The sequence below is a fragment of the Staurois parvus genome, unplaced genomic scaffold (assembly GCF_062004578.1).
Source record: "Staurois parvus isolate SC_StPar_1 unplaced genomic scaffold, SC_StPar_1.0 ptg000498l, whole genome shotgun sequence".
Classification (NCBI taxonomy): Eukaryota; Metazoa; Chordata; class Amphibia; order Anura; family Ranidae; genus Staurois; species Staurois parvus.
Window position 1 is genome coordinate 1,430,068 of NW_028318294.1, and position 144,179 is coordinate 1,574,246.

General features: G+C 41.6%; 2 protein-coding genes and 1 long non-coding RNA gene across 6 annotated transcripts in view; 1 reads left to right on the top strand and 2 right to left on the bottom strand.

Moving 5' to 3' along the window:
* Positions 1-6,379: 6,379 nt before the first annotated feature.
* On the bottom strand, positions 6,380-78,727 carry SLC12A3 (solute carrier family 12 member 3). Its single transcript, XM_089689774.1, has 26 exons — positions 78,431-78,727; positions 66,375-66,497; positions 63,418-63,493; positions 63,244-63,339; positions 60,220-60,359; positions 60,027-60,137; positions 57,888-57,999; positions 55,449-55,579; positions 51,788-51,872; positions 47,453-47,607; positions 45,078-45,185; positions 39,029-39,152; positions 37,697-37,798; positions 34,502-34,657; positions 32,161-32,260; positions 28,348-28,459; positions 25,987-26,121; positions 22,320-22,426; positions 20,568-20,650; positions 20,357-20,437; positions 17,400-17,501; positions 13,465-13,576; positions 13,242-13,328; positions 11,092-11,227; positions 9,971-10,038; positions 6,380-6,764 (listed from the first exon to the last, which is right to left on the bottom strand). Exons 1-26 carry the CDS (start codon positions 78,725-78,727, stop codon positions 6,623-6,625), a joined length of 3,081 nt encoding a protein of 1,026 aa, XP_089545900.1. The 3' UTR covers positions 6,380-6,622.
* A 15,840-nt stretch (positions 78,728-94,567) lies between these two features.
* On the bottom strand, positions 94,568-138,071 carry NUP93 (nucleoporin 93). Of its 3 annotated transcripts, none has more exons than XM_089689796.1 (22): positions 137,967-138,071; positions 132,840-133,031; positions 132,561-132,678; positions 131,257-131,319; positions 131,015-131,143; positions 130,852-130,926; positions 130,170-130,262; positions 124,577-124,716; positions 121,674-121,806; positions 121,436-121,590; positions 119,572-119,737; positions 116,874-116,967; positions 116,608-116,799; positions 114,283-114,409; positions 112,441-112,513; positions 112,314-112,358; positions 111,903-112,019; positions 109,664-109,782; positions 101,252-101,369; positions 99,978-100,061; positions 94,982-95,110; positions 94,568-94,903 (listed from the first exon to the last, which is right to left on the bottom strand). In XM_089689796.1, exons 1-22 carry the CDS (start codon positions 138,032-138,034, stop codon positions 94,793-94,795), a joined length of 2,541 nt encoding a protein of 846 aa, XP_089545922.1. In that variant the 5' UTR covers positions 138,035-138,071; the 3' UTR covers positions 94,568-94,792. The 3 variants fall into 3 exon arrangements, with proteins under 3 accessions (XP_089545922.1, XP_089545923.1, XP_089545924.1); XM_089689797.1 differs by lacking the exon at positions 137,967-138,071 and adding an exon at positions 137,829-137,950; XM_089689798.1 differs by lacking the exon at positions 137,967-138,071 and adding an exon at positions 137,811-137,832.
* Positions 137,946-144,179, top strand: part of LOC149452075 (uncharacterized) — a 6,831-nt gene continuing 597 nt past the window's right edge. Inside the window, exons 1-2 of one of the 2 annotated variants that reach the window (XR_016314933.1) lie at positions 137,946-138,240; positions 139,500-144,179. The exon at positions 139,500-144,179 is cut by the window's right edge and continues 597 nt beyond it. This is a non-coding gene — a long non-coding RNA (uncharacterized LOC149452075). The remainder of the gene's footprint in view (positions 138,241-139,499) is intronic. The other variant, XR_016314932.1, reaches the window with a different exon arrangement.

Sequence of the window (144,179 nt, forward strand, 5' to 3'; positions counted from 1 at the left end):
TCAGTGGGAATGATTCATTTTAATTTTACAATACAGGAAGTATACATTGGAATAATGAAAATAGAGGTGTGCTGGATACACAATGCCTATATAACACATTTCAGATATCATTTTCTTTCTTTCTCTACTGATTGATTCTGTACAATCAGCCTGTTGGATAAATGGCGCTCCATGCCATCAGCTATAGTTGGCAGCGCTGATCATTGTATCAGGACAATGGGGAAGACTCCCCGCTGTCAGAATACTATAGCTTAGTGGGAGTGATTCCCCAATCCACATCAAATGTGTGGATGGGGGAATCTGTTCAGTTCAACCTGCTCAATGGGAGTGATTCACCAATCCATATCAAATGTGTGGATGGGGGAATCTTTCCAGTTCAGTTCAACCTGTTCAGAGGGAGTAATTCCCCAATCCACATCAAATGTGTGGATGGGGGAATCTGTTCAGGTCAGTTCAACCTGCTCAGTGGGAGTGATTCACCAATCCATATCAAATGTGTGGATGGGGGAATCTGTTCAGTTCAACTTGCTCAGTGGGAGTGATTCCCCAATCCACATCAAATGTGTGGATGGGGGAATCTGTTAAGTTCAGTTCAACCTGTTCAGAGGGAGTAATTCCCCAATCCACATCAAATGTGTGGATGGGGGAATCTGTTCAGTTCAGTTCAACCTGCTCAATGGGAGTGATTCCCCAATCCACATCAAATGTGTGGATGGGGGAATCTGTTCAGTTCAGATCAACCTGCTGGTTGAACGAAAAAAAAACAGAATCATCTATGGGCGACTTTAGTTTAGAAGTTTGTTTTGTAATTTTTTGGAATAAAAGAGCATCCTAAGGATTTATATTAATTTGCAGTATTAATGTATACTTTAGTCTGTGGCACCCTGGGGTGCCTTCCGGGTTCTTCAGAGGCGCCTTGGCAACATTTCAAAAAAATTGCCCCAAATTGGTAAGTCTCACATGTATATTTCTAAGCGATTTGCATGCAGAAATCACACTGACTTCAGTATCTCCGACATAAATATTTTATTCTGATGTTTTTGAGTACTTTTTAGGTTGATCAATTGTACATAATGGTAAAAGTATACAGTAAGGGCATACAACTGACTTCATTGTTTATATACAGTAGATAAAAATCACAGAAACCGCACATTGATTCATTCTAGAGCAGACTATTGAATGTTAAGGAATATCTGTACATAATAATCACTTTGTGGAGAATCAACAAACTATTTATTGGCTAAGAATAAAAAATACCTCTTAAAAAATGTCAGATTAGAACTGTCTGGCCTGTGACACCCTAAAACCTTAATCCCCCTCCCCCTCATGTTACAGTAATTCCATGCCTCCAGCCACACATCTATCAATCAGTGAGGCTGTCCAATGCATTAAAAACAATAGAATCATTTTCAAATTCAGTTTTCACTTATTATTATTATACAGGATTTATATGGCGCCAACAGTTTGCTCAGCGCTTTACAATATAATGGGAGACAATACAGCAACAATACAGTTCAATACAAGAGGAATAGGAGGGCCTGATCCTGGGAGCTTACAATCTAGGACCATAACCTTTGCTCACAATGTAACTACTTATTTCAAAATACTTCATGATAGTCTCTTTTTGCCCCTCAGTTGCAGAGATGTCCCGTTTTTGCATCACCGTGGCATGTGCAGCATTAGGCAGTACTTTTCTATTATTAGTATTTATATTTTGCTTAGAATTGGAGCCACAAGCATGCATCCTTTCCATTCATTTCAGTGGGCGCTATGTGTGATTCTGTTTCTTTTTTTTTTTAGAAAATAAAGTTATACTTGAAGTATTTTTCATCACATTTTATCTCTAATTAAAACCTTATTGTAGCCAAAATATGTTTTAGTCTAGAGAGGGGTGGGAATTTCTAATTTTGTCATGTTTTTATCTCTGTCTGCGACCCCATTGGGGAGACTTTTCTTCATTTCCTGTTCGCAGTGGTGTATTTAGGTTTTGTGCTGCCCTAGGCAACACAAAAGTTGTCTCCCCCCCCCACGAAGAGACCCTGACATGGACCAACACCCCTCCTCCCCCACGGAGAGACCCTGACACCGACCAATGCCCCCCCTTCCCCACGGAGAGACCCTGACTCCACCCAACACCCCCCTTCCCCACGAAGAGACCCTGACACCAACCAACACTCCCCCAAGAAGAGACCCCTACACCGACCAACACCCCCCCTCCCCCACGAAGATACCCTAACACCAACCAATGCCCCCCCAAGAAGAGACCCTGACACCGACCAACACCCCCCTTCCCCACGAAGAGACCCTGACACCAACCAACACTCCCCCAAGAAGAGACCCCGACACCGACCAACACCCCCCCTCCCCCACGAAGAGACCCTGACACCGACCAATGCCCCCCCAAGAAGAGACCCTGAGTCCCGACCAACACTCCACTTGGGGCATTGTTACTCATCCCTGTTAGCTTCCCTCTAATTCTCTATAAATGATCTATAATAGATATAAATTCTCTCTCTCTCATATATATATACTGATAAAAATCTTGAAAAATTTGGGTTTTTAAGTTGCTGATGGGTTGTTAATGGTTTTCTGAAGTGTTAGCCGGCATTGAAGCTGATATATGAGCAGACTGCCCCAGAACTTGGGAGAATAGTTACGGAATTTAAGGAAATTTATTGGAATAGAAATATGTCAGCACATTGTAATTCAACAAGCTTGACAATGTATCCTCTGATATCGATTAAATAAATACAAATCATTTCATTTTTTTAAGGTTGTAGCGAGCTGGAAAATGTTGCTTTTGATGTCTGTTAATACGCCATATATAGTCTAGCTCCATGTCTTCTCGCCTAAAATGGCATTTACTGGAAGACCAATTCACAGTCACTTAAAGGGGAAATATAGACTTTTAAATACCGATTATACACAGATGACAAAAGTCAGCTCAATGAACCTAGTCTTAATCAGTGATCCAGAAACGTTTGCATGCAGGCTGAATTCAGTTCTTTATCTGGCCCTTGTGACACGATTTCTCCCACTGACACCATTCTTTCCACTAACACCAACAATCAGACACTGTTCTTCCTACTGACACTGATTAGATACTATTCCTCCCACTGACACCAATGATGAAGCACTATTCCTGCCACTGACGCTAATGCTGGGACACTATTCCTCCCACTGATACCAATGATGGAGCACTATTCCTGCCACTGACACTTATGCTGGGACACCATTCCTCCCACTGACACCAATGATGAAGCACTATTCCTGCCACTGACACTAATCCTGGAACAATATTCCTCCCACTGACACCATTGATGGAGCACTTTCCCTGCCACTGACACCAACTAGGGAAAAAATTCTTCCGCTGACACCACCAATGGGACAATATTATTCTATCAACACCAATGGGGCACTATTCCTTCCACTGTCACCATTCTTGCCACTGACACCAGTGATCAGACACTGTTCTTTCCACTGACACCAATGAGATACTATTCCTCCCACTCACACCAATGATGAAGCACTATTCCTGCCACTGACACTAATGCTGGGACACTATTCCTCCCACTGATACCAATGATGAAGCACTATTCCTGCCACTAACACTAATGCTGGGACACTATTCCTCCCACTGACACCAATGAGATACTATATCTCCCACTCACACCAATGATGAAGCACTATTCCTGACACTAATGCTGGGACACTATTCCTCCCACTGACACCAATGATGGAGCACTATCCCTGCCACTGACACCAACTAGGAAAAAATTATTCCCAACATAGAGGCACAAATTCTTCCACTGACACCACCAATGAGACAATATTCTTCTATCAACACCAATGGGGCACTATTCCTTCCACTGACACCAGTGATAGGGTTGCAATCCTCCCACGAACACCAATGATAGTGCACTAGTCCTTCTAATGATACCAACAATGGAGTACTACTTCTCCCACTGATATCAACAAGGGGCCCTTTTCCTCCCACTGATGCCAACAATGGGACAATTATACAGTTTGTGGGCACCATTTATTCATTCCTTCTACTGAAACAACAATGAAATACTGTTCCTCCCACTAACACCAACAATGGGGCAATATTCCTCCTATTGATACCTATGATGGGACAGTGTCTCTTCTACTGACACCAATGATGGAGCAATAGTCCTTCCACTGACATTGATGAGGGAGCAACATTCCTTCCACTGACACAACAGTGGAGCATTTTCCTGCTTCCACTGACCACAAACACTGTCATATTTTTTAACTCTTAATGACCTCCAACCCTGGAGCATTTTATATTCTGCAATGCTCTGCTGAGCCAGGGGAATTGTTTGATCTAACTGGTGCTAGGGCATTGTCTACTCCCACTAACCACAGTGTGACCCTGTGAAAGTCTAAAGAGCATTAAACCGGCCTTTTGTTTGGAACATTTGGGGACCCCTGATTTTATGTGCATGGATTGTCATTTAATCTCTTAATGCATGCAGACAAATCTGTTCATTACATATGCAGGCATCACTGGATGCTTAGCAATGCTGCACAATTGTTATGCCTTGGTGATCCTTGTAACTTAATGCAAGTAAACTTGACAGGGTCTGTATAATTATTAATATACAGGATTTATATAGCGCCAACAGTTTGCGCAGTGCTATACAAAATGAAGGTAGACATTACAGGTACAATACAGTTTGGTACAAGAGGAATCAGAGGGCCCTGCTCGTTAGAGCGAAGAACAATAGACTCCCTGCAGTCTCTAATGACACGAAATACCCATAATACTGCATAAGGGATCTCAGTAGCAACAGTTTTTACTTTTGGCAAGGCATGCTTTGTTTGTGATAATAATATTGGTTTAACATTTTGCTTTGAAGTTGGGATTTCAATAGTGAGTCCACTTTAAGTACAAACATGCATTTAAGGTAAATGAAAGACCTTCTCAAACTCTGATTTTTTGGCTCTTTAAAATTGCATGGGATTATGGACAGTTTTTATATTCCTGGGTACAATTGCTGCTGCAATTATTGTGATTATGCCTTTATTGTTTAGCTCCAGCTGACAAAGTTGGTAAGTATAATAAGTGTCTGCTTCTCTCCTGGATATAGTCTGCTCATATGCAAGTATAGAAATGCCAAATCTGTGTACTTTTTTTTTTGTAAAATATGACATAATTTGAGGGCCTAGATAATTTTTCTGCTTCAGCAACAGTACATTTGAAGGGGCATATATATACATATATATCACACACATATATATCACACACATATATATCACACACACACACACACACACACACACACACACACACACACACACACACACACACACACACACACACACACACACACACACACACACACACACACACACACACACACACACACACACACACACACACACACACACACACACACACACACACACACACACACACACACACACACACACACACACACACACACACACCAGTGAGTGTGACTTTCTCCAAACATTCACTGCTGGTGATTCAATTCCTGTCATTTAAAACAGGATGATTCACCTGAAGTGAATATTTGTAAATGTCGGATTCACTGCTTTATAAACATGCTGTACTTTCTTAGGCCTCATGCACACAGGATGTTTTAAAAATGCTCCTCCTCTTTACAGCAGAATTTTGGCAGAAAAAATGCCTGATGCTTGTCAAAATGTCTAATGCTCTTACAAGCATTTAGGCGCATTTACAAGCGTCGAGCATTTGGCAATTAATTCATTTCATTGGCCAGAATAAAAATTTATTGTGGCAACCCAATTTAATTAAATGCGCCTAGCATTGACACACAATTAGGTGCGTTTACACGTGTCAAGCGTTTTTTTTTCTGCCAAAACGCTGCTGCTCCTAGATGCAATGGCCCTGATTTTTTTATCCTGCTGGTAAACGCTAATGCTATTGCAAGTTTTCGAAAGCCTATGTGTGCATGGACACATAGGATAACATGGAGGGACGTTTGGAAGCAGTAAAAAAAAAAAAAAATGCCCGATACTCCTGAAAGTGGCTGTAAAAATGCCCTGTGTGCATGAGGCCTTAGTATACGCTGGACTTAGCATTAAGACAGCTGGCAGTGCGAACAGTGAGAACAGATGGCAGATAGTTTTTAGATGACATTAATTACACTGCATGTACTGTATTTATTCAGACTAGTGCTGGGATCTGTATATTCAAAGGTCCTTCTTTTTTTACATATCTATGACAATCGCTAACAGAAGCTATGGTGACCAAGAGAAAATATTACCCTTACCTGGTATCAGACAGTGCACACTTGTCATAATGAGCCAACCGTTATAAAAACTGGCCAAACTATATTAATAATAAACAAAACAGTACACAAAGCTGTATGCTAAAAAGGGTGCCTAAAGATTTATCCAGTGTTCAGATTTTTAGAATACAATGCACAAATGGGTGTCTCTTTTTTACATAGGCAGTTTGGTCTATTACAATGTCTTTGTATAGGTGTTCATTTTGAAGACAATTACAATTTGAAATGTAGAGGTCTATAAATAGAATGCTCATATTTTTACATCTTTATTCACTTTTACTGGCTCTTCTTAGAATTTAGAGGTGGTATTGGTTCTCTTTTTACTGACAGTACATTGTAAGAACATTCTCCTGGTTTCCTCTGACCAGTAGGACAGGTGGTCTTAGGTCTTGGGACAGTGTTTCCAACCAGGCCATGTGCAGCGAACTGGGACATTTCCCCTTCCTGGCAATGGGCATTGTTCTGAAAAACAAAAATTGTTTGTAAATAATACAGACTAGAAAACTAATGTCACTATCTTCCATGGGCTAAGGAACATCAATGCATGTACATTTACGCACAGATCCAATTACAGCCACCTGTCCAGATGCAAATGCTAATTTTAAAATATATGTGAACCCAGAATCACACTGGACTGTCCCACATGGGAGAAAAATATATTTGAAATATATTTTAAAAATATACTTCCCAAATATATTGCCATACATTTGAAATGCTACAATTTTGGCCATATTCTATATATATACACATATATATATATATACACATATATATATATATATATATATATATATATATACACACATATATATACAAATATATACAAATACACATATATATATACATATACATATATATATACATATACACACACTTTTTTAAATTAATTATTTATTTAAAATACATTTCAGATATACTGTATGTCTTTAAAAATACAAATCTACAATTTTGGAAAGCATTTACAAATATAGGAGAAAATATATGTTAAAATGACTTTTTGATATGTTAAAAAAAATTTGAAGAATATATTTAAAAAATATATATATTTTTTAAATGTATTCTTCAGATTTTTTTTACATATAAAAGTAATTTTAACATATATGTTTACATATATGTAAATGCATTCCAAAAATGTAGATTTGCATTTTTAAAGACATACAGTATATTTGAAATGTATTTTTAAAAATATTTATCATATATTTAGTAATAAAAATGCATTTCAACATGCAGTGTATATATATGTACAGTGTGTGTGTGTGTGTATATATGTATATATATATATATATATATATATATATATATACTCATAGTATGAGTAAGGTCTTCTTTGACTAAAACGCGTTAGTGTTGCTTGCATTCTGGAACTGTTTTTACTCTGCATCTGAATAAAACTTTCTACAATTCATCTTCACCTTGTTGCTGATCCTATATGATTTGATCTATCAAAATCATACCTGCATATAGAAATAAAGAAAGCATCTAATGCACACCATCAACTTTATGTATACAATGAAATCTGTCATAACTTTGCACTACTCACTGATATGTAGTGCATGTCAGCCTTACCAGATCATAATTCTAATGTTATTTTTACAATCTACTAATAGATCATCTTTATCAAAAATCTGTCATGAGGGAAGGTGAAAATCTTGACTGAGCCGCCTCCTGGCCAAATTCCACTTGTACACTGTGCAAACAGTGCAGCGATACAGGTCACATAGGTACTTTCATCTAATCAATCTCTTCATTAAACTTGTCAGCACTGAAGGAAAGGAAAGCATGAGACCTGTTCCCACATAGGTTACTTTAATGTTTGTAGGTGGTCAACAAGAAAGGGGGATGTTTACAATATAGGAAGATACATCATCAGAAGTGCTGTATGAGAAGACTGGCACAGCTAGGGTGCCAGTGCACAATTATTATTATTATTATACAGTGTTTCTATAGCACCAAAATGTTTGCTCAGCGCTGTACATTATAGTGGGGGACAGTACATGAGACAATACAGTAACAATACAATGCAATACACGAGGGGTTCGAGGGCCCTGCTCTTTTGAGCTTACAATCTAGGAGGGAGGGGATAGTGGTACAGGAGGAAGTGGCTGTGGGGGATGGAATGGTAGGAGGAGTGGAGGAGATCGGCTGTTAGGTGAGGGTGGGGTAGGATTCCCTGAAGAGATGGGTTTTCAGGGTAAGCCTAAAAGTGAGGAGGGTAGGTGACAGTCTGATGGATTGGGGTAGTGCGTTCCAGAGGATGGGGGAAGTCCTGGAGAAGTCCTGAAGTTGGGTGTGGGAGGAGGAGACCAGGGAGCTAGAAAATAGAAGGTCTTGTGAGGAGCGAGTACAGGTTGGGTGGTATTTGGGTATCAGGTCGGTGAGGTAGTTTGGGGCAGTGTTATGAATAGCTTTGTACGTCATTGTTAGTAGTTTGAATTTAATGCGTTGGGCAATCGGAAGCCAATGGAGGAATGACAGAGGGGGGTGGCAATGACTGCTGAGTCCTGGCTCTAAGTCATCCCATCACCCTGCCCACCACTCTATTGCTATTGGATGCAATTCTGCTGTCCGCACTTGGCTTGGGGGAGGATATTTGCCTGGGTCCTGCACCACTGCAAAACTCTGCCCACCACATGAAGTGCTGGCTGCGGCTCTCCTCTGAATCCTCTCCAGTCAGTCCAGACTCCAGGTATTTGTTTCCCTCTTGTGTCCTCCTCAGGGCCAGGCTAGCTTACCACTGCTGTGTGCTGCTGCCGCTGGGGAATTTCATTCAGAGTCTAAGAGATTGTGTGGAAAGAAACTGGCAAAGTTGGTGATTGAGGCTGGGCAGCTGGGCTGAGTCTTCCACTGCTATTACATTAGGCCCTGGCCCCTGGGCCTGTTCATATCTAGCAATGCAGTGCAATGCTGGAAAAACGCAGCACACATGACGTGTTTGTGTTCCATTCATTTTTAGTGGCATAAAAATGTGGTGTGGTTTTGTTGAGATTGTTAAGTGAATTATCACACAACAAACACTCCAAAAGCCCACCGCGTTTTGAGATGCCACTAAAATGAACTGAACACAAACATGTCACGTGTGTTACGTTTTGCCAATGCAAGCATTGCAATGTGATTTGGAATCGTGGGCAGAATCACAGAAATTCCACACAGCACACAACCCCAAATTGCGAGTAGTGAACAGGACCTTAATGACAGTGACTGAGGCTGGGCCGAGTCTTCCAGTGCTGATGCGTTAGGTCCTGGGCCAGTTGACGACATCTAGCGATTTGAGATCATGGGTGGAATCGCTGTGATTCTGCCTGTGATTCCAAATCGCACTGCAATGCTGGCAAAACCAAGCACACGACTTGTTTGTTTCATTCATTTTTAGTGGCACCAAAATGTAGTGTGGTTTTGTTGTGATTGTTAAGCGATTTAATCGCAACACTCCAAAACCGTGCCACTAAAAATGAATGGAGCACGTCATGTGTGCGATGTTTTGCCAGCATTGCAGAGCGATTTGGAGTTGTGGGGAGAATCACGGCGATTCCACCCACAATTCTAAATCGCTAGATGTGAACCCCCCCAGAACAAAAAATGATCTACGGCCCTGTCCGGAGTACCTTAAAGATGCACATTGTCCTTCTCAGATACTTGAGTGTCTTATTGTAGAGTTGTTTTATACTCACATGACAATAAGAGCAGCATCTCGAGAATAATCCAACAGCACTTCATTCAGTCTGATCTGTCTCAAAGACTAGAGAGAAAGAAAAAGAGAATGTAACAAATTATCAGGGATTATACTGCACCATATAGGTATGTGTCTGAAAGGCGTATCAGTAAACAATACTTAATAACAGATACATTCTGGAGACATGGTAACAGAGGCGGACTGATCATTTGGAAATTCGGGCACTGCCCGAGGGCCCGGGTCAGTAGGGGGCCCCATGAGATGCCCCTGGTACCTTTTTCATAGGCTTTTTTTAGTTTGGGCAAGGACACAGGGGCCCCGTGATCCCCTATTGCCCGAGGGCCCCATGAGTTGTCAGTCCGCCCCTGCATGGTAATCATTAACATGTTTCTGGCACATCTGAATTTTTCACTCCTCCACCTATTATAAACCAGCTTGGATGTTCTTTTATCTTTACTTTCTCCTAAAGTGCACAGAAACAATTGAGTACTGACGTGATACTTTTTTTATTTGCACTAACATACAATTTTGAGGACAAGCTTTCGGGGTATGTCCCCTTCTTCAAGGTCCAAGCAGTAGTATTATTACAAAGTTTTCCTAAAGTGCACAAAGCATCTTGACATGTGGGTTACCTAAGGGCCAGCTAGGTTTCCCTCTTACTGTGACACATTCAGAAATTGTTGGTGGCATTTTAATATCCTAGTTAGGAGTCATTCTAGCCAATATGAAAAGGTTAAAAAAGTGAACTGTGGAAATGGTGCCCAAAAAGGCAAACAGAGTGCAAAGAACTCATTTGCAGGGCTTTGGTTCCTTGTACTAGAACCTCCAGCAAGGAGAACAGTGAGCAACACACTAGTGCCATCACCAAATCTCCTGAGATTAGCAGTCAGAGGGAACAGTGCCTTAGATCTCACACTGTATATATATATAGCTACAAGATGTTAGGCATTCTCATATCAGGAAGTGCTCTGCTTTTTTTTTATTTAGGAAAAATTCCAAATAAAGGAGTACATTTTTCAGTGTATTGCTCACACACAATTAACAATTTAAAATGTTTATTTTTTTTACTTCAGATCCACTTTATGCCTCATTATACAACTATTTTGCTTTCATTCAGACCTTTGCTCTGTTCTTCTTAATTTCTTCATCTGAGATCTTCCAAGGGCAATCACGCCTCATCTCATTTACTAGAAGTTCTTCTTTAAAGCCATCATTCAGCATGTAAGGAGCAATCAGATCTTCAAAACGCTTCACACTATTAGTAAGAACACAACATTAATGTAAAGTGTAGATATTTCATTCTTCGCCACCATACTCTAAAATACATATAATAACACCAGTCAGCTCTCTGAATTATATATATGCATAGCTTAAGTTGGATGACCGTTCCTTCTCAGAGTCTGCCCCGACTCCTGCCTAATTGACTTGCTAGTAAAGATCACCCAAGTGATGATACGGCTGTAGGTACCAACTCCGTCTTTCTAGCAGTTCTGAAAGTGGGCACTCCTGCTTATAGTCTGAGTTCAGTTCTTTAAATGTATCTGAACCATAGATGTAAAAATCCCTAACATTTCATTTAAGTTGCATTTGTTCCAGTTTATGTATTTGTTTTCATTCTTTCCTTTTATTTTCCTTCTTCCAACCTGTTGATCCTGTTAGTCATAGCTGCTATAGCGACTGCCTGTATATGGGTGACAACCCATATACAGCATTGTACAAGCAGCTTGCTAAATAGGGGCAGTGTTGTCACACTCAGAATGCCACAGTGACACTGTAGTAGCTACGGACGAGACCAGCAGGAAGAAATGCTGCCCACTTCACAGGCACAATTTACATTGGCAGCACAGGAAGCATGGGACATGGTCAGCAGGCATAGCACTATGATTAAAGTGGTTCTAAGGGCTCAAGGTTTTTACCTTCATGCATTCACCCCCCAGCCCCCCTCATACTCACCTAAGCCCCCTCTCAATCCAGCAATGTGCACTGGAGTCTCTGTTATCCCGGGGCTCCCTCTTCTCATTGGCTGAGACAGAAGCGGGAGTCAATGGCTTCCACTGCTGTCAATCACAGACAGTGAACCAATGAGAAGAGAGAGTAGGCGGGGCCGAGCTGAGGCTCCATCTGTGAATGGACACACGGAGCAGCTGGTTCCCCCATAGCAAGCTGCTTGCTGTGGGGGCACCCGACAGGAGGGAGGGGCCAGGAGAGCCTACGGGGGACCTGAGAAGAGGATCTAGGCTGCTCTGTGCAAAACCACTGCACACAGCAGGTAAGTATAGACATAATTGTTATTTCTTCTTTAAAAAAAATAATCCTTTAGAATCACTTTAAAGCGGAGCTCCACCCAAAAGGGGAAGTTCCGCTTTAAGCCTTTGTACCCCGCTCCCCATTTAGGATTGGCACCTTTGGGGAGCAGAGGAGGGGTTCCCCCTCTCCGTAGTCTTCTGGGACACAAGACAGGTCCCAGAAGACTACGGGGCCATTCACAAAGCGCAGCGCTTCTCGTGCATGCGTAGTGGGCACCCGAATGTGAATCTGCAAGCTGTCACAGCCGGGTGCCCACACTGAAGATGCCAGCGCCAGGGAGAAAAGACAGCTGGTGAAACCAGCCATGGTGAGGACACCGCTGGACTGAGGGACAAGTAAGTGACTGTGTTTTAAAAGTCAGCAGCTACAGTTTTTGTAGTTGCTGACTGTGTTTTTTTTTTTCAGCTGGAACTCCTCTTTAAGTTGTCTTTTTAATAGTTATGAAAAAACAGATGCTTATATTGGATTTATGAGCATCCATCTTCTAGCTTTGGTATTGATGTTTCAGATATACTTGAAGTATAAAAAGATTTTATTCAGAAATGTAGTGTTACAGAAGAATGGGAGGGAAAAAACAGACATTCAAATTATAATAATCCAGTTCCTAATAAGTTTTTGCTGCAATTGACCAATTTAAAAGGAAATCTCTTTAAGTGGGAATACTTGGCAAGGATAAATATAACTACAGGTATATTTAAATTGTGTTTCAAGTGACTGTAGATTGTTCTTTTTATAACTTTACTGCTCTGGATGTTTTTAGTGACATACGACCTAAATCCCAAGGGAATATGACTCCTAATTCTGAGTTCATCAGCATTGACCCTGTATTTATTTATTTCAGGTACTTATATAGCGCTGTCAATTTACACAGCGCTTTACATATATATATTGAACATTCACATCAGTCCCTAACCCTCAAGGGGCGTACAGTCTAAGGTACAATATATACAGATTGTTCTTACTGCTCTGGCCGAGGCTTCTGGTTGATATCTGGCAGAACATGCACTTCATGGAATATAATTCTGAATTTACTGAGCAGCGCAATCATCCTGCAATACAAGAGATCATAGGTTAGGACAATATGTATTTTAAAGTTGTAACCTTTATATACATATTCTGTTCACTGTTGTGTATATATTAAATGTGGTATTACCAATAATAATATGGAATACATAAATATCTTACGCTTTGCGCTCTTCATCCAGTCTATTGATCTGTCCTCCTACAAATACTCGGATTTTAACATTTGCCCATCTTTTCTTGCGACTCAGTAGATAGGGGATAAGCAGAGTTAGACCTGACAAATAAATGAAACTGTCATGTGACTTCAGTCATTGCCTTTGATAAATTTTACTGAAAGCTGCAACTGAACATAAGGACTGTAAAGTAATAATATTTCATTTGTTAAATATATTTATATAGAAATATATTTTACTAGTAACCAGGTGCGGACTCACCATTTGGAAACTCGGGCACTGCCCGATGGACCGGGGTCAGTAGGGGACCCCATGAGATGCCCCTGGTACCTATTTCATAGGCTTTTTTGAGTTTGGGTAAGGACACAGGGGCCCCATGATCCCCTATTGCCCGGGGGCCCCATCAGTTGTCAGTCCGCCCCTGCTAGGAACCCCAATGATTAGCAAACAGTACTTTAAAAAATGCTTTCATTTAAGGAAGTCCTGCGTTTCAACAGAGGGTGCCACAAAAGAAAGGTCTGTCAATGTATCATCTACATAAAGCGCCATACAGAGTACTCTGTGTTGTCACTGCAAAGGTCCTGTTTGTCCAGACATATGAATTCCCATGCAAAAACATTGTTATTTTACCGTGTTCATTTTATTACCCTTTATATACAGCATAAGAGAATCGCATTCACCTTGCTGTATGAATAGTTGTATAACTAGTTGCATGAAGATTTGCTATAATTAGCAATTTTTTCATGGGTACCTGCTCATCACCATATGCACACATCCTCTACTTTCTGTTCAAACAAATGTTAAAGTTGAACACCAGATGAACTGCTAAACACACCTGATTTTTCTTAAAAAAATTTTTAAAAGTGTATATAAAGCCCAAATCTTTATTTATTTATTTTGGTTTTAAGAAAAATATGTATGTTGCATCTTCTGTTCTTTCATTATAGGAAATATATAGCGCTCTTTAAAGGATATGTTCAGCTTTTGCAACATGTTACATGTTACACCCATATTCAGGATTTAACATGTAACATGTTATGATCAGACCGGCCCTCGCTCCCCCGCTTTGACAGATAGTGGATTATCTTCTTCTCCCTCGGTAGCTGTCAAATTTTTCAAAAATATGGCCGTGTGGGGCTCTGGTCACCCACCACATCACTCATTCACAGTCCTTTTGTGAATGAATGAACTACAAGTCCCTTGGTGGCTGTCGGCTTGTAGACCTCAATGAACTACCACGGCACTGTAGAGCACCATGGTAGTTCATTCATTCTTCCTGTGAGTATATCTGCTTGCTCATACATACCGTAGGGGCAGGCAGATATACTAACAGATCTGCAGGAGACCTGCATGGCACCAGCAATCTGCTGACTCTGCTGATCACTGGTGCAATGCTTTACAGGCTCCTGCAGACAAAAGTAATAAATGCACATTTTTTTACCTGCAAAAAAATGTGCATTTATTATTTTTTACTGAAAGGTGAACTTATGCTTTAAACTGCTTTTTGCAAATACACCTTCTATACATGTGCTTGATTTTCATTTGGAATTCTTCATCAGTTTAAAGGTTATTGGATGTTAAAAAATGATCTGAATGGACAATGTACTGCATACATGATTTAAATGTACCTTAACTGTCAGGTGTATGTACAGTAAGTAAAGCTGTTATATTTTTAGCAAATCTGCATGATTGTAGCTGTCCTAATAGGTTTAAAAAAAAAAAAAAAACTCAAGTGAAGCTGTCATAAAATGTCAAGCCATCTAAAAGTGATGTTTCAGTTTAAAATGGACCGATTCATTTGCCAGCTTTTATATCTTAATGCACATGTGTCAAACAAAGGCTTGCGGGCCGAATCCTTGCATCTCTCCAGCAGCTGCAGCACCCCCCTCATCTCCGCCCCCACCTTATCTCAGCATTCAGCAGCAGAGAGTAGGACAGAACTCCTCTGCCAGAATCTGTGCTTCTCCATGCAGCCGCAGAGAAGCTTGTCTCTCCCCTCCCCCTGATTCAGAAGTCGCCAGAAGTCTTCCTACATATCCTTTGCCTGTCTGTGAAGCTGCAGCACCCCCACATCTCTCCCTAACCTGGTCTCAGCATTCAGCAGACTCTGGCAGCTGAACCCAGCCCTCCTCTGGTCCTCCTCCAGACCATGCACTTTGTGCTTCCCAGCTCTGCAACCAGCTTCTTCCTGGCAGCAGCACAAAGTAAGGGAGGTGCACTGTGATGTTGTGGAGGGGCTCTTGACTTTGGATGGTTTGGGCTCTTGACATCTCATGCAAGGGGGGTGGAGTGCTCTGCACATCTAGTCTTACAGGTACAACTGGCCCTTTGAGGGCAGCCATAATGTTGATGCAGTCCGCAATGAAATTGAGTTTGACACCCCTGTCAGTGACAAGATCTGAGCTCTTTTTTAGAGTTTCCCTCGTCATTCACTCAACATGGATGTCATTATGAATAAGTGGAGTTATTTTGGCAAAATTTATTTTGCTACAAATTTGCCGAACTTCTTAGGTAAACCTTACTCCCAAAAAAGATTTTTTTTTAACTGTGCATTTAGCTGTTGGGGGGAGGAGGGGGGAGTGTTAAGGGTAATCTTCCAGTGTTCTTTGCATTATCTTTTGTTCTATTTTTATTATTTGAATATTTGTTATCTTTGTACTGTCACTATATACAGTACTCTATTTCTTATTTTTTACTTTTTTTTTCTCAGCCTGTGGAAAACATTGGGCTAATGAGAGGCTAGGATTGTTTGTTAGGAGGAATTTCTATGACCCTCAAGAATCATTTCACCCTAAAAAAAAACACCTAAATCTTAACCTTCCACAATAACTTCAATTCATTTTGTCAACATGGTAAAATGTTTCAGAAATCTCTAGACTTTTTAAGGCAAGTAAAACTCTGAGACCACACTTTACAGAGCTGCCTTGACAAGATGTTAAAGTAATTTAGTTTTTTTTTAGCTGAAGAATTTCCTGGGGAATTTTTGTATTGCTTGGATGTGCAGTCACAATCTAAGGTAGCCCATACATTAGTCTTTTTTTTTTTGTTCAACCAGCGGTTTGAATGAAAAAAATGACCCTATTCCCTCATCCACACACTTGATGTGGATGGAGGAATAACTCCCACTGAGTTATTGCATTCTGACATTGGGTAGACTTCTCCATTGTCAGAATACACTGATCAGCACAGCTGGCTATAGCTGGCAGCAGTGATTGATCAGGAAGAACCCAACAGGGTGGTTATACAGAAGTCGATAAGTAGATCGACAACCATCCTGCCCATACATGGATCACAATTTGACCAGTTCCTGCTGAACTGGCTAAAATTCAATCCAAGTATGGCCAACTTAAAGAATATGTAAACGTAACATTTCATATTCTTGATATGTGCCTGCTGAACCATATAATGTTGTTCCTGCCAGTCCCTCTGCTTTCCTATTAAAAACTGACCACACCAAGCAAGACAGCACAGTGTCTCAGTTTTCTGGCTGTGCTGGGCACTCAGCCTTCTCTCCTCCAATGATCAGATTTGTCCTGACACACCTCAATCTCCACAGCCTTTCAATGGGAAAATTAGTGTGCTGATGTTTCTCCTCTATCAGCTCTTATGCAGCTGAGAACAGAGGGAATGAGATCACTTATACACATGGGACATAAAGGTATTTATACGTTTTTTTGTATATCTATACACAAATGTTTTGCCTTTCATTTCTATTTTAATCTGAATGAGTTGTTTTGCAAGGTGAGGGTTTACAGTCATGTTAACTCTCCTTAAGTTTAAGTGCATGCATAGTTTCATATACTTGTCTCTGCTTAGCATACAAACCTATATAAAAGAAGGCAGGAAGAGGGAAGAAGAAGGAGAAAATGACAGTGTCAATGCTGGAACACGCCAATGCTGGAACATGCTGGAAATGATACTAACCTCCATCATCAAATAACCAATATATATCAATTGTCTTCTTTCCTTGGTTAACTTGGAAGATGGTGCTTGCCTGTTGCTCAGCAGTTACAGCCTCGGGATCCACTGCAAATAAAGAAGAATCATATACATTAGCATTTTAAATTCAGTAACATAGATGCTTACCAGCTTCATATGAGAACATAGTGGACTTCATGTGGCAGATGAACAGTAGAAGAGAATAGCTTTGCTGTCATAAGGGCAGTAAATCTGGGAATGAAGTTGGTAGCCTTGCAAACCATATAATGAAAGAACTGTAGTGTAATAGAAAGCAGGACATGGTTTTAAAAATCATCAAACTCCAAAACAAAAAATTATACTTCATGACAGAATGCAGGAATTGTATTCGTGGACAGGGTTAAATGCAGGACTGGACACCAATCTTTGCTGTGAATGCCCCCAGTACCTCCATCTCCACTCCGCACACTGATCCCAGTGATTGACAGCTTAGGACCAGGGAGTGAAGCTTACATACACATCACTTCCCAGTCTGTGCATAGGACAGAAGTGCAGCAGACAGATGTCTGTTGAGCTCCCGCTGCCCTTCCCAGCAACGCCTGCCATTACTGCACCGGGCCCACAGGTGGGACAGCATGCATCCTCCACAGAAATTAAAAAAAACTGTCAAGCAATACACATCAAACAGAGCATGTGCAGATTTGCCACTGCTGCTTTGTACAGATGGATTGGGGACACTAAAAGAAGGGGAGGATCAGAGAAGACAGCATCAAACAGCCTTTTTACACAATGTGGAGAACTAATGCCTTAGCTTCCACAGTGAGTATAACAAGCATGCTTTACTACATATACAGACTGATTTTACTGTTATGGGTTTAGTAACTCTTTAACATTACAATAACAATTGCAGCTTTCAACATTTTATCCTAGAGTAGGGGACCTTAAAACATAAAAACAAGTATTCAGCTACAAAATTACATAACGTTTAACAAGGTTTTTAGAACAGCTCGGGTCTTGTTAAGTTTAAATATTTAAACCATTAAAGGCTGCAAGAAGCAGGGGAACAAAATGTAGACCACAATCACCAGTATAGGATAGATGAAGTATTTCTAATTTAACACTAACCATAACTAGAACAGGATAATAAATGATGTAGAGTTATGGATGTATCCCACTGAAAACTGGCTTAAAGTGAACCTGTGCCCAGACTATGCACACCAAAATGTTTACACATTTTGAACATATGGGAAAAGAACTTTAAAACAAGCCCACCAACCAGCAGTCCTACAGGCGACCTGTGTAACTTTGGGCCTGACTCCCGCTGTCCCACTCTCAGGGGAGTCCGGAACTTAGCCTCAAGGGAAGCCCTCTCTCCATTGGCCTCCATCACCAGGTACGTGATAACTCCCCAGTCTCTAACAACTCCAATAGCATGTTATGAGTGGACATTTGGTAATGCAGTACTTGCAGCCTCTTGCACCAAGAAGGTTGACCACCACTGTTATGGAGTCTTTGTTATGATCTTTGAGAATGAACTACTTAACAGTAGGAGCAACCAGAGAGGTCAGAGTTTGCTAGTTTTAAAGATCTTTTACCGCTTGTTAAAAATATGCAAAAATTGTTTATTGTCCTTTACAGTAATTCTGTCATGGCATAAATATGGGAACTATCATTGAAGACCTGTATCTGAAAATGCTAGTTGCTTTGCTGTATGTGCTTTCTGTATTTCTAAGTTACTGACCCAGAAGATGGTTGCAGATAAGCCTGAAAAAAGTCAGAAGTCTTTATCTAAACCAGGGTTTCTCAATTAGGGTTCCTCCAGAGGTTACTAGAGGCTTGTTTTGTTTCCAATATTTTTTTTTAAAGTTTTGTTAATGTGAGAAAAGTTCAAAAATACTACAGATCATCAAATGTTCACAATTTTGAACAAGTGCTTCATAACAGAGAGAGATACAGAGCACAAAACAATTCTTGAGTTCCATTTAGGGATCTTAGATTGAAGCTTGTCAAACCATAGGCTAACAAATATGGGGGAGTTTGTGATCTACAATGTTACACCATCTAGTACCAAGTAGGACTCCACAGAGATGTCCAAGCATGGTACAAAACCCCTAAGCAACCATCTGTTGGCCAGTAAGATTCCCCAAAGATTTAGGGAGTCAAAGTAAAATAAGGAAAGAGAGAAGAGAAATGTAGTAATAGGAAGCACAATCACTGATCAGTTAGCAAGTAGCACCCATCAGGTATTTGATCCAAGGGTCCTATGTTTTCTCGAACAAAGGCATCTTATCTTTTATTAGGGCCAAGAGGCGTTCATTGATCATAGTCCAAGACATCTTTGCCTTTAGTAAGTTGAATTGGATCGTAGGGGATTTCCATGATCTAGCTATAGTGATTCTGGCAGCTACAGAGACAAATGCTATCAATCCTCTTGTGGACTTTGGGGCTCCCATCACTTGGCGGCAGTGTAATGCCTGATGAGCAATGAACAATTTCTGCCTCTCAGATAAGTTTCCACTGGCACCAATACTCTTTTTGGCAATCTGTAAGGGGCTAATTCTTCCCAATGACCACAAGTGTAAGGAGCATTCTTCCCGCTGACCACCACACTAATGTATCATGAGCTGTAGCTAAAGTAATTTAGGCAGGTGTTCCCTGAGACCAGAAAGTTATTTCAAGGGTTCCTCTGGGTTGAAAAGGTTGAGAAAGGCTGATCTAAAGGTTTGACCTGAAGCAGGAGGGTCTGCATGACAGGCAGGCAACGTAGAACTTTCAGAAGGAGGGATAACAAATGGAAGTCCCCATATTTCGCTCATTACAAGTTTCCTTTGCAATACAAAGTGGCTCCTCAAATCACCACACTCAAGGAATGAATGACACTGCTTCATTGGAGTTCATAAAGATCATAGAGGGAGTGTCTCCATCTGTGATATTCACCCAAGTTTTACATATCACCAACTCACATGTTCCTTGTGTCATACAGCCAGCTCCGTTCTCCCCTTCTTTCAATTTAGGTTCCTCCATTTGTTGAAACACAGGATTGACTGCAGAGAACAACAACATTTTATGTAGAACGATTTACAAAACACAACACACATCTCACTGTAATATTACAGTAGGGGGTATCCGGAAGTGAGTAACAAAAAGGAAGCAGATATGTCTCTAGGCACTTACTGTGAGCCTGCATGACACGAGACATGTTCAGGCCATCTTTCATTCTCAGCAAACACAACCCATAGTTAAAGTCAAATGCATCACTGCAAGGAGGAGACAGCTGGGTTACTCATATTATATTTCAAACATAATAGTACATAAAAACACCTGCCATGCTCTATGTTTCACAGTCATTCCTGTGCCAATGCAAATGGGTCATTGCCAGGGCACAAACAAAGTACATGGGATCTACAAAGGAGAAATGTAGAGAAATATGGAGAGTTTTTGCTTACTAACTTCTCAGAGCTAAAGTAAAGTGTTTCTAGTTGATTGGAAATATGAGAACCCCCCTTCCCTACGGGAATGGATAAAAAGTATTGGTGACTCCCTGAGGATAGAGATACACATCTATTTACATAGCGGGGGCCTGGACAAATTGGTTGGACTTCCCTGGGATTGAGTCCATGGACCTGACCATGGATAGGCTTCTAAAGGGATTATTGCTGGGTTATGGGTGCTGAACATGGGTTTGATTCCTGTATACTCATTGCTATTGGTTCTGTAATGTTTTCTGTATATATGAGTTGGACATCTAGTTGTGTAATGGCAATGTAATATCCCACTCTTTTACTTGCTTATCTTTGACTATATGTGGATTTGGCAGGCTGTGTATTGTTTTACTTATCAGTAAAGTTCAGCTGTTGGATATATCTCTAGCCAAGATATAAAGCAATCTCTCTGAGCATTTTTCTTTCTTTATATGTCCCATTTGGGATATTTTCCTTCATTTCCTGTCCTGAAAACAAAATAGGGAATGAGAAGAGAGCTCTTCAAATTGAAGTCAAGAACCGGTACCCCCATTGTAAGATTACTCTTCATATCTTATTGAGGTAACAAGGGTCACCAGGGCAAATAGACTGGAATGATCTTCCCAACAGGACAAAGACAACAATAAAAGCCTGAAAAAAGGTTCTAACCCTTCCCCAGTCCACTTAAAAGTTAAAAAAAAGACTAAAAATAAACTTTAATGTTAGAGCCACAGTGTTAGTCACTTTTTATACAGGCTTTGCATTCACTAAGGCTCAGTAATGCATATTTATAATTTACCACTGGTGAAAAATATTAAAATGTCACAATGAACATTTTTTTTTATTGGACAGAGGAGGGAAATTCAAACTCTCACCCAAACCATCCTCTTTGCTAATCCCAGAATCACCTGTTCTAGCTCCCTTGTCACCTCCTATCATGCTTGACCTCTTCAGAGCCACTCCCATCCTCTGGAACTCCCTGTCCCAATCTGTCTGTCTATCTCCTACTCTGTCTGCCTTTAATTTATACTTGAACTTGTTTCTTCAGGGACACCTATCCCACCACAACCCTATAACTGAATTCTTACTTGTTCCATCAACTCATCTCCATACAATTATTACCCTTTTGTATGACTTGCCCCTTCCTTTTATATTTTAATCTCTCACAAGAAGAGCCTTCCTAACCCTCTTCTCTTGATTTGTATTGTGACTTTATGGTCTTCATTTAGATTGTAAATGAAGTGTTGCGCAAACTGTTGGCACTATATAGATCCTGTATAATAATGATACTAACCTCTGCTAGGCTTTTTTTGTTGTTTGTGTAACCACTATGGAGGTTTGCCCTTACTTCCTTTGTGTGAGGGTGCTGTTGGTGATAGACACTCTGTTTTGCACTATATCATGAAATAACTCAATAATGCTCTAAATTAAATCCCAAACATTATAATCATCCAAAGACACATACTGAAGCATTGCCACATAGCTTTCCATGTTCCTTGGGTGAGATGTATGCCAGTTCTTCTTATATCCCAAAAACAAGACATTCGGTTTCATTTGACCTAACCCAGCTGCCTGCATAATAGAAAATAGCACAAACATTTAGATAAAGAAACGTAATTGAATAAATGGGTGTATATGACACTATGCTACTTGTTCAGACAGTGAGGGATATTTATCAACAGTTCCACAGGGGAGGCCAACCTAAAGTAAGCACCATATAATTCTGTACAAAATTTTCATTTATTCCAATAATTACTCTTGTAAATCTATTCCACTTTCTTATGGGTTCAATGCAACAGAAATCTTGAGTCTCACTCTCAAGAATAAAATTTTCAGTTAGTTCACATTACAGAGAATGTACCAGGAATAGTACAAATTCACAGACTGGAAACTAAAGAGATTTTTCTCTCTCTAGACCCCAAGCCACATGAAAAGTCTGTTGGCAGTCCAGCAAATTAAACAGCACTTTTATGTGGAACGATCCTTTAGTAACTGTAGATATATTCAATATTTCACTGGTAAATGTGCCAATGTAAGGTTTTGTAAGTGAAACACTACCATCAGCAATTACAAAAATACCTTACAGGAAAAAAAGTTTAAGTGTGGACTATTGCTTTCTTCAAATCCCCCCCCCCCCCCTCAAAAAAAAAAACACATGATCTGCAAAAGTCAGTGAAAATGTATCTCTTTAGTACAAATGAAAACAATGTTCTCCAGTTGGTGCTATAATTCAAATTAAAAATTACATTTGGTTCTGCAGAATTAAATAGAGAGGATACGTTAGCAGTTTAGAATGTTTGTGTTATGATCAGGGGCGGACTGACCATTTGGAAACTCGGGCACTACCCGAGGGCCTGGGATCAGTAGGGGGCCCCATGAGATGTCCCTGGTACCTTTTTCATAGGCTTTTTTTGAGTTTGGGCAAGGACACAGGGGCCCCATGATCCCCTATTGCCTGGGGGCCCCATGAGTTGTCAGTCCGCCCCTGGTTATGATTGATCACAGATGCATGTGCAATGCATGCACTCTAACTATTGTCAGGTCAGGTGTCATGTAGTTGTGGCTTTTAGAATACACAAGGCTATGTCAGTGTATATTGAACGCAGCAGTGCGGGTGTGAAGGAAAGAGTACCTTGGTGGGGATGCCGTTAAAGTCAACCTATTGCTATTCCCGGAATAGGAAAGCAACCAGCAACTCTATAATGTTTTTCTAAAAGGTCATTATTATAAGCACGTTATTCAATACTTTTTGCTTTTGTATGGAGAAATATAGATTAGTCACTGGAAAGAGCTCTTAGTGAATCAGAGCTTTTACCCTTTGTCTCTCTCTTGACGCTCAACTCCATTTTTTTTTGGGATATATATAGGCCCCCAGGCAGGGTACAGAAAGAGCAACTCAGACTGCAATACTCATTCTGAAACAGTCTTCCCAGTACTTCTCCATTCAACCCGGAAGACTGACAACATACAAAGAATGAGGGGTGTTATGGCCCACCACCTGAGAGGGTATATAGTATATTAGACAGGTCATCAAGTCAGTGCAATTCTCTGCAGAGGACCACCCCTAGACAGAGAAGAGACAAAGTGAAGAAGACCCACCACATAATTTTAACCAGCCTGATGACATTTGAAAAAGGTAAGTATAAAAACAAAAAAAGCAAATCATACATATGTGGAGCCCTCCAGGGGGAAGAGGAGATGACTTTGAGATGGGGGAGTTGAGCCTGGAGCAGAGCTATAACAACCATTAGGATAAAATGTCAGATGTATAACTTGATTGTTTTCAGCAAGTCACCTGACTCATAGATTTATACTATAAGACGTATTTATACTGTATGTATGGCTGCATCAGGTACATTTTATTTACAAGCAATACCTGGGAACATTGAAATCAAGCTGACCGCTTTGACATTGAAAAAAACTTCACATCCCTTTTAAACAGTGGTATGAAGCCTATGAAAGAATCAGAAAATGTTTAACCACTTGCCTACAGGGCACTTATACCCCCTTCCTGCCCAGGCCAATTTCCAGCTTTCAGCGCTGTCACACTTTGAATGACAATTGTGCGGTCATGCAACACTGTACCCATATGAAATTTTTATCATTTTTTTGAGACAGATAGAGCTTTATTTTGGTGGTATTTCATCACCTCTGGGTTTTTTATTTTTTCTTAAACAAACCAAAAACTACTGAAAATTTAGAAAAAAATGTTTTTTCTTAGTTTTTGTTATAACATTTTGTAAATAAGTGATTTTTCTCCTTCACTAATGTGCGCTAATGAGGCTGCAGTGATGGACACTGATAGGCTGCACTGATGGACACTGATAGGTGGCACTGATGGGCACTGATGAGGAGGCACTGGTAGGTGGCACTAATGGGCATTGACAGGCATCACTGATGGGCACTGAAAGGCAGCACTGATACATGGCACTGATAGGCAGCACTGATAGGCGGCACTGACTGGCACTGATAGGCGGCACTGACTGGCACTGTTAGGCGGCACTGACTGGCACTGTTAGGCGGCACTGACTGGCACTGTTAGGTGGCACTGACAGGCACTGATAGGTGGCACTGATTGGCACTGATTGGCATTGATAGGTGGCCTTGACAGGCACTGATGGGTGACACTGAAAGGCAGCTCAGATGGGCACTATGTGGCATTGATGTGCACTGGTAGGCACTGATATGTGGCACTGATATGTGGCACTGATATGTGGCACTGGCACGAGGCACTGATGAGCACTGACATAAGGCACTGATGGACACTGACAGGTGGCACTGCTGAGGCTACACTGATCATCAGGGCACACTGATCATCAGTGCCCTGATGATCTGTGTACATGTCCCCTCGTGGAAAGCCGATTACCGGCTCTCCTCTCGAGCTGTCAGCGTGACAGCTCGAGAGGAGAGAAATGCCGATAACCGGCATTTCCCTGTTTACATGTGATCAGCTGTGATTGGACACAGCTGATCACATGACCGAGCCGACATCTTTGGCTCTTTCCTTGATCGGTGATCCGCTGTGTCCGAGGGACACAGCACATCGCCGATCGCCGCGCGCTCCCTGAGCCGAGCATGCGCAGTGAGACTGGGAGGACATCATATGACCTCCTCCCAGAACGAGAGAACCACCTTGTGCCCATCATATTACTATATGGCGGGTGGGAGGTGGTTAAGGATAAATTTACCTTTGGGAACATGTTACATGTTCCATCCATTTTTAGGGTGGAACCTGTAACATGTTCCCACCGCTGCAACCACTGCCTGTTCCCCCCTCCCTCCCTGTGACAGCAGTATGAGCAGAAGTTTCCCAAACAAACTGTCCCTTTTTGAAAACAGCGTGGTAGTGCGGGACTCCATCCATCCATTGAGTCTTTCTGTCAGATGGGCACACAGATACACTGTGGCTAAAAAAAAAAGTAAATTAACTTTTTTTTACCTGCAAAAAATGGGCATTTATTTATTTCTTTTTAAAGTGAACTTATCCTTTAAGAAGATGACTGTCATGAATGTACTACTGAGCACCAAAACAGGATGAACACCAGAATAGCTGCAACATTAGAGTCACTAGAAAACTATTTCAAATATAATTCTTTAAAGCCTACATAATGACACATAAATGTTGTACATACCTGGATCAGCATTTGAGCTCCACTTCTCAGATCATCAGCAATCAGACCTGTATAGAATGCTCTAATTTTTCTCTTGTTCAACCATTTGATGTGACCTTCTGGATTCAGCTCTTGGAGTTTCTGTTTTCGTGGACCCTTTGCCAAGAACACATAGAGAATATTTTTAATTTTACTTCAGGTTATCAGTGAGATGATCCCAGAATATGTTTAATGAAAAACTAACACGATCATTATTTTTTCATTGTTATTAAAAAGAAAATATTTTGTAGGTTCTACATTCTATGTATAGATCAGTTTTTGTTGCAGAAACAATCATGGTAAGAGTGAAGAGTACAATATAGTGATAGCTAAGGGTCACCCTAAGGATACGTTCACACTAGCCTTGTGTGTAGGCGGCAGAGAGGCGTTTGAGAAGCGTTTTTACCGCTTCCCAAACGCCTCTGCCAATTCTGCACATTACAGCAAATGGTGCTGTTCTAACGGGAGCGTTTGCGTCGTGGCAAAACGGACGCCTCTGGTCGAGTCAGGAGGCTTTGAAGCCTCCTATTCTCGACTATGGTGCCGCTCCGCAAACGCCCGGCCGGCGTTTGTGGTGCGGTTGCGACGCGGTTGCGGGGCGTTTGCGGAGCGGTAACACCACTCAAACTGCATTATAGGCATTTGTGGGGCGTTATTAACGCTCGGCAAATGCCTAGCAACCGCCGCTAAATCGCGCATGCGGCGTTTGCGTAGCATTAAAAACGCTCCGCAAACGCCGGACCAACGCTTGCCAAACGCTATAGGGGCGTTTGGCAAGCGTTGGCAAAACAGCCTAGTGTGAACGAGCCCTAAGTGTTGAAATCTGATCATACAATCTTTGTACAATCAACCTACCTAATCTATCTGATCCAATTTGTATCCAATCAGACAAGCCCTTGTGTTTTTGGTAGATCTAAGCCCTCATGCATACTTGATGTTTTTACAGCGGCTGTTTTTGGCTTTTGACATTTTTTTCTACAGCTAGTAAACCCCCCAGCATGTTCTATGTGTCCATGCACACATAGACTGTAATCAGCGTTTTTTGGCTGGAAAAAATCCCAGGACTAGTGGGTGTCTAGAGGAGGTTTTTAGCTGGAAAAAATGCTCTAAAGCTGAAAAATGCTGCAAAACGGGGTAAACTGCTGCAAATCGGCGTTTTTGGACTTTTTTTGGTTAAAAAAATGCTAAAAAATGAAAACGTGGAAAAACACGGTAAAATGCTGCTAATCGTGGTAAAACACTGCTAAACGCTAATGCAAAAACACTAAAAAAAGCTGAAAAACTCATGTTTTTAACATGACTTTACACAACTAACGTTACCAGCGTTATCAAAACATCCCGTGTGCATGAGGGCTCAAGGATAGTGCACAATGAGATTGTAACGTGTGTGTGGTGAGCTGAAGACTGAGGTAGAGTTTTTGTAGTTTCTATCCAACCACATTCTCTCAGAGCAAATAGGTGATATTACATCTGGAACACTCCCTCTTTATTAAGACAGTAATAATTCAAATATAAGACACAAACTTACAGACTTAATACTAGGAACATATTTACAAAACTGGAGGATTGAGAAAATACCCTTAAGCCTCATTTACATGGGTCGCAGCCCCGCCGCTCTTCTGAAAAGTGATCTATAGTGGATTTCTTTCCAGAGGCAGCTTGCAGGCATGCAGGAGGTGATGCTGCCACCTCCTCAATGCCTGTTTTTTTTCTCAGCATTGAAATACCACGCTGGCAGAATCCCATTGACCTCAGTGGGTGAGTTTGACAGGCAGATGCAGAGTGTCAAACTCAACATACCGAGTTTGCCATTGCTGCAAAGCATCGTGGTCATGGCATGTGTTTAAACCCTGTCATGTTTCGTTTAGGCTGAACTGGGCAAAAAAATGTGGATCAACCACCTACTTACGTTTACCACCCCTTTGCTGCCCATGTGAAAGGGACATTAGCTAGGATCAGGTCTTTTACACACATTTCTTTTGGTGACATTACTATAAAGTGACAAAATGTAATATAATGTAAATAAACATATGAGATAATTGTATTTCTAATGATGGTGGGAAAAATATGTGTCTAACAAGCATACAGGGAAAAGCTTCCTCTTCTCCTCTGCTGCCTACAGACACAAGCCTACTGTACCTCATGGTAAATCCAGTCCTGTACAGGGGGCTTACAAGACTAATAAATATTTTTTTTTATTCAGGGTGAAATACGGTGAATTTAGAAGCTGGCTTGGAGCCACACAGTGTATTGAATTCCCTTGTAACAATCATTTTAGCAGATTAGTAAAGCCCAGAGCTCAGAGTGAGTTCTTCAAACTAAACAAGCCCCAGTGGCACTTACAATAATTATATTTCCGCACATCATTAGGCTTTGTTTTTTTGTAAATGTCCCCACAAAATCCACAAGAGCAGGTCGGAAATTGGGAGGTCCAGTCAGGACTAAACATTGAGGCCTAGACAAACAGATAAAAACAATTAGCAAAGACAAATCTCATACACTGACTTTTAGGGGCAGCCTCACACTTCCCTACCACCGATAGAAGATGCTAGTTTTCTGGCTGTCATTCCGGTGCTTTGAATTCAGAGCTGTCTGAGTTGCACAATGGGGGAATTAGCAATGCACTATATGGGCAGATTTTCCATATAGGGAAGGAAAGCTTCCTTCCCTGCCTCAGCAAAGGGCTCATGTACACTCAGGGGCGGACTGACAACTCATGGGGCCCCTGTGTCCTTGCCCAAACTCAAAAAAAGCCTATGAAAAAGGTACCAGGGGCATCTCATGGGGCCCCCTACTGACCTCGGGCCCTCGGGCAGTGCCCGAGTTTCCAAATGGTCAGTCCGCCCCTGTGTACACTGCAGCTGATAAACATACGTTTAGGAGCTGTTCAGCAGTGTTTTCAGCAGCCCCTGAACTCTCCCTAATGTTTTCCTATGTGTCCATGTACACATCTTCGTTTACAGGCATTTGTTTACAGTTGTCTTTTTGAACGCAGAAAACTTGCATTCAGCAGTCTATTTTATCAGCGTTTCACACGCAAAACACTTGTAAACGCGGCTAAACATGGCAAATCACGTTTACAAGCGTTTGTAAATATTTTTTAACTCCAGTTCCCGATGCTGTCCAGAGCCTTTTTTCATCATGAAAAATGCATGCAAAAGTGTTTTCAAGGTACTAAGATGGACTAAACACTGAACACAGGATGTTTATACCAAGATTGTCACACATTGTAATGAACGCTTCACACCTCAGACCTCTCCCACCCTTGGAAACAAAAGATATGTTAATGCACATTCACACTTCAAATTCCTCATGAAGACCCCCTGCCAGGTGGCCTTAATGACTCCCTCCACCAGACACCTTTCCCACCCTTGGAAACAAAAGAAATGTTAATGAGCAATTCACACCTAAGCTAATGTCAACACATACTGCTGTCTCTGCTTCTACTCTCTGTATTTCTCTGAAACAGTCTGAAATAGCTAATAATTGACCACTTTTCAGAGCATTGTCGGCATTTGGGAGGTTCCCCTGTGCTTATCTTTAAAAAATGCTTCTAAACGCAAACGCACATAAATGCGCATAAACGCATTATGCAAACGGGGCTAAACAGCATTTTTTTAACCTATGTTTTCCAGCAGTCAGTTTCCATCGTTCAGAAGTGTCCCGTGTACATGGGGCCAAAGACAGCAATAAAATCTTACCTCCTCCCTCTTGCTCTCTGCTGAGCAGAGGGATTCAGGGAAAACGGCTCCAGTTGCTCGGCATGCCCTGTCTGAAGGATATTGGAGCAGATCATTTGCAGGTCCTTTGCTCCTTTGTTAAATAAGAGCAGAATCTGCTTTGTTTTCTCAGTTTAGAAGAATGGTGCATGCATAAACCCATGCTTTGTTAATTACCCCAATGTATCTATCAAATAGGGTTTCTGCCGTATTGGGTTTCAGTTAATGTCTCTCAGACCACTTAAGCTTGCCATATACTCTGAACACAGATTTTATGGCATTGAATTCCTAAGTAAATAAATATGAACAAATGATGAAACAAGTGACACTTTGACTCCTAACTAATATGCTATGAATAACTTTGACACTTTCCTTTCAGACATGTAGTATAGATTGCACGGAGTGTATTGTGAACCATAACAATGAACTTCTCTTATTTGGCCCCCCTTTGACCTATTAAAGTTGAACTCCAAGAAAAGTAAAACTGTTCCCTTGTGGGCTATGCTCACACTGCAAGGGCTAAATGCTAGTTTATATCTAAGGGACTAGGTAAAGTCCCATACCTTTGCTTCAGCAAGCTCCTACGTGATGCTAGACAGATGATGTCATCAAGACTGATGCAGGGACTGTAGCCCTGCATTGGATGTGAAGAAACTGAGGAACAGTCCATTGTCTACAGCAGGGGTCTCCAAACTTTTCAAACAAAGGGCCAGTTTACTGTCCTTCAGCCTTTAGAGGGGCCAGATTGTGCCCAGTGGGGGTAGAAAATGTCCCTAGCCTGGCATCAGTGAGAATAAACATAGCCTCAGGGTTGGTGGTTAGTAAGAGGGAGAGTAGCGCCCCATTGTAGGTGTCAGTGGGAGGAATAGTGCCCCATTGTAGGTGTCAGTGGGAGGAATAGTGCCCCACTGTAGGTGCCAGTGGGAGGAATAGTGTCCCACTGTAGGTGCCATTGGGAGGAATAATGCCCCACTGTAGGTGTCAGTGGGAGGAACAGTGCCCCATTGTAGATGTCAGTGGGGAGAATAGTGCCCCATTGTAGATGTCAGTGTGGGGAATAGTGCCCCACTGTAGGTGCCAGTGAGAGGAATAGTGCCCCACTGTAGTTGTCAGTGGGAGGAATAGTGCCCCACTGTAGGTGCCAGTGGGGGGAATAATGCCCCACTGTAGGTGCCATTGGGAGGAATAATGCCCCACTGTAGGTGCCAGTGGGGGTAATAGTGCCCCACTGTAGGTGCCAGTGGGAGGAATAGTGCCCCACTGTAGGTGTCAGTGGGAGGAATAGTGCCCCATTGTAGTTGTCAGTGGGAGGAATAGTGCCCCACTGTAGGTGCCAGTGGGAGGAATAGTGCCCCATTGTAGGTGTCAGTGGGAGGAATAGTGCCCCACTGTAGGTGTTATTGGGAGGAATAGTACCCCATATCATTGTGAGGTATAGTGCTGGATAAAGGCTAGCAAAGGGCCGCATCTGGCCCTTGGGCCGCTGTTTGGAGACCACTGGTCTACAGCATAGGGAAGCACCATCTGCTAGAGGAACAGTTGAGGATGGCTTTGATGTCTCTTCTCCTTTCTCCTCCCTGGGACCACCACCAACCAACATGTGCACTGGAACTCCTCCAACTACCAGGAAGCCATGGGGTTATATAGAGTTGGGGTGCACAATGGAGGGATGAAAGGATTGGGTGACTACATTGAGAGGGTTGAGGTATAGAGTAGGGGGTGCTCAATTGGAGGGGGGTATATGAAGTTGATGAGAAAGCCAGGGACACAGAGGAACTCAGGAAAGGCATTATATTCTGGTGGAAGAGACTCAGGGAGTGCTAAAAGTCCATGGGTTAGGGGGTGGAATACTAGCCTTGCCCCAGGTGCTGTGAACTTACACTGTGTCATTGTGTGAAAGTGGTTTTCCTGTCCCCTAGGCAGAAACAACCCATGGAGCATGAGCGCAGCTCTACTGCAAGAGAGAATTTTTACTTTCCCCCAGAGTTGGGCTTCAATCATACCATTGAAAGTATTTTGGTATATCTGCTTGATAGGTTAACAAAAAAAAATACCCATTGATCACGCTGGAAATTGTGTCCACTAATAACATCCTGTGTTGACTGATTTCAGTGATATTGTTCTAAGCTTTCTCTGAGGATTATAGAACAACACCCCTCTATAGGGAATAGGTGATAGGGGTGAGCTTCTATAGTCCCATCTTGTTTTGCTTGTCCTAATTCAGAAGGTTGAGTGAGCGTATCCCCCAAGGATAGGAAGTGTGTTACTGGAAAACACCAGATGAAAATAATGGGAAAAACAGTGTGAAGGTTATGGTATTACATTTCTGTTTGTAAGCTGAGACACACTTTATATAACAGAGAGGCGAGTTAACAATTTCTGTGCTCTTCCTCATGGAGCGCGGGATGAACAACCAAAAGCCCAGATTTGATGTTACCTGAAATTTTTAATATGTTCTTCTACTTGATTGAGCCCCACACAGTAGGAAAGAGCCATGTTGTAGGATCCAGCTTGCACAGAGGAACCCCAATTTGCATCTAAATGAAGATATGTAGAGTCATTGTCACATCTTGAGATATTACTGTTACATCTATTGTTTTTAAAGTGTGAAATAAAAAGCTTAATATTGAGGTAAGCACTAGAACCACTTGATCATTTTGTTTCTTACATCTTCCAGCATCTAAATAAACAGATGAAATATGTTTGTTGTATAAAGTTTACCTGCCAATGATTTGTATTTTGGTCCATCCAGTTCTGAGATTTACATAGCTCTGTCATATAACACAATCCTATCTGACAAGGCAAGAGACCTGATTTTTCTGTGTAATTTGCAGTTCAATAACACTTACTTGCCTCCTACCCCCCCCCCCCCCCACCGTGATACTGAACAGTGAAAAGTGAAGTAGCAGATGATGAGTTCATCCTCTTTGTACAGCAGCACAACTGACTGACACCTTGTGCTGCTTCTCAGTCTGAGCTTTACTGTACAGGGACTGCAAGAGGCTGATAAGTCAAATTCAGGTATTGGCACTGCTTGCATTTAAAAATACATCTGAGGATCAGGGGCGGACTGACAACTCATGGGGCCCCCGGGCAATAGGGGATCATGGGGCCCCTGTGTCCTTGCCCAATCTCAAAAAAGCCTATGAAAAAGGTACCAGGGGCATCTCATGGGGCCCCCTACTGACCCTGGGCCCTCGGGCAGTGCCCGAGTGCTCGAATGGTCAGTCCGCCCCTGCTGAGGATATAGTGATGAATACAGAGCTTCTTTTATATTAGACTTGAACACTAGTTAAATTTTCCCATGCTGCTCAAAATTTATAAAGACACATACTGGGTTATACTGTAATAGGGACACTTGAATGGTCTTGCAGACTTGTATCCTGTGATAGTGACTTCTCATATCCTCTGACTTTTTCACCTGACAGTGGTGTCCTGAGGATAGCTAAGGTGGTCATTGCTAAACTATAGAGAGTAAGACTGTTATACTCAGGGGTGGACTGACCATTTGGAAACTCGGCACTGCCCGGGGCCCGGGGTCAGTAGGGGGCCCCATGAGATGCCCCTGGTACCTTTTTCATAGGTTTTTTTGAGTTTATGGCAAGGACACATGGGCCCCATGATCCCCTATTGCCCGGGGGCCCCATGAGTTGTCAGTCCGCCCCTTATACTTATCTGTTCTGCCACCTATGCTGTCCACTCTCTTTATAACTTTCAGTGGCAAGAGAATCCTCTTCATCTGAAGCACTTCTGGGAGTGTCAGATTCCAGGTTGCCTGCTAAGCACTGAGGTTCCTCCTGCCTACGTCACAACTGCATCTTGCAGCAGGAGCTAGTGCCCTCAAGAGATCGGCATAAGTGTCATGACAGGCAAGTTTCTCACTTCATTACATGAAAAATGTATTTCTATTTTTTCATTTTGTGAGAGTCAGCAAGCAATATACACTCAACGGCCACTTTATTAGGTACACCTTGCTAGTACCGGGTTGGACCCCCTTTTGCCTTCAGAACTGTCTTAATTCTTCATGGGAGAGATTCAACAAGGTGTTGGAAACATTCCTCAGGGAATTTGGTCTATATTGACATGAGTTACTTTTGCCTTTCTATCATCTCAAACCATTCTGCCCATTCTCCTCTGACATCAACAAGGCATTTTCATCCACACAACTGCCACTCACTGGATATTTTCTCCTTTTCGCACCATTCTCTGTAAACCCTAGAGATGGTTGTGTGTGAAAATCCCAGTAGATCAGCAGTTTTTGAAAATACTCAGACCAGCCTGTCTGACACCATTAACCATTCCATGTTCATTCAAAGTCACTTAAATCCCCTTTCATCCCCATTCTGATGCTTGGCTTGAACTTCAGCAAGTCATCTTCACCACATTTAGATGCCTAAATGCATCTCCTAGATTGTAAGCTCCAAGGAGCAGGGCCCTCCTATCCCTCTTGTATTGAACTGTATTGTCTCCCGTTATGTTGTAAAGCACTGAGCAAACTGTTGGCGCTATATAAATCCTATATAATAATAATAATAATAACTGAGTTGCTATCATGTGAGTAGCTGATTAGCAATTTGTGTTACCAAGCAATTGAATAGGTATACCTAATAGAGTGGCCGGTGAGTGTATGTGTTTAGACTTTTTAACAATGGATCATTTCCTATAAGTACTTCCACTATGAATGATAAATTATCACTGTATAAACATTGTGCCACATTTGAATTCCTCTTTCAGGGGACTTGGAGCTATGCGGGGCAGGCAACCCATTGTGTACATACCAGGCTTCTTGTACAAGACGTAGGCCAGTAGAAATATGACTATACCAATAGCGATCAGAGCAGACTCCCAAGCCAACAGGAACATGATAACCACAGATATTACTGCTCCAAACAGTGATGCCCATTTATTGTAATATTTAAATGACGGTCTCCAGCCTGACAGGGAAAAAGCATTATATATAAAAGATCACATTTCATTTTAAGTCCTCTTGCACACTAGGCGTTTTAAAAATGCCAGTAGAGTTAGCTGTATCAAGTCACATTAAAAACGCAAGTTTTTCAAGTTTTTTAGCCGTGTTTTTCCGCATTTGTGGCTTTTAGCGTTTAAAAAAAAAATTGTTCACAAAAAAATAAATAAAATTTTGCCTCAAAAAAATCGCTAAAAAACGCCGGTTTGCTGCGTTTTATCGCATTTACCAGCATTAGAACATTTTTACAGCTAAGAAACTCCTCTAGAAACCCACTAGTTCTGAGGTTTTTTTCCAGCCAAAAAATGCTGTTTAAAGCCCATGTGTGCATGGGCTTATAGGATAACATGCTGGGGAGTTTATTGACTGTAGAAAAAAACACCAAAAGCCAAAAACAGAAGCTGTAAAAACGTCCAGTCTGCATGAGGAATTATACTTCACTGAAAGATACACATAAAACAGATCTGGCTCTTAAAAAAAAAAATTACAAGCTGATTTATATCCTTCTACAAAGAGGAACTGAACTCTGTAAGACGTGGCTAAAAAAGGTCAGATGACAAAAGGCTAGTCTCTAGCAGTGGCGTCCCGAGGCAGGTGCGGGGAGTGTGGCCCGCACCGGGTGACACCGACCACATGGAGTGACACCGGACTCGCTCCACGAAAAGGTAAGTTGTAAAGCAAACCGAAGATCCCCGCAGGATGGATCTGATCCATCCTTGGGGATCGTCAGCTTTCTTTAAAACTTACCTTTTCTTGGAGCGGGTCCGGTGTCACCTCGAATAGGTTGCATGCCGGCGATCCCCGCATCCTGCAACATATACGGGGTAACACCAGACCTGCTCCAAGAAAAGGTAAGTTGTAAAGAAAGCCGACGATCCCCGCAGGATGGATCGGATCTGCGGATTGAGCATAATGGATCGGAGTCCGATCCATTATGCTCAATCCGCAGATCCGATCCATTCTGTGGGAATCGTCGGAGGGGGTGTCACCAAGTGTTACACCAACCCTAGGGATGCCTCTGGTCTCTAGTATTGTCTGTGGTCTACCTACAGCTGATCTTCCCCCACATTTCTGACTTACAATGCCTTATTCTGCACAGAATATGTGAAGGCAGCCTTCTTGGTAGATGCAGGGTTTTGCTTCCTCGCATCAAAGCCACCAGCAAGAAGAACTGTGAGCAACACAGAACTGACATTACCAAATCTTACTCCAAACCTCCTGAGACTATTGGTCAGAGGCAGCAACACCTTAGATCAGGGGTGTCAAATTGGCGGCCCTCCAGCTGTTGCGAAACTACAAGTCCCATCCTGCCTCTACCTTTGGAGTCATGCTTTTAACTCTCAATCTTGCATGGCCTCATGGAACTTGTAGTTTGACAACAGCTGGAGGGCCGCCAGTTTGACACCTGTGCCTTAGATGATCTCCCACTGCAGATATACAGCTATAGCGCTGTAGGCACAGGAGTGCCTAGGCACCCTCACACACCTGGAAGTATACAGTTTGTTTTCAGGAGGGAATTAAGACAAAATGTACATTTTCTGAGATCTGCTTAGGAGTTAACACTTCCAGATGTTCCTTAAAACAAAGAAAATCTTCATCTTTTTAAATTCAGTACCAGTTTAAAGTGTATGCTAACTCTAACATATCTAACTTTGTCCTGTTTGCTCTGTTAAATATACAGCTGAATGCCTTTTATTATATGTTTTTATTTGTTTGATAAATGCAAAAAACAAACTATTGATCTTTCCAAAAATCAAACAGTACTCTCTGTCTATGCTGTGTAAAGAGGTTCCAACCTGCTCCTTCAAAGAATCATTCCACTTTATAAGACACTGTTTCATACACTGTGACAGTGAGCTGTATATGACGAATCATAGCAGTTCACTTAAAGTGTTACTAAACCCACAACGGTAAAATCAGTCTGTATATGCAGTAAAGCATGCTTGTTATACTCACTGTGGAACCTAAGGGGTTAATCCTCTGCATTGTATAAAAAGGCTGTTTGATGCTGACTTCTCTGCCCCTCCTCTTGTTCAAATGTCCACGCTGATCAGACTGAACCCGTAGCCCTTCTGTACATGCTCAGTTTAGTATGTATTGCTAGAGAGGTTTTTTTTCTTTCTTGCGAGAGTGCATGAGATCAGCACAGGCAGTGGTATTTTTATGGTTTTGTGCTGCCCTGGGCAACACAAAATTCAACCCCCCTCCCACCCCGGAGTGAGCCTGACATTGACCAACAACATCCCTGCTCCCCCCCCCTTCCACTTACTATTGCCCCCATACACCGGCCACTGCCCTCCCAGCAGAGAGAGAGAGAGAGAGAAAGACACTCTCCTTCACAGCTCTGGACATCCCCAGGAACGAGAGTCAAGAAGCCCGCAGCCTCTCTCAAATCCCATCTGGTCCCCAAGCCGCATGTGTCCCTTCTTGCATCCCTTCTTCCAGGGGGGGTGGTGTTGCCCCCCTGAAAAATGCCGCCCTAGGCAAATGCCGTGTTTGCCTTGTGGTAAATATGCCCCTGAGCACAGGACCAATCAGCACTGTCAAGACAGAGGTCAGGGGTTCTGCATCCTCCTAGAGCAGAAAGAAAATTCCTCCTACAAGCTTTAACCAGTGCTCTGCTGAAGTCACAAGACTGCTCTAACTGCTGATGAGAAAAGGTATTTAGCAGTTTATATTTACTAAAATAATTGCACTTCCATGTTCTGTGCACTGTGAGAGACCAGATCTAGTGAATGCAGGGTCCAGGGAGACCAGATCTAGTGAATGCAGGGTCCTGGGTTTAGTAACACTTTAATGGTGAATCCTTATTATGGTTTAGAGAAACACAGTGAGCATTCGCTGTGTCATTAGCAGGGCTATTTTCAGTCTGAATACTGTGCAGTACATTTATATCCACCTACATAATGGTAACATTTACAGTACTATAGAAGGATGCCTGTTGCAGTGTAGGTTTTGTTGTGATTGGGTAAATGGTCCACAATAAAAAAAAAACTGGTTTACTTACCTGGTGAATTAGTTATAGAAGCATGAAAACAGCTAAAATTAATCAAGGCATATGAACAGAGGAAGAAATTAGAGATGATTGGTGCTATGGTATTTAGTTCACCTGCCGAAAAAAAAAAAAAGATAATGATACATGATTACTTATGTGGGCTCAAAATATTTTTATAAAGAAAGATCAGAAGCAAAGACAGAATTGTAGGAGGCTAACCTAGAATAATTTGTATTTATAATTACAATAAAAATGCTGTTAAAATTATTAATTTTAACTGACAACTGAAAAGAATATAAACCTACTCTATGTATATGCCTGCTTAGATTTGTCTGCATGCACTCAGGGCTGCTGTTAGAAACCACAGGGCCCCATACAGCCAACCTGATAGCCCCCCCAAATAAACACAGTTTACTATGCTTCAGTTATGAATGAACACAGTGAGTGATTGGTGCAGATCACTCATTTTGTTCATTCCGGAAAGGAAGGGGCTGGTAAATGTGACATATTTACAGGACCCTTCCCCTACTCTCCATCCTGAAGGATCCTATTGGGTGCTTGCAGCTACCGGTGGGAAGAAGAGGAGGGAAGCCGGAAGCACTGCGGGGGTAGGGGGGAAACGCAGGGGAAAACGTATGGTGCACATTGAGGGTGATCAGTGTGATAGGGGGGAAATTACTGGAACTGATCCCCTGTATTGTTCTCTGCAGCACCTGAAAGCTGGTTAGAAGGGGGGGGGGAGAATAAACCAGCTGTCAGCTGCTGCAGAGAGAGCCATACAGGGGATTGGCTCCAGTAATTTCCCCCCTGCTGTACTGATCACCCTCCCTTCCTACATCAGATTCACTCAGCTGCCTGGGCCCCCCTGCTGAATTGGGCCCCATACAGGAGGACCAGTGGTACACCTTTATCCACAGCCCTGCATGCACTGGATATTCTCACTGGCATTTGCCATGCAGGTTCATCATGCAAATAAAGGTTTGTAAGCTAATATATAGGTTGGTAAGTTTGCAATAGCAGGCAGAAAGGGAGCACTGTAGCAATAAACAGCAAACCTTTAATAAAATTAATTGCTAAATGACATATAATATGTCAACAACAGACTGGGCCCTACAGCTGGGAGCTACAGATGGGAAAAAACATGACAGAAGACCTAGAAAATAAATTTTGAGAATGGCTAGGAATAAATTTAACTACCGGTATTATTTCTATTATAAGCCTATATCCATTAATTTCCTAACCAAAATAATAGTTTTCACCATAAAGAAGAAAATATGAACTGTGAAAATAGAATGCAAACACAGGTACTGACATTAATAAAAGTTATAAAAGTTTTTGACGCACCAATGAGGATAAATGCAGATGCAATGAGGAATGTGAGCAGATATCCACGGATAGGCTCATTGTTCTTCCCATAACCTTTCCCAAAAAAGCCAATCAGTGGATAGAGGTTGTCCTTACAGAGGCACTGTGCAGAAACAGAGGGAACACGTAAGTAAAGGACTTTGACATCAAGAAATTATTATCTCTTGTCTCCTTGTCCTCCTACATTTGCACAATGGCAAAAGGCTGTTAATGCTGTCTTAGAGAGAGAGGTTGACTTACCAGCACAGGGGTCGCCCAAAAAAGTTCAAAAAGTATGGTTTCCTTGGTTGTCTACTTTAGCAGATTCTTCCTCTAGTCCTTCTCCATCACTCCCCACTTGATTCAAACCCACAGTACAGTTTCAGTCTGCATAGTGGTTTGAGATTATTCTAAATCTGTGGTTTTCATTTGCATTTTTATTTACCCATTGGGCATTGTATTGCGATATTGTTTGGATTTGAAAGCTATGCTCTCATGGGTAGTTTTGATTTTGTCCTGAAATTAGGTGTTATTAGTGTAATGTATTGCATGCACTCGGAATCATTTCTTTACGAGACTTAAGTGTGTTGTTGCTGCTTTAAGTGTTTTGTGTTGATGCATTGTTCCAATTTCTATTTTGGTCTGTGTTTATTTTTTTGTCTTGTATGTTTTGTTAAAACTTTAATAACAACTACTTAATTAAAAAAAAAAACAAAAAAGCATTATCTCAGTTTCCTTGTTCACTATATTGCATCATATCTAGATAACAACCACCTTCTTGCTTAGCCTGTGCAAAAGGCAGGTAGTGGAGGTGATCATGCTGGGACCTTCTGAGTAGTAGATGTTGGTAACATAGTAATACATTTAACCACTTTCCATTTGGCCCATGTATATAAACGGCCAGATGGGGGCAGTGCAGGAGCGGTTTGCCATTCATAAACGGCGCCCCCCATTCAGGACTGTGTGTGCTCACTGGGAGCGTGCGGCACAGTGATCTGGTGCCCGCTGTCTCCGTTTGACACAGCGGAACACCGGTAGCTGTATGGGACCTCTGTGTGAGGTCCCGATCATGTGATCACTGATTGGACAATCAGTGATCACATGAATAGTAGTAAGCAAGATGTCACTTCTGACATCATTGCTTACTATGTGTGAAATCTGTGAAGGATCACAGATGTCACATGGTACAAGGCTATTCACAACAGCCTTGTACCATGTGACAAGCTGTGACCAATCACAGCATTCGCAGTATTTCTCAATGGCTGCAAGAATGCAGCCATAGAGAAGGAGAACTGATTGCTTTTACAGCCTTTATGGGTGTAAAAGCAATCAGTGTAAAAAAAAAAAAAATTATTCATCACCCCCCACAAGTAGTACGGTGTCACTATGGTGACACTGTACTGCTAGGGTGACAGTATGTTAAAAAAAAAAATAATAATAATATAAAAAAATTAAATAAAAATGTAAAAAAATGTTTTTGAAGAATTATAATTTTTGGTTATAAACTAATTTGGGTTTTTTGTTTTTACTAAAAAGATAACTGAATAAATGTTGGCCAGGATTTATGAAGAAAGATTATTTATTTGCAAAATTGTATAAGAAGAACACTTTTTTTCAAAATTTTTGGACTTTTTCATTTATATAGAAAAAAAAATAAAAATCCCAGTGCTGAATAAATACCACCAAAATAAAGTTTTATCTGTCTCAAAAAAGTGCTAAAAAATTAATATGGGTACAGTGTTGCAATTGTCAGTGAAAGTGTAACAGCGTTGAAAGCTGAAAATTGGCCTGGACAGGAAGGGAGTAAAAGTGTCCGGACATGAAGAGGTTAAAGGCTAATTTATTCCAGACACAGGTACTAGTTTTGCTGCATTTCCCAGGTAAAATGCAGACATCAGGAAATCAGTTGTTTGCAGAATCTTTTCCACTGGTGGGTTCCATGGCAATGGGGTAGATTTACTAAACATAAATAGACTGTGCTCTCTGCAAGTGCAGTTGCTCCAGAGCTTGGCAAATGAGGCAAAGTTTCACTTTGCAAAGATTACCCAATCACATGCAAAGGAAATGTAAAAAAAACAGCATTTTTGCTTGCACGTGGTTGAATAATGGAAGTCAGCAGAGCTTCATCTCATTTACCAAGCCCTGGAGCAACTGCACTCATAGAGTGCAACTGTACTTGCAAAGTGCTCAGTCTATTTGCCTTTCGTAAATCCACCCCAGTGTGTTTAAAAAAAAAAAAAAGAAAGCCTTGACATGTCTCACATGTAAAATGCTTATTTTCTATCTGTTACTCTGTGTACCTGATTAACACAAAATGACTATGGTTGAGCAGAGAAAAGTGTGGACCCGTTTTTGGTTTTATTCATGCATTTGATCATGGATATGCAAGTGTCTCCTTAGTTATTGGTAGGATGAGCAGGAGAGATTTTTGCTTTGTACAGCCAATGACATATCAGCTAAGTTAGGCTGACTAAGGCTGGCAATAAACATACTAGAACTGTTCCAAATAACAATCGTATTATTTAAAGTTGTTCTCAGAAGTTTGTATACCCTTGAATTGGTAATACTATTTATCATTTTTAACAACAAACAGTAAGCAGGCAAAACACATTTCTTTTAATTAAGTGTTCCTGCATGGCAAGACCACTTCCTGTTATCTCACATATATATTCTTATTATTATAGCCAAATTTACCACCCTAACTCCTCCCACAGTTTTTACACTACATAGACAGTAATATACCGAAACGTGCGGATTGTTCCCGATTGGTGTGCTATTACTTTGTGGAACATTTCGCCGAATGGTTCACGAAATATCGGCGTTTTTGTGGTGAAATTGGTCCCATAGGAATGAATGGCGGAATGTTCAAAACTAGAGTGAGAGCTGACAAAAGCTAGAGTGTGAGCTGAAAAATCAGGACTTGATCTCTATACTGCCATTGCTCCCTCATTTTCGAGCCCACCTACACAATTTGTATATCAAAATGTTCAGCTATCCCTGCTGCCACTAAAAATGTCCACGGCTAAGCCATAGTCCTGATAGTTTTCACAATATGACCATTTGTTTGCAAGTCATGCCGCCCATTGACATTCATTGAAACTGCACTCTAGCCACCTCAAATTTGAAGGGCAATTTCTAAACTGCGACCACTCCAGTTGTAGACTACTGGTGGAGGCAAGAACACTTCACAGAATTTCCCCAGAAATTGTAGCTTTTCTAGTTTCTTATGGGGTTCATATTCATATGGGATGGTAGCTGCTGCCTATCACCTGCTCTATGGGGTTACAATAGGTCATTCTTCCTTAAAAGTAGATGGATGGTCCTGAGAAAGCAATTTGTGAAACGCTGTTAACCTACCTAATGAGCTTATTCCAATGATATGTACAAACCTTTTTTGTTATTTGTTGATAAAAAATGGAATTGTACACTAATGTATGGGAGTATCTAGTTTCCAACTTTTACTGTTCTCTTTTTAATATGTTGTAAATAAAGTGTATGAATTTTATACATTTTTGTGTCTTCCCTGGGTACCAGTAAAGTCTGTATTTTTCTACCTAAAGGGAATGATTCTTTGCTACATTGATATGACAAGAGACATCACAATCTTTTTGATTAAAGAGTGGTACTTAGATCCTAAATTGATCCTAATGAGTCAGAATTTTGAACAATGATGAATAATTTAATGAAAAATTAATAACGAGTCAACAAAGGAAATGTAACCAAATTGAAACGAAGGAAAGTTATTTTCCTTTGCTGTGTCAAACAATTGTTTTTAAAGCAGAACTTAAGACATTAAAGGTAAAAACTATGTACCCACGGCCAACATCCTGGGGATGGGATGCATTCTCCACCAGGGTTGATTACAGTGGAGATGAATAAATCTACCTGGGTTTGGTTTATTAACAATATCAAAATAGTAAATGGCGAGTGCTAACTAAACCAAAATCAACTGGCATAAGAGACAGTGACAATCAATCCCAAAATAATGTGTAAATACGGGCAGCACAGTGGCTAAGTGGTTAGCACTTCCAGCTGGCAGTACTAGTGTCATTGGTTCGAATCCCAACCACAGTGCCACCTGCCTGGAGTTTGCATGTTCTCCCTGTGCCTGCGTTTGTTTCCTCTAGGTACACCAGTTTCCTCCTACACTCCAAAGACATGCTGGTAGGTTAATTGAATCCTGTCTAAATTGTCCCTTGTATGTATGAATGTGAGTTAGGGACCTTAGATTGTACGCCCCTTGAGGGTTAGGGACTGATGTGAATGTACAATATATGTATGTAAAGTGCTGTGTAAATTGATGGCGCTATACAAGTACCTGAAATAAATAAATATAAATAAATAAAGTGCAGCGCTAAAACAAAAATTAGAATTGAATCCAACATATTGAAACCAGAACACAAAAAATGTATATGCAAATAATGTGTATATAACAACACATAAACAAGTGAATGTAGCGAACAAATATAGTCCATTCGGTGAAAATCTGTGTATCAGTGGTACTATGAAACACAGCAAAAAAATGTCCAATTCCACACAGTGTCTGAGGATCCAGTGATTACTCCGCCACCACTATGGTCTTTGTCCAGAGCCAATGCCAGTCCACATGTGCAATCAAGTTTGCAATTACTTTTTTTTTTAAACTGGTCATTTCCTGTGCCTTAAAGTGTTTAGAGAGGATCATTGCTCTTGGATGACAATTTTTTTTCAGCACAATACTTTTCCTCTTTATCTTCTCACATATCTACAATCTTTGCCTTCTTATGGCAGGAAATAGGAGTGCGCTTTTTTCCTAGGAGGTCATTTGTCCTACGGATTCTGGAGAGTGAATTATTGATCTTTGATCATTGCTACATTACCAGTAACATTCTGTTGAGTGCATAGTGGTGGCGGAGTAGTCACTGGATCCCCAGACACTGTGTGGAATTGGACATTTTTTTGCTGTTTCATAGTACCACTGATAACACAGATTTTCACTGAATGGACTATATTTGTTCGCTACATTCACTTGTTTATGTGTTGTTATATACACATTTTTTGCACTAATTTGCATATACATTTTTTGTATTGTGGTTTCAATACGTTGGATTCAATTCTAATTTTCATTTTAGCCCTGCACTTTATTTACACATTAACAGTTTTGTGAATCTTGCTTAGAGTTCACAGTTCATAAACTTTGCAACCAATCCCACTAAAACCTTAAGTGGGTGAAATTGCTATTGAAATATGGCCATTTGTAAAGCCAATACAGATACTCCGCTCCTCCCATGATATCCTCCTCTCTAGCTCCCTCATCACCTCCTCCCATGCTCGCCTCCAGGACTTCTCCAGAGCCTCTCCCAACCTCTGGAACTCCCTACCACAGTATGTCCGGTCAGCCCCCACCCTGTCTGCCTTTAGGCGATCTTAGAAAACTCACTTCTTCAGGGAAGCCTACCCCACCTCCACCTAAGAACTGTACTTGAATCACCTCCGCCAGATCATCCCCCGCAGCTATCACCTTTTGTATCACCTCCCCCTTCCTTTAGATTGTAAGCTCCACTAGCAGGGCCCTCACATTCCTTCTGTACTGAAATGTATTGTAATCATACTGGCTCCCTTTTATTGTAAAGCGCTGCGCAAACTGTTGGTGCTATATAAATCCTGTATAATAATAATAATAAAAAAATATTGTTAAACAAAAGGCATGGCCACTACCATTGGGGACATGCAGTAGAGACAAAAAAATGTGTAAAAAAGTATTTCTCTACACAGAATTGTCAATGTTCATCCCTACTTCTCAGGATACCAGTTATGCCACATAATAAGTGTTTTTAATAAAGTTTGCACGGCATGGCAATAACAGACTCTCTTCTTCTCATCATTCTCTGTCTTTCATTAGTCAAATTAAAATTTAAACTTGATTGCTGCTGTGATACAACTTTATGTTAGTACTACAGAGCCAAGACTTATTAATAGTTATACTGTATGTTTTAATGCACACATTCCTAGCCCTTCTAAAAAATGGATAATAAGTGTAGATTTATCTTTCTGACATCAGTAGCCATACCTGGAACACTTTCGGTGCAGAGACCAGACAAGCCAAAGCGGATGATAACGTGGCACCAAAAATCCCTGCTGTCACAAGAGGGGCAAATCCTGACACCATGCTCAATGCCTAAATAAAATATTTATAGGTTATATTGGACAATTATAGACTGCAATTCTACCCAAACCCCTAAATCTAATGTCAGGACTTAGTTTAGTCCTATATTTGTATAAGTATTTTAGTGTATGTACATAAACCATAAAGTGGAAGGACAGGCTTGCTTTCAATTAATTCCATGCAATCAGTTACACCATAATAGTACACTGATATATGTGTAAAAGGTGCTTCTTTAGAGGCATTAGAGGCACTTTTACAGTTCTCCATCACTCCTGCAAGCGAAAGCACGGCCGAGGATAGGAGGAGCTGGATCACATTGCTGTTGGAAGATGGAATCACAGATGGTACTGAGCTGGGCGGAACATGGGTGAGGCTAGGTGGGGCATGGGCAGGGCTGGGTGGGGTGGAGGTGGGATAGGGGACAGGCTGGTCAGACCTATGCTGTGATTCATACACAGGCACCAACTATGGTTCCAGAAAGTGCCTCCGAGCAGCCACAATCGGCTGTACAGGCAGGGGCGTATTTACCACAAGGCAAACAAGGCATTTGCCTAGGGTGGAATTTTTTAGGGGGTCAGTACTGCCCACCAGAAGAAGGAACATATGCGCCATGTGGACCAGGTGGGATCTGAGAGGGGCTGCTTGATGGTGTATGCAGAGCCTGACTGTCATTCCCAGGGCTCTCTCGGGTGGGGGTGGGGATGGGGATGGGGCAGGGGTGTTGTTGGTCATTGTCAGGCTCTCTCGGGGGAAGGGGGGGGGGTCTGGTGTTGGTCAGTGTCAGGCTCTATCCATGGGGGGGGGTCTGGTGTTGGTTGGTGTCAGGCTCTCTCTGCCGGGGAGGGGGCGTCCGATTTCTGTGTTGCCTAGGACAGCACAAAATCTAAATACACCACTGTGTATGTACAGGCACACCATTGTCAGTAAAGCTTAGGAGGATTGCTGGGTGTCTAGATTAGATTATTGTTTCTAATCAATCAGCAACTACAATAATGTAATAGTTTTAGTTATTATCTATGCTAACCAAGGGCAGATTTTCATTTTTAACTGGAATCCACTTTAATGTATTATGGATACTGAGTTGAATTGAATAAATCAGTTCTCCAGCCAAAAACAATATTTGGACATGTGCACAGTACAAATACTGAACATTAGCACTAACAAACTGTGGGGTTGATTTACTAAAACTAGAGATTGCAAATTCTGCTGCAGCTGTGCACAGTAGTCAATCAGCTTCAAACTTCAACTTGTTCAGTTAAGCTTTGACAATAAAACCTGGAAGCTGATTGCTTTCTATGCAGAGCTGCACCAGATTTTGCCCTCTCCAGCTTTAGTAAATCAACCCCAGTGTGTAGGCTGCAGTATTCTGTAAAACATTTACTTTCACTCATCCAATCCAGAAACAAACAAACGAAACCAGCGCTCAAATCTTCATTCAGACTAGAAGGAATTCAGAATGCCAATTGGGGAGGTGTAGCCCTTCAAAGATCAGGAAATCTGGATACTGATGAACAAAAGCAAACAAGGGCGCACTCTCATTGTGCATTACCGTGGTACACCATGTGTTTCTTCAGAGCTCTGAAGAAGGGGCTTCGTCTCACGAAACACGTCAGCTTATCCCTTATTAGGGCACAGCATTGTATTGACTGCCATTGCAGACTACTTATTCTGCTTTTATTCTCCTTTGGTTTGTGAGTATATATCTATTTGATTACACAATAAACACGTGGTGTACCACGGTAATGCACAATGAGAGTGCGCCCTTGTTTGCTTTTGTTCTTCACTCATCCAATACCGAACATCTGGCGCTGAGACTTATAAGTCTATGGTGAACACTGATCATAGCATATCGCTTGCTTGGTGCCTTGTCTACAGAGCAAATATCTTGCAGTCTTTTCACAGAATGCAAGGCATTCAGTATTTGGAGGCGTGGAGATTGTTACGTTCATCCACACCTCCTCCATTGTTGGTAGTTGGTGTGCTGTCAGTCAGAATAATGTCATGGAGATAGTAGGTACACAAAATATTTTGTAGGGTGTCGGGTCTTGTAGGGTATCAGTAGCATCTTACTCACTGCAAGGATTAAAAATGTTCATAGTAATGTCCAAAAGCTGTTAATAGTAAAACAGTATGCTTTTTCATTGGAACTACTTTAAGAGGAATACAAGCGACATCAATCTAAAAACAAATACTTTACGTTTTTATGGAGTCCGTATCATGACAATGTGTAAATGTGAGCCCCACTATATTGAATCTTGCGGGTGACAATTAGTGCTTACCTGATAGTAATTTATAAGTCCATATTTACAGTTCTGCTTTAAAGCACATTCAGTGAAGTTCATCCCATATTCACAACCCAGCCCGATACAGTTTGTGGCTTCACCTATAAATGAATCATTTACACTTCCAGATGCATCTCGAATTACACAGGAGCCTGCAGAAAAAAGGTTCTTAGGATGTTATTATTGTTGGGCAGTGGGCTATATTAAGGCTGATATGTATAGTTACCCTATTACAACATTACAACATACATCTGGTGTGTTTGGTTTTCAATTAAACTAACTTTACTACCATCCTTTTTTTTCTAAGCACATTGGTATGGACATATACAGTCATGGCCGAAATTGTTGGCACCCTTGATATTTTTCCTGAAAATCAAGTATTTCACACAAAAAAGGTATTGCATTAACACATGTTTTGCTATACACATGTTTATTCCCTTTGTATGTATTGGAACAAATATAAAACAGAGGCAGAAAAGCAAATATGACATAATGTCACACAAAACCCCAAAAATGGGCTGGACAAAAGTATTGGCACCCTTAACTTAATATTTGGTTGCACACCCTTTGGAAAACATAACTGAAATCAGTCGCTTCCTATAACCATCAATAAGCTTCTGACACCTCTCACCCGGAATTTTGGACCACTCTTCCTTTGCAAACAGCTCCAGGTCTCTCTTATTGGAAGGACACCTTTTCCCAACAGCAATTTTAAGATCTCTCCACAGGTGTTCAATGGGATTTAGATCTGGGCTCATTGCTGGCCACTTCAGAACTCTCCAGCGCTTCTTTGCCATCCATTTCTGAGTGCTTTTTGACGTATGTTTGGGGTCATTGTCCTGCTGGAAGACCCAGGATCTTGGACGCAAACCCAGCTTTCTGACACTGGGCCCTACAGTGCGACCCAAAATCCTTTGGTAATCCTCAGATTTCATGATGCCTTGCACACAGTCAAGGCACCCAGTGCCAGAGGCAGCAAAACAACCCCAAAACATCATTGAACCTCCACCATATTTTACCGTAGGTACTGTGTTTTGTTCTTTGTAGGCCTCATTCCGTTTTCGGTAAACAGTAGAATGATGTGCTTTACCGAAAAGCTCTATCTTGGTCTCATCTGTCCACAAGACGTTTTCCCAGAAGGCTTTTGGCTTACTCAAGTACATTTTGGCAAACTGTAGTCTTGCTTTTTTATGTCTCTGTGTCAGCAGTGGGGTCCTCCTGGGTCTCCTGCCATAGCGTTTCATTTCATTTAAATGTCGACGGATAGTTCGCGCTGACACTGATGCTCCCTGAGCCTGCAGGACAGCTTGAATGTCTTTGGAACATGTTTGGGGCTGCTTATCCACCATCCGGACTATTCTGCGTTGCAATCTTTCATCAATTTTCCTCATCCGTCCACGACCAGGGAGATTAGCTACAGTGCCATGGGTTGCAAACTTCTTGATAATGTTGCGCACTGTGGACAAAGGCAAATCTAGTTCTCTGGAGATGGACTTGTAACCTTGAGATTGTTGATATTTTGCCACAATTTTGGTTCTCAGGTCCTCAGACAGTTCTCGTCTCCTCTTTCTGTTGTCCATGCTTAGTGTGGCACAGACAGACACACAATGCAAAGGTTAAGTGAACGTCTCTCCTTTTTATCTGCTTTCAGGTGTGATTTCTATATTGCCCACACCTGTTACTTGCCCCAGGTGAGTTTACAGGAGCATCACATGCTTGTAACATTCTTATTTATCCGCAGTTGTGAAAGGGTGCCAATACTTTTGTCCAGCCCATTTTTGGAGGTTTGTGTGACATTATGTCGAATTTGCTTTCTTTCCTCCCTTTTTTTGTTTTGTCCCAATACACACAAAGGGAATAAACATGTGTATAGCAAAACATGTGTTAATGCAATACGTTTCGTGAGAAATACATGATTTTCAGGAAAAATATCAAGGGTGCCAACAATTTCGGCCATGACTGTATATGTGTAGGTTATATTGTAAAGCGCTGAGCAAACTGTTGCCGCTATATAAATCCTGTATAATAATAATAATAATAATAATAATGTAGGGATTTCTGTGCGATAACAATAGTCTGTCAAAACAGCCCATCCTCACCAATAAACTTCCTCAATGCCAAAAAGTGGCAGCTGAGCTTAGGCATTTAATGGGAGTAAATGGTGTGTGGATTTTTTTAAAGGTAAATAGACTGTGCACTTTGGAAGTGCAGTAGCACTCATTAGATCGTATGCCCCTTGAGGGTTAGCGACTGATGTGAATGTACAATATACATGTAAAAGCACTGCGTAAATTGACGGCGCTATATAAGTACCTGTAATAAATAAAATAATACATACATTTTCCCCAGAGCTTATTGAATTTGGTAAAGCTCTGCTGATTTCTCTCATCCATTCATGTGCAATCAAAAATGCTTTTTTTTCTTTTAAATTTCCTTTGCACCTGATTCAGTAAAAATGAGTGCAACTGCACTTCCCAAGTGCCTAGCCTATTTGCCATTAGTAAATGTTTTCTTTCCCTATTATATTAAGGCCAAAACATAAAACTCTTCACGTAATAAATTTTATATTTATTATTTCCAGACAGCAGCTGAAGCTTTGTGACCATTTTGGTTTACCATGTTTACCTGGCTGACCTTAACTGCTTTACTAAAAAAAGCTGCTTGAGTACATAGTTGAAGAGCTGAAGTGTAATGACACGCATAGCTGAGTGATCAGAGTGACCTGCCCATGACTATTGCACCAGAGATAGGCTTGTCCACTCCCCATTACCACCATGACCGTTCCATACAAACCCCCCCTTTCCCCTTAACCAATTATACTTACAAAACACATGACACCAATTTTGGAGTAAATGGCCAACATGGCCTTTTATTAACAACACAAATTTAAATACACCAACCATTCCTTATAACAGAAACCCAAAGAATTGTTGTTGGTCTTCGAAGGCACCCCCAAACAATCCGAAATGCACCTGCGGACAACCATATACACTAGGCCTCCAGCCGCAACCAACCAGCTCGGAGACAACCATACCGTCCGCAGTGCAGCACCACCACCTTCCAGTTAAACCTTGGTTAACTGGGAATGTCCCCGGGCATCCCATACCACCGATGGGTCCCACACCATTGTTTTTACCTTCCAAGATAAGAACCGCCTCCAAAGACCAACAACCGCCCAGGAACCAATATAACCCCCCTTTACCTGGAGGGACCCAATACTCACCAAAAACAGGGAGGGCGGGAGGGAAGCTCTCACTCCTGACTTCCAGCTCAACTGACGCCCCCTCACTGAAACCCCCCACCCTAAAGTGCAGGAAACCCCACCTACTCTCAACCTTCCACCAACCAAATACCCCCACTATCAAAACAAACCCCTTGGATCTGCCTTAACCCTTTCTATTCCTCCTTCCCCACTCTGGGCCTAGTCATGTATGCCCTGCGCCATTTCTTCTTTATTTTTTGCTACGGGCATTTCTTTTCCTCTTCCCTGCCTTCTGTGACTCTGTACAGAGTTTCAGTTGCAGAAGTAGCAAGAGAAACTCCTGCTGCTGTTTGTATAAAACCCAGAATGACCTAAAAAACCTGTGTCATAGATTAGTTACATCTCTAAACTTTAACCTAAACTGCCATACAAATAAACATTTACCTTGCTGCCATTTTGTTTGCAAAATTCAACCTTCAGGTGAACATACATACAAACAGTAGTCCTAAATATGTACATTTCATGCAGTGTGTTCAGCGCAGCCTTTCTCAACCATGGTGTCCAGGCATCCTGGGGGGCTTTGAGGTTTCTTCAGGGGTGCGTTGGCAAAATGTCTAAAAATTGCTCGAAACTTGTATACGAGCCAGAGGGTGGATCAAGCCTGCCTCTAGTTACACGAAGCCACAGGTTTAATTGTGCACCATTACAACCTTCTAGCTGCCTGCCTCCTGACAACCAATGACATCATCAGATGATAAGGTGGATGTCAGCTGCCTGCACACCCTCCCCTACCCCTCTCCATCAGTGCTGGGGTCACATTAGCTCAGTGATGGAGAAAAACTGAGGGAGAAGAGAAACACTGGAATACTAGTCAGTACCAGTGTGCAAAAGTGTATTTGCTTTGGAAGAATAAATCACCTCTAATGTTGGGTATCCAACGTGAGGATGTTGCTGTGTTATATAAAGCTATTAGAATAGTTTTTCACATTTTAGAATGGGGTGCCTCAAGACTGTCTATAATTTTAAAAGGGTGCCTTGACCAAAAAAAGGTTGAGAAACACTGGTTTAGTGCATCAAATACATATCTGTCCGTCACTATGCAGCAATTATTTATATTGAAAACATCATACCAATTGTTGCAGAAATGACCAGGTAAGACACCGTAGTCCAGAAAATGGCCATCAAAGTACCTTTAGGTATAGCTACAGTTGGATCCTGTGTGAACAAAATAAAGAAGCATCTGAAGATAGTTTTCATGTGTCCACCATGATCAATAGAGTGCTGACAAGTGTTTCTGCTACAAACCATTGGCTCACGCCAATCAACTTGGTAACATACAAGAGTGTTATAAATGGTCAGGTGAAGTGTGGTAAGATGACAGGTATGAATATTTTTGCCCCACAACCACTAGCACATCTAGAAATTGGAGGGTTTCTCTGAAAACAATACACATACAAGTCCAGGGGCGGACTGACCATTTGGAAACTCGGGCACTGCCTGAGGGCCCGGGGTCAGTAGGGGGCCCCATGAGATGCCCCTGGTACCTTTTTCATAGGCTTTTTTGAGTTTGGGCAAGGACACAGGGGCCCCACGATCCCCTATTGCCCGGGGGCCCCATGAGTTGTCAGTCCGCCCCTGTACAAGTCCCTAATGTGTTATTAAACTGACATTTACTGGTCAAATCATCCTTGGAAGCTGCCTCACATAGTCTAGAAGCTCCTTATCATTATACAATGTGAACCAGACAGCTGTTTAATAAAAATAAATTACCTTTACTATGTAAATCATTGTCTGAAGCTGCCCCATGTGCTCCATCCCCAAAACATTGCAGATAATAGTGGTAGGACTTTAGCAGTGCTTGCAGGTCAATTCCCTGGGACATGCAAACTCCTGCAAAAACTACATCTCCTATTCTGGCTAATGCGCAGATGAAGCACTGCTGGTCACACACTAGGCAGAGCTATGTGGGGCCAGTTGCTGATTGAAAATCTGAGGCCCCTTTCACACAGGCTTTCCAATTGGGTCTACCTGTAAATGTATTAGGCAGATCTGCTTGGAAGCTGCATGAAGCTACATGGGCAGATGTAAACAGGCCTGTATCCATTTACATCCACCTACCTCCAAAAACACCCGGGTCTAAAAGAAAATGAAAGGACTGTGTTGTTTTCTATTTTTCTGGACCTAAACATGAGCCTGATATGGTAGCATGATGTAAATGAACACAAATCTGTTTACATCCGACACCCCACAGATCCAAATGGATCTACCATAGTCTGCTGTCAAAATGCAGACAAAAGCTGAACAGGAATGGATGTCACAGAAATGTTGACTATCAACAACACTGTCCCTTGTTCCTTTTCTCAGTTTTTGCCGAACTTAGCCACAAATGTCTAGGGGGGAGGGCAGAAGAGGAAGACAAAGGAGAAAAAAAAAGTTATTACAGTTTTTAAATGTTGAGATTTTATACTGCCCCTCCCTGCTGCTCCTGGCATTGGTCTAGCCAATGGACCGAATGACAGTCCTATTCGTACTGCGGGTCCACCACTTAGCAGCCTGGATGTCCACTGCCAGCTGATATCCTCCTCCTCCAGACTCCCCCGTCCCCATTGCCACAGTATTCATCCTTATAGCAGGTAGGAGGCACGGCATGTCCAGCCAGAGGGCGGGAGCAACCCAGCTTTTCAAGTTAACAAGCCAGTGATTGGTTGTTCGGCATTCCTTGCAACCAGTCACCTGCCTGTTAACATGAAAAGCATATCCCACGCTCTGTGAAGACATGCCATTCCTTCTGCCTTCTACCTGCTGTGTAAAGTAGGATCAAAAAGATTAGAGGAGGGTTGTGATTGGCAGGGGGTAAAGTAAGGGAGGGGGATATTCATATAATGGAGACTGGGCTGAAAGGAAGGAAGGGGGGCCGTGAAGGGGACCAGTATACAAAAAAGAGGGACTGTGGTACAAAAAAGGAGGGCTGTGAAGGGGACTGGGATACAAGGAAGGGGGCTGTGAAGAAGACTGGGATGCAAGGAAGGGAGGCTGTGAAGGGGACTGGGATACAAGGAAGGGAGGCTGTGAAGAAGACTGGGATACAAGGAAGGGAGGCTGTGAAGGGGACTGGGATACAAGGAAGGGAGGCTGTGAAGGGGACTGGGATACAAGGAAGGGGGCTGTGAAGAAGACTGGGATGCAAGGAAGGGAGGCTGTGAAGGGGACTGGGATACAAGGAAGGGGGGCTGTGAAGGGGACTGGGATGCAAGGAAGGGAGGCTGTGAAGGGGACTGGGATGCAAGGAAGGGAGGCTGTGAAGGGGACTGGGATGCAAGGAAGGGAGGCTGTGAAGGGGACTGGGATGCAAGGAAGGGAGGCTGTGAAGGGGACTGGGATGCAAGGAAGGGAGGCTGTGAAGGAGACTGGGATGCAAGGAAGGGGGGCTGTGAAGGGGACTGGGATACAAGGAAGGGGGGCTGTGAAGAAGACTGGGATGCAAGGAAGGGAGGCTGTGAAGAAGACTGGGATACAAGAAAGGGGGCTGTGAAGAAGACTGGGATGCAAGGAAGGGGGGCTGTGAAGGAGACTGGGATACAAGGTGGGGGGCTGTTACAGGGACTGGGATTCAAGTAAGGGGGGGGCTGTTACAGGGACTGGGATTCAAGTAAGGGGGGGGCTGTTACAGGGACTGGGATGTAAGGAAGGGGGGCTGTGATGTGAAGGGGTGACAGAGGACACTTATGTGAAGGGGCATGGGACTCTGATGTGAGGTGGGGGCTGAGGACACTGATGTAAATGGTGGGGGTCTGTGATGTAAGAAGGGGTGGTTGTGATGTGAAGGGGGGACACAGGACATTTAGGTAAAGGAGGCGCTGTGATGTAAAAATTGGGGAACTTGAATATTAAGGGGGCTGTAATGTAAAGCAGGTACTGTAGTGTAAAGAAGGGGCTGCATTGTAAAGGGGGGCTGTATTGTAAAGGAGAAACTGTAATGTAAAGGGGAGGAGCTGTGACATGAAGAAACCGAGTCATAGCACAAACATGAGACTCAGATTTCTGCTGGAGGAAAATTTTAATGACTGGACCTCCATGAATTCTAATTCAATATCCCTGGTCTAGATTGTCTAATAAAAGGATAGGCACAGCTATATTCAACTCTTAGGCCTTGCTCACAACATACGTACAGAAAAACTGATGGATACATTTGCACAGATTTCCCTTGCAGAGACATCAGTTTACATCAGCTTTCATGTGTGCTGCAATGAGTTTTATACCCGTTGCAGACTCCTGCACAGAAAAAATATGTACGTGATACCAGTATTGTGGTGTGTACAGGGCACATAGAGAACAATTGATTTTGTTGTGCCCTTGTAGAACATGAGCAGAAAAACTGATGTCTATGCACCATGGTGTGAACAAGCCCTAAAGGTGGCCATAGATGGATCAAAATTGAGGCCAGTTCAGTAGGGACCAACTGAATTTAGATCCATGTGTAGTCACTGCCACTCATCAGAAGTTGATCTATCTACAGACATCTCCTTAACAGACCTGTTGGAAAAAAGCTGCTAAATCAGGGTCTGTGGATTCTGACAAGAGACGAGTCGCCCTGCTGTCAGAATACAATGACCGTAAATGTGTGGAGGGGGGAATCGGTTCAGTCAGCCCTTTGGCTGAACAAAAAAACAGCCATGTGTGGCCAGCTTAACTAATTCTATTTTCATTGTAACCATTCAACATTGATAAAAGATAAGTGTCTGCACAATGTTGCACAATATAGCATATTGAGAACACAATATAATCACTGACCTTTAAATCTCCAGAGATGTTGGCACCAGCCAGGATTCCCGTAGCTGATGGGAAGAAGATGGAGAACATTCCAAAGAAGGAGCCATCTTGTCCTCTCCAGTTTGGCACAAAGTTCTCAGCAAAGATATCAGCTGTTGACAAAAAAAAGTATTCAAAATGTACACAATTGTGTATAGTATTGTTGAAGATATAATAATAAATAAAAGAATAAGGAACATGGTGTACTTAGTACTAGTGCACTTTATGTCATTTGGGAAGAATGCACCTTACATCAATGATCAGTGGGAAAAACGCTTCTTTTACAGATAACTGAAAAGATTATGGGTGTAGTTGGAACCTCTAACAAACTAGGAGAAACTCCTCTATCCAGCAATTGTCTGCACTAGAGATGAGCTCAGGTATGTTCAGCTTCTAGTCTGAACCCACCTGAGCTATCCCACCAGGAAGCTGTCACTGTACAGAGCCACAGGTACGAAGGCATTCCCAAACCCACATATATACTAGGATTAGAATCCAAACATACCTGAGCTCATTCCTGGTCTGCAACTTGAGAAAAGAGCCCAGTGAGGTTCAAAAAAATTGGCATTCTTTTTGCATTCAAACATACAGTACATCAGCTATCCATCAGAGTGCTGCTTTTAATTAGATGTCCTCATCAGAGTTCCCTCTTACATCAGGTGTCTGCACTAGGATGCTCCCTTACACCTGGTATCTCCATCACAGTGCCCCATTATACTTGGTGTCTCAATGACAGCATCCCCTTACACCTGGTGTCCCCAGTAGAGTGCCCCCTTACAGCAAACATGTGGAAGAAGGTGCTCTGGTCAGATGAGACCAAAATTGAACTTTGTGGCCTAAAAGCAAAACGCTATGTGTGGCGGAAAACTAACACTGCACATCACCCTGAACACACCATCCCCACTGTGAAACATGGTGGTGGCAGAATCATGTTGTGGGGATGCTTTTCTTCAGCAGGGACAGGGAAGCTTCTCAGAGTTTATGGGAAAATGGATGGAGCCATATACAGGGCAATCTTAGAAGAAAACCTGTTAGTCTGCAAAAGACTTCAGACTGGGGAGGAGGTTCACCTTCTAGCAGGACAACGACCCTAAACATCCAGCCAGAGTTACAATGGAATGGTTTAGATCAAAGCATATTCATGTGTTAGAATGGCCCAGTCAATATCCAGACCTAAATCCAATGGAGAATCTGTGGCAAGACTTGAAAATTGCAGTTCAGAGATGCTCTCCATCCAATCTGACAGAGCTTGAGCTATTTTGCAAAGAAGAATGGGCAAAAATGTCCCTCTCTAGATGTGCAAAGCTGGTAGAGACATCCCCAAAAAGACTTGCAGCTGTAATTGCAGCGAAAGGGGGTACTACAAAGTATTGACTCAGGGGGGCTAAATACAAATGCACACCACACTTTTCGGATATTCTGAAAATCATTTATCATCATTTTCCTTCCACTACAATTATGCGCCACTTTGTGTTGGTCTATCACATAAAATCCCAATAAAATACATTTACATTTTTGGTTGTAACATGACAAAAAAATGGAAAATTTCAAGGGGAATGAAGACTTTTTCAAGGCATTGAATACGCTTCACTGGCCACTTTATTAGGTACACCTTGCTAGTACCGGGTTGGACCTCCTTTTGCCTTCAGAACTGCCCTAATTGTTCATGACATAGATTCAACAATGAGTTGGAAACATTCCCCAGAGATTTTGGTACATATTGACATGAGCTGCCTTTCTATCATCTCGAACCAGTCTGCCCATTCTCCTCTGACTTCAAGGTATTTTCATCCACACAACTGCCGCTCACTGGATATTTTTTTTTCCGGATCATTCTCTGTAAACCCTAGAGATGGTTGTGTGTGAAAATCCCAGGAGATCAGCAGTTTGTGAAATACTCAGACCAGCCCATCTGGCACCAACAACCATGTCACGTTCAAAGTCACTTAAATTCCCTTTCTTCCCCATTCTGATGCTCGGTTTGAACTTCAGCAAGTCGTCTTCACCACGTCTAGATGCCTAAATGCACTGAGTTGCTGACATGTGATTGGCTGATTAGCAATTTGTGTTACCAAGTAATTGAACTTAATAAAGTGGACCTTTGTTGTCCTAAGATGCAATAAATGCTTATGGATCTTGAACGTGAGCAAATGTGGTTGTGTTGGCCTCTTATCTATTGTATACCACCTCCTAAACATACATAAAACGCCTAAATCAATGTTCTAAAGGCCACGGGTAAGAGGAGGTCAGGTGTTAACATAAAAACATGGCTGTATCCTGGTTGGACCTCCTTACTGATATTATCCCACTGTAATCTTGTATTCCAATACTAACACCTTGCTAAGTAATAATTACCACTAATCAGCACTGCAATACTATACTGATATGAAAATATGATCCACTGACTGTCCCATTCCTCACCGCGATAGCTGAAGAAGCCCTTCGCCTTCTTTTCTTCTGTGGCAGGAATGACCGTCCCTACTAGGTAGTTTGCAAATGAGATCATGATGACAATGAAAAAAAGTATCTGAGCCTGGAGAATAAGGAAAAAAAAATAAATCGTACTAAAGAGCGATGTGTGGAGTGATAGCATTCAAGGGTGGACTGACAACTCATGGGGCCCCCGGGCAATAGGGGATCATGGGGCCCCTGTGTCCTTGCCCAAACTCAAAAAAGCCTATGAAAAAGGTACCAGGGGCATCTCATGGGGCCCCCTACTGACCCTGGGCCCTCGGGCAGTGCCCGAGTTTCCAAATGGTCAGTCCGCCCCTGTTCCATTCACTCCAAAACCAAATGTTAAAGGCAAATGTTTTTTAAAGCACTTTCTAACAATGCTCATCATGTCATTAAATATACTGATGAGATTTTTGGTTTGAATGTTGGTACTAGTCAGTGGCGTCCCTATACGGGTGCAGGGGGTGCGCACTGCACCGGGTGACACTTAACGCACAGGGTGACACCAGACCTTCACTGGATCTTGCGACCTCTGCAAGATGGATCGGATCTGCGGATTGACCATAATGGATCGGAATCCGCAGATCCAATCCATCCTGCTGGGATTGTCGGAGGGGTGACACCAAGTGTTACCGCACCGGGTGACACCAACCCTAGGGACACCCCTGGTACTAGTGTACAGGCAGCTTAAAAGTTAAAGAAGAACTCCAGGATAGGCAAAAAGATCATCCATTAGTACACCAACCTACACAAAACACTAAACAGTTAGTGAAATTGTGACAATCCTTAACATTTAGGAGAAAAGTCTAATTGAATTTTCATGACCTCACCTCTGTAATTCAAAACATAACAGCAACTGCTCTGTCAATGAGGAGTTGTAACAGCAGGGATTGCATCATATACTCTTCTCTTTCTCCGCAGTAAAAGGATACTACAGTTCCCATGAACCACAGGGAATTGTAGTAAATGTGGGTCTGTACATGAGTGAGAGTCTTGGTCCGCCCACCACTGAAAGTGGGGCTGAATTACATCACTGCTTCCTGGAGAAAGAACTACAGAAGGGATGTGCCAAGACTAGTGGCTGGGGGAATAGTAGGCATAGGAGCCACTGGTCTTACAAACAGGAAGCCAAAGAGATTTAACGGTTTGATTTGAAAATGAATGGGCTATTGCAGAGCAACTACTGAGGGAACCAGAAGATGGATGACATTATCAGTGAATGTAGAAAATCAGCAACAAGGACATGTAAATAGGTTTTTTCCCGGAGATATGCTTTAAGCAAACCCAACATTTCATTTGCCTGCTGTACCATGTACGTGTGTGAAAAATTACCCTGTTCTCTTTGCATTGCTTCCTTTGTGTGAAATCCCTGGTTTTTCTGCCAGTCCCTCTGCTTTCCTATTAAAACTGACCACACTAAGCATGAGAGCACACCGTGGCCAGTTCTCTAGCTGTGCTGAGAACTCAGCCTGCTCCCCTCCAATGGTCAGACTTCTGCTCATATTCCCACCCTCACAGCCATTCACTGGGAAGATCAGTGTCCTGCTGTTTCTCCTCATCCAGATCTCTAAGATCCTTATGCAGCTGAGAACAAAGGGTATGTGATCACTTACAGTGAATAAAAGAGAAGAAAGGTTATTTACAATTATTTTTATATGTATACACAAATGTTTTACCTTTCACTTCTATTTAGACTGAATGGGTTCTTTTACAAAGTGGGAGTTCATGTATACTTCAGGTGAACTAAAGGTCGATTAGATGATTTTTTAGTAGAAGTTCAAAGGATTCATTAAAGTAATTTCTTCAAGGAATTCCATTAATGGGGTCAGAAGTAAAGTCTGTCCTGACTGAAGGATAAAGTGGTAGTAGCATCAATGCATGTTTAGCTGTCCTCTGGAGAAATGTAAATGACTTTTAAAGATCAATGTCATTGATGTATTATTGTATTTCTTATTATATAAATTGGGCCACCTATGCTTTGCTTTACTGTTGAAGAAATATAATGCTACTGTTGTTAAAGGGATTTACAAAACATCTGCTGACAATCATACAGAAAAATGCTATAGATTGACTATATATTAAATAACATTGTATCATTTTTGTTACCTTTGCCTCCCACTCCATACCAGCCAGTGAGATTCCTAGAAGTAGCACAACAGTAATGATGCCAATGATTCGAATGTCATTAGTTGGGTCCACAATGGTTGCGTCATAATCCTGCAATGGTGAAATTATTATTTTGTGCAAAAGAATAACTACTTTTAGTATATTATCATTTCTTACAGTCTCATTGTCTCACCCTCAACAGATCCCGCACAGTCTCCGCAAAGCCAACTGTGTGCATGGCAACAGCCACAGCGTTTGCAAATGCAAATATCAAGCCGATAGATCCTCCTAACTCAGGTCCCAAGCTTCTAGAGATAAGGAAATAGGTGCCACCTAAATTGTATAAAATATATTTAAAGTTGAAAACGGTATTCTGACAATTTACTTTAAAGCAAAATCCACCCAAAATCGATATACAGTTGTGGCTGGACAGTGGTGGGTGTCCTCCACGTGTGCCTTATTTGTTGCAGGGTTTCGAAAGAACTAAAGAGAAACTCATGACAATTAAACATCATTAATGAAATCATGGTAAAATGAATAATTGGGTGGGAACATCTAATGGAAAAAAGTAAACCACTAAAAGAAAGTCTTTTTTGCAATGGTTGAGCGGCGATGAAGAAAAGGAAGACCCCAAAAGGTGGGTTAGAGAAAAAAATGTGTACCTTTAAAAAAAAAACAATCAAACGAAAATAATGGAAGGTAGTCCAAAGGGTAGTAGGATTACAGAACAGAGAATTCCTTGCTCTCTCCAAAACAGAGTTTCACTTCTCCTATCATCCTCGTTTTACTGCCTGTCTTCATGTTTGAGAATTCCTCACTGCTACTCAGGGGCGAACTGACAACTCATGGGGCCCCCCGGGCAATAGGGGATCATGGGGCCCCTGTGTCCTCGCCAACACTCAAACCACACCCAAAAAAGCCCATGAAAGGTACCAGGGGCCTCTCATGGGGCCCCCTACTGATCCCGGGCCCTCGGGCAGTGCCCGAGTTCTCGAATGGTCAGTTCGCCCCTGCTGCTATTAGTTTCACCAAAACCAAATTCTGACATGCAACAGCAGCACAAGGAGCAAGAACATATTGCCAGGGGAACTAAACAAAGCCCCAAATAAACATTTCATTTAAATCAACTAAATACATCCTGGGTGCACTAAAACAAAAAATGGGTTCAAAATCTTACAGTTTTTTCATTTTAAAGCAGCCACAGCCTGTGTAGAAGAGTCTGTGCCCTGCCAGCATTCTGCCAAAAGGGGTCCTTGTCTCATGGTCTCTTTGAGGAGGTTTGAAATGTTCCTCTTCTGAGCCAAACCTAAAGCTCTTCAGACAGAAAAGCTCATGATCCTTGCTGATTGGAGAGCTCTAACTCTGCAAAAACAGAAGTGAGCCAGGCCTCTGCAGAGAGACCACTGCGGCCATTCATTAGATTGGGATTTAAATTATGGGTCTTCAAATGTAAGTATAAAGTATATGTATATGTGTCAACAATGGTATAATGGCAGTGCCTTATTTGTAGACTCATTGGCTGGACTGTATTATTTTTCTTTTTTACCGCTGTGATATGTTGTACTTTTTAAACATCTACTGACTATAGAATTTATGTCTACTCTCAAGTGCAATTTTTAATAAACTTTCTAGAGTCAAACTTTTTTTTTTTTGTTTTGGACAAAGTAGTGAGGAGGTCCCTAAAATGTTTTTTTGCCAAGTCTTCACCAAGAATATTCACTCTCTTCATTTGTCCTTTGTGACCTTTGTCTTTGGGATAGGAATTGAGTAGAAAATCCAAAGTATTGAGTTGTCACCAAAACAAGATTAGAAGAGAACACTAAGGCTCAGTTTACACTAGCTTTGTCAGAAGACGTCAGACAGGCGTTTGGGAAGCGTTTTTAATGCTTCTCAAACGCCTATGAAAATTCTGCACATGACAGCACAGAGTGATGTTCACACTGAAGCGTTAGCGTTGCATCGCGGCAAAACTGACGCCTCATGTCCTGTCAGGAGGAGTTGAAGCCTCCCATTCAAGTCTATGGTGCCACTCCTCAAACGCTTTTTGTGGTGCGGTTTGTGGTGCGGTTTTACCGCTTGGCAAACGCCTATCAACCACCACAAAATCACGCATAGGGCGTTTGGGGAGCATTTTAGGAGCATTAAAAACGCTTCCCAAACGCCTGTCTAACACCTGTCAAACGCTATAGGGGCATTTGGCAAGAGTTAGAAATAAAGTCAAGTGTGAACCAGGGGCGGACTGATCATTTGGAAACTCGGGCACTGCCCGAGGGCCCGGGGTCAGTAGGGAGCCCCATGAGATGCCCCTGGTACCTTTTTCATAGGCTTTTTTGAGTTTGGGCAAGGACACGGGCCCCATGATCCCCTATTGCCCGGGGGCCCCATGAATTGTCAGTCCGCCCCTGGTGTGAACAAGCCCTTATACCAGTGACAACTATCTAAGAGGGGAGAAATTGCTTAAATTTCTGTTGTGTCTACAGGACAGGAAGTGAAGGGAAATCTCCCAAATGGGACACAGGTAGCAAAACAAACAAAACAAGAGAAGGGTTTTAACCATTCGTGACTCACTCCAAAATGAGAAATTGTTTTGTCTTTAGACATTTAATATTGGATTTTACCTAGCTGATCGCTTTTGATTTCTTAGGATTAGACATGTGCTGTTGGGTGTCCTCTGGACTATCTGGACTCTAAATTTTACTTTTTTTTTTTATCTCCAACAAATTATGGGTTAGGTCATTCCCATCCCGTAGCTCCTGTAAACAAAGAGCTGGGCTACGGGGCGGTAACGTCTCAGCCCTCGTCTCAATGGAATTTAAAAAAATAAATAAAAGCACAAGTTTGTAGTTCAGCTAAAGATGATTTTGGAGGATGCTCAAGCTCATCACCACTCAGAACAGGGCTTGCACAAATATCCATAAACATCTTTATATGAAAAACAGATTGTTCAGCAGGGGCGGACTGACCATTTGGAAACTCAGGCACTGCCGGAGAGCCTGGGGTCAGTAGGGGGCCCCATGAGATGCCCCTGGTACCTTTTTCATAGGCTTTTTTGAGTTTGGGCAAGGACACAGGGGCCCCATGATCCCCTATTGCCCGGGGGCCCCATGAGTTGTCAGTCCGCCCCTGTTGTTCAGTCATCTAACATCTATGGACTTTTATGCTAGTGATACTAAAAAGGCTGCCTCAATTGCATTCTTTGTAACACAGATCAAGTTACCTGATTTGACTTTCCCATTGGTGGAAATAGCAGAGATGGACAATCCTGTGATACTGGTGACGGTCACAGACATGAAGATAATAAGCCAGGTTAGCGCTATAGGGGGATATAACACAGCATTAATGTACAGTATGTATGAGAAATGTGAGCACAAAATATTGAACATGTACTGACCTATCCCGGCCTGAGCGGTGATCCAGGGTAGACGGAGGTACAAAATCACTCCCCAGATATTCAACATGCAGCGGATCTGGGCAAGTATAGACAACAATGATTGACCTATACATTCTTACCATCATGAAAATAGCCTACTAATAATTTAATACTACTAAATTACTAATTTTCTTGAAATCATTTTTTTATTAAAAGCGGAACTTTGAAAAAAATCAAACATGACATATATGAGTCTGTCACCAGCATTAACAAAGCAGTCTTTGTCTTTAAGTCTCAACCATGGTTTTATTACCTGTTGCTCCTGCCAAAATATCTATTATTTTTCTATTTCTTTTAACAGGGGGAACCTATGGACAAACAATGTTAGATGGATGCCCTCTGCCAAATCAGTTCTCAGTTAGCAAAGCTCACTCTCCCAGCTAATTTGGGAGTTTTAGCTCTGATTTGACAGGGGGTGCATTGGATCTCTACAACATGCTAGTAGGGGACACACTTTTCTGCCCAGACTATGGCTGCTTTCTAAAGAAAAATAACTGAAATAATTGTAGGACTTTGCACACCTTTTCAAGATGCTCCTGAATGTATTTAGTTGATTTAAAGCGGTAGTAAAGAAATGAATTTGGTGGATGCTCAAGCTCATCTCCACTCAGATTAGGGCTTGCACAAATATCCGCTCAGTGCATAGACATCTTTACATGAAAAACAGATTTCTTTAGTCATCTAACATCTATGGACTTTTATTCTAGTAATACTAAAAATGCTGCCTTGATTGCATTCTTTATAAACACAGCTCAAGAGTGCAGTGCAGTGCAGTGCAGTGCAGTGCAGTGACTTCACCAGCGCTGCTAAAGTAAATATCTCTTATACAGTGCATGCTTAGGAAATATTTACAGTACCTACAGGTAAGCATCATTAAAGGCTTACCTGTAGGTAAAATATGGAAAAAGTCCTTACTACCACTTTAAAGTAGAGATAAAGGGTGAATAGTCACCTATCCATCGGTCCCTTGCCAATGCCACCATCTGCTTCTGAGTGCCAGTCTTCAGGCCTCCTCATTGGCCAGTAGGAGATGACGTCACTCCTGTACATGTCCATCCCGGTACTCAGAGTCCGGCTCAGCATGGTGGGCTAAGCTGTGCATGCACAACTCATTTTACAGCACTGATGAAAACAGCAAGCAGTTAGGCAGAGGCATTTTATTGCAGAAGAGACAGTGCATGTCTTTTCTGCATTAAAAGCGCTGTTTCATACAACAGAATTTCAGTTCTGATTTAAACTGGAATTCAGTTGGACTTTGAAGTGGAATTAAACAGAAAGAAATGCATGCTTTTTATTGCAGAAGACATGTTATGTCACATCTATATCACATCTGCAATAGGACAAACCTAAATAGTAAAACAAACAGTGTTGCACTCCCTTAATGTGTTACAAAAAATTGATCCAATTCCTTTAAGATCAAATTATCATGCCATAAATAGTGCTCACGAAAAACTCTAATATTTCATATGTGAAATTTAACCCCTTCTCACCGCTCCCTCTAGCCCTTTAAGTGGATCTAAATGGTGTAGGCGGGCATTCCGATCGTGTGATCAATGTGATTGGCAATCACAGTGGTCACATGAACAGAAAGCTCCCAATCGCAAGTATGCACCAGGGGCTTTCAGGTACCCATTCGCTACTGTCCGGGGAGTGCACAGAGAACACGCTCTCAGCACAGTAAATTGTTCACTTAGGGCCTCATATATGCAGCCGCTCGGTACCCAACAATAAATGCGCCAGGTTGGCGGGAAGTGGTTAAAATTGTGAAACAAAAAATCCAATAGATGTAAATAAAGTCCCAATGGTGAATAAATAATCAGACGTAATATTGTCCCATAGATGTAGATCTTCTGTGTTGTAATAGTAGATCTAGTACGCCTCCGCCAAAGACGTAATAAGGCCACTTACTGGAAACCCAGATCCCAATAGCATGAAGGGCTAAGCAATTTCAGCATTCCCCAGCAAACTCTAGGTGGACAAATTCAACCCTCTATGTGCTCAGCACTCCTTCAGATAATGGTTTCCAGCATCAACAGAATCGGCTGTACTCAGTAAAGAAAGCACATGAAAAAAGCACAAGGTAAAACTACTCAAAAACCAGCGTATATGGGTTAGAAAAAGTGCACCACTTCACTTGCTCCACTGGATGTGATAGCATCACCGCTAGGCTCCAGCAGAATGTTACATGTGAAAGTCAGGAGGCTGAATATACCATTGTTTTGTGTTGATGGTGGAAACCCCTGTGTGTGTAACCTATGTTGTATGGACGTTTTGTATTTCCATAATATAATTGGGCCAACAAGCCCTTAAAACAACAATTTCTGGCGTGGACTGTACTCGTGGCGAGTGCTACACTGGAGCTAGAAAACCCCGAACTTTACTGTGTATGTGTGTGTGTATATATATATATATATATATATATATATATATATAGATATATATATATATACACATACATATACACACACACACACAGTATTTGTGTTACTTCACCATGTCAGCAAGTCCTCTTTAATCAACTACTGTCTCTATATAACTCACTCATTTAGACAGCACAATACAGACTCCAGTATTAGGGCAGTGTTAGCACATGGCTCAGCAAAGATGGCAGCAGGGGCGGACTGACAACTCATGGGGCCCCCGGGCAATAGGGGATCATGGGGCCCCTGTGTCCTTGCCCAAACTCAAAAAAGCCTATGAAAAAGGTACCAGGGGCATCTCATGGGGCCTCCTACTGACCCCGGGCCCTCGGGCAGTGCTCGAGTTTCCAAATGGTCAGTCCGCCCCTGGATGGCAGTGAAAGTTATTTTTCTTATAAAGCCCCACAATCATAACACTGCATACCTATGTGTACCGTGGCTCTATCTTTCTTTAGCCAGTGCATACTGTCATTAATTATGTGACTAATTTTCATTTACCATGACTCCTTTTATCCACCCAAATCTGACTGGTTCCCATGCTGGCGTCTCCACCACATTCTCAGACTCTCCATCTGGAGATTCTACACTGGCTTCATACACTGGAGGCCGCAGGTGATCCTCCTATGGAAACACAATGAGGAAATAATATCAGCAAATATCCTAATAAGTCTTACCTCAGCTTCACGAGATAGCTATATAGTATAGACATTTTATACCACCAGTTGTATCAGGTTTGGGCATCAACTAGAAGGATTAGGTAATGCAGCACACCTCAGAAGACACCCTCAGCTGATGGATCCTGGAGACAGAACACCTACCTAAAGTATTGTTACCAATAACATATGAGCATAAGTAGGTAGTGTCTTAAAGTACATTGCATATACACAAAGACTTAAAGTGGTTCTAAAGGCTCAAGGTTTTTTACCTTCAATGCATTCAATGCATGAAGGTAAAAACCCTTCTATGTGCAGCATCCCTCCCAGCCCCCCCCCCCTTAATGCTCACTTAAGCCCCCTCTCGATCTAGCGATGTACACTGGAGTCTCAGCTATCCCAGGACTCCCACTCCTCATTGCCTGATACAGAAGCAGTAGCCATTGGCCAGTGAGCCCAATGAGAAAAGATAGGAGGCTGGGACGAGGCACGGCTCAGTGTATGAATGGACAAAAAGAGCAGTGGGTGGGTGCCCCCATAGCAAGCTGCTTGCTGTGGGGGCACCCGACAGGAGGGAGGGACCAAAAGCATCGGCGGGGGACCCCTAGAAAAGGAGGATCCGGGCTGCTCTGTGCAAACTACTGCACACAGCAGGTAGGTATAAACATGTTTGTTATTTAAAACAAAAAACAAATAAGCCTTTAGAACCACTTTAACAAAACTTGTTTAGTGTGCAATAATGATTATATAGACCCTTTGCACTGACAGGTTAAGTGAATAACATAGATTATCTTGTTACAAGGACAACTGAAAGTCAATGAAAATATTTCAGGCAGCAAGTAAACATGTTGTCCCTGAAGTTGTGTTGAAAGCAGAACAAATGGGCATCACAGTTTGTTATGCATGGAGCTGGGTTAGCCGTAGACCAGTCAGGGTGCCCATGCTAACCCATGTCCACAGGCAAAAGTGTCTATAATGGGCACGTGAATTGGACCACCATGCAGTGGAAGAAGGTGGCCTGGTATGATGAATCACATTTTTTTCCCATCATGTAGATGGCCAGGTGTGTGCTTCACTTACTTTGGGAAGAGACAGCACTACAATGCAGTGTGGGAAGGAGGAAAGCAAGCCAGTGAGTGTAATGCTTTGGGCAACGTTTTCCTGGGAAACCTTGGGTCCTGCCATTCATGTGGATGGTACTTTGACAAATACCACCTACCTAAACATTATTGATGACCAAATACACCCCTTCATGGAAACAGTATTCCCCGATGTCAGTGGCCTCTTTCAGCAGGATAATGCATCCTGCCACATCGTTATAATGGTTCAAGAATGGTTTGAGGAACACAACTAGTTTGATGTGTTGACTTGGTCTCTAAATACTCCAGATCTGAATACAATTCAGTGTTTGTGGGATGTGCTGGAAAAACCAAGTGCAATCCATGGAGGTCCCACCTCTCAACTTGGCTTCTTGCCACTGACAGAATTGGTGCCAGATACCACAGCATACCTTCAGAGGTCTAGTGGCATCCATGCCAGAACTGTTTTAACAGCAAAAGGGGGACCTACTCAATGTTAGGTAGGTGGTCAAAAGTTATGGTTGATCGGTGTATATTCCTCTATCATACCTCCCAAATTTCTGAGGTGAGAAAGAAAGACACCTTTTAGCACAAAGTAGTGTTCAAAGGGCACACCAGTGCAATATCCTTGTTAGGCTGACCATAAAAAAAAAAATTAACAGAAACAAATGATTGGTTAAACCCAACCCATATGTGTTTTTTTACCATCACTTTTACTTTAATCTAGCGTTTAAATATAATTTATGCAATGACCGATCCACTGAATTAAAAGGCTTAACATAGTATAGATTTCACACACAAAATGACTGCGCTTCCTAAAAATGAATCCCTCAAAAATTCACAGAAATCAGATATCAATAGTCAATAAAAACAAGTAAATAAATCCAAGGAATCAGGACAGATCTTTAAACCAGGCATTATAATTCAGTGTTGTTTGACCAACATTTTATAAGAGGTCAAGTAGATTAGGTGAGTGATTTTGAGCCACTGGGGTGCATATTGGAGGTTCTGATGCACTTTATACCACTGAGAATGAAACCTGCTCATCTATCACATACACTATATTGCCAAAAGTATTGGGACCCTCCTCCAAATCATTGGATTCAGGTGTTCCAATCACATCCATGGCCACAGGTGTATAAAATGAAGCACCTAGGCATGCAGACTGCTTCTACAAACATTTGTGAAAGAATGGGTCACTCTCAGGAGCTCAGTGAATTCAAGCGTGGTACCGTGATAGGTTGCCACCTGTTCAATAAGTCCATCTGTAAAATTTCCTTGCTACTAAATATTCCATGGTCAACTATTAGTGATATTATAACAAAGTGGAAGCAACTGGGAACAGCAGCAACTAAGCCACGAACTGGTAGGCCACGTAAAATGACAGAGCGGGGTCAGCGCATGCGGAAGCGCTCAGTGCACAGAAGTCACCAACTGTCTGCAGAGTCAATAGCTAAAGACCTCCAAACTTTGTGTGGCCTTCAGATTAGCACAACAGCAGTGTGTAGAGGGCTTCATGTATTGGGTTGGCTGAGCAGCTGCATCCAAGCCTTATATCACCAAGAGCAATGCAAAGCATCAGATGCCGTGGTGTAAAGCATGCCGCCACTGGACCATAGAGCAGTGGAGACGTGTTCTCTGGAGTGACCAATCACGCTTCTCTGTCTGGCAATCTGCTGGACATGTATGGGCTTGGCGTTGCCAGGAGAAAGGTACTTGCCTGACTGCATTGTGCCAAGGGTAAAGTTTGGTGGAGGGGGGATTATGGTGTGGGGTTGTGTTTCAGGGGTTGGCCCCTTAGTTACAGTGAAGGGAACTCTTAAGGTGTCAGCATACCAAGACATTTTGGACAATTTCATGCTTCTAACTTTGTGGGAACAGTTTGGGGATGGCCTCTTCCTGTTCCAAAATGACTGCGCACCAGTGCACAAAGCAAGGTCCATAAAGACATGTATGAGCGAGTTTGGGGTAAAGGAACTTGACTGGCCTGCACAGAGTCCTGACCTCAACCCGATAGAACACCTTTGGGATGAATTAGAGTGGAGACTGTGAGCCAGGCCTTCTCGTCCGACATCAGTGCCTGACCTCACAAATGCGCTTCTGGAAGAATGGTCAAACATTCCCATAGATACTCCTAAACCTTGTGGACGGCCTTCCCAGAAGAACTGAAGCTGTTATAGCTGCAAAGGGTTTGCCAACTCAATATTGAACCCTACGGACTGTTGGGAATGCAACAGCATGTACTATAATGTACTATATAGTATTGTGTGTTAATATCACTTGACCAGTAGATGGCACTGTACACTAAAGGTTACTAGTTGTGCATATGTGTAAAACTTGTTGGTTCTATTTCTTCTCTCTCAAAAAAAAGGAAGTAATATGTCTGCTGGTATACTGTCTGTTTGCAACTTAAGCCACACAAGTAAAGCCAGAATTCTGCCCCATAACTACCAGTGTCTTCTATAACACATAACCAACACGGACTAAGGCTGGAATGCCATTAAAGTTCATGTGCGTGTAAAGGCAGGCAGCCCAATACTTTTGTCAATATAGTGTATGTGGAATGTGTTATATGGACATGGAAATAGTTTATAGATTTACAAACAATTGCATGATTTAATAAAACAAATTTGCACTATATATGAGATCAACTTGACTTGATGAATCATAGGATATGAATTTGTACGATACATGAATTTGTGTTTTTTTCACCGATTTGTTTTTAATGATTTTTAATCTGTTGATTTATTGAGGGATTTATTTTTGGTAAGTGCTGTATTTTTGTATACGAAATATTGCCAATATCTCTAGAAATTGTTATTCATTTGCTTTTTTAAATAGTATGTTTATTTAGGGAGAGTGCACAATTAATTTGCTATTGCTTTAGTATAATCTAACACTTTTAGTAGTTGAATTGTAAATTTTCATGAAGGTCTATAAATCAGATCAAAATGAGGGACAACAGAAGAGGAAATAAGGACAGAGGGATTTGATTCCAAAGAAGAGAAAGTTGGGAGCTATGATATTATTATATTATTTTGATATTAAATGTGAGTCTACACTCTTTATGCTGAAGAATGGGAACTTCACAGTTTAAACACAGAATACTGTTACTAAACTTATGACTACAAAAGTTCTCAATTAGTGCTACTTGATTGAAAATTGTAGAGTTGTATCCAGTATGAAAAGTAAGGGGAAATCTTCCAATGGGGACCTTTTTTCAGGGACAACAGTTTAAGACCACTCTTACAGTTGCATTTAGGGGGTGGTAAAAACATTTGGTTGAGCTGCACAAGCAGCGAATGAGGATGTACACATGCCACAACTGTGATGCATTTGAACTGAATGAGGCTGCGCTGCAACTGCCCTGCAACTAAGTACATTGCATGCATTTGCGGCACAGTGGTATGGGTTTTAGGGGTTAAAACAGGCACCGAGTAGGCGACCTAATACCTCCTCACTGCCTGTCAAACATCCTCTGAAAAACCCATCTTCTGTGGATCATTCTTCAGAGAGCAAAGATTGTGTAAACGAGCCCTAAACAAGGAATATTGTGTCTCTCAGACAGAAAGTAAAGGGATTTCCCCCCCCCCCCCCAATGGTACACAGCAAAAAAAACTAATAACCAGGCGGGGGTTTTAACCCTTCCCTACTCTATTTGAAACCAAAAAAAGGAAAAGTTTTGGCTATACATACAACTTAAATCCCAGTGTTTTGTGTTTAATAACAGTCAGCAGCTACAAAAACTGTAGCTGCTGACTTTTAATAAACAAACACTTACCTGTCCCAGAGTACAGCGATATTCTCACCCGCGCCGTTCCTTCTCCCCTCCACGGCGCCGTTATCTCAACTACGAGCATCAGGCTGTGAGAGCTTGCTGCTTCACAACCTGGTGCCCGCTGCACATGTGCGAGTCAAACTGCGCCTCCTGATTGGTGACCTGTGAAAGTTCCCAGGAGACTGTGGGAGGGAGGAGGGGGCCGAACTTCTGTCTCACTTCGCCGTGGTGAACTGAGCCAGAATTGGGAATGGGTACCTGTCAAAACAGTTATCCGCTCCTCCCTTCCCCCCCAAAAGGTGCCAAATATGGCAGCGGAGGGGTCGAGGAGGCAAATAAGCAGAGCTTCTGATTTTGAGTGGAACTCCGCTTTAAATGTTTTTTAAATGTCATCTGCAGTTACCCGTTGTGTGTATGGCATACACTGTATGTGCATTGTACAGAGTGCCTACTAGCAGCAACTCATTTCATAGTCCTGGTAAAAACTCCTATAATTTATAGACCTTACAAGATAAGGAGGAGGCGCCCAGTGCGAAATGCATTGAGGCTTGAACAACATGTCAATTCTGGTTCCTCTGTCATCACATCCGGTTGATAGAACGCACGCCAACCAGGGGCAGACTGACCATTTGGAAACTCGGCACTGCCCGAGGGCCCAGGGTAAGTAGGGGGCCCCATGAGATGCCCCTGGTACCTTTTTCATAGGCTTTTTTGAATTTGGGCAAGGACACAGGGGCCCCATGATCCCCTATTGCCCGGGGGCCCCATGAGTTGTCAGTCCGCTCCTGATGCCAACCGTGAGAATAGCGGCGGTGTGAGGAGAGGGATCCCCCTAGTGAGCAGTTTTGGTTGGTGCGCTCCCTGTGGCACCATGTGTGTGCATTCAAAATAAATTCCTTTTAATATTTTTAATAAAAACTTGGCTGACTATGAATACTTTTCTGGGCTCTTTCCTGAGATATTGGCTGAGAATGGAGGAGGTGGTTTAGTGCTACTTATTATTATTATACAGGACTTATATAGCGCCAACAGTTTGCTCAGCGCTTTACAATATAACGGGAGACAATACAGCAACAATACAGTTCAATACAAGAGGTTTAGGAAGGCCTGATCCTTGGAGCTTACAATCTAAGAGATCACAATAAATTTCTTTGTATCACGGTAATGCAGGAGGAGGGTGAGCCTTCTCTTATTATTATTATACAGGATTTATATAGCGCCAACAGTTTGCTCAGCGCTTTACAATATAAATAATTGAGTGAAAGAGGTCTGAAGGATTCTGCAGGACCAGGCATTGCACCAAATATATAAAGCGCTGAGCAAACTTTTTGGCGCTATATAAATACTGTATAATAATAATAATATATGCTTGCTGGCTACTCTGTTGGCCGAGTTATTCTGGTGAGTTATTTTGGCCATACACGATGGTGGAACACAGTTGGAGTTGCAAGATTTGGTTACCAGTTGGACTGTCACAACAGATTGGTGCTTGGGACTTTTTTCACTTCACTATTTTTGGACTATATATTTATTACTTATGTAAATGTATTATTCTATATGGTTTTCTTTTCTTTGCAACATTACGTCATGTTTGGCCAGTGCCTACTTTTATTCCCCCCACTTACAAGATAAGTGACAAAAGAGTTGGTGTTTTTTCCAATACAAGTTTGAAGCCGGCTGGGTAACCCAGACATTTCTGAGGTCAGATACCGTAGTAAATAAAGCATGCCATTTTTCTTTTTGGATTTTAAAGGGATAATCCACCACAAAACAAATATTTGGCTTTTGTTAGATATAAATTATCTGGATCCCAGGGGTTTCATTTTGAAGTTTTCATGTCTGGCCAGCTTATGCGGTTGTTACATTGTAATCTCACTGTGTAGGATTTTTAGTTTTTCATAGAAAAAAAAAAAAAAGAAGGGAATACTTTTGTCATATGTTTTGTGCTGTTTTCTGCAAAGGTAATACAAATCAAACTGAGGTTCTAGTCAGTCCAATAAAATGTGTTTTTGCTGCCTGTAACCCTTCTGGAGAGATTCAGCTCACGTGCAGGGAAATCTCCAGAGGGGCTCAGACAGCAATAACCATTTACCAGATTATCAAACACTTACCTGCCCAACATTTCCATTATGACTGAGAGCTCTTAAGAAAAGTGCTGAGGCAGTGTGATGTGATGTTTTCACAAAGCTATGTATAGCACCAGTCACTGCATTGCATAGAGGAGCACAGAGACCAAGTGATTATATCACTGGGTCTAAAATAATATGTGTAAAGAAAAATACAGGTTATAATTAAAAAAATGTCATTTGCATGTTGATGAAGAGGGAGGAAGCAGGGAAGACAAAATATAAGCAGATTAAATTTCATCATAAATTGAATCAACTTTATTCATTATGATTATGTAGGTACTCTGAAGTCAGGGAATGCTTTCTGTGCTGCTGGGAATCCCTAAGAGCATATATATAGAAACAGGTACCGCTGACATATTTAAAAAATGAAAGTTGTGGGAATTTAATTCTGACCTAATGACTCACTGACCTAAAACAAGTATGCAGGATGACAGGACATGATTCAGGATTCATATGCTGCATGCTTGATTTTAGGTCATTGTTTCACTTGACATTCAATCTGGGATCAGGATGACAGCCTGGGAGGCCTGCACCTTTAAAGGATAAGTTCCCTTTTTGCAGGTAAAAAAATGTGCATTTAATATTTTTGTCCAAAAGAGCCTGGAAAGCATAGCACCAGCAATCAGTAGCTTGCTGATGCCATGCAGGTCTCCTGCAGACCTGTCAGAATATCTGCTTGCTGTACGGGATGTACGAATAAGCAGACATTCTGACAGGAAGCTTCATTGAATTACCATGGCGCTCCACAGCACCGTGGTAGTTCATTGAAAGCTACAAGCCCACAGCCGCTAAGGCGTGCGCGCCCTCTACCTGGAGATGAAAAATCACATGTACATATATATATATATATACACACACACATATATATATATATATATACACACACACACACATATATATATATATATATATATACATACACACACACATACATATATATATATATATACACACACACACACATACATATATATACACACACACACACATATATATACACACACACACACACACACACACATATATACACACATATATATATATATATATATATACATACACACACATACACATATATATACATATATATACATGTAAATGTGCACAGCCCTGCCGCCCTGTAGCAGTATTTGTGCTATACGGTGGCAGGGGAGCGGTTAAAAATAAAACAGCAATGTCAGCTCCTTCTTTTCCAAAGTCAGCCATACACTGGCTGAAATTTGGCCTGTCCAACAGGAACCATGCGAATTTTGATCAGTATGTGGGCTCCCTGCTCAACAGAAGTTAATTAATTGACTTCTGTCAAAGAAACATGTTGCAAAATGTTTTATCAGCAGCTGCAACCATTAATCAGTGTATTCTGATCTATTGTCAGAACAGTGTTCTTGCAGGAGGGATTCCTCCATCCACCTCAATTGTGTAGATGGAGGGAATTGGTGCATTAATATTATGCAGGATTTATATAGCGCCAACAGTTTGCACGGCATTTTACAATATAAAGGGAGACAGTACAGTTACAATACAATACAAGAGAGTTAGGGGGACCCTGCTTATAAGAGCTTACAATCTAATAGGGTGGCACAAGTGGTACAAAAGATTATAACTGTGGGGGATGAGCTGATGGAAGTGATAAAAGTTCAGTTAGTTGGAGGAGCGATAGGCTTCCCTGATAAGATGCATTTTCAGGAATCTCCTAAAGGCAGCCAGAATAGGAGATAACTGGACAGACTGAGATAAAGAGTCCCAGAGGATGGGAGAGGCTCAGGAGAAGTCCTGGAGATGAGCTTGGGAGGAAGAGACAAGGGAGCTTGAGAGCAGAAGGTCTTGAGAGAAGCAGAAAGGACAGTTTGGGTGATATTTGGAGACAAGAGTGGTGATGTAGCTCAGGGCAGAGTTGGGAACAGCTTTGAATGTTGTTGTTAGTATTTTGAATTGAATTCTCTGGGCATTCGGAAGCCAGTGGGGGAATTGGCAGAAAGGGGTGGCAGACACTGAGTGATTGGCAAGGTAGATGATTTCGGCAGCTCAAGAGTCCAATGGCAGTGTGCTTTACACCACTGCATCCGACACTTTGAATTGCACTTGGTGATGTAAGCCTTGGATGCAGCTGCTCAGCCATGGAAACCAATTTCATGAAGCTCTCTATGCACTGTTGTTGTGCTAATTTGAAGGTCACACAAAGTTTGGAGGTCTTTAGCTATTGACTCTGCAGACAGTTGGCAATGTCTGCGCACTGTGCGCTTCAGCATGCGCTGACCCCGCTCTGTCATTTTACGTGGCCTACCACTTCGTGGCTGAGTTGTTCCCATTGCTTCCACTTTGTTATAATACCACTAACAGTTGAGCATGAAATATTGAGTAGCAAGAAAATTTCACTGATGGACTTCTTGCACATGTGGCAACCTATCACGGTACCACACTTGAATTCACTGAGTGCCTGAGAGCGACCCATTTTTTCACAAATATTTATAGAAGCAGTCTGCATGTCTAGGGGCTTGATTGTATACACCTGCAGCCATGCAAGTGATTGGAACACTTGAATCCAATGATTTGGAAGGGTGTCCCAATACATTTGGCAATACAGTGTGTGTGTGTATACAGTCATGGCCGAAATTGTTGGCACCCTTGATATTTTTCCTGAAAATCAAGTATTTCACACAAAAAAGGTATTGCATTAACACATGTTTTGCTATACACGTTTATTCCCTTTGTATGTATTGGAACAAATATAAAACAGAGGCAGAAAAGCAAATATGACATAATGTCACACAAAACCCCAAAAATGGGCTGGACAAAAGTATTGGCACCCTTAACTTAATATTTGGTTGCACACCCTTTGGAAAACATAACTGAAATCAGTCGCTTCCTATAACCATCAATAAGCTTCTGACACCTCTCACCCGGAATTTTGGACCACTCTTCCTTTGCAAACAGCTCCAGGTCTCTCTTATTGGAAGGACACCTTTTCCCAACAGCAATTTTAAGATCTCTCCACAGGTGTTCAATGGGATTTAGATCTGGGCTCATTGCTGGCCACTTCAGAACTCTCCAGCGCTTCTTTGCCATCCATTTCTGAGTGCTTTTTGACGTATGTTTGGGGTCATTGTCCTGCTGGAAGACCCAGGATCTTGGACGCAAACCCAGCTTTCTGACACTGGGCCCTACAGTGCGACCCAAAATCCTTTGGTAATCCTCAGATTTCATGATGCCTTGCACACAGTCAAGGCACCCAGTGCCAGAGGCAGCAAAACAACCCCAAAACATCATTGAACCTCCACCATATTTTACCGTAGGTACTGTGTTTTGTTCTTTGTAGGCCTCATTCCGTTTTCGGTAAACAGTAGAATGATGTGCTTTACCGAAAAGCTCTATCTTGGTCTCATCTGTCCACAAGACGTTTTCCCAGAAGGCTTTTGGCTTACTCAAGTACATTTTGGCAAACTGTAGTCTTGCTTTTTTATGTCTCTGTGTCAGCAGTGGGGTCCTCCTGGGTCTCCTGCCATAGCGTTTCATTTCATTTAAATGTCGACGGATAGTTCGCGCTGACACTGATGCTCCCTGAGCCTGCAGGACAGCTTGAATGTCTTTGGAACATGTTTGGGGCTGCTTATCCACCATCCGGACTATTCTGCGTTGCAATCTTTCATCAATTTTCCTCATCCGTCCACGACCAGGGAGATTAGCTACAGTGCCATGGGTTGCAAACTTCTTGATAATGTTGCGCACTGTGGACAAAGGCAAATCTAGTTCTCTGGAGATGGACTTGTAACCTTGAGATTGTTGATATTTTGCCACAATTTTGGTTCTCAGGTCCTCAGACAGTTCTCGTCTCCTCTTTCTGTTGTCCATGCTTAGTGTGGCACAGACAGACACACAATGCAAAGGTTAAGTGAACGTCTCTCCTTTTTATCTGCTTTCAGGTGTGATTTCTATATTGCCCACACCTGTTACTTGCCCCAGGTGAGTTTACAGGAGCATCACATGCTTGTAACATTCTTATTTATCCGCAGTTGTGAAAGGGTGCCAATACTTTTGTCCAGCCCATTTTTGGAGGTTTGTGTGACATTATGTCGAATTTGCTTTCTTTCCTCCCTTTTTTTGTTTTGTCCCAATACACACAAAGGGAATAAACATGTGTATAGCAAAACATGTGTTAATGCAATACGTTTCGTGAGAAATACATGATTTCCTGGAGAAATATCAAGGGTGCCAACAATTTCGGCCATGACTGTATATATATATATATATATATATACACACACACACACACACATACAGCATATCACAAATGTGTTGTATCTATGTTCATGTACAATCCACATTCAGCTACAGTATCATAAAAATTGATTATGGCGGATCTAAACCCTGATTGGATGACATTTTGTGTGGTGAAGCACTGTGTATCAAACAATTGTCCTTTTTCTGTGGAATGATTGTTTTCACCTGTATTTAATCTATTTTTCCATCTCATTGCGGTTGATCTCTTCCAGCCTCTGTGCAGCCATGTCCTGTCTACATCCATGCACTTAATGGCTGCATGGCATTTCCCAGGGCAGGTTTTCTGATAGTGACATTAGAGGGACCATGTTTGCATGAAGCTATTTGTAGTCTTCATTAAACCTTTGCAACTGGTGACAACACAGGCGCACAAATGGAAGACAGGGACATAGTGCTGTCACCAGGTATTACTTTAATTAAAGTTGCAGATTTGAAAATATTGAAAATAATGTTTGATAGTGCATTAGTACGTTAAGGATTGCATAAAATTTTAGAAATTAGATGTACATTTACTTTTTAAAAATGCTGAGGTTGGTAAATGTAGCTGACCACTATTTAGTATCTATAGGTACCTTTAGGTCCATACATGATGAAATGATGCATATTTAAAACAATACACTGGCTTTCAGTATCTTACCTTTAGAATAGAGTGAAGATCTTCTAATGTAGGCCTGACCTTCTTCACTATCCCAGTAACTTCAGTATTGGCATAATGGTCATAGCTTGGAACAGCATCAATAGTATTGTATCCAAAGGTCCTCATGTAGAAGGTGTTGGAATGGGTGAGATTATTGGGATTAAATGTATCATAGGTTGACTCTTGCAGCCCATATTGAGATTTCGTTGTCTCTTCAGTACTGATGAGTGAGCGGATGGTGAACCTTCCACTGGATGGAGCACTTTCCACTGGGGTTTCAACTCTGCTCTCAGCCATGTCATCCCAAGTCTTGGGTTGTGGTAACCTACCTAATTTAATTCAGAGAAGGGGGTTTTATACTCAGGAGAACCAGCAAGAACCAAACCTGTAAATCACTAACCAAAATGTCAAGTAGTAATCAACTGAGAATATCACAGCCTAGGGCCAGAAAAAAAATTACTCTAGATAGATGTTCTGATTAGAAGGATGATAAGAAGCTACATAGTAACTAACACATAAAATAACCTATACACCCAACCTCTCCTTCAACAGTTCTATTCTAGCCCTTGATCAAAGTTCATCTAGGTGACATTTTTGTCTGAATTTTGGCAGTGAGACCTTATTGTTGCTGCAAGAGTAAAAAGTCTCAAGGAAAGGAAGAAGTAGAAACTAAAGAAGGGAGATATCACCAACTGGGGTCTTCAAAGTAGAATGTCAGATTTCCTACCACTGGAAGTAGTTAATTTGGGTCATGGTGGCCCAAACAAACTATTTCCCTTACATAATGATGCGGCCAGTTTGTGTGCTCTAACATACTGTTGTAGCCAGGGGCAGACTGACAACTCATGGGGCCCCCGGGCAATAGGGGATCATGGGGCCCCTGTGCCCTTGCCCAAACTCAAAAAAGCCTATGAAAAAGGTACCAGGGGCATCTCATGGGGCCCCCTACTGACCCCGGGCAGTGCCCGAGTTTCCAAATGGTCAGTCCGCCCCTGGTTGTAGCATTAGCTACATACAGTTAGAAGCACCAGTACAGGTAAGCCGGTCTGAAGTGCTACTCAGCCATTCAGGTGAAGTCTTATTTTTATCAATGAAAACAGGGCCTCCACTGACTGGGGTGGATGATATAATAATGATTTCCACCTTAGCCAAATCACCCATACAGCAGCCGGAACACAACACCGGTTAATGGATGTAGCTGCAACAATATATTATGGCACACGCAGAAGATGCATCATTATTTAATTGAAATAGGTTGCTTGGTCCAACAATTTAAAATGGAGCTCCAGTCTCCTGTGAAAAAAGTCACCACCTACAAAAACTGTAGCTGTTGACTTTTTAAAAAAAATAGCCAATCACCTTTCCCTTACTAGTGGTGTGCTCACCACAGCCAGGTTTACCGGCTGTCCTGTCCACGGTATCTTAAGTGTGATCCATCTGTGACAGCTTGCGGCTTCACAGCCAGGTGCCCACTGCGTATGCGTGAGCAGCGCTGCGCACTGTGAATGCTCCTTAAGTCTTTTGAGTGGAGCTCCAGTTTAACCATTTGCCGGCCGCCCTATAGCCGAATGGCGGGCGGCAAATGTCATCAGCGTTCCGGGTGGATGCCATATGGTGTCCTCCCGCACATGCGCAGATTGTGCTCCTGCAGAGCGGCGCAGCAGCGCTATCTGTCACCGGCCGTGTACCTCGAACACGGCCGATGACAGATCTGCGTATCGGCCCCGTTGCCGGTACCATGTGACCTGCTGTGACCAATCACAGCAGGTCACATGACAGTTGTATACAATGGATGGCTTCATTAATGCCATCCATTGTATACTAGTGTCTAGCCGTGAATGGTCACAGTGATCACATGCACGTCATGTGATTAGCTGTGGCCAAATCACAGCTAAGCAAAAGAAAAAAAAAAAAAAAACCCTGAATGAATCGATGTCATTCAGGTAAATGCTTGCTCATAGCAAAGTAATTCTTTGCTATAAGCAAATTGTGTAAAAAAGAAAAAAAAAAAATACTGATCACTTCCCCAAAGTAGTACAATGTTACTATGGTACTTCTTTGGTCATAGTGAAATATGAAAAAAAACTTGAAAAAAAATTTAATAAAAAATAAAAAATATTAAAAATAAAACAAAATAAATATATATTTTTTTTCCTACTGTCACCAGTCAGTGTCCCTGATCACCGCCATGCCAGTTATATGATGACGCTGTACTGCACTGGTGACAATATGTAAAAAAAAAAAATAGTGAAACTAATTTTTTTAATTTTTTCATTTTCCGAAAAATTATGACAAAAAAAATACCACTTCAAAAAACTCGCCATGCCTCTTATGAAGTACGTCGGACTGTCTACTTTGCAAAAAGGGGTCATTTGGGGGATATCTGTACTGTTCTGACATTCTTGGACCTCAAGAAATTAGATTGGCTGTCAGTACTTCAGGATTGATCAATATTCAGATCTATACCATAGTTTGTGAACTCTATAACTTTCCTACAAACTAAAAAATACATCCTAATTTGGGTTATTTTCACCAAAGACATGTAGCAGAATACATCTTTGCCTAAATTTTTTATTTGCAAACTTTTATAACAAAAACAAAGAAAAATTTTTTTTTTCAAAATTTGTGGTCTTTTTTTGTTAATTTAGCAAAAAATAAAAACCCCAGTGGTGATTAAATACCACCAAAAGAAAGCTCTAGTTGTGTGAAGAAAATGATAAAATTTTAGTTTGGGTACAATGTTGTATGACTGCGCAATTGTCATTCAAAGTGTGAGAGCGCTGAAACCTGAAAATTGGCCTGGGCAGGAAGGTGTAAAATTGCTCGGTATTGAATTGGTTAAGGTAATAGGAAAGGTAAATTTTTACTTGAACAGGAGAACTACAGAGATTAATTTTTCCAGTGGGGATGAAAATCAAGGAAAACCTGACACAGAGTCTAATCCTTCCCTACTCTAGTCAATACAAAATAAAAGGTTTTGCCTTTACATACACTTTAAACTTACTATACACAAAAAAAATTGATGGTACGTTCCTGTAGATCAACCGACTACTACGTAGTGCAAGGGCTGGCCTGAATGGATACAGATTGTTTCATTTTTAAATAGGTCCCACATTACATTTTAGTAAATCTAACGAAGACTGTACACTCAAATTGTAATAGATTTCCCCAATTTAGGGGGTTAGAAAAAAAGCCAGTGCATGATCCCAGTGACATGCTTCTCCCAAAATATGAACTAACCCTTAACCTGCAATAACAATTGCTGCAATAATAAACAAATTGGCTGCAAGAAGTGTTAACGACTGATAAGAGCTGATAATCACTTGCTTACCTTAAATCCAGCATGGACATTGTCAGCCTCCAGACACCACACAATCCTGGGAAATCATCATGTCAGATACATTTCAAAACAGAGGTCATCTGTTATGTGAACCTATCCTGAAGATATTTCCAGTCTGCTTGGTGGGCTGGAGCCTGAAAGTGACAATGATCATCAATCCCCAGACAGAATTAATCATATGGGTTTGCATATCTTTCCTGTACTCCATCTACCTGCTCTTTTCTTTAGTATAACAAAGCATGTCTATAATGCTCGAGCCATTGGCCTGTCATTATAGTAACAAACATGTAATTTTTTTAAATTCTATATTATTTACAAAGAATAAGCGATTACACAAGTACACTTCTGTTGTTGAATTGACGTCATTTTCTATTTTTCCATTTAGATTTGTAAATGGATGATTAATATAATAACCTGGCATGGCAATTCTTTTACTGCAAACATATTTAACATGCAATAAAAGATAGGCGTTTCCACCCAAAATATTTATAATAAAATTAGCATTCCATTTATTTTTTCATAAGTTAAAGGATAAATTCACCTTTTGGACAAAAATAAATGCACTTTTGTTGCAGGTAAAAAAGAAAAATGCGCATTTATTATTTTTGCCCAAAGGAGCCTGGAAAGCATTGCACCAGTGATCAGTAGATAGCTGATGCCATGCAGGTCTCCTGCAGACCTGTCAGAATATCTGCTTTCCGTATGGGATGTACAGTCAAGCAGATATTCTGACAGGAAGCTTCAATGAACTACCATGGTGCTTCATAGCGCCCTGGTAGTTAATTGAAAACTACAAGCCCACAGCTGCTAAGGCTGTCGGGACCTGCAGTTCATTCATTCATGAAGTCTGTGAATGAATGACGCAACCGTGGCGGCAGAGCCCTGCCATGCGCACGTCCACGCTGTTTTCAAATCTGACAGACAGTACGGGGAAACTTCTCCACGTACCATCTGCCAGCAGGAGAGGAGCGGCAGGCACAGCTTTACACCCTAGAAATGGGTGGAACATGCAACATGTTCCAAAGGTGAACTTATCATTTACAGTGGTACTAAACTCAAATACAGAATATTTATTATACTGCATCGTACCTGTTCTTAGAAGTGATGGCTGTATTTTTTGTCTTTTATTAGCCTTTTCCTTTATTTTTACCTGGTGATCTGGCCAGTAAGGCTGTTAGTTTTTAACAGGCCAAGCAGTCCAGCAAAAGTGGCAGTTAGAGGGATAAGACAAACCATTTAACACTGACAGGGGTTCTTAAAATTATTAATATTATTACATCGAGTTTATATAGCGCCAAAGGGTTTGCTCAGCGCTGTACAATAGAGGGGGGGACAATACATGGCACAGTACAACAATAACAAACAACGTACGAGGGGTAAGAGGGCCCTACTCTTTCGAGCTTACAATCTAGGAGGGAGGGGGTAGTGGTACAGTAGGAAGTGGCTGAGGGGAATGAAGTGGTGGGAGGAATGAGGGAGAATGGCCGTTAGGTGATGGTGGGGTAGGCTTCCCTGAAGAGATGGGTTTTGAGGGAACGCCTGAATGTGAGGAGGGAAGGAGACAGTCTGATGGATTGGGGCAGTGAGTTCCACAGGATGGGGGAAGGACCTGGAGAAGTCTTGCAGTCGTGCATGGGAGGAGGAGACCAGGGAGCAGGATAGAAGGAGGTCCTGTGAGGAGCGAAGGGTACGGGTAGGGTGGTACCTGGGAATCAGGTTGGTGAGCTAGTCAGGGGCATTGTTGTGAACGGCTTTGTAGGTCAGGGTTAGAAGTTTAAATTTGATGCATTGGGCAATAGGGAGCCAGTGGAGGGAGAGGAAGAGGGGGGTGGCAGAGGTGGAGCGGTTGGTGAGGTGGATAAGTCTAGCCGCTGAGTTCAGGATGGTCTGAAGCGGGGAGAGCTTGCACTGGGGTAGGCCAGTTTTTAGACCTCGTTCACACCATACATGCAGAAAGACTGATGGAAACTGACATGCAGATTTCACTTGCAGAGACATCAGTTTACTTCAGTTTTCATGCATGCTTCAATGAGTTTAGGGCTCGTTCACACCATGGTACAGAGACATCAGTTTTTCTGCATGCGTTCTGCAAGGGCACAACAAAATCAATTGTTTTCTATGGGCCCTGTTAACACTACAACACTAGTATCCCGTGCAGATTTTTTTATGTTGTGTATGAAACTTATTGATGTATGCATGAAAACTGTTGTAATCTGATGTCTCTGCAAGTGAAATTTATTCTTCAGTTTCTCTGCATGTATGGTGTGAACAAGGCCTCACTGTAAAAAAAAAACAAAAAAAAAACCTGTAACTGCTTAATAAGTATTAGTTGGAGTTTGGCTTTAATTTCTTAGTCAAGTTCATCTAAATCTGTTATTACATTGAATACTACCCTCTCCCCAAAATGGCAATGCTGCTGTCAAAAAGGTGTCTATTGCTCCTCCATGCAGAAAGGAGACATCCTACAAATAGGAAGAGTATTACTGGCTGGATCACCAGGTGAAAAAGGGAAAAACAAAAAAGCCTAAAAAGATGAAAAGTAACACAGCCACCAAATTTAAGGATTGGAAAGCTACAACATATTACTTTTTTATTTTGGGTTTATTAGCATTTCCCACCAGGCATATGGTCAAATGACAGCCAGGCGGGACATTCACTGTTCCAGGTGGATGTCGTATAACGTCCTCCTGGGCCGTGCTGTGGCGCAATCTGTCATTTGCTGTGTCCACTGGACATAGTAGATGACCAATCAGTATACCGGCTGCTGCCAGTACCATGTGATTACTGTGACCAATCACAGCAGATCACATGACAATTGCACACAATGGATGGTTTTCCCTCATGTCATCCATTGTGTACTATTGTATTGATCTCTGGGATTGGTCACAGCAATCACATGGTATAGACAGGTCCAATCACAGCCCATCTGTACCATGTGATTAGCTGTGGCCAATCACAGCTAACCACAATAGCAAACACTGAATGAATCAATTTCATTCAGCAAAAATTATTGCTTATAACCATGAAATTCACTGGTATAAGCAATGACAATGTGTTTAAACACAAAATCTATCACTTTCTCGGAGTAGTACAATGTTACTATGGTAACATTATATTGCTCTGGCCACAGTGTGGTAAAAAGAAATAAAATGTAATAAATGTAAACAATTTACCAAAATTGAAAAAAATTTAATTTTTTTGTTTCTTTTCATACTGTCACCAGTCAGTGTCCCTGATCACCGCCACACCAGATATATGCTGATGCTGTACTGCAATGGTGACAGTATATAAAAATATAAATTGTGAAATAAAAACTTTTTTTTACTTTCTTCATTTTGCCAATTGTGATGAAAAAATTACTTAAAAAAACTCACTATGCCTTTTACCAAATACCTTGGACTGGTTACTTTCCAAAAAGTGGTCATTTGGGCAATATTTGTACTGTCTTGGCATTTTCGGGCCTCAAGAAATGAGCCATAAGTACATCAGGATTGATCGATTTTATGAGATACAGTATATATCAGTTTGTGGACTCTATAACTTTACTACAGACTAAATAAACACTGATTTGGGTTATATTCACCAAAGAAATTTAGCAGAATACAGTTTGACCTAAATGTATGAAGAAAGATTACTGGTTTGCAAAATTGTATATTACAGAAACAAAGAAAAATAAGTTTTTTCTTTTTTCAAAAGTTTCTTTTTTTTCTGTTTATTTAGCAAAAAATAAAAGACCCAGGGGTGTTTAAACACCACCAAAAAAAAGCTCTATTTGTGTGAAAAAAAGGGGATAAAATTTAAGTGCAATTGTCAATTAAAGTGCGATAGTGCTGAAAGCTGAAAATTGGCCCGGGCAGGCAGGTGAGAGTGCCTTGTATTGAAGTGGTTAAAGTAACACTAAATGATATCCTTATTTTCCAAAAATAATCCGTACACATCTACTACTTCATAGTCTCATAATCTATTTTTCATTAAATAATTGCACACTGTTTTTCTGCCTTCTTGCAAGATCCTCTGCGAGCATCTAAACCTCTTATTTCCCACTTGCTGAGCAAAAAGAGGATTTTGAAGATTTGGAGGAGGCTGAGCGCAATTGAAGGTACTTTTTTTTTTGCATCAGCAATACATAGCTGGATAAAAAAAAAAAAAACCCCAAAAACATGAAAATAAGAAAAAAACAAATGCAGCCACAACATCTAAGACTGGTAAGATGCAATATCAGTATATGTTCATGCACCACACCTGATTTGCCCCTTCTTCTCTTTGTCTGGAATCTACTGTACAGGGCATAACCGGGGATTAATACCAAGTCAAATTCAGTTACACTTGAAAGTAGATTTTAACTGAATATATAACTGCATTAGTTCTTGTTTTTTTAACTAGTTGCTGACCGCAGATAGCCGAATGACGGCTGCACTGCGGCCGGCCAGTTCTGAGTGGACGTCATATGACGTCCTCCCAGAACGCGCTCTCCTGCGCGCCCCAGGGGGCGCGCACCCGGCGATCTCCGTGATCGCTGTGTCCTACGGACACAGCTGATCACGTGATGTGGTAAAAGGCCAATCACAGCGGCCTTTTACCACGTGATCAGCGGTGTCCAATGACACGCTGATCAGAGGGAAATGCAAGTGCCGGTTCTCGGCTGCACTTTCCTCACGCTGTCAGATCGTGAGGAAAGTACTGCCGAGAACCGGCAGTTGTCAGAGCGGGGATCGGCACCGATCATCAGGGCACTGATGATCAGTGCCCTGATGATCGGTGCCCAGCAGTGCCACCCGCAAGTTCCGCCCACCTGTGCCCAGCAGTGCGCCCACTAGCTCCGCCCACCTGTGCCCAGCAGATCACCCACCTGTGCACCCACCTGTGCCCAGCAGTGCACCCACCTGTGCCACTCTGCAGTGTCACACACCTGTGCCCAGAAGTGCCACCCACCTGTGCCACCCACCAGTGCAGCCCAGCAGTGCTGCCAGTCAGTGCCCAGGGGTTGTGCCAGTCAGTGCCGCCAGTGTACAGCAGTGATGCCAGTCAGTGCCATCTATCAGTACCCATCATCAGTGTCACCTACCAGTGCCGCCTATCAGTGCTGCATATTAGTGCCGCCTATCCGTGACACCTCATTAGTGCTGTCTATCAGTGCTGCCTATCCGTGCCACCTCATTAGTACTGCCTATCAGTGCCCATCAGTGCTGCCTCATCAACGCACATCAGTGAAGGAGAAAAATTACCTGTTTGAAAAATTTTATAATAGAAGCAAAGAAACTTTTTTTTTCAAATTTTTTGCACATTTTTTTATTTATAGCGCAAAAAGTAAAGTGCCCAGTGGCGATTAAATACCACCAAAAGAAAGCTCTATTTGTGAGAAAAAAATGATCAAAATTTCATATGGGTACAATGTTGCATGACCGCGCAATTGTCAAAGTGCGGCAGCGCTGAAAGCTGAAAATTGGCCTGGTAAATAAGGGGGTATAAGTGCCTGGTAGGCAAGTGGTTAATATCTGCCTGGATTTTAGCTGTCAGGTATGCATCAAGTAGGTAGCCTTCACTAGTTTCAATGAAAAATAAGTCTGATCATTTTTACTTTTTATCTAACTGCATTTGTTTTTATATCTACCTGGATGTTAGCTTGCAGGTAGACAACCTTCAGGTAGGACATTAATTACATTTAAAAAGAGATTTGACAAATTTTTTACTGAATATCTAACTGCATTCATTCCATTGTTAAAACCTGCCTGGATTTTAGCTTTAATCACATAGCAGTTTTGGATAAACTTGAAGTATTAAAAGACTCTTCATACACATCAGTAATAGCGGTTTGTGGTCACACAACGTCGATACATTGCTCCTCAGTGTAATCATCTCATCATTATTTACATCATGATCTCTACAGTTGCTAATGCATTGGAGGCATTGCACAAGGTAGAGGTCACACAACAGCAATAAGAAGTAAAAAAGACAGGCAAGTAAATGTAATAAAGCAAAAGACTGTCATATAGCATTGACTTTATTTCTAAAAGTCGCGTTATTTCTTGTAGTTCTATAAGCTTTGTTGCTGGGAAAGTAACAGCGATTCTTTAGCTTTATTTTTATCGTACTTTTGTCCTCATGGTTAGTACATTTTACTTATTAGGGTAGTGCAGGCCTTTGGTTTTGTTAATGAAACTTATAAAGTGCTTGAGTCACATGCAAGTGCAATAGCTCCAGCAGATAAAATCTTTATAAAGAGCAATTCAGACAGAAAGCAAATTCCTTCTGGTATCGCTTTGGAAGGATCCGAGAAAGTTAATGGAAAATTTATATTGTCTGCCCTTGGGGCATATTTTGGAGGTCTAAAAGCAGTTAAGGGACTAACTTTAGCTTTGCCATAAAAGAAAAAAAAAAAAAACTTGCTTAGGGGAATTTTAGTAGGAAGTGTCATGTTTTAACTCCTTACAGTGCTAAGGATACAGCTTTGTCAAAGAGAAGGAAACAAACTTTATGACAAAAGTGAAATGTACTGTATGTATAGGTTTTGGAGTAAGGGAGAAAAACAGATTTTTTTGTTTCTTGTTGTTTCTCTGTATACCATTGTGGAAATTTCCCTTCACATCCTGTTTCACAGACACAACAGGTAGTTAGTGGAAATCTCCCAAAAAGAGGGGAATTCCCCCATAAAACCTAGTACACACTATGAGAAAATCAGATGACCATTCATGTGATTTTCTACAAAAGTGCAAATCACGATGTATTTGTAGTGATATTGATTTGTAAGAAAATCCTTGTCCGACAAAGTCAAATGTAGCTACAAACTAGAGTAGTGGAAGAGGAAGTGTAGGGTTGTTCTATGCTTCTAATCCTCTGCCCATGGCAGTGGTCTTCAGCACAAAAAGAGGGATGAATCTCAATGGGGACACAGATAGCAATAATGACCCTTCACTTTATCCAAAAAATTTAAAATTAGAGAAATAAATGGAATGTGGTCCATAATGGTAGCAAATTATGACTCTGGTTTATAAAGCACATCAACGTAAAGTGTTAGGTCACCTTTACCAGCCTATGCAGATAAGGGGTGTCTGTGGATAATAAACCGTGCAGCTCTGACTAAAGTTGTATAATACCCTTACTATAGGTGTAGGCCATTTATGTACTTCATGAAGCCTGGCTGGAATACTCCCAGGACGTTGGTAAGTGAGGCCTAGTCATTACTGCTCACCTACCACACCTCCAAAAGGAGTGAGCTTTTTTTCTTTGATTTAGACCCCCTCACATGCTCTCTCCCCTGATGCAGTAGCTCCAAACTCGAGAGCTCATTCCTGTGATGGTGGAGGTGAGCAGTAATGATTCGGCCTCACCTAACAAAGCCCTGGGAGTTTACCAGTCAGGCTTCAGGAAGTATGTAAATGGTCTACATGTAGTATGTAATGGCCTATAGTGCTGTTCAGTGGCTGTTTTCAGTGGGACTAAAAACGTGGGAAATTCCAAAGTTTTCAGTTGTCATTGAAACAAGAAGGGGGGGGGGGGATAGTTCGCTGGGGATAGCGGTTTGAAAAAACTTCCAAAGAGGGAGAGACTCATGGCCTAAGCAAGAACAGAGAGCAACAATGTAGCAAAGAATCTTGATTGAAGAAACAAAGAGAAAAATATGGTTAGACTTTTTCAAACAGAGCTGAAGAAAGGATGGAATGCTGGAAATATGATGGGTTATACCGGGTAGAAGAAAACAAAAAGGCTTGCAGAAATGGGTTAGGCTTTTTTTGAGCAGAGCTGAAGAAAAATGTCCCTCCTCCTAGGACACTAGCAAAAAAAAACAGGCATGATGGGTAGATTAAGGGTCATCCTGGATGGTTCTTTGTTTTTTTTGCTTGCTAGTTTCAAATCTTCCTGTAGGTGGCAGTATAACCCAACACTATACAATTTCCTGTGCTCCTCAATGGATGGGAAAAAGCGGTGTACAACTAAGTACAAGAGAGAATGTGGCTCAAACCCCTTCTTCTCATGTAACACCACAAGTATATATGGATTGGCCCAGTGTTGTCACATGGGGTGGGGATAGAGTCTACAGTCCTTTGTAAGCTCTGACTTGAGTGACAAAGGGACAGTGGGTATATGCTCAGGAGGGGAAGCAATAAAGCAAACATATTGCTTTATACCAAAGTACAATATTGCTATGGATGGTGCTCTTGAAGATTTTCAGTCTGGGACATTTTTTCAGTAAGCCGACCTAGATTAGCACCACTCCAAAAAATTTGTCAGACCTTTTTAATAGTTTCTTGGAACTCATAATGCTGGGTGTTGCAGAAACAATGAGACAAAAATATTATGAATACGAAACTTCGTTCATAAAATCCTACTCAGATGCGTCTTAATTGTGAGTGTGTTTTGAGAGAAAATCTCTCATCTCCAGTGGTAACTCTGATGCAGACCTGTGCAAACTGTCTCAGTTCGCTGTCCAGAATTGCAGGTGCCACAAATATACACGAAAACAGTTGCATATACTTTTTAACTGACAGACAGCCTGCTTTGTGACTAATTTTGTCTAAAATGTGCTTTAACCTCCCTAGCGGTCTGATTATGTCCATATTTCTGTGCTCAAAGCGGTACATTTTTTTGCATGAAAATATGTATTTTTTTTATCGTAGGCCTGTAATTTTTAGGAATAACTCACTGAAATCTGTCCGAACAAGAGTCTAGTAAACATCCCGGGTATGTTAAAATTTGAAACACGAAATCATAAATTATAATTTAATAAATAATCATAAAAAATAATATAATAATTAATTTAATTCAATAATATAATCAAACCAAAAACACTGAAATTTGAAATATAGCGCCAAGTTTGCACATCACTGAGCAAAGTCGCAAAATCGTTTTCAGTGTCTGATGACGAATTACCCCACGAATCATTATCACTCAATTCTGCAAGTGGTTCTAATTTACTATCGCTGTTCTCTCGCCGGTCTAAAACCGATTTTGACCTAAAGGGACGCTTTTTGGATGTCATGGATGTTTCTCAATTACCAGGCAATAAGAAAAAATGCAGGCAGGACACAGCACTCGGGACAAAATGTATGTGAAATGGTTTGATACAGCAATGTTTTACTATGTGATTTTAGTGTATTTAGTGAATGTCACTTTTTGTCATTTTCAAATTTCCTGCCGTTCCGTCCCCCGTACATCCCGACGCTCGCAGGGAACGGAACCCAGATGGCAGATGCCGACATCCGCCGGAGGACATTACAGGGGACACTGCAGGAGGGACATCGCGGGACAAGGTAAGTGAAGAACAGATGCCAGAGCAGCGCCACATTGTAAGCCCGAGTGTAGCTCGGGGTTATCGCTTTTGGTACTGAAACCTTACCCCGAGCTACACTCGGGAATACCGTCAAAGAGGTTAAGCATCCCTCAGCATCGCTACTAAAAAAAAAAAAAAAAAATGTTGGAGCATTTCAGAAACAGGTGTATTCATTTTAAGATCATGTGACAGTTTACTTGCAAACAGTTGGGGCACCATTCAATTATTTCAGAAGGAAACTTGTTGCACATGAGTTCAGGTGAAGTTATACAGTCAAGATGTTCCATTTCTTTAGTTGTAAACATTATAAAATTGTGGATTTTCCCATGTCAACATTATAGCTCAATGACATAAAATTCTATTGAAATCCAACTGTGTTCCAGGTTAACTCTATATACAAAGTGGAAACATCGAAGGAGAGTAAATACTTAAAGCACTGTATACAGGCTTGTTTACTGAGATCACACAGATAACACAGGAAAATGATTACTTCCATTTAGCTGGTTAGTCAGTAAAGCCTCCAGGAATAGGTTTAGGTCTCTGCTTTATGTAGAATGAGACATGCCAAGTAAAGAAAAGCAGGCCGACTCGGGTGATCTGGCACAAAGCAAATGATATTCCCATTCCTGTACAATGTTTTGTAAAGGTGGCCATAGATGGGACTGAAATTAAGGTAGTTCAGCAGGGACCATTTTGATCAGCCTGACAGGCTGTGGTGCCGGTCAAACTCTGTAGCCTAAGTTAAAACTGCTATGGCCACAAAGCAGTACAGCTGCAGCGTGTGTACAGCCGTCAGGCTGTAATGGTAGAATGCTTGTGGGCAACCAGGGGTGATAAACCCACAGCTCAGCTGCCTGCTTTTACCAACCCCAGGCCATCAGTGTGAAAGGGCCCCTAGTGCACACAAAAAGATGAGGTTGTGAAGAGTATATAGATTCCAAATGCATCAAACCTCAAAAGTATGTGAAACTTGAAAAAAAAAAATACAGTACCCAAATTTATCAGTAGGTGATGCTTTAAATGCCTTTACAGGTCATCTTTTTAGACCTGTGTAGCATGCAGTTTACATACACATGCGCACTTGCAACACACAACATTATAGATCTATTAGAACCCTTATATCTCCCCAACCCACTGCTCCAGCTGATCAAGCACAGGACTGATCAGTCAACTGTGCACCCAGTTTCCTTGCCACAGCTCTAAACCAGAAGTGACCAAAGCTGAGCACTTTCAGTTCACACTACTGCAGAGGAGATCAGGGAATAGTTGTTCCTCAATCTCCTCCTGCTTGCCACCCTGACATTAGTTATTGTGGTTCTGGGCAGAGCAGCAGGGTGTGGGGAAGGGCAGCAGTAGGAGTCACGTAAAAGTTGGGTGGCTTTACAGATTGCCAAACATGTCCAAAGAGGCGAACCAGTTAACAAATGTGCATTGTGTTACAGCAGCCTATTCGTTTGAATGGCCTGGCTAATGTACAACGCAATACAAATCAAGCCTGCTCCCTTTTCCCTAGTGTGGAACCACATTGCAGTGTGCTGCAATACATTGCTGCAGTGCAGGAGTGTAAATAGGCTCTAAATGAACATTCCCAGATTTTTTTTTTTTGTTCATTCAAATTTAGGGACACCCTACAGACCATTCCCACTTTTAAACCACAGCCCATTTTGCAGTCACATCCACAAAATCACATCCTAATTTTTAACATGCACTGAAACAATTGGTCACAGAGTTTTGGAATACAAAGCAGACATTTAAGGTAAACACAAAAATGCCTAGGGCAACATGGGCAGTGAAATGATGCGTAGTGTGCTGTAGCAACTTATGAGTATGGCCAAACTGAGGTAACATTGGGAGGGGCCTAAGAGGGTATGGATTTAAAAAACCCTGACCTTATGCTGTTGTGAGATAGGAATAAGTAATGCAGTGCAGTAGTCGGGAGTGAGTGCTGTAGAGAGCAGGATTTAGGAGCAGGCAGCACAGGGAGCAGAGGTCGGGAGCAGGCAGCGCAGGGAGCAGAGGTCGGGAGCAGGCAGCGCAGGGAGCAGAGGTCGGGAGCAGGCAGCGCAGGGAGCAGAGGTCGGGAGCAGGCAGCGCAGGGAGCAGAGGTCGGGAGCAGGCAGCGCAGGGAGCAGAGGTCGGGAGCAGGCAGCGCAGGGAGCAGAGGTCGGGAGCAAATAACAGAGGAGATGACAGGAGCAGGTTATGAAGAAAGCAGAAGACAGGAACAAGTAACGCAGAAAGGTCATTAGCAAGTTGCAGACAGGTTGCAGGGAAATAAGTGCAACTGCAGTGAATTTAAAGTATATTATACCTTGTCATTTGACTTGATGGTGGCTCAATGGCTGCATCTGCTTTCCGTTACATGAAAGTCTGGCACCTATTCATCACACAAGGCAGCTAATCGCTGGCATACCCAGCATAGCGCAGGCGCAAACTCAACAACCACAATGTGCAAGCAGTGGAGGGAGGTGTACACATGCCACAGCAAGAATTAACCTCATAAAATGTGGATAGCAGCACTGCCCTCCAAACGTGACCCGTTCACCTGAATGGGGCTGCACTTCAAGTGCATGAGCAATAAAAGCCTCTTTTGTGCCCTTTTCTGCTTTAGTTGCACTTACTTATTAAAGTCTGGCTTCCTCTAAATTAAAGGATAACCTCCATCATCAGATATTTGCTTTTCTAGTGATGGTGCCATTAAGGCTCTCTCATTTGGATAGTAAACAGAAAAAATAAATTAGCTTGTGCACTGGCTACTATAGTATTATGATGTACAGAGGAGGTCATAAATGAAATGTCCAAGTACTTTATCTCTTATCCTTTTTCTCTCCTGGGGTGCTGCAGCTCTGTATTATCTCCACTGAGGGGTGGGAAAGGACAGAAAACATACAAAGAGAGAGTTCACGATCGCCCCCAGTGTAATATCACTTTAGTGTAATAAGGATTAAAAACTTAGCAGATTGCACTCCCATTTTCACATTGGTATCGAACAAACATGTCTGCATATAGAGTGATCCAGTGCATGGTCCCTGTAAGATCCGGGGCCTCTGGATGGTCCGCTGTCAGCTGCAATCTACCAAGGTCTGCACTGGATGCACAGTGACAGACCGCCGGCGTCCCTCCCCACTGCGCATGTGTCCGGTCTGGCCAGAGCCGCACTCCGTTGGCGACTAGTAGCTCTGAGGGAGGATCACAACACAGGAACTCACGTCATGACCACGTCACGGCTGCTATGACAAAGTGTTTCAGAGGCGTGGCTTTGACACCACACCCCCGAAACACGTTGTCATAGCAACCATGACGTGGTTTCTGGTGTTGTAATCGATGTTCATTTTTGACTGCAGTGACAAGTTTGAAGGTGTAGGATGACACATTTTTCTCAAACAAATTTCTAACTATGTAAGTGGTTTTTGTTCAGGAAATTACGTTCATTACCAAATCGAATATTAAAAGGAAAAAACTTAAATATTTTTCTGTAGGCATTACTGTATGTACTGGTAAAAACCGAACAAACATTCATACGAAAATCTACCAGTGTATGGCCAACTTTACTCTCATTTCTTTAGTTTTCAGACACGAAAAACTGGACTAATTATTCCGTAAAAATGTAAGGTAACCATTAAGCACACAATACAGAATATAAATTAAACTAGTATAATAAAAACAAGAGATTGAAAAAAACAGTTGTATTTGTAGTCTAGCAAACAACACGAAACAATATGTTTCTTAGATGTTTATGAAAATCATCCCAGCTTCAGTTCATCAAAACCTCCATCTGTACAAGTCGAGCATTTGTATCTCCAGACATTCTGTATGGAATCATTCCAGCAAAGGTGATAAGAGCACGTGCTTGACTGCGCAAGGCCTGTGATAGACAACACACCAGTTAGAAGGGTGAATCCACTTCAGAAAATGTTTGCTATAAGGACAATTTCTCACTTACTGAATCTTTATCCTCCAAAACTCGCTGTTGTCTGCCAACAGTGGAGGGTCCACTGCCCTTTAGCCTCTTGTACTGAGTGTATAATATGTTCATTGTTGCAAGGAGAACCTCAGATAAGTTTTGTCTGATCTGTACAAAACGATAAAACATACAAAACTATATACAGAGCAGAGACAACATACAGCAATTCAGTCTCATTACTTCCCACCTCAGCTACTGTAACACCCTTGTTTACTTGTCTTTCACTTAACCTCTTCAGCATTTAGGACAATGTCTCATATGGCCAAAGTATGAAGTGGTTAAAACTTGCTCCTGCCTGCAGTTTTACAGTGCCTTGAAAAAGTATTCATACTCCTTGAAATTTTCCACAATTTGTCATCTTACAACCAAAAACATAAATGTATTTTATTGGGATTTTATGTGGTAGACCAACAAAGTGGTACATAATTGTGAAGTGGAAGGAAAATGATAAACGGTTTTCAACATTTTTTTTTACAAATAAGTATCTGAAAATTGTGGTGTGCATTTTTATTCTTTCCCCTTTACTCTGATATCCCTAACTAAAATATAGTGGAACCAATTTTCTTCAGAAGTCACATAATAGTAAATAGAGTCCACCTGCGTGTAATGTAACCTCAGTATAAATACAACTGTACTGTGAAGCCCTCAGGGGTTTGTTAGAGAACATTAGTGCAAAAACAGCATCATGAAAGTCAAGGAACACAGGTCAGGGATTAAATTGTGGAAAGGTTTAAAGCAGGGTTAGGTTATAAAAAAAATATCCCAAGCTTTGAACATCTCACAGAGCACTGTTCAATCCATTATCTGAAAATGGAAAGAGTATGGCACAACTGCAAACCTACGAAGACATGGTCATCCACCTAAACTGACAGGCAGGGCAAGGAGAGCATTAATCAGGGAAGCAGCAAAGAGGCCCATGGTAATTCTGGAGGAGCTGCAGAGATCCACAGCTCAGGTGGGGGAGTCTGTCCACAGGACAACTATTAGTCGTGCATTCCACGACCTTTATGGAAGAGTGGCAAGAAGAAAGCCATAAGAAGTCCCATGTGTAGTTTGAGAGAAGCCATGTGGGGGACACAGCAAACATGTGGAAGAAGGTGTTCTGGTCAGATGAGACCTAAACTGAACTTTTTGGCCTAAAAGCAAAATGCTATGTGTGGCAAAAAACTTACACTGCACATCACCCTGAACACACCATCCCCACCGTGAAACATGGTGGTGTCAGCCATGTTGCGGGGATGCTTTTCTTCAGCAGGGACAGGGAAGCTGGCCAGAGTTGATGGGAAGTTGGATGGAGCCAAATACAGGGCAATCTTAAAAGAAAACCTGTTAAGAGTCTGCAAAAAGACTTGAGACCGGGGCGGAGGTTCACCTTCCATTAGGATAAGGACCCTAAGCAATACAGCCAGAGCTATAATGGAATGGTTTAGATCAAAGCATATTCATGTGAATGGCCCAGTCAAAAGTCCAGACCTAAATCCAATTGAGAATCTGTGGCAAGACTTGAAAATTGCTGTTCACAGACGCTCTCCATCCAATCTGACAGAGCTTGAGCTATTTTACAAAGAAGGATGGGCAAAATGTCTCTCTAGATGTGCAAAGGTGAAAGACATCCCCAAAAAGACTTGCAGCTGTATTCGCAGCAAAAGGTGGTTCTTCAAAGTATTGACTCAGGGGGGCTGAATACAAATGCACATCACACTTTTCAGATCTTTGTAAAAAAAAATTGAAAACCATTTATCATTTTCCTTCCACTTCACAATTATGTGACACTTTGTGTTGGTCTATCACAAAAAATCCCAATAAAATACATTTACGTTTTTGGCTGTAACATGACAAAATGTGGAAAATTTCAAGGGGTATGAAGACTTTTTCAAGGCACTGGATGTGCTGGAGAAACTATCAAAATCCAGGCCAGCAAGCCAAGAGCTGAGCTGATACACTATACAGTAGTCTATGCTTTATCAGCTGGAGTAGAAGGCAGAGGAGACATTAGGAGACTAATAGTCAGCTGTTCGCCCCCTTGTGATCGCAATAAAAGGCAAAAAAATTATAAGCTCCCATCTCCCCACGGACACACATGTAAACACAAATGCACACCTAGAGCACAGAAGTGTCAGTGATTGTGCCACACATTATAGAGTATATCGTCATGCACAACATTTTGAGAACTATTATTCGGGGTCCTCATTTACAGATAACTAAAACGATGAGCAATAAAAAGGCATTTAAAGCATCTCCTATTATTTTAAGTACAGTAATTTTTTTGTCATTTTGCAGAAGCATGTTGTCTTAAGGTTTGACATATTTGGTATCTATTTACTCACAATCTCATCTTTTATTCTGTACAAAAAACTGGGAAATAAAAAAGTGAGATCACCAGTGTATGGGATTTTGTTTAACATCAAGGACGAATGTAGTATATAAGGGTAGAACAGAGGGGGAATCCTCTCATGCAGCCTTAGGCCATCTATAAATAAATAACTTCATTCAAATAAGCACCTGAGCCCGAGCTACCCAGAATGGGAAACTACTTATCCTTTGTTCTACCTTCAATGTAAGACGCAAATCTTGTTCCCGTTTGGTGATGTACAAGGGATAAAGTCTTCCGGTAGAGTGTTGAGTAGCGTGTATATCAAAGAAGCTGTTGAACGTGGTTTGTGATCAAATATTGTGAGTGGACAGGTAAACTTACTTCGAGAAAGTTGCTGGGGTTAGAATCCGAGGAAGCGAGATAGTTGGGCTGTTCTCCCGAAGCTTAGATGAGCAAGATGCAGGTCTGTGCTCAGGAGTTCAAGGAGCAGCCAAATGAAGTTGTATATGAAATTTTTCGCCGCCGTAAAGTATTTCTGCTGATGAGTTCCAGGAAGCCAGGGTTTTCCCAGTTGATAACGACATTTTTAACATATAGAAAATGAAAACATTTCTCCAGTGGGAAATGGTTTAAAACAAAACTAAGTCTCACACCCAAAAAAATCCTAGGAGGTAGACACATGCAATGCCTCTTTTGCCAACAAATGTATTTCTCATATTCTAGCAATTTTTTTTTCTCTTGGGGTGTTCTCTGTACACTTAAAAGAGGCAGCCAGAGACAATGTAACTTCTGCAAGCAGGATTGCCATTGACCAAGATGTGGTGGTGGAGGACAAAAACTATCACAGGACCCTGGACTTGTCAAAACGGAAGGAAAGTGTTGTCAAGAGTCGTGGACGGCTATGAAGAGGAAACTGATAGAGCTTGCAGTTATGCATTTTTATTCAAGATTATTAATGAGAACTCACTTATCACGGTGAACTTCCTGGTTTTCACCACTCATCTCTAAATGTCCCACCCCAGATCCAGCTCGGATCTAGGTTGCCAAGTGGCACATCTTCAGCAGAAATAATATAAAAAGCGAATACTATAAAGTTGTAGTAGCCAGGGCAAAATGGGGCAAATGTCTGACACAAAGTTCCAGCAGATGCACTGCTGTTCTGGGGACTTCCTGGCCGCATAATCTTGGTAGATCCTCCCAGACAGTCAAAGGGTTTCAGGACCCAGCTCTCCTCCATTCTCTGACTGGGAAAAGCAGAGAAAATCCATGGTCTCCTCCATGTGCCTTAATCAGTGGGCAGAAGGTAGCCCATAGTGCCCTTCAAAAGCCCCTGTCCCGGTTGGGTCTGTCACACTTTGTAGATGCTATAACTTTCATACAAACCACTTATTAGAATTTTTTTTTACCAAACACACATTTTTGCCTAAATCTATGAACAAATGTGATTTTATTAGATATGTTTTATGACAAAGTAGAAAATATTTGTTTTCAAAATTTTTTCATTTAGATAATAAATTAAAAAGCCAGTGGTGATCAAATACCACCAAAAGGAAGCACTATTTGTGTGAAAAGAATTATATAAATTTCATTTGGATAGTGTGTTGCATGACCAAGCAATTGCCAGTTAAAGTAGCATAGTGCTGAATAGCAAAAATGGCCTGGTCATGAAGTGGTAAAATCTTCTGGAGGTCAAACGGGTTAAATCAGTGACCAACCCTTTCATTAAATGAACAATACACTGAAATTGACGTAATTTATTGGACGAATAAACATTATGATCATGTATTCTTTAATAGAAAAAACAAAAAAACAAAACAAAAAATAGAAGAACAGCTAAACAGCAATGTACGTGTGCCACAATGTGCAATCATGCTGTGCATACGCACATTATGTAAAAAGCTCATCGCCACCATCAAAAGTTTAATCCTGCTATAAAGAGCCTACGTTTTCAGAAAAAATGAAAAGGTGAACACTTTAATGCTTCACGTATCTGACAGACTATGATTGTTCTTCAATTCACTGCCACTAATTATACTGGATGCCTGGATCAAATTGAAAAAAAGTTCTCACTTAGAAAGAGAAACTGTTTGGTACTGTGGCATAATGAAGAAACTTCTATCACTCCCAAGCCACCCATGCCTTCTAATCTGCTAATGATCTATATGCCATGATGAACCTGTTCTATGGCTTGAACTAAAAAATAATTAAATTGTCTTCTATTTTTGCAGTTCCTCGTGTGTGAAACATTTTTATTGATAGCTTTACAGTACAGCTGGGTGTTTTTGTTTAAATATTTTTTTTTTAGTTGTATGGTGAGAGTTACCCGTTCCATATACTGTATAGTCACAGACGCAAACAGAGATGGAAAACATGCGAAATGACAATACAGATAGCAGTAAAAACCCAACAGAGGACCTAAATTTTCCTACACAACAAAAGGCTGATGTTTACATGTGAAGAAAGGATACTACAGAAATGGTTTCATATACACAAATAAGCCTGGTACAGAGCTAAGATTTCCTAATCATTGCACATCTTATTCTCATTTAGTTCAAAGTTCTCCTTTAACATGCACCCAGATCATTGATCACACAGTTCCCTTAAGTGTGAATCTTTAAATGAAAGGAATGATTTAGGAAAAAAAAAAAAAGGTTCACTTACCTCATCACTAAAGTTCCTGAAAGCGGCAACCCTTTCCTCCACACTGTCCTGACTTAGTGGAACAATCTTCAGCTTCTCAATGATCTGTGATGTAGTGAATTAGAAAAACAGACCATTACAAAATTATGATATACCTCTTTATAAGAGATTTTGAACCTGAAGCAAAACCTCAGTACTGGGCAGTCTACTAAGATGTAATCAATCTGGGTACTAGAAAAGATGAGAGACATGTAGTAATGGGCAATACCGAACTTAAGAATAAAAAAAAACTAAGACAAGGCAAACCATTAAAAACTAAAATGGACCTGTTCTATTGTATACAGTGGGTAAAATCTGATGAATAGGAAGCATTTATAGCACTAACATGCTTTGTATCCTTCAGTTGTTAAAGAACACCTATACCAAAAGTCAAACTGTGTAAACTAGCATCACCATCCAAATTTCAAGTCTGCACAGGACCCCAACCCCCCCCCCGACAGCTATTGGTTCATGAATCTGATGAGCTGCCTTGCTGACCAGCAAAGACATGCGTCTGCATGGTTAGAATGTCCTGGGTAAAAAGAATTCCTTGGGCACTGTAGCAGAAAATGGGGAATATGTGCAAGGATTTCTGGCTGTCTGCACTTGCATAATGATTCCAGATTACACAGAGGTTTTGTGGGCAGATATAGGCTACCAGTCCATTTGGGCATTTAGCCCTTGTATTGTCAAATACCAGGTTTTTGTGTGCCTGAGAGGCACAGGCGGATTGTTCATTCCCACTACAAGTCCATAACAGACTGATATTCACAGCTCTGCATACATTCTGCAAAGGATTGCGAACAGGCAGTTTATTATACTGCAGAAGAGACATGTCTCTGTTGCAATAAAAAGATGGGCCTTTACACAATTTACTTTTTTGGGTTCAGTTCCACTTTAAATACAAATCTCTCTCTTCTGTTCTATAAGAGTATGAGGAGAACACACGGCATTCATAAAACCGTGACTGCAAAATTATTTTTGAAGTGGAGAACTCTCCTTACTGATTTGACAAGCCCATCAGCAGCGCTGGATTACTGGCCCCCCGACTTAGCAGTGCTAACGAGGAACGTGGATGGTGGAGAGTACAACTTGCTTCACAAGGTTATGGGAAGAAGCGGAAAACCCAAAATATCTCAATGGGTTGGGGGAGGGTAGGTAGGTGGGTAAAATGTATCCAGATGTGTTACACTAAACATATAACAAAATAAAGACTACTAATTATTTAACACTACTGTATCCTTATACCAGCTTACATCAAAGGCGACATCTATATGGCCAGCATGATAATTATCAAAAAACGTCATCAAATCCAGCAGCAGGTAAAATGTGGCACTAATAGATTTTTCGGCACTTGTTCCCTGCGATCTGTACCTAGATTAAAAAGGAAAGTGTGTTACTCAAAATTTAGAGCGTTTTTACCAACATTTTTATCTCAAACCATACTGAAATCACTGTACACAGTGAAGCCAATGTTAAAATCTAAATTCATTTTACATACCAAGTTGTGTTAAGACTGTCATTTACAAAACAGAGAGGTTAAAACATCCATTATAGGAGTTCCCAGGCCTACCATGGACATAACTGCCCTTCCTCTGTACAACCATGGAAAATCTATTACACTGTGAAGGTCTGATCCACATACAGTACCTTAAACAAAGGCCATTAGCCATATGCTTAGTACAGAGCACTTTCAAGTGACATTCTGAACACAAAACCCAGATGGAGATCAGGGAAATTTACCTCCATGTAAGATTGGGGTAGGCTTATGGTTCAAAAATCCTGAGGGGGTATGTGAGAGGTCTCCATTTGCTGTAAAATACAGGAAGCTCTTACCGCATTTGTTACGTATTTCCGTAAATGAATTATGAACTGCATAATATTTCCCCAGGGAGTGAGATGACCTTCCAGTGTAAACACCTAAAATTGGTATCTATAATGTTTATGTCTTCTGTGCAGTACAGCTGTGTTTCTGAAAAAATACATTTGATAGCAGCCGTGCTAATATTGGTCGACATAAAAGAAAACTCAAATACATTAAACATCTATTTATTCTACAGACCCTGTGTGTTCAGAAAATTAATTCTGCTCTGAGGATTTTAAGTAATTCAACCACATCCCCACCACCCTATAGGAGATATACTGATACAGGGTGGCAGGAGTGCGCATAATCACGTGCATATACGTGATTGTGAATTTCCAGGTAGGGGGCGTGCGTGCCCTACCCGCAGTGGTCAATCTCCCGCTCCCAGATGATGATTACCGAGGATCTCCGACGGGGAGGAGGGCTGCTTTGTTTACTAACAGTCCTCCTCCCTGTTGGCTCGGGCACACTGCTCTGGATGCCTGTGAGAGCAGTGTCCGTACAGTGAAGCACCAACACACTGCCCCCCCCCCCAGTAAAAACCACTGCCAGCATACAGTTAACCCTTTGATCACCCCTCCTGTTAACCTCTTCCTGCCCAGTGCCATTAGTACAGTGCCAGTGCTTTTTTTTTTTTTTAGCACTGATCACTGTGTTGGTGTCACTGGGGATGTCAGAGACACCAAGTCAGTTCCCCCCCCCACTGTCAGAATGCCCGCTGCAGCCCCACTATAAGGCGCTGATCGCCGCCATTATTAGTAAAAACAAACCAAAAAATTCCAGTATCTATACCGCTGTTTGTAAACAGTGTAACTTTCACGTAAACCAATTAATTTACACGTATTGGGATTTTTTTTTTTTTTCATAGCAAAGACATGTAACAGAATACATTTTGGCCTAAATTTATGATGAAATTTGATTTTTTTAAAACTTTTTTACTGGACATGTTTAATAGCAAAAAGTAAAAAATATTGTTTTTTTTTCTCAAAATTGTTGGTCTTTTTTTTTATATAGTGCAAAATATAAAAAACACACAGGCGATCAAATACCACTGAAAGAAAGCTCAATTCGTGGGGAAAAAAAGGATGGAAATTTCATTTGGGTGCAGCGTTGCATGACCGTGCAATTGTCAGTTAAAATAATGCAGCTCCTTAACACAAAAAATGGCCTGGTCAGGACGGGGGGGGGGGGGTAAATACTCAGGAGGGCAAGTGGTTAATTATCAAAAATGTTGATTTTAATGTGTGCGTCAAATTAAAGAAGTGCTCCAGTCTCACATCTGCTGGAATGGCTGATTAAACATCTCAACTGGTCTTTGACCATGAGAGCATTTGAGTCCCGATGCAACGCTCATCTGATGATGCAAGGTTTAACTAACATACACACACGTTTTTTTTCCCCCCTCCCCAAGACTGGCACAAAATATGGGAGACTTTACTTATATAGTCACATAATTGGTTAGTTCTTAGAAAATTATTTTAGGGTATTGTTGCACGGGTATTATACTCCCACCAGAATTGCCAAATGCCTTCCCTTTTTTCCTTTTTCCTGTTTTAGGGGGTGATCAAACCTAAGGGACATGAAACATACAGTTGCAAGAAAAAGTATGTGAACCCCTTGGGATTACGTGGAGTTTTGCATGAATTGGGCATAAAATGTGCTCTGAACGTCATCTAAGTCACAACAATAGAAGAACACAGTCTGCTGAACATAATACTACACAAACATTAGATGTTGCCATGGTTTAATTGCACATAACATGTAAACATTCACAGTGCAGGGAGGAAAAAGTATGTGAACCTTTGGACTTAATAACTGGTTGACCCTCCTTTGGCAGCAATAACCTCAACCAAACATTTCCTGTAGTTGCAGATCAGACCTGCACAACGATCTGGAGTAATTTTGGACCACTCCTCTTCACAAAACTGTTTCAGTGTAGCAATATTCTTGGGATGTCTGGTGTGAATCGCTCTCTTAAGGTCATGCCACAGCTTTTTAATCGGGTTGAGGTCAGGACTCTGACTGGGCCACTCCAGAAGGTGTATTAAGTGCTGTTGCAGCCATTGTTTTGTTGAATTACTTGTATGCTTTGGGTCATTGTCCTGTTGCATCACCCATCCTCTACGGAGCTTCAGTTGGCGGACAGATGGTCGTACGTTTTCCTGCAAAATGTCTTGATAAACTCTGGAATTCATTTTCCCATCAATGACAACAATCCGTCCAGGCCCTGAGGCAGCAAAGCAGCCCCAAACCATGATGCTCCCTCCGCCATGTTTTACAATGGGGATGAGGTTTTGATGTTGTTGTGCTGTGCCTTTTTTTCTCCACACATAGTGTTGTGTGTTCTTCCCAAACAACTCAATCTTGGTTTCATCTGTCCACAGTATATTTTGCCAGTAGTGCTGTGGAACATCCAGGTGCTCTTTTGCAAACTTCAAACGTGCTGCAATATTCTTTTTGGACAGCAATGGCTTCCTCCGTGGTGTCCTCCCATGTACTCCATTCTTGTTTAATGTTTTCCTTATTGTAGATGTGTCAACAAAAATGTTAGCATGTGCCAGAGATTTCTGTAGGTCTTTAGCTGACACTCTGGGATTCTTCTTTACCTCATGCAGCATTCTGCGCTGTGCTCTTGCAGTCATTTTTACAGGACGACCACGCCTAGGGAGAGTAGCAACAGTGCTAAACGTTCTCCATTTGTAGACAGTCTGTCTTACCGTGGACGCATTGAACATCAAGGCTTTTGGAGATACTTTTGTAACCCTTTCCAGCTTCATGCAAGTCAACAATTCTTGATTGTAGGTCCTCTGAGAGCTCTTTTCTGCGAGGCATGGTTCACATCAGACAGTGCTTCTTGAAACCAGTAAACCCAAAACAGGTGTGTGTTTTTTAAGGGCAGGACAGCTGTCAGCAACACATCCAATATCATCACACTGATTGGAGTCAAGGTTGGCTCACTCCTGGCTCCAATTAGCTCTGGGAGAAGTCATTAAGCTAGGGCCTCACATACTTTTTCCTCCCTGCACTGTGAATGTTTACATGTTATGTGCAATTAAACCATGGCATCATCTAATGTTTGTGTAGTATTATGTTCAGCAGACTGTGTTCTTCTATTGTTGTGACTTAGATGACGTTCAGAGCACATTTTATGCCCAATTCATGCAAAACTCCATGTAATCCCAAGGGGTTCACATACTTTTTCTTGCAACTGTATATGGTGGACGTGTCCCAAAGCTAAGTGTCTGTGGATTCGTGCATACACCAGGGTCAATCCAGTTCTCCAAATTAACTTAGGCAAAGACCCCTGAGAAGCTCTTTTACACAAAGACTATAGATAACCTTAGTCAGGAACAAACCGTAATTACTCATCTTCATGGCCAGGAAACAATCGCCCAGGTATGGAAATCACTGACACTTAACTTTGCTGAGGTAAAAGGCCATGTACAGGGCATGCTCATAAATGAAAAATTAACAGCGATCCTAAGCTACAAACATGACAAATTATTGCTAATCAGCCAACCCTGGCTCATGTTCCCCCTTCTCAGCTAACCACATGCCTGCTAGATTTGTAGATCCAAGTTTTGGATACTTAAAAGTTGTCAGCCTCTAGGGTATTTCTTGCCCCCCCCTCACTCGCCACCCAAAACGCTTCTATTTTTCTCTCTCTTCCTTATTCACTTTCCTTCACCTCTTTTTTCTTCTTACTTTTTGCTTTCTTTGACCTACTGTGACTCCCATATTACAAAGCACGGTGTGGAGATGTTGCTTACCTACTACCTGCCCTATTGTCTGAGATCTTGGTTACTGCCTTTGTAGAAAAGACTGCCCCTACCACGAGCCTTTCTGTGACATTATTGTGCACCAATTGAACACATAGTGCTGCTCCAGGGTCTGCTGATTCAGTCACCCGATGATTCAATCCCTGTCAGGTGCAGCTCCTACAGGGCTGCAGGACTGTCAGCAACTTACAAAGCAGAGATGGAAGCAAACACCAAAAGCTGCTCAATTTCAAGTATGTGTTTCACCAATCATAGGCTTAATCGTAGAGCAATTGAGGAGCTCTACAATTAGGCCCATGATGGGTGAAACGCATTAGAGGGTGTGGTTTTGGAGGGGACTGAGCTAAAGCATTCTGGTCATACTTTTAATTGAGAGGCTTTTGGTGTGAGCTTCCATTGCTCCTTAGTAAATTACTCTGTGCACTTATCTTGTCTATGAATCCTGAAACACTCGTACTTGTAGGCACCAATGGACGGCCTGATCTATCACCTGATACAGTTTCTCCATATTTTGGGCCTTACAAAAAGCACTCTCTTTTCATTTTACTTTTCCTTAATTTTTTTGTAAGCATATGCCCTATGCCTGGATAATATTTGTTCTGCACTGTTATAAAATTTTTTGTACACTAATAAAACCAAAATGAAAGAAACTACTCTCATAGCAAAAAATCCTACACGGCAGAGGCATGCAATGTCTCTTAAACCTATTTCCCAGCTTCTTGTGATTTTTATTTTTTTTTTGTATGGCAGGACCCATGGACAATGTAACGCATACTTGGACATTGTGTCAAGAGCTCCCCTCCACCTGTAAGAAGAATAGGACCCGCAGCTTGATGTGGTCAATAAGAAAGGGGGTCAAATCTATATAGAAACAGATCTGAAAAAGGAACCTAGAACATAACAGATCTGGGTAAGAAACATCCGCTGGTCTGAAAGGGAGGACACCAAGCCTCTACACCATGGGTGTCAAACTGGCGGCACTCCAGCTGTTGCCAAACTACAAGTCCCATGAGGCATTGCAAGATTGACAGTTACAAGCATGACTCCTAAAGGCAGCGGCATGATGGGACTTGTAGTTTCGCAACATCTGGAGGGCCACCAGTTTGACACCCCTGCTCTACACCCTCAAGCTCCTACGTTTAAGGGATGAAAACTCAGTGATTAAAGGGGATGTTAAGCCACACAAATTAGCTCGCTAAACAGGAGTTACCAGGGAATTGCTGATCGGCTAGATTAGAACATAAATGCTTACAAGGAGTGTGGAAGGACTTGAAATACTGAAGGTAATGAGGAGAGTCAATGTGACTAAAGATAAGGGTGCATTGGAAGCAAATCCATTAGTGTGAGTAGGAGATAGGTATTAGATGATAGACCAAGACTAGTGAGATGGTAGAAACGAGACAAAAACGGATTAAAGTGGAGTTCCACCAAAAAGCTCCACTTTTCTGCCCCCCCCACACCCTTTCCTGCAACATTTGGCACCTTTTGAAGGGGAAGGGGGAAAGCAGGTACCCTCTCCCACTTTCCACTGTTCGGCACTCCCCGCAACCCTCTGGGACACTTCCAAGGTCCCAGAGGACTGCAGCCACTTCACAAAGCGCAGCGAGCTTTGCTCATGCGCAGTAGGAAACCACTAGTGAAGCCACAAGGCTTCACTGCTGGTTTCCCTTAGCCAAGATGGTGGCGCCAGCACCTGACTGAAGAATCAGCTCCAGGTGAGGACACCACTGGATGCATGGACAGGTAAGTGCCCTACTTTTAAAAGTCAGCAGCTACAAAAACTGTAGCTTTTTTTGGGAGGTGACGGAACTCCGCTTTAGGCTACTACATTTTCTCTGGAACACTCTAGGTGTACCACTGGGACGCTCCAGAAGGATTCTGTTGAAGAACTACTCTACCTTCCCAATATCAAGCTATAAAAGTGTATGAAAGTTCCTGATCCTTCATAATCAATTGAAGAGTTGACAGCCGCTCAGCAAGGGACAAAAGTCTTATGCTTGATTAAAGGCAGTGCTAGAAGGGGCATTTAGAGGACCTTCCTCAGGGGGTCACAGATAAACCACAGTACCCCAAAGTTCTCAAGACATACTTCATTTCCCTTTCCAGTCAGAGGAAACCTGTAGCAGGGACCCAGTGTGATCTATTTGCTTATAATCAAGGCCCCCCAGTAGTGACCTCAACCTGCTACGCAGGATCTACGTTACACCTAAGTGCAAGAACCTAACCTCCATGTCCAGAGACTACTAGTGGAGGGGAACGGATTCCTAAGAGATCGTCCTTAACCATTAGCCGCCCGGCCAATGGCCGTTTGGCGGCTTCAATTGTGTCCCTGCATTCCGGGTGCACGCCATTTGGCGTGCTCCCGCACATGCGCCGTTTGCGCTAATGCAGAGCGGCGCAGCAGTGCGATCTGTCAGCGGCCGTGCACCTCGGACACGGCCCATGACATCCGAGTACCGGTTCCCGTTGCTGGTACCATGTGACCTGCTGTGACCAATCACAGCAGGTCACATGACAGTTGTATACAATGGATGGCTTCATTCATGATGCCATCCATTGTATACTAGTGCCTAGCTGTGAATGGTCACAGCTAATCACATGCACATGTCATGTGATTAGTTGTGACCAAATCACAGCTAAGCACAAAAAAAAAAAAAAGAAAAAAAAAAAAGCTGAATGAATTGATTTCATTCAGGTAAATGCTTGCTTATAGCAAAGTAATTCTTTGCTATAAGCAAATTGTGTAAAAAAAAAAAAAATACTGATCACTTCCCCAAAGTAGTACAATGTTACTATGGCAACATTGCACTACTTTGGTTAAAGTAAAATATGAAAAAAAAATAAAAAAAAATTTAATAAAAAATTAAATATAATAAAAAATAAACAAAAATTAAAAAAAAATATATATATATTTTTTTTTCATACTGTCACCAGTCAGTGTCCCTGATCACTGCCATGCCAGTTATATGATGACGCTGTACTGCACTGGTGACAGTATGTAAAAAAAAATAGTGAAAATAATTTTTTTAATTTTTTCATTTTCCGAAAAATTATGACAAAAAAAATACAACTTCAAAAAACTCGCCATGCCTCTTATGAAGTACGTCGGACTGTCTACTCTGCAAAAAGGGGTCATTTGGGGGATATCTGTACTGTTCTGACATTCTTGGACCTCAAGAAATTAGATTGGCTGTCAGTACTTCAGGATTGATCAATATTCAGATCTATACCATAGTTTGTGAACTCTATAACTTTCCTACAAACTAAATAATACATCCTAATTTGGGTTATTTTCACCAAAGACATGTAGCAGAATACATCTCGGCCTAAATTTATGAAGAACAATTATTTATTTGTAAACTTTTATAACAGAAACAAAGAAAAATGTGGTTTTTTTTCAAAATGTTTGGTCTTTTTTTGTTAATTTAGCAAAAAATAAAAACCCCAGCGGTGATTAAATACCACCAAAAGAAAGCTCTAGTTGTGTGAAGAAAATGATAAAATTTTAGTTTGGGTACAGTGTTGTATGACCGCGCAATTGTCATTCAAAGTGTGAGAGCGCTGAAACCTGAAAACTGGCCTGGGCAGGAAGGTGTAAAATTGCACGGTATTGAAACGGTTAAGGGACTTAATACTGAGATTTGCAGTATTATCCAATGCCAGAACCAGACTAACTTCCCTGATGCACAAAGAACTCTCACTACCATGAAAGTGAAAGTATAATAGTATCTTTAAAAAAAGTGCTTACACCATTTGACAGAGCATGATACCAGTGATCTTTTTAGCTGTCTGTAAGGATGGTATTTTCACCCTCAAGTTAAGAAGCATTTTATCTTACTGACCCCCAATGAATTGCCTTTAGCAAGAGATCCCAAGGACCAGAAATTTATTGGGGTAAAGAGATTGAGAAAGGCTGCCGTACACTGATGAACTTCAATTTAACTAATCTAAATGCTAATCACTGTGCTTTAAAAACCTTTAAAATGCAAAAACACATATGGGTTACAAAATGTGTAGGTCCATACCTCTCTGCAATAGAAAAAGCCATGTTTTTCAGACGTTCTCTGTTGGACTGTGGCGTGCTGATTTGGGCAACCACGGGACTCAACAACTTATTTGTCAGTTCCAAAACTTTATCTGGATTCTAAAGAGAGGAAGAAAAAAAAAAAAAGAAAGAAAAAACTTTCAATCTGGGCAACATGGTCTAAACAGCTGTCAGATTAAGAACCACATATTCCAACTTGGGTTTTGTTGAAAATTCATATAACTGACATGCGAGGCATTTAGTAGTTAAAATTTGCCTTTGCCTTTAAGTGTCAAAATCAAACTTCTTCTGCATCATGGCAAGACTGCTGCAATAAGTGGCTCCCCGAGGTTCCATTCACACTAGAATGCAGTGTGCTGTATACTGAGAAATATTGAGGCTTGCTGTGTTAGACAGCCCATAGGAAAAATTAATGGAATGAAACATACCTGAGAGCATAAAAAAAAAGTACAGGATGCATGTTTCTCAGTGCACTAAACACCATATCTGGCAATGCACTGCTGTGTGTAACAGGGCATGTGCGTTTGGGGTTCCAGTTTCGCAACACGGGTGGTGTGAATAGGCCCCACCCCCTCCCACAACAGTATGTAGAGAGCTTTTCTGTAACAAATAAAACATCCCTGATACTTTCTCAAAAGCAAGATGAGAAATGACAGTCCCAGTGCAGTAAAGTCTAAGAAACCTAAAAACCCCCCATAAAATTAAGTCCCAAGACACCAAGCTCATTGCAAAATTTCAAAAGAAGTCTCAATTCTTAGTTCCTCCTGCACCTTAGGGGACAAAGCGCATGCAGCACTTTGTCCTGTCGTTTTAGGTGGTTCGAATCCTGAACGGGGTTGACAGCATGCTGAATGACCAAGCTGCTCACAAGGGGACAAATATTTAATTAAGAGTTCTGAGTGACAGCGTCTGTCCCAGGCAGCAGTTCAGGCAAGGTGAATTACAAAAGGAAAAGAAGAGGACAACAAGACTGGCAGGGGAAGATGAGGAAATAGAATGACTACAGGAGACAGGGGACTGTATACAGGTGCCAGCAGATAAGAGAATGAAAGGAGGAGAAATGAGACTTGCAGAGGGAGGTGGGGGAAGAGGCCTGTATACAAGTGCCCAGGAGAGAAGAGAAAAAGAGAAGAATGAGATTGGCAGTAGGAGGTGAGGGAGAGGAATGACTGCAGAAGGAATTCGCAGAAGGGCAGTAGCTACTGGGCTTTGCTGAAACACCCTAAAATAATAAAGTGTCCAAAATGATGTCCAGATAAATAGAATAAAATAATAGTCCACCAAAAGTATCTCAATCCAGTGTGTTCAACTTTTAATTCTCCATTCCGAACCCCGTGATACTCTGAAAAAATATAAACTATAATAGTGTATTATCTTCCAAATAAGTGTATATACCTTAAAACATATAAGTATATACTAAATAAGTGCACAATATAACAATGTGCACAAAAATATACTCAGATTCAACTGTGGGTGACACGTGAATCATGCAAAAATCATTCTGTGTACACTCCAACAATAAGTGAAAAATAGTGTACACTCACAGCAACAACAGAGACGAAAAAAAAAAAAAAAATTGTATAAATAAATAAAATCAAATAAAATAAAGTGAGAAAAATCAATAAATACAGTGAGCACTCCGTGACCACCTCAGATAGTGAGATTGAATGCAATTACCCTCAGGGAGTAATATCAAACTTAACAGGATGTTCTTGGAGTAAATAGCGGACATTTTGGACATTTTATTATTTTATATTCTATTTTTATTTGATATTATTTTGGTTTTCTATTTATGTATTAATTTTGGATTTTTCTATATGGGTGTTTGAGTATTAGTGAAAGAAAAGGTTTTTTTTTATTATTATTATTATTATTATTATGATTATATTGAGAGTTTTACTTATACTCAGTTTTAATTTTATATTAAGTCCGTATTACTATAATAAAATGCAATGTTTTTTAGGAACCTTTGTATACTTCTACCATCAGAAGTAAATGCACCAAGCACCGCAAACAAAGAATAGGGTCACAATTGTATATAAAAGGGAATTGTGAGTGGTCATTTGTATGTTAATAGTATAGGGACAAGCCACGGGAAAAAAAGCACATTTTCATTTCTGTTTCTCTTGTAATTCTCCTTCAAATTACACAAATATTACTAAATAATTTACACATTCCAAAATAAAAATAAAATAAAAAAAAAAAAGTGCACACATTACCTTGGCCAACTCATAGAGTTTAGCTGCTTCCTCGAACAAGCCCTTTTCTTCTGCCACAGAAGCAACTTCACTAATAATTGGTTTTGTGTCTCTTGTAAATTTATCAATTGCACCAGGCTGTCAAAACAAAACATCATACAAAAAAAAAAAAAAATAATATGTAGAACTGTTAAAATTCTGCTAAACATTATGTTGACATATTTATAAGAAAATGCACATGCAAAGCAATGTGGTCAGGAACAAGTAGCATAAATGTGTATGATGCACAATGAGACTTTCCGCAGGTGAACTAGATCTTTTGGAAAGTTAGCAGTTGATTCCAGCAAAATAAATACAAATCATGTTAGTTTGTGCAGCCACGAGGTAAATTAGCGGGTTTTTTTAAGGTGTGGGATTTATGCAGCGATTTACCTTTCTGGTGCCATCATTCTCTAGTTTTCCCAGAAGCATATCAAACTGCAAAATAAAGCAAAACAATTCAGGATTTTGTTACAGACATTAAATTACATTCAGTCACTAAAAAAGGGAACATGGGTACCTCACGGCTCTCGATCACCAGTTCGCTGACACATCTCAGGAACATGTTCTTGTCTTGATTGTCCTTCTCATTTCTACAAGATAGGAGTTCACTTATCAAAATAAAAGCCAGTCTACGGATATAGAACACTTATTCTTGTTCAAATCTACAAAATGTGGCTGGATATTCACTTTATCCGTTAAATAGTGAGTACTTTAGCTCTGAAGGGAAGGGGCTTAATGCTGAAGTTTAATCATTGTATATTTTACTATCCCTGTTTCCGCCCTTCTCCCTTAAAATGACAGACACAGACACATATATAATGGATAAGACAATAAAACCAATGGCTATATGAGATCTGGACCCATCACATTTGCAAGACATTCGAACACAAGTGACTGTTGAGGCGAGTCCGGCAGCACAGGTATTCAGATAGCTCTATGCATAAACTTTCCTAACAACCTGTATCTTTGAGCAACTGATCAGTTAGCAAGAGCATGATAATCACACATCCCTTGATTGTCTATTAACAATAATGAGCTGATGGCAATATTGAAAAGTGCAAACAATCACTGCTATCGTTTATGAAATTAAATCTCTAGCCAAAATATTTTTCTAATTTTGAGTAAAAGTAGAGAGTAGTAAGTATCCCTGTCTGCTTTTTTCGTTGATGCCTGTGTCTCCTTAGGAAGATGTGCCCCCACTTCCTGTCCTGGAGACTCAACAAGAAAGGAGAGAATATATCCCTTAAGTGAGACAAAATCCCTCTCAACAGCTATCACCAGAACAGGTGCCCCCAAATGAAAATATCAATACACTACAGATTTATGTGATATTTACCACAAAAATAAATTCTTGGTAAAATGCTGCATAAACCTTTCTAAATTCAATTTACAAAAACAAGTAAATACATTCGTTAAATAAGATGTGGCCTAACGAAGACTAATATTTAATGAACATATACAATTACCAGCTGGTTGTTAAGAAGCTGGCAACGACCAAGTCCTTAACAGCCAGCGACTCATTTGCTGTCAGCAGGGATTTCCTGCTGATATCAGAACATAATCAAAAGCCGAGAATAAAAAAAAAAAAAAAAGTGCATTTTCCACCACAATCCATACCAGGCCCCCCTCTTCCATGTTGGTGAGGACAAGGGGAGGTAACTAATTGGAATCTGGAAACCCCCGTTATCAAGGCCCCCAGATCTGGCTCAACCCAAGAAATTTGAAAAAAAGTCTTTTTTTTTTTTTAAATAAATAAACACCCCGTCTACATCCATCACCAATCGCTGGGATCTGGGGGTTTCCAAATTGTGATAAGTCAGCCCCCCCCGCACTCATCAAACCAGGGTTGTGGGGGAAGAGGCCCTTGTCCTCATCAACATGGGAACATGCAAGGGGTGCCAACTCCTTAACAACCAGCAGCCCTGAACTGAACTGTCACATTTAGAAATGGTAGGAATAAATGTTTCACTTCCTGCTGCAGCTGAAGAATCAGTCTGCATTAAAATAAGGTGCAAAAACATTGTTAAATATTGCAAAATAAAACATTTAATTCATGCAGTATTCAACATGCGCATGTTACGGAGTTGAATACCGCATGATTTATTTTAAAGCAAATACTCCGGCAGTAGTGACTGGAGCCCTTGCTATGCAAGACAAATTTCACAGGGGTTCCAATCCTTCCCTATACTATCCAAAACAAGATTGGGCTAGATTACCAATTAGATTACCATTTAACAATTCAAAGCCTGAAACTAAGTGTAAACCATTATGATTCACGTGAAAGTTTAAATACAAAAAAAAAAAAATTCCACCAGGTTGTAGGCCTTGCTAGTTTGAATTAAAAAGTTATTCTGCTTACCTGAGAAAGTAAAAATACTGTAGGGCTTCTCGTGGATCAGTGGGCTCAAACTTCCGAGTGTACAGCATGAGGAGGCGGACAAAATTTAGTCGCCGAATACCGACAGGGTCCCCTGCTTCCTGACTCACTACACAGAAACAAACATGTGAACAAACATTATTAATGTAACTATTAAAATGCTACAAAAAGGAATATATTTGAAATTACAGCTCATCTCTATATCAGACCTGGTTATAAGATAATTTACTAAATAAAAGGTGATATATATATATATATATATATATATATATATATATATATATATTTTATATATATATATTTTTTTTTTTATTAAAATAAGAGGTAATGACCACTAGCCATCAGTCATGTTTAAGTGTACAGTTCTGCAGACACAATGTTAAATGTTCGTGAAAAATTAGAAGAAATGTGTAGCACAGGACATATTTAGGGCAGTAAAGAATAGAAGATGCTTGGGGGGTGGTGTAAGGTACGTGTGGAGGTTTGAGAGTTTTGCTTTGTTTTTTTTAAATCAGTTTCATTGAAAGAGGAATGTGTCACTCAAAAGTAATCATACTGTGGCGGATAATAGAAAGATGTTGTGCAGTAAAAGCTCTTTTACTGCATAACTTCATAATTATTCTATAATGCTCCCCATGCTGTTAGCTTTGGTCAATAACTACTATAAATGTAATCATTTTATAAAGTCTGACAATTTCTGTAAAACGTCTTCTATTGATTTATTATAGCTAAAGACATAAAACTGGTAAAGCTGTTTTACTGTTGAATGAAAGGTAACAAGGAGGGAACAGGGAACTTCATATGTACAGCATTAAAAAACACCACATCTTACAAGCCGAATATTTTGCCCCCTGGTTAGTTTAAGCTAGGCTGACCTGGGGTATTTACTCATAGTCTTCATAGCCTCTGAAATTTAGCTGGATTAGCCACACATTGGCAAATTATTTTTTTTACCTAGACAGTGGAATTGTCCCAATGATCCTATTCTTTACTTAATGGTCGACGGCAGTGCTAAAGTATCAGCTTGTGGGTTATTAAGAGTGCACTAGTAATCACTTCAGTCTGCTGTGTCCCCAGCTGCAGATCGCCTACATATCCCAATGTGCAAACCAACAGGTCAAAGTAATTACAAACAGAAAAATACTTGAGCCAGAATTTGTAAAATTTACGCCATCAGCTATATAATGTAGACAGATTTAAAATTAGAATTCAAGGTTGACTTTGAATTTAAAACACCCTTACCGACACGAACTGTACTATATTGTGGTAGCATCAGCTACATATAAGTGTCGAGAGTTCCACAGCAATACAGCCTTGGCTAGTCTGCTAGTCTGAATATTTCTCAGTCATTCAGAAGCCTTGTATTTTTAAAAATCACTGAATACAAGGCTTCAGCTGACTGGCCGAGGTAGGAATTATGACATCTGTCCCCCTTGGCCAATGGGAGAAAGCCTTATAACCACTGATAATGATAAAAGGCTTCTCCTCAATGGCCGAGAAGCATTCAGGCCGACTCAATTTAGTCCTGGCAGTATATGTGTAATTGCCCGTACTACTGCTGAAACACAGTGCAGCTTACTGTATGCAGCCAACACTACTACAATATACTGTAGTAAAGTGCACATGGTGGCCACATCTGTTAGCAATGAAAATCATTATTTGGGCTGATTTGGCCCAAACTAAAGTCAAAGTAAACTTGTAATTCTACTGAATAGAATTGTTACATAAGACTTGATTGGTCTTCTTTACCCACTCACTCACTCGTACCATGGAAGTGCAAGCACTGTGTGATATAACAGGATGTACTGTACAAGTTAGGATGGTAATAACTCTGTCAAGTTTTTATTGTATAAACTGTAAATGAGGCAAACGCTTTTCTTTTTTTACTATGCAAAGTTTGTTATCACTTGCTCAACGGTACCCGCACTATAAGAATGGGGATTTTGCCATGCAATCTACTCTGAAAACCTTTAATAAAAACTGACTGAAATATAAAGTAGATGTCTAAAATAAATACCCTGCCAACTAATGGTCAGTGTGATCCCCAACTAGGAACCAGAAAACAAGAATATCACCCTTTGAATTGCATTGTTACTAACTCAACAGTTTTGCAGAACATCAAGTTTGCTCATTGCCAGGCAGAAAAGTGAAAATCTGTCCTGGCGACAAACTGTGGAGAGATGAATAGATAGCTGTTGAAGCTATAAGAGGTGGAAAAAAAACAAAAATAACAGAAAGAAGGTAGAAACTTATTATCAAGAAGATCAGAACCTTTCTCCCATCAGACATCACATCATGAGTACTCACATAACTGTGCACTCTGTCCCGAAGATTTTAATAGTAGTCTGAGTTCAAAGAGAGCCAAAGCGACATGAACAGCATGACACCGAGTCCGTTCCAAGCGGAACAAATAGGCAATGGCAGCTTCAAACTGAGCAGTCAGAAAAAGAACTTGGAAATATAGGAATGGCTGCTGGTTCAATGCAAAGTGAGACTCGCCTGGGAAATGAGAAAAAAGAAATGTAACCTGTTTTACAACCCAAAGTAAAAAGAGATACAAAATTCATATTTACCATAATCTTCAAGAAGCTGTTTCTGGAATTGTGGTAACGTCAGTCTGTCTTGAGCTGAGCTGCTGGAGTCATCATCAAAGCAAATTTGATTCAACTAGATAAAACACAGACTGATCAGCTAAAAGGAACTGCTGTATACAATATCTACAGCTCCAAGTAGGCAGGTAATAACTATGACTACACGTACACAGGTAAGTAACCATAGCTCTGCACACACAGGTAAAACTACAGCTCTGTGCTACCATGGTCAACTCCTAAAACAAAGAATGTTCAAGCTGATTGTTAATCCACACTAAAGCAGAACTTTACCCATAACAAGCTTGCTAAAAATTATGTTCTTTAGCAAGGAACATTCATTCCACATTAATAATTATGCTACCAAAATTGGTGTGTGCTACAAATTGCATCCAGCATTGCTCCTGTTTCTTCGTGTTGGAGGCAGCCATTTTGTTGAAGCCCATAGCATTCACTTCCTTATTGAGAACTCTCACCCTCTCAGTCTAAAAAACTATATGTCACTTTCTGCAATTAAAATATATACATTTCCAACCTTGACTGTATGTCTTAGCTCAGCTAGAGAGGAAGGCTATGGTAGCTGACAGTGCTCAGGTTCCCAGCTGCTGGTGAAAGAGAGAGAATATCAGGAAGAAAAGATAAGACACTGCCCTTGTAAGTTTGGCTCTTTTGTGCATCCCTGGCAGCAGAGTTTGTCCTGTCACCTCTCCTGCTTTTCTTTTATCCCTCTCCTCAAGCTGTCCTCCATTGACACAGTCTGTCATTCCCATTGTTCCTTTCCCACTCAGCAGCAATAAATCTTTAGGATGTCAGCTGATCGGGCTCTAGTAACTCACTGATTATCAGCCTAGTGTCGAGAATATAGGACAACTGAAGTTGTGCAGAACCGGATGAGACAAGGCCTTACTAGATTATCAAAATGAGCACTTATTTTTAAATGTTCTACACAGCTATACCTGTAAATTAGGTCAGCATGAAGTGATCAGGACTTACATTTTCAGACTAAAGTTCCACTTTAAGTTTGCAAAACTGTTATTTTGTTTACGATAGCATTGCTATATAAACTACTATATAAATAATTTTTTATGATCTAGTTAACAAAATGTATTGAGTTACCCACTTTAAACAGTGCTATTTAGAATCACACAGTGGATATTAAAAAGAATCACCCCCCCCCCCCCCCCCTTTCAAATAATCACATTTTGTTGCTTCCAGGAGGTGGAATACAAGTCACTTCCTGTTTCGGCAGCTATCTTTACCCCCAAACAAGTTGTACATAGGCACTGTTACAAGCGAGTGGATTCTTGTCTTTTTATCCTTTCAATAAACAATGATTTTACACTATGAGATCTTCTCCTTTTCACCCTTCTTTCTGAGTGAACCTCTGACATCTATGGAAGATCATCTGGAACACACAAGCTGCGGTGAAAGCATATGGGGATGCCCCACAGGCAATACTGACCTAACTAGAGATAGCTGGTTCATTACCTGCTAGGAGTGTTAGTCCATGTGGGGCACTAAAGAACTTAGGAGTGAAGCAATGTCTTACGTCCATAGCAGCACAAGAACTATTATCACATTGGGACATTGGGACTGTTCATTGGGTTGGACTTTGATCTTATTTCAGATTTTGCTCTTAATATTTAATGAATGCATTATGTTACGTGGTCACAGGTTTTTTTCAGGAGTGACATGCGCGGTCTGCATTTATATCTCAGTATCCACAGAGTAATGGCACTGGCTACCGAAAACCTATCCTAGACGATCATAAAGCTACCTACAGAAAGGTAAACGGTATCCTGATTAGAAGAGCTGCTCCACAATGTGTACAATTTAAACGGTCTATTAAAGTTCCAACTCAAATTTTTACCTCTCTTCTTCCAACCTATGTCGACAGCCTTTTTTGCCCCCTTACTCATAGGAGGTCCCTTATAGCTATTAGTTCCAGTGACGAACAAGGCTAACCAAAAGCAAATCGCAACTCGAGGCCACAGGTCCCCTACTGTGCCCCTGTAATATCAACAGTCTTCTCTCTCTCTCTACCCCACTGGTGGCCATGCAATAGGAAGTGTCCAAGTCACACAGGCAGTAAAGAAGGACTCCAAGCAGGAAGTAAAACGGAAGAGGAGATTACTTGGGGCTGCAGTGTCACATGACCGTGGTTTAAATTAAGTAAACAATTTTGATATGGATTTTGACTGATACACTGAAGTGTGGCTTTAAAGCAATTACATCAGATATTCCTCAATAGAAAGAACATGAACTGGACAGCTGGGAAACTTTGGACAATTTTATATTGATCTCTGCTGACAAAGCTCCACGCATTTACAATGAGCGTATACTTTACACATAAAAAGTACAGCAACAACTTAATTTAAAGCCCTCCTGCCCACTAGAATATACTCATCTTTCTGTTACTACTGTTCTGCACGTTTCAGCCATGAGAAGTAAATTATGCAGCTTACACAGGTCTGAGGATTCTTGACACCCCCATGTGAAAGAGCAGGCTGGAAAGATGAGTAAGTGCTGCTTAGAAGAGCGGTTTAAAAGAAGAATCTGTTCCTTTTACAGCCGAGTTTAAAATGTTTGATCATTCCACCAGTAATATCTTGAATATAGGCACTGAAAGCTCACATATGCACATTAGAATAAAAATGAAAGAAGTAGTTCTGCAGCCATTCACCTTCAGCCATAGGTAGTCTTCTGTTTTATCTGCTACTTCACTATGATTATCTGCTACGTCACATCGGCCAATTATACAGTATACTGCCCTCTTATAAGGGTCTGTGCTCGATCTTACAGCTCTTCTGTAATGGAGACGAAGTTTGTTCTCTGTTCCTGGGAGTAACCTATAAAACAAGAAGCCTTATACTGGTAAATTTGTCACTTTTTTAAAAGGACCTATTCTGTTTCAAATCCATTTACAGACTTAAGCAAGGACTATAAGGGAGTCAAATGAGCCTCTGCTGTAAGGGCCTATTCACACTTGTGGACTTTTACTTTATGTATTTTCTAGTGGTGCACCCAAATGAAAATTCTGGTGCCGAAACCAAAAATTCAAACCGAAACCGAAAACCGAAATGTGCAGTTTAAATAAATAAATATATATATACCCCAATTGTTTTGTAAAATATGAAAGAGGATGTTATGGCAAGTAAATAGATATCCAACATGTCACGCTTTAATACTGCGCACACTCGTGGAATGGCGTGAAACTGTGGTACTTAATCTCCATGGGTGATGCTTTAAAAATGTCTACAGGTTAATAGTGTAAAGTTACAGAGATCTACTGCGAGAATTATTGCTCTAACGTTCGTGGAGATACCTCACGTGGGTGGTTTGAAAACCGTTTACATATGTGGGCAAGGCCTACGTATGCGTTCACTACTACGTGCGAGCACGGGGAGACAGGGGCACTTTAAAAAATTTTTTATTTTTTTTGCACTGTTCCTTTAAAGAAAAAATTTTAATCACTTTTATTCTTATCACAAGAAATGCATGCATCCCTTGATAGAAATAATTAGTGACAGGTCCTCTTTATGGAGAGGTGTGGGGTCAATAAGACCCCACATCTCTCCTCTGCAATGTAAAGCATTAGATCAAAGAAAGCATCGATCTAGTGCAGGGGTGGGCAACTGTCGCCCTCCAGCTGAAGTACAAGTCCCATCAGGCCTCTGCCTTGCTTGTAACTGTCAGTTTTTCAATGCCTCATGAGACTTGTAGTTCTACAACAGCTGGAGGGCCACAGTTGCCCAGCCCTGATCTAGTGCTTTAAAAAAAAAAATAGCAAAGACTGGAAGTCACATGGCTTCAATTCTCCAAGGGCATAGAGATGAGTGGAGGCCATCTTCACTAATCTCTATGCCCAGCGCTGGGATTGTTTGATGGTTTCTCAGGTAAGGCTGAGAACTACCAAGCGGCGGCCGTGGCGGGCGGGGGCAATGTTTTTTCGGCACCTGTACTGATGCTTTTTTTCATATCGGCCGAAAGGGGTGTTTTCGGCCAAAATGTTTCGGCCACCGAAATTTCAGTGCATTCCTAGTATTTTTCATTGAAATTAACAGCGTAATGTGCATCATTGTGTGCACTGCACTGGAGTTTGCACTGCAAGGCATGTTTTGATTTTTCACTTTTAGGTTCCATACATACAGGGCATTTTAATAACGCTAGCGTTAGCTGTGTAAAGTAACGTTAAAAAAAAACGTGCGTCTTCCGGCGGTATTTATTTTAACTAAAAAAAAGTCCAAAAGCCATGTTTTTACAGCATTTTTCAGCGTTAGAGCGTTTTCACAGCTAAACAGCTATGTGTATGTACATATCGGATAACATGCTGGGAAGTTTACTGGCAGTAGGAAAAAAAAAAACCGCCAAAAGCCAAAAAGAGCAGCTGAAAAAATATCCAGTGTGCATGAGGACTTAAATTTAATAGAAAATGCATCTGTGGAAAACAGCCAAGTGTAAATGGACCATAAATTTTACAAAAAAACCCCAAAGATTCCAATTACTCTCAGAAATAGCACAAAAGACTGAAAGCCGTATTCCATTACCTTCGATCATTGTGTACGTATTCTTGGAACCAATTCTTGAACTCCCCCAGCTGATGCTGCAATCTGTTTACCACCTGCTGAGCTGCTGAGATATCACCACAGCGCAAGCAGTAGTAGATGAGTGCCCAAACTGGATAACCCTCCAGCTCTCCATCCTGGAGGCGTAAGAAAAGAATGAGAATCATGCACTGCACAGACACACAACATAAGCAATCCAGAGGGAGTGTGATTTACCCACCTGCAGCCCAGGTATTGGAGCTGGCAGTCTGATATTAAGGAAGCTTCGTACTAGATTAAAAGTGGAAGGAATTCCTCCCAGCTGGGCCTGTTGTAGGTTAGCATACACACTCTTCATAGTGTAATCCCGGTAACTACAAATTGCAAATGACAAAGATAAGCAGTAGTACAACAAAGACCGAAGATGCTATTGAACTCCTTTGGAAAAAGTTGGATGCTTGGCCACCGAATTTGCTTGTGAAGTAAGAACGCATACTTTTTCTGAGACAGCGACTGAATATATTAAAGTAGCATACCAACAACTAGTTCTAAAGCACAAATCCACTTTTAGTGAGGGTACCGTTTGTAAACCCCACCGTAAATGACTTGCTATGTAAAATACTTGCCTTGCTCTTCACTGTGTGGTGCCACAAGATTTTCTAGTGATATGGCCTTGCTGAGCAGTTTTTAAAATGAGCATGTGCGCCAGGGCCCCATTCATTCCTATGAGTAAGCCATTTTCCAGCCATCCAATGAAGGATCACACAGCAAAAATCGTTGGAATGGGAAGCAAAGTAGGTGACTGCTAAAACCTGTGACAGCTTTTCTTTTGCCTTCTGTGTCCAATTGGTGAGAGTAGAAAACAGGGTGATAAGCCAAAGTGAGAGAAAACCCTTTCAACTGACAGTTGTCATCACAGGTACAACCCCTGCCAAAAAGTATGGAATCACCACTCTTGGAAAATGTTCAATTGTTTAATTGTGCAAAAAAAAAAAAAAAAACCTAATCACAGACATGCCTCAAAACTATTTTCATTTAACATTCTAACCTTCAGGCTTTAAGAAAAACACTAAAAAAATCAAAATGAAAAGAAAACTGTAGTCAGTTGCAACTGTTTTTGCAGATCAAGCAGAGGAAAAAAATATGAAATCACTCAATTCTGAGGAAAATATTATGGAATCATGAAAAACAAAACAAAAAAACAAAACAAAAAAAAACACTACAGTACACCACTAATACTTTGTTGCACCACCTCTGGCTTTTATAAGCTGCTTGAATTCTCTGAGGCATGGATTTAACTATCGACAAACAGTATTCTTCATCAGTCCAGCTCCAACTTTCTCTTATAGCAGTTGCCAGATGAGATTTGCAGGTTGGAGCCTTGTTATGGACCATATTCATTTCCATCATAGATTTTCAATTGGACTGAGGTCCAGACTTTTGGCAGGCCATGCCATTGACATTATATGTGTTTCTTGAAGGAAAGCTTTCACAGCTTTTGCCCTATGGCAAGATGCATTGTCCTGAAAAATGATGTCATCATCACCAAACATCCTTTCAATTGATGGAATAAGAAAGGTGTTCAAAATCTCAATATATACTTGTGCACTTATCGAAAATTTAATGACTCATCTCCCCCGTGCCTTTACCTGTCCTGCAACCCCATAACATCAATGATTGGGGAAATTTGCATGTTTTCTACAGGCAGGAGTCTTTACACATTTCATTGGAATGGCACCAAAACAAATGTTCAAGGATCATCACCCTGCCCAATGCAGATTTGTGATTCATCACTGAATATCACTTCCATCCAGTCATCCACAGTCCATGATTGCTTTTCTTTAGCCCACTATAACCTTGTTTTTATTCTTAGTTTAGGTGTTAATGATGGTTTTCGTTTGGCTTTTCTGTATGTAAATCCCATTTCCTTTATGCAATGTCTTACAGTTCAGTCACAGACATTGACTTCAGTTATTGCCTATTTGTTCTTCATTTTTTTTGTTGTGCATTTTCTTTTTTCAAGGCATATTGCTTTAAGTTTTCTATCTTAACACTTTGATGTCTTCCTTGGTCTACCAGTACACTTCCCTTTTTCAACCTTCCCATTTGATTTGTACTTGGTCCAGATTTTAAAACACAGCTGACTGGAAACCACCAACATCTTTTGCAACATTCCGGGATGATTTACCTTCATGAAGAAGTTTTATAATCCTCTCATTTGTTTCAACTGACATCTCTGGTGATGGAGCCATGATTCATGTCAATCAACTTGGTGCAACAGCTCACCAAGGTGTGAAAGCACTCTTTAACTGCAGACTAATTAGCAGATGTAACCTGATGCAGATGGTTGCTTTAGAATTGCAAAGTATATGGCGATTCCGTAATATATTCCTCAGAATTGAGCAATTCCATATTTTCCTCTGCTTGATCTGCAAAAACAGTTGCACTTGACTAGTTTTATTCTTTATTTTTAAGTGTTTCTTAAAACCAGAAGGTTGGAATGTTAAATGAAAATAGTTTTGAGGCATGTCTGTGATTGTTTTTTCTTTTCTACACAATTAAATGAACATTTTCCAAGAGTGGTGATTCCATATTTTTTGCCAGGGGTTGTATCCCTATTGGACGATTTCCCCTAAATTCTTGGTCAACAACAATGCAATATGAAAAAAAAAAAAATTCCCTCACTTTTAGTCTTAGTGACAATAGCCAACAGGACGAACATTGAAAGCGAACCTTCTTGGCAGAGGTAGCAAATTAATGCTGAAACAGGTTCCAACCCTTCCTGCTCAATCCAAAACGTAATTTTAAAAAAAAGAAAAAAAAAAGAAAAATTTTAGCTTTATATACACTCTAAAGTTAGCAACTTCAGCCTGTCTGTAATTATTTTTAGGAATTAATTTTCTTTAAAGAAAACAGAAATCAAAACAGCACTTAAATTATCTGGCAAATGAATGGATAAAATAGTGAACCTTTTGTCCCTAGGTTATCAAAAAAACACTGGCCCCAAAAAGCATTAGGAGTTCAGTATGGCTAATGCTAATAAGCTGCAGAAAGCCCACTCAGTGGTATCTATTGAATGCATCGATCTGTCTTGGATAGCTCTATCAGAAATGGCTGATTAAAAAAAAACAAACAAATACGTACCTATCCTCTAAGAATTTTAACGCCTGCCTCACAAATTCCATCTGCATCTGGACTGAGCAACGACTTTTCAGAGTATCTGTGGCAGGAACTAGCAAGACATCTGTCATCTGCTTCACCATCAACCAAACATCAGATACATTCTGTACAGTGAGCCGGAGAAAGCACAAGTGAAAATAAGAACATTAGCAGTTTACAATGTGAATAAAAAGTCATCTTTGGCTTAACTACCACCACTGATCTTTGCAGTACCTTAAACAAAAACGTTTGAAATAATAAAATGTCAAAAAATATAGGGCAGCACAATGGCTAAATGGTTAGCACTTCTGCCTTGCAGTACCAAGTTCATTGGTTAGAATCCCAGCCACGGCACCACCTGCCTGGAATTTGCATGTTCTCCCTGTGCCTGCATGGGTTTCCTTCCACACTACAAAGACAAGCTGGTACGTTAACTGGCTCCTGTCTAAATTGTCCCTAGTATATGTATGTATGAATGTGAGTTAGGGACCTTAGATTGTACGCCCCTGGAGGGTTAGGGACTGATGTAAATGTATAATATATATGTAAAAGCGCTGCGTAAATTGACGGCGCTATATACAGTTGTGGCCAAAATTATTCAACCCCCACTGAAATTGAGTGTTTTGGCCAGTTTGACATTGCTTTTGATCATTCAGTCATCTTGCTTACATTTACATTAAAGAGGCACTTGTAGGTCAGACAAATATAACATAACAGTTATAATGAAATAACCACAAATGTCTTTTCTGTGCTCACAGCATTATCAGTTTTATTCAACCCCCAAGTGACATTCAATCTTAGTACTTAGTACAGCATCCTTTTACAGTTATAACAGCTTTTAAACGTGAAGCATAGCTTGACACAAGTGTCTTGCAGCGATCTACGGGTATCTTCGCCCATTCTTCATGGGCAAAGGCCTCCAGTTCAGTCACATTCTTAGGCTTGCGCACTGCAACTGCTTTCTTTAAGTCCCACCAGAGGTTCTCAATCGGATTTAAGTCTGGTGACTGCGATGGCCACTCCAAAATGTTCCAGCCTTTCCTCTGCAACCATGCTCTAGTGGACTTGGAGGTATGCTTGGGATCATTGTCCTGTTGAAAGGTCCAACGTCTCCCAAGCCTCAGGTGTGTGACGGACTGCATCACGTTTCCATCCAATATCTCCTGGTACTGAAGAGAATTCATGGTACCTTGCACACGCTGAAGCTTCCCTGTACCTGCAGAAGCAAAACAGCCCCAAAGCATGATTGACCCTCCACCATGCTTCACAGTAGGCAAGGTGTTCTTTTCATCATAGGCCTTGTTCTTCCTCCTCCAAACATAGCGTTGATCCATGGGCCCAAACAGTTCTAATTTTGTTTCATCAGTCCACAGAACACTATCCCACAACTTTTGTGGTTTGTCCACATGGCTTTTGGCATACTGCAGTCGACTCTTCTTATTCTTTGGAGACAGCAAGGGGGTACGCCTGGGAGTTCTGGCACGGAGGCCTTCATTACGCAGTGTGCGTCTTATTGTCTGGGCTGAAACTTCTGTACCCACATCTGACAAATCTTTTCTCAGTTCCTCAGCAGTCACACGGGGACTTCTCTCCACTCTACGCTTCAGGTAGCGCACAGCAGTCGAAGTCAGCATCTTCTTTCTGCCACGACCAGGTAGCGTTTCAACAGTGCCCTTTGCCTTGAATTTGCGAATGATGCTTCCTAAGGTGTCTCTTGGTATGTTTAACATCTTTGCAATCTTCTTATAGCCATTGCCCTTCCTGTGAAGAGAAATCACCTCTTCTCTTGTCTTCCTGGACCATTCTCTTGCCTTCACCATGTTTGTAACCACACCAGTAAATGTCTAGAAGGAGCTGAGTATCACAGTCATTTTAAAGCTGCCTAATTGGTGCTTATTATGCTTGATTGCTGCTCGGTGACATCCACAGGTGTTTTCAATACCTGATGGAAAGCACCTGTATGAACCTCTGTTCTTCAGAGTGGTAGTCTTTAAGGGGTTGAATAATTGTGGCAATGAAGAAACCACATAAGAACCATTTACTACTGTATTACATAAACAATTGATGTCATTTTAGTTGCATTTGGGTAGTTACAACGTCCTTGTAGGATTTGATTCTGAATACAATTCCAAATGTACACTATAGTCCCTAAACCCCTTTACAGCATTGGGGGTTGAATAATTTTGGCCACAACTGTAAGTACCTGTAATAATAATAAATATACATTTGCTAAACAAGCCATTGACTAATTTAAAGAGTTACGAAACCGAAGACCCTGCATTCACTATCTGGTCTCCCACAGTACACGGGACATGGAAGTGCAAATTATTTTAGTGAATATAAACTGCTAAATACCTTTTCTAATCAGCAGTTAAAGTAGTCTTGTGACTTCTATCAGTGTTCAGCAGAGTACTGGTTAAAGCTTGTAGGAGGAGTTTCATTTCTGCTCTAGGAGGATGCAAAACCCCTGACCTCTGGTCTGAACATTGCAGATTGGTCCTGTGCTGATCACATGCATTCTCCCCCCCAAAAAAAAAACTCCACCTCTTTGCACATGCTCAGTTTGGTGTGTATTCCTAGAGTGTATCCACACAATATGTCTTATCAGGAGATAAGAGGGGGACACTGGAAGAAGGGGAGGATCAGAGAAGTCAGGATCAAAACAGCATTTTTACACAATGCAGAGGATTAACCCTTTAGGTTCCACAGTGAGTATAACAAACATGCTTTACTGCATATACAGACTGATTTTACTGTTGTGGGTTTAGTAACACTTTAATGGAACTAAAAGGTTACCTTTCCATCAAAACCAGAAACGTTATTCCTTATACCAATGATTCTGGGGTCATTCTGTGTGAGTGAATGCCCCACACTCTAACATAACTTTGTGCCCATGATTGCTTTCCACCAGCATTGCTTTTTCTGACACAGGGACCATGATCATGTGGTAAAAGGCATATAAAATTGCTATACAACCCATATTATAGATTGTTAAAAAATATTTTTTGCTTTTCAATTTGTAGGCACTGTAATTTTCTGTAAAATTGAATGCAATACACCAGCGGCGTGCAGAAAGCCCCCTTGCTGGTGTGATTGGTTCATGGACTCACCTAGAAGTCTGCACTAAGACATAAGTCCAATTTTAGGCCCCTTGCAATAGGAATTTCAGTTTTGTTTAAGGGATGCAGATACTGCAGCTTTTCACATTAAAAACACTGAGTGTTGAAATATCGAGCCAAAACTAAACAGAATTCCGACCTGGGAGTCATTGAGGAGGCAGATTTTGATGGAATTTTAGATAAATTACAAGCTGGTTTCCCCTAAAGTACCTGACGGGTTAACCCAGATGTACAATCTTCATAGGGCTTACCTGACTCCAGTTTAGTCTCCCACTATAAACCATCCCAAAGCCCAATATGCACCCCGAGTTCAAGCATGGGTACTTTTCACCACCTTATGTGTGCCCAGTTGTACAGACCCTTTGGACTCAAGTACTTCGATTTCCGCACGGTAAAATGGGCTCTCCTTTGTCCATTGACCCAAAACCCATGCCTGCTTCGTCTTCCCTCTCACCCTGATACCGATAGGTTTCTAACCATATTCCTTCATGAATTTCCCTTCAGTGCATGCAAAGAACTGGAGGCAGGTAACCCCACCTATGTTCAAACTAAGGGTCCTAGAGGTTAATCTTACCCCCTTATAAAACGTTCGTTTACTTACACAGAGGGTGACCCGCTAAATATAACAAAATCTGGGATAGATGGTTAGCGCAACCAGCCACATGTATTTAAGGCAACTTTCCTGTGTATTTGCAGAATTCATCTTATTTAATGCTGTGAATAATTAAATGCTCCACTTTGTGGGCCATTGGTAATTGCTGAAAAGCCTATTACTTATCAGCTATTCCCTTGCAACATTTCCTTCATTGGCAGCCCAGAGGGAGGCTACTAAATGTTTAGTTGTTACATGTTTATGGTTTTTATACACACATACTGTTTCTGTAGGCAGTACGTTCGGTTTCTTGAAAACCTTTTTTTTTTAAATGATTTTCTGCTTAGGGACGTCTTTCCCTTTGACACCGCTTCAATTTTACTTTTATGTAATAGCCATTGCCATATTATGCACTTATATCTAACAGTTGTTCCATGTTGTCCTTGTAATGATCTCAATAAAGTTGTCTTTTTTACATGAAAAAACATTGAGTGCACCAGCTGATTATAATGAACCAGATCCTCCCCTCCCGTTCAGAATCAGTTAGCAAAAGGATTTGGTCAAACAGCTATTTCTTCTGAACAAAAACAGGTAGGAATCTGCTACAAAGAATGTTAAAATCCAACCAATATACTGTACATTCATCACCCAATAGGGGATTGTTTTTCCTTAACAAAATTAGAGTTTAAAGGCACTGTAACAAAGAAAAAAGAAAAGAAAAAAAGTTCACAATAATTGGGGAGATTGCCGAGACAAGGAGGAAGACATAGGAAATGTAAAGTGTGATTAGGTAGACAGTAGCTGTAGGAGATGTATTATTAACCACTTCCTGTCCGGACACTTTTACCCCCTTCCTGTCCAGGGCAATTTTCAGCGCTATCACACTTTGAATGACAATTGCGCGGTCATGCAATACTGTACCCATATGAATTTGTTACCATTTTTTTGAGACAGATAAAGCTTTATTTTGGTGGTATTTATTCACTGCTGGGATTTTTATTTTTTTTACTATGTAAATGAAAAAGTCCAAAAATTTTGAAAAAAAGTGTTTTTTTAATAACATTTTGCAAATAAATAATATTTCATCATAAAACTTGACCAAAATTTATTCCGTTATTTGTTTAGTAAAAAAAAAAAAATCCAAATTAGTTTTTACACTGTACTACTTGTGGGGGGTGATAAAGATTTTTTTTTTTTTTTTTTACACTGATTGCTTTTACACTCATATAGGATGTAAAAGCAATCATTTCTCTCTCTCTCTGTCTGCATTCTTGCAGTCATTGAGAAGTACTGAGTGAGCTGTGATTGGTCACAGCTTGTCACATGGTACAAGGCTGTTGTGAATAGCCTTGTACCATGTGACCTCTGTGATCATTCACAGATTTCACACGTAGTAAGCAATGACATCTTGCTTACTACTTTGCATGTGATCACTGATTCGGCAATCAGTGATCACATGATCGGGACCTCGCACAGAGGTCCCGTCCGACGATCGGTGTTTCACTGTGTCCGGAGGACACAGCGGGCACCGGATAGCGGTGCTGCGCGCTCCCAGGGAGCGCGCACAGCTAGAAAAGGCGGGTGCCGTTTATGAACGGCAACCGGCCCCTGGAGTGCCACCGCCCCCTGGAGTGCCACCGCCCTGCTGTTTATTAACAGCAGGCGGACGGCAAGAGGTTAAAGCACAATACACTCCCTCCAGCGGTCTACATGAGAAGTCCACTTGTGACCTGTATGAAAGCACACAACCGCTCATTAAGCTTTATATGGTCACTGCAATCCTTTTAAACTACTGTACATTGTTGATTTATGCTCCATATAGCACAGTTCTGAACTCTGAGGTCAAGATGCTCTTGAAGAGTCTTACCTTGTCATCTAATTTCTCAGCAACAGCTGTGAACAAATCCACCAGACTGGGCTGCAGGTTTCCACTCACAACCTTCTCATTGTACACATAAATCTGCACGGAGCAAAAACAATAACATAATACAATGCTAATTATTCAAAGGATATCAAAACCCAAGCAAAAATTATATGGTAGATAAACAGTCTTTATATGTGGGGGCTGCATTAGTTTTAATTTTTCAGGCATGTACAGAAAATACCTGCTGATATTGCCAGACCTTGTCACTTTATGTTAGCTGAACTGAAATTTTTATTCTATGCTGTAAACTACTAATCAGGGCGCAGCAAAATCATTGAAGATTTTTAACCCTAATGCATTAAGGCAAAATATGTCTTTATAAACACTTTATTATTTTCTTAGTCATTGACTGGAAACAAGCATGCAGCAGGTTAACAGGAACCTAGCATTTCAAAATAACAGTGACAAAGAGCAATAGCTTTCGGATCCTGCAATTACCTTTGTAATTCATTTAGTCAACCCCTATGCTGTCCATGCCCTATGCTGTACATGGGTCCTAAGCTTCCGTTATGCTGCTGATTAATTTGTCACATGCCAAAACGTTAGTGGGCAGTTTCCACCCTGTAATATATTTCCATTTTGTTCAAACTACAATGTCCTTCCATTTTCCACTATTCTGCTTTACCTGTCGTGCATATGCCATTTCCACACTATCGAGGGAACTGCGACCAGGAGGTCCAAGCTCACTGATGTAACTGGTCTACAGATAGAAGAAAGTCACAAAAGTTACACATATGTTTTATCATGTAGGCAGGGTCAATTTCTGGAATGATATTGAAAACACAAACCTCTGCTTCCTGAGAAAAGCCTAAATCATCCTCTCCAGATGCAAGCAGGGTGTGGAGGATCCTCTGTTTCACTTGTTCCCACTCCACAAGCATCGACTCCCTGTGGTATTCCTCTGCCATGGCAAATGTCTATAGTACAAGCAGATACATCTGACATCGCTTCATCTATGCAAAGCTTAAGAAAACGGCAATCATTTTATTGCTGCATATATATCAGTCTCTTGTTTTAGAAATATACTCACTTTTCTCCTAGATTCTTCAATTGCTGCAAAGAGTGCATTGTCTTTTTCATTTTTGAGGAATCCCTGAAATATAAACAAGAAATGAGAAACTGACCAAAAACAAACCAGGGCAGCATTGCCACCAAAATAGATTTCTATACAGCTGGTGACAACAAACAGCTCAGCCTAACACCCAAATTCATTCCTGGTCATATATGCAACCAGGCACATTTGCAGGCATCATGGAAAGCCCAATAAAGAAAGAGAAGCTTGCAACATTTCACAGACCATACACAACTTCTTTTCTTGTTTTAAATGCAAGAAGCCTGGCAGAAATGCGTGTGCCTCGCACTGGAAATGCATCATCACCTGGTGATGGAATGGAGCCAGCACCACTTTGATCCTCCCCAGCAACCCACAATATAGCAGATGCCACACCATCAAGAATTCTTGGGGAGAGACCCACTAGGAGAAACTGATGACCACTACACACTTCCCAGTGCAATTCCCACCTACCCATTAGCAGAAGGGACAGCCAAAGCATTGGCCTGCCAGAGTTGCCTGCATACAGCCAAGTGAAAAGGTCCAGCACATATCACAGGGAAAAGTAGAGGTAAGAAAAATGACCATAACTGCAGGCATACCTGGACACCGTTACATGAGGGGGGCCTGAAAACCACAATCATCAGAGACAGGGATAACAAATAAAACATTACGTAATGTAATCCTGGACAGTCAAAAACAAAAAACAACTGAGGATGAGGGAGGAGGGGTAAGTTTTTATTATCTTTCTGGTTTTTGTTGTCTGTTGAAGGCAAAACCAAATTATCTCTCAAGTAGCTGTCCTGGAAGATAATTTGGGAAAAACACCTTTAAAGCAAACATTTAGTGTGTAGTTAGAACTTGGTCTTGTTAGCAACCTCCATATGATAGCCAGTTGTGTTGGTCTGGACTGTAGCCAAATTTCCAAAGCTACTATAACGACTCTAAGGCTTCCACTGCGCTCAGTGGTTCCTACTGTACGTCAGTACATGGCACAGTAATGATATAGGTGTAGGTGGGATGAACCACGAATGCAATGGGGGACACAGAAATTCAATAGCCTTGGAAGTGGCAGTTCCTGAAGACACTTCAGTCAGCAATGTCCCCCAAAAAATGGTAACGAATGCTATATAAACTGATAAATCAGAGTTTTGGTCAAATTACATAGCTAAAAACCACATAGCAACTTGTGAAATAAACAAACACAAAAATACAGAACCTGTACAAATACAAACAATCTTACACAGTGGGATTAGACATCGAGGCACAGTCCACCAACTCACCTGGATATCTGTGTCCTTCACTGGCTCAAGAGGCTCAAATGTTGTTACTGCACTGAGACTTTCTAGCCTCTGGGATATGTGAGAGATGTCCAAACCTCTGGAACCCAGCAAAACTGACCTAATGATGGGATATATGCAAAGCTTGAAACAATTTCTATCACAACATATAACTGTGCATACATATAACTCATAAAAACACCTCTTTTCCTCCTTCGTATAAAGACATTGCTCATCTGCTAAATGCAAGTTATGCAGATTAGGAGTCAGGTTGGTTCTTACGCTTTAACATTGGCCGACTCCTGGGAAGTACGGGTCATAGTCCTGGAGCGGAGCCTCTCTCCAGCCTGCTGGATTTCCTGAAGATTTCTTTCCACATGAGGCAGCTCTGTGATCCCTTCTGTCTCTGCAGCCAATTGTTCTGCTTGCTGCAGCAGCTCTCCAAAGCCCTCACCGTCCATTGTGAGGGAAGATCTGTAACATGTATAAAGTTAATATATGTAGAACAGGCGCAGCTGGTTTACAAATACTATCCACTAAAGTACATATTGTATATGCAGTATATTAACTACTTTGATGCATGCTATGGGCTGGTAATAGAGCCTGTGGTAACATGCAAGTCTATAGAAATGGAAAAACCACTTGTAACCTCAGGTCAAACAGATGTCAACTGCAGGTCAAATGCACCTGTCAATGAATATTGAAAGATCTCAGGAATGACAGAAGACCAACCCCTGTCGATACAGACTCTGTAATGATCCAAATAGTAATCTTTTTGCCCACAATAGGCAGGCAACTTCCAACTGTTTAACTTCAAAATATTTTGAATTAAGAAAACAGTTGGCTGCCAGGAAGAGCTAAAACACTTTGTATATGCAACAAATTAGAAGTCATTACCATGCTTCTTGGCCACAAAGCAGATGGGGATGAGACATTCCCTATACTTCCTTAACCACTTGCCAACCGCGCTATAGCCAAATAACGACTACAGCATGATTGTCCAGTCCTGGGAGGGCGTCATATGACATCCTCCCAGAACGTGCCCTCGGCCATCTTTGTGATCGCTTGTGTCCTACGGACACAGCTGATCACATGATGTGGTAAAAGGCCACGTGATCAGCTGTGTCCAATGACAGCAGATCACCGGTAAATGCAGTTACTGGTTATCGGCTGCACTTTCCTCGCGCTGTCACAGCGTGAGGAAAGTACTGCTGATAACCGGCAATTGTCAGAGGACAGATCGGCACTGATTATCAATGCCTAGCAGTGCCGCCAATCAGTGCCCATCATTGTTGCATATCAGTGCCACCTCATCAACACACATCAGTGAAGGAGAAAAATTACCTGTTTGCAAAATTGTATAATAGAAACAAAGAAAAACTTATTTTCTTCAAATGTTTTGCTTTTTTTTGTTTATAGTGCAAAAAATAGAACACCCATCAGTGATTAAATACCACCAAAAGAAAGCTCTATTTGTGTGAAAAAAATTATAAAAATGTCATATGGGTAGTGTTGCATGACCGCGCAATTGCCATTCAAAATGCGACAGCGCTGAAAATTGGCCTGGGCAGGAAGGGGATATAAGTGCCCGGTAGGCAAGTGGTTAATATGCACCTTACAGCGGAGGTCCAATCAGAATAAAAAAAAATAAGTCAGCAGCTACAAAAAAAAATTTAGCTGCTGACTTTTAAAAAAATGGACACTCACCTGTCCCTCGATCCCGCGGTGTCCTCACACTGACCGGATTGACTGACCGCCCTGTCTCCCCAGCACCAGCTGTGACAGCTTGCGGCTTCACAGCCGGGTGCCCATTGCGCATGCGCAAGTAGCGCTGCTCTTTGTGAACGGTCATGTAGTCTTCTGGGACCTGTTATGTGTCCAAGAAGACTACAGGGGGACCTAGGTGATCAGAGCAGCAGTGGGAGTGTGTACCTGTCAAATTCAGGTACCCCCTCCCCAAACTGTGCCAATCCTTAATGGGGAGCAGGGGACAAAGCCTTAAAGCAGAACTTCCCCTTTTGGGTGGAGCTCCGCTAGAATATTTCCTCTACTTGGTGGATAGTGCAAGAAAGGGTTTAAAACTCTGTGAGGCTTTCTTTTATTGTCATCAAATGGGTAGAGAAAGTGTTTGGCCAAATGTTTGTGGCCCATAGTTTCAACATACAGTATATATTATAGGGTGTTGGAAATTATATACGGTACATTGAAAATGCACATTTAAAAAAATTATATATTTATATACACACAATGTGTATACAATATACACTGATCAAAAAATTAAACACTTTGAAAACACATCAGATCTCAATGGGGAAAAATCTCATGATGGATATCTATACTAATATGGACGGGGTAATGTGTTAGGAATGTAAGGATGCCCCATCGCCTGATGGAAATAATCAACCTACAGAGGACTGATGCAGAAGGCTAGTCCATTTTTCTGAAATTTCATTGCAGCAACTCAAAATGGTCCTCAGTAGTTTGTATGCCCCCACGTGCTTGTATGCGTGCCTGACAACATCGGGGTTTGTTACTAATGAGACGACGGATGGTGTCCTGGGGTATTTCCTCCCAGATCTGGACCAGGGCATCACTGAGCTCCTGGTCAGTCTGAGGGGCAACCTGGCGGTGTTGGATGGACTGAAATATGATATCCCAGAGGTGTTCTATTGAATTTAGGTCATGCGAGCATGGGGGCCATTCAATGGTATTATTATTATACAGTATTTATATAGCGCCAAAGGGTTTGCTCACCGCAGTACAATAGCAAGGGGGACAATGGTATCAATTCCTTCATCCTCCAGGAACTGCCTGCATACTCACACTACATGGGGCCGGGCATTGTTGTACACCAGGAGAAACCCAGGACCCACTGCACCAGTGTAGGATCTGACAATGGGTCCAAGGATTTCATCCCGATAACTAATAGCAGTCAGGGTGCCATTGTCTAGCCTGTAGAGGTCTGTGTCCCTCCATGGATATGCCTCCCCAGACCATCACTGACCCACCACCAAAACAGTCATGCTGAACTATGTTACAGGCAGTATAAGATTCTCCACGGCTTCTCCAGACCCTTTCAGGTCTGTCACATGTGCTCAGGGTGAACCTGCTCTCATCTGTGAAAAGCACAGGGCGCCAGTGGCGGACCTGCCAATTTTGGAGTTCAATGGCAAATGCCAATCAAGTCTATGGTGCCGGGCAGTGAGCACAGGGCCCACTAGAGAACATCGGGCTCTCAGGCCACCCTCATGAAGTCCGTTTCTGATTGTTTGGTCAGAGACATTCACACCAGTGGCCTGCTGAAGGTCATTTTGTAGGGCTCTGGCAGAGCTCATCCTGTTCCTCCTTGCACAAAGGAGCAGATACTGGTCCTGCTGGTGGGTTAAGAACTTTCAAGCTCTCCTAGAGTAACTGCCTGTCACCGGGAATCTCCTCCATGCTCTTGAGACTGTGTGGAGAGACACAGCAAACCTTCTGGCAATGGCACCTATTGATGTGCCATCCTGGAGGAGTTGGACTGTCTGTGCAACCTCTGTAGGGTCCAGGTATGGCCTCATGCTACCAATAGTGACACTGACCCTCGCCAAATGCAAAACTAGTGAAAAACAGTCAGAAAAGACGAGTAGGGAAAAAAACATCAGTGGCCTCTGTAAGGAAAAATGACTTATTAAGCCTCCACCTGTAAAACCATTCCTGTTATGGGGGGGTTGTCTCATTGTTGCCCATCTAATGCATCTGTTAATTTCATTAACACCAAAGTCGCTGAAACGGATTAACAACCCCCTCTGCTACTTACCTGACCAGATCAATATACTAGGAGTTTCACTGACTTAATGCTATACTCTGATTAAAAAGTGTTTCTTTAATTTTCTTGAGCAGTGTGTGTGTTTTATATATAGATAGAGAGAGCGCTTTCCAGCACAGTGCCTGTATGACTGCAATCCTGTCTATACACAAGAGTGACGTCATCCCGCACCGACCTATCAAGATGGCTGATGACTGGCACCTGAAAGAAACAAGAGAGCCTGGAACAGGTATCCTGTTTCTACCAGGGCCCACTCACAACACTTGTGGCGCAGAAAATGCGCTCTACTCTTTAAGTGTACATGGGTGCCATTAATTCAATACCTGCACCCTAATCACATCAAGCAAACACGTTTCCACAGTGAGATGACTGCTGACCTTTGGGGAGGGGGGGGGGGCGGGTACCTGAATTTGACAGGTACCCGCTCTTACTTCCGCGGAGTTGTTCTTTGATCTTACCTGTTCCTCTATCCAGCCACGCGCTGTCTTCCCGGCTTCTGTAGTGTCGGCGCTCGGCATGACAGCCGGGTGCCAAGTGCACATGCGCAAGAAGCACTTGCGCTTTGTGATTGGTCCGGCGGCTTCTGGGATCTGTCATGTGTCCCAGGTACCGCCTTACCATTCACAAAAAGCACCGCTTCTTGTGCATGCGCACTGGGCACCCCGGCTGTCATGCCGAGCGCCGACACTACAGAAGCCGGGAAGACAGCGCGCCGCTTGATAGAGGAACAGGTAAGATCAAAGAACAACTCCGCAGAAGTAAGAGCGGATACCTGTCAAATTCAGGTACCCGCCCCCCCCCTCCCCAAAGCTCAGCAGTCATCTCCATAAGGTCCCGCTGCAGAGCTGAGCGGCCGGCCTGGTATTCTGACACGGCGGCGGTGGAAATACCGGACTGGCCGCTCCATAAGACGCACTTACATTTCCCCCCCTTTTTTGGGGGGAAAAAAGTGCGTCTTATGGAGCGAAAAATACAGTATGTTCCTGTCACCAAAACACACAGTTCTGTCATCTGATGCGGTTTTATGCAACACAATTTGAGCAGAGGCGCCTGCCATGCTTTATGTGCTGGTCAGCGCACTGAAATGAATGGACTGTCAGGAACGCACAAGAACGCACATGTTGCGGTGTGGCCCGGCCTCCAATGTATACGCAGCGGCTGTACGCACTCACCTGCAGCTCTGACGGGGGCAGGGACCCCAACACAGACCCTGTGCACCCCCTCCAGAGCTGCGGGAGAGTCTGCACACCGGGGCCACCAGCTCAGAGCCCCATACCGCACTATGAATGAGCCCAGACAGGTCAGCAATGGCCGCCCCCACATCTATCACACGGCCTGCCTACACACCACAGGTATCCCTGTCCGCATAGAGTATGAAGGAGCCCCCCAGTATTAGGGCTGAGCAATGTGAGCCCACCTCACCCAGGGGCTCGGCCTGTGCTGCTCACCGAGGACAGGGAACTCACACTGAGGAGGCCAGGCTGTCACTGCCAGCACCGGGGGGGCGAGGATAACTCCGAGACCGGCCGCCGTGCCCTCCACTGCCCGCCTCTCCCCGCACTCCCGGCTTCCATCCCCTCACATGACTCCCAGCCCCTCCATACCTGCCCTCCTCCGCTCTCCTCGCGCTCTCCGGCTTCTGCACTCCGATTGGTCCGCTTCCTCCCAGCATGCTGCAGGGCCACGAAAAACTTTATTCAGCGTGTCAAAGCGCAGACAGTAGTCGGCTAGAAGTTGTGTGGAGTTCAGCTTCTGGCCGGAAACAAGAGTCAGCTCAGGCATACAGGACGTCCAAATCGCCGCTTTTAGACCGGAGTCACACGTGAGTGTGGGAAGAACTCGCATTCCCAATCGCTGCTTGAATGGCTTGCCTTACAGGTGAGAAACGCTACAAAATCATTTACACTTCAGCGTTTTCATGCGTTCTCGTCAGGCCCGGTCTGGGACAAAAAATAGGCCCGGGGCACTTTGGACTGAGCAGCCCAGATCCCGGGGACCCTTTCCTTGGAGCCACCTTGGCGGAAAGCAAGGGCCTAGTCGCAAGAGCGACCTTTGTGACTCTGGTAATTCCGCCACTAGTGTCAGTAGGTTTTTATTTAAGTTTTCACAGTTTTATATTTTATTATTTTTAACATTTTTTTTGTAGGCGAGAAAGACAGGGAGAAAGAGGGAAAGAAAAGAAAGGAGAGAAACAGGAGATAGTGAGTGAGAAAGAAAGAGAGGCGTATAGAAGGAAGGAGGGAAACAGGAGACGGAGAAAGAAAAAGAGATGTATAGAAGGAGGGAAACGAGACACAGAGAGCAAAGGGACATATAGAAGGAGGAAAAGAAAGAGAAAGAAAGAAAGGCAAGAAACAGGAGACAGCGAGTGAGAAAGAAAGAGGCGTATAGCAGGAAAGAGGGAAGGAAGGAGGGAAACAGGAGACGGAGAAAGAAAAAGAGATGTAAAGGAGGGAAACCGGAGACACAGAGAGCAAGAGAGACATTAACCTCCCTAGCGGTATGATTATTTCAGATTTTTGGTGCTGAAAGTGGTACCATTATTTTGCATGGAAATATGTCGTTTTTTTATTGTAGGCTGTAATTTTTAGGAATAACTCACTGAAATCTGTCCGAACAAGAGTCTAGTAAACATCCCGGATATGATAAAATTTGAAACATGAAATCATAAATTATAATTTAATAAATAATCATAAAAAATAATAATATAATAATACATTTAATTCAATAATATAATCAAACTGAAAACACTGAAATTTGAAATATAGCGCCAAGTTCACACATTGCTGAGCAAAGTCGCAAAATCGTTTTCAGTGTCTGATGACGAATTTCTCCACGAATCATTATCACTCAATTCTGCAAGTAGTTCTAATTTACTATCGCTGTTCTCTAGCTGATCTAAACCCGCTTTTGACCTAAAGGGACACTTTTTGGACGCCATGGACATTTCTCAGTTTCTAGGCAGAAAGAAAGACAAAATGCAGGCAGGGCGCAGGACAAAGCACTCGGGACAAAATGTATGTGAAATGGGTTGAAACAGAAATGTTTTACTATGAAACATGTGTTTTGAAAAAAATGCCATTTTTTTACATTTTCAAATTTCCCGCCGGCGGCGCCCGTACGTCCCGACATCACAGGGACCGGAACACAGAAGCCGGATGCCGGCATCGGCCAGAGGAGATGGCCGGGGATGCTGCAGGGGACACATCGGGGGAGCGCAGGACAAGGTAAGTGCTGCAGGGACTCACTATGCTGCGCCGCATGGTAAGCCCGAGTGTAGCTCGGGGTTACCGCTTTTGGCACTGACATTTTACCCCAAGCTACACTCGGGAATACCGTTAGGGGGGTTAAGAAGGAGGGAAAGAAAAAGAAAGAAAGGCAAGAAACAGGAGACAGAGAGAGAGAAAGAGACGTGTAGAAAGTAGGAAGGATGGAAAGAAAATGGGAAGGAGGGGAAAAGAGAGAGAGAGAGAAAGAAAAAAAAGACATATAAAGGGAGGGAAGAAAATAAACAGGAGACGAGAGACGTATAGAAAGAGGGAAGGAGGGAAAGAGAAAAAGTAAGAGAGAAAAAGAGAGACGTATAAAAAAGAAAAAGAAACAAAGGAGAGAAACAGGAGAAAGAAAGGAAATAAGACAAAGAAAGGAGAGAAACAGGAGACAGAGGAAGAAAGAAAGAGAAAAAGAAAGAACGGAGAGAAAGAAAGATGGAACCATAAAAAAGAAAGAGAAAAAAAATGAGAGAAACAGGAGACAGAGAGAAAGGAGAGAAACAGGAGACTTGGGAAGAAAGAAAGGAGAGAAGTGAGAGACAGAAAGAAAGAGAACTTTAAAAAAGAAAGAGAAAAAAATGAGAGAATCTGGAGACAAAGAAAGGAGAGAAACGGGACAGAGGAAAAAAGAGAAAGTTGGAGAGAGAGAGAAAGGAGAGAAGCAGGAGAGAGAGAGAGAGAGAGAGAGAAAGAGAACTACAGGGTGCAGCAACATCTTCCTTTTTTGAAATGCGTGCCATTCAGGCTGTAGCAGCCATAGCGGGGCGGGAGTGGTCTCAGGCGACAGGAGTAGTTCTAAAGTTTTTGTGCTCTTCCAGGTCAGTCATCATCATGCGTTGAAACAGTGAGCAGCGTGCGTTTGCCATAGAGGCCTACTTTTCGAATGGATTTTCTGTGATCGCAACCCAACGCGCCTTCCGACATCGCTTCAATGTAGCCCCGTTGGGCCGTGTCCCGGACCGGAAATCACTTGTTACGTGGGTCACTACATTCAGACAAACCGCGAGTACGACAAGACGAAGAGTTGGAGTCCCTCGACCCATCAGATCACCTGAGAACATCGAAGCAGTGAGAGCTTCAATCTTGCGATCCCCGCAAACATGCGTCTGCCCTTGGACTTTCGGATCGTTCAGTGAGGCGAATTCTTCATGATGACCTTCATTACCATCCGTACAAGTTGGCGATTGTGCAGAAACTCTCCGAATGCGACTTCAATTCTCGGAGGAACGCATGTGAGGCAGTACTCGAAAACGTCCCTGAGGACGCAATTGTTTTTTACAGCGATGAAGCCCATTTTCACTTGAATGGATGCGTCAACAAACTGAACATGCGCTACTGGGCCGACACCAATCCTCGAGAATTGCATCAAAGGCCTTTGCATTCATCTAAAGTCACAGTGTGGTGTGCAATTGCCTCAGCTGGTATTATTGGTCCCTGGTTCTTTGAAGAAAATGAGGTCACAGTGACAGTGAATTCAGACCGGTATGTGAATATGTTGGAGGAATTTGTTTTTCCACGACTTGATGAATTGGACTTAGAGGACATTTGGTTCCAACAGGACGGAGCAACGGCTCACACTTCAAGAGCATCAATGGCTGTTTTAAGGGAACACTTCCCGGAGCGCCTCATCTCAATAAGGGGCGATTTGGAGTGGCCAGCCCGCTCCCCCGATTTGGCCCCTTGTGACTTTTTTTGTGGGGTTTTTTGAAATCCCGCGTTTATGTAAACCGTCCAAGGACCCTACAAGACCTGAAGGCCAACATCCGCACAGAAATTGCCAACATACCCGCTGCTATGCTGGTAAGGGTCATGAAAAACGCCAGAAATCGGCTTATTCAGTGTATGGACAATGGGGGGCGTCACCTACCTGATATGATTTTCAAAACTGTGTAAAACAGAACTTTAGATATGTATCTACATTATTAAAGACAATAAAAACTATTTTGATTCATAAAATGGGTTTTATTAAGTTTTGAAAAAAGGAAGTTATGTTGCCGCACCCTGTATTAAAAAAAAGAAAGAAACAGAGAAAGAAAGAAAAAAAAATTAGAGAAATGGGAGACGGAGAGAGAGGAAGGACGAAAGAGAAAGAAATGAGAGAAACAGGAGACAGCGAGAGAGAGAACTATAAAACAGAAAGGAAGAGAGAAAAAAAAATTAGAGAAACCAGCCCAGAGAAATAAAGAAAATAAACAGGAGATTGAGAAGGGGAGAGAGAAGACACAAGGCTGGCGGGGAGTTTTGCTGACAGATCCCCTGCAGCACTGGAGGAGATGAGGGGGGAGCATACAGGAGCCAACCACATGCAGGAAATTGATAGGAGAGGCGGCTGGGCGGCACATACAGGAACTGAGAAATGCACGGTCCTCTTTGTGCTGCCCGGCCGCCTCTCCTATCCAGGCGGCACCGGCAAATGCCCAGTGTGCCCTATGGCCAGAGTTCTCATACAGCGTTTTTGAGCTTTGGCTTTTTTTTTTACCCAGTAGAGAAAAATATCATCTGTTGCATCATTTGTTTCTAGGTTTTTTTTGGGGGGGGGGCTTCTAGCTTTTCCATCAACTTTTCTTTTTTTATTATTATTCATTCATTTATCTATTTTTTGGGGGTGAGGGGTAAGTCTTCAGTCACAGCAATCCAACTTTGAAATCGTGCAACTTCCAGTGAAGTTGCACGATTTCAAAGTCAGGTGTCAGTCCGACTTCACGTGTGACTTGCAATAAATCTGCGACTTGTAGGACACAGATGTCTATGCAAGTCGCACCTGAATTTGCAAAAAGTAGGGTGTTCGCTACTTACAAAATCTGTGCGACTATGATGAAGTTGGAATCGCACCAATATGACTGCTTCAATTGTGGACAATAGGGTGTGATTTGTCATGCAATTTGAAAATATCAGATCGCATGAGAAGCCGCACCTGTACGACCGGGCACTTAGAATAGAAATGCAGTCCAGATGTGTTTCCGCATGCGCGTTTTTGATGAGTTTTTGGATGCATTCTAGTGCATTTTTGATGCTTACCAGTTCATTTTTACTCCTTTTTCTTCAATTTAAATAAGGACATGTGCGTTCCAGTGTGTTTTTGATGCGTTTCAGTACAGTTCTGTGCAGGAAAAATGCAACCTGTTCCACTTTTTTTGTTTCTGCAACCGGAACGAACTGGAACTGCAAGCACTGATATGAACTATGACATTGACAACCATATAACCTTTCTGTGCGGTTTGGATGCAGAAAAAAAGCAACTGAAATGCATATAGTGTGAGTTTAGAGTTAAGGTGTTAGGGGTTTGGAGTAGGGGTAGTATTTTATTTATTGTCTTATTATTTATTTATTCTTTTTTGTTAGGGTGTAATAATAATACTACTACTACTACTAATAATAACAATAATAATAAAAAATGAATAAATAAATAAAAATAATCATAAATAAATGAATACTTTGTAATAATAATAATTGACCCCTAACCTTAACCCCCTAACCCTTACAAAAAAAATAACCATACTATAATAAGCATAATAATTTATTTTTTGTTCTGGTTTTTTTATTTATTATTATTAGTAATATTATATTTCTTTTTTTTTTGTAGGGTTGGGGGTTAAAGTGGAGCTCCACCCAAAACAGGAAGTTCCGCTTTAAGCCTCTGTACCCTGCTCCCCATTAAGGATTGGCACCTTTGGGGAGCGGGTACTTGCATTTGACAGGTTCCCACTTCCACTGCGATTGTCTATGTGAAGTTCCCCCTCCCCGTAGTCTTCTGCACATGACAGGTCCCAGAAGACTATGGGACCATTCACAAAGTGCAGTGCTTCTTTAATATCAAACATGTCTACTGTATACTTATATACGTGTACTAATTCTGTTGCATAGAGCAGCCCCCAACCCCCTCTCAGGTAGCCCCCTGCTGCACCTGGCTCCTCTTCTTTGGCTAGTGCCCCCAATAGGAAGCCACATCCTATGGGGGCACCCGTGCAGGCTCGCCCTGAGCCTCGCTGCTGCATACATTGTTACGGAGAGCTGGACTCATCCCCACCCCTGCTCCCTCGTCACTAGCTTTTATTGACAGACCTGGGAGTCAATGGCTTCCGCTGCTTGATCAAAGCTAGTAAAACCTAGAAGTGAGGAGAGAGAAGATCTGCAGATGTGCACAGCTCTGGATTGATTGAGGTAAATAAGGTAAAAAACGTTTAGGCTTTAGAACCACTTTGAGGAATGAATGACATCGTACCGTAACTTGTGTACACTGTGCATTAATATGCATTGCAGCAACGTACAGTAAAATGTACGTTTTACTGTGTTACTTCAGTGTTTAAGTGTGAATCTACCCTAAAGCAAATCTAAATTCGAAAAATGAAATAATAGCCAAAAAAGAAACAGATTTGTAAAAAAAAGTTTCATTTTGAAGTTAAATATAAATAAATTAGATCCACGACAATACTTAGTGACAAGTTGCTTAGGCAGCCTTTTGTCTTCCAGAGGTATCTTGAGTGTAAGAGCTCATTCACATGAGTGGTGCCCCCTGAAGAGCAACCCTAAAAATGCTGCACTGCC

Coding starts and splice junctions, on each gene's coding strand:
- SLC12A3 (XM_089689774.1), bottom strand. CDS start 78,727: ATGGCTGAGAGCAGAGTTGAAACCCCAGTGGAAAGTGCTCCATCCAGT. Junction 26,122..28,347: donor TGTGCGGAAATATAATTATT/GTAAGTGCCACT, acceptor TTCTTGGCAAAG/GGTCCACGAAAACAGAAACT. Junction 10,039..11,091: donor TTAAGAAGAACAGAGCAAAG/GTCTGAATGAAA, acceptor CTTTCTCTCTAG/TCTTTGAGACAGATCAGACT.
- NUP93 (XM_089689796.1), bottom strand. CDS start 138,034: ATGCTGGGAGGAAGCGGACCAATCGGAGTGCAGAAGCCGGAGAGCGCG. Junction 133,032..137,966: donor AGGAGAGCGGAGGAGGGCAG/GTATGGAGGGGC, acceptor TACATGTTACAG/ATCTTCCCTCACAATGGACG. Junction 112,514..114,282: donor CAGTATTTTTACTTTCTCAG/GTAAGCAGAATA, acceptor CCTATCTTGTAG/AAATGAGAAGGACAATCAAG.